This window comes from Dipodomys merriami, unplaced genomic scaffold, assembly GCF_024711535.1.
Source record: "Dipodomys merriami isolate MVZ:Mamm:240054 unplaced genomic scaffold, mDipMer1.0.p SCAF_70, whole genome shotgun sequence".
Classification (NCBI taxonomy): domain Eukaryota; kingdom Metazoa; phylum Chordata; class Mammalia; order Rodentia; family Heteromyidae; genus Dipodomys; species Dipodomys merriami.
The window spans coordinates 7,100,620-7,242,872 of NW_027206291.1; the positions used below are offsets into that span (position 1 = coordinate 7,100,620).

Below are 142,253 nucleotides of genomic sequence, written 5' to 3' on the forward strand. Positions count from 1 at the left end.
CCCTGTGTTCAAGCCCTGGCACAAGCACACCACACACACACACACACACACACACACACACACACACACACACACACACAAATACACACACAAATATACACACACATTAAATAATATATTTAGACATTTGCTTCAGAGTTAAGTGCACCTACTTTCTTTAAATGAAATTAGCAAGCGGAATGCACAGAATGCAGTGTCTTATTTAGTAGTTTAATGGATGCTTATTTCCAGGAAGCCAGCTCCAATCCAGACAGACATCCTATCTCCCAGCAAGGACCCTCATGTCTGTGTTTTTGTTTGTTTTGTTTTTTGTTGGTCTTGGGGCTTGAACTCAGGGCCTGGGTTCTGTCCCTGAGCTTCTCTTTGCTCAAAGCTAGTGCTCTACCACTTAAGCCACAGTGCCACTTCCAGCTTTTTCTTAGTAGTTTACTGGAAGTAAGAATCTTACAGACTTTCCTACCCAGGCTGGCTGTGAACCACAATCCTCAGACCTCAGCCTCCAGAGTGGTTAGGCTTACAAGCGTGAGCCACTAGTGCCCAGCTCACATGTGCTTTTAGTCAACCTTCCCTCCCCCAGCCTGGGTACCCCCCCTCCCTCCTCTCTCTCCTGGTATCCACAGTTCTGACCCTCCCCCCTCCATTGATTAAATTTGGGTCATTTTAAGTTGGAGCAGAGGCCACTCCCACCACTGCGTGTGGCTTCTTTGGCTCAATAAAGGGGTTTTGAGACTTATCCATTGTGTGTGTGTGTCTTGATAGTTTTAAATTGTTGAATAATGTGCTGGGAAGATGGCTTTGTGGTAGAGCACCTGCCTTGCATGCATGAGGCCCTGGGTTCCATTCCTCAGTACCACCTAAGCAAAAAGAAAAAAAGCCGGAAGTGGAGCTGTGGCTCAAGTGGTAGAGCACTAGCCTTGAGTTGAATTGCTGAGGGACAGCAGGCCCAGAGTTCAGGCCCCATGACCAATAAATAAATAAATAAATAAAAATTGTTGAATAAACTCCATTATTTGAATGTATCAGTGTTTATCTGTTGTATTGATGGGTATTTTCATTGTGTTTAGCTACTGCAAGTAAAACTGCTCTACCCTTGAAGTCTTCCTGTGCCTGTCTGTGAGGCATGAGGGCAGGTGCAGGGTGAGCTCTGTGTGCACTTGTGACACATTTCCCAGTGATGCACCCTTTGACCATCCTCACACAAGACAGCATTCCCACTCTTCCCCACATGGAGTCATTCATGGTGTCTTGTCTTTAAAGTGCTGGCTGGTCCACTGCAAAACTGTATCACATGTCAGCTTTAATTTGCACTGCCTCAAGTGTTGATGAATTAATTCGTTCTCTGAGGCTGTGTTCCTGGCCCCGCCTGTTCACCACAGCTTCCTTCTCAAGGATTCAGGGGTGCCAGGTCCCACCAGCTTTCTGAAACTGTACATATTGTCCCACCCTAACTTCTTAGTGCCAAACCCCGTGGGCAGCCGGAGACTCACCTGCAGAATGACCTAACTCCCTGGGCTTGTATTCTAAAGCTAGTGGGTGGACTTCAGAGTCCACATCTGAGGGTAGCAGTTCAGCCACAGTGGCCAGCAGAGGGCAGCACAGGCTGGAGCACAGCCTCGGGGAAGTATACCTGGGTCCTGTTGGCTAAGGCTGTGGGTCAGGTGTCCAAAGGCAAGGGCTTGTGTTCAGGAAGAAGAGGGCAGCCCTTGCTCTACTCCAGCTTCTGCTGGAGAAAAGAGAAAAGCTGGGAAATCTCTAAATGAAATTCAGGGTTTCTCAAGTTTTTATCAGTAGCTGGGAGCGGGCTGGTCTCTGCACCAGTGACTAGGGCAAGATCTCTGACGATTTCCTGGTAGATAGAGAAGTTTCAGGGAGCTTGAATTTCCTTGCAGGCCAGTGGGCACTCAAGGAAGAGGACGGGGCTGCTTCTTATAGAACACGGAAGAAAACTGAAATAGCAGCTTCATGACAGGACACACGGCACTTGGCAAGGGTTTAAAAAAAATTCACCTCTGTCAACTTTTATCTTCTAATTTAATATAGTGTTAAACAGGTAGCATGAATGAGCTCATAGCACATCCTGATTTAAAGGCAGGTTTAGAATCCAAATCCTGTTGGCAAATTTAACTTCTCCATTGTAAAGCTATTTTTTTCCTATTCCTTTCCTTATTGTGGTCTTCAGGAAAACCAAACAAACCAAACAAACAGACTCACAGCTGGGCAGGGAGCTGCAGTGGCAGTGTTAGCCGGTCACAGCTGGGCAGGGAGCTGCTGTGACAGTGTTAGTCACAGCTGGGCAGGGAGCTGCAGTGGCAGCATTAGCGGGTCACAGCTGGGCAGGGAGTTGTTGTGGCAGCTTTAGCCCGGCCAGCAGGAGCCTGGCAGGGCAAGGCCACTGACGGTGGTGTGAGCTCAGCCAAGCTCTTGGTGTTTCTGGCCCAGCACAGGTGTCCACGGTCTGCACCACAGGGTTTGAGGATGGGCTGGCTAGCCTGTGGCCTTTCTTTAGGGAATCTGTGTTCCATTAGCTGATAGAGTAGAGCTGCATCCTCAGAGGGACCGTCCAGAAAGAGCAGGGGTGAGCAAGCATTTACTCCAGCCCCATGACTTCACAAACAGGCCTCAGCCCAGGGTTTGGACGCAAGACTGTTTCTAAAACAGCTTTCATATTTTTTATCTGAAATACTGAAAAGCTTGAAAACAAACTGGACACTGACGAATATGAAGAAGGAAATTAATCACAGAATTAGTTGTATAGCCATATAACAGAACATGATGCAGCCAATAGTATTAGGGCCTTAATCTATTTTATGACAAGAAAAAAGAGCTAAATGATGGGTAGGGAGGGAGGGTTAAAACATCAATGTAGTACTGTTCCATGTGTACATGTGTGCAAGGAAGGGCTGGTGTGTGACAGACTGTGGTGGTATATGGCTCCCTGGGGTCACCTGTCCCTGAGTTTATCATCTTGGGAGCAAAACAGTTTTTGGTGTGTGCTAGTCTTGAGGCTTGAACTCAGGGCCTTGTGCTGTTCCTAAACTTTTTCACTCAAGGCTATCACTCTACCATTTGAGCCACAGCTCCACTTCTGGCTTTTTTGCTGGTTAACTGGAGATAAGAGTCTCATGGACTTTTCTGCCTGGGCTGGCTTCTAACCATGATCTAACATCTGAGCCTCCTGAGAGGCTTAGATTACAGGCCTGGCATAATAATGTCAAACAATTTAATGAAAGCCCTAAGGTCCCTGTTTCTCAGGTAAGCGAGCAGCCAAAGGATATCAGTGCATGCTCATGTGAGCAGCAGAGCCTGCTCTTGGATCCTCTGAGTTGAACTGGATGCTTTTAAACTGTCAAATTTGCACCGGAGATGTAAGAATGCAGGTCTCACCTGAGGATTACTGGCATATGGATTTGTATTATAGAGGAGGTGTTAACATTAGCCTGGAATCTCATAGAGAACCACTTGTGCAGATTAAGTGCTGCTCTGCCAGATGCCAGGCAGGGGCATCATCTTGGTTCTGTGCCCTTATTACCAACATGCCCGTCTGTTCCTGCTGCATCTGGAAACTTCCATCCAGTCCACACGACTATGGGGAGCAAACCGCAGTGGCTATGCACTGGCTCTCCCGCTGTCTTGTGGGGCGCATCAAACATAAGAGCATTAACAGGGAGAATGTACTCTTTGTCTACTGTGCAGAGGTGAGCTGAAGCCTGCCACTGGCAGGTAATGTATACTACATATTTGTAGAAGTACATGCCTGTCTCATCAAATCAATCATGTGGAGGCAATGTGGGGGGAGCGCTGGGGACCACCAGCCTGACCACACTGACCGTGGTGGCCTGAGCTGAGGGCTCTGTGCAGAAAAAGGGCCCTGCCTTTCATTATGAATGCAACTGAAGCATTCGTTCGAATAAAAGTGGAAATCGTTCAGAAAGCTAATAAACTTCCTTTCAAATCCTTTCAGATTTCTCCTGGGATGCCTCTCCCCATTCCTGAAGACACTGGAGAGTGTTATAAAAATGTATTATGTGATCAGAAAAGCCCACAAATGAGAGGCACTGTAGGCCACACTCAGGCTCTGGGTGTGAGCCCTGGGTCTTCTGGTATTTCCCTCACGGTGAAGCTGGAATTGTCATTTGTAACTCCAGCCTCTGAGAGCCGCTTGAAGATCTGAGGTATCACTGGGAAGTGTGGGACTGGGGGGCTGGGCATGGCCACTGTCACAGGTGTGCTGTGATCAGAAGGATATCCCAGGCATATAAGGGAAAGGCACTCAGGCTCCAAGCTCATGGGGGGGCGGGGAGGAGGAGGGAAGGGGCCTGGGATGTGGCCTGGGACCGGGGCTGTCACGGTGTTGGATGGCCCAGGCCTGGCTCCCAGGGGCTTCGCAGACTTAAGTGGCCACAGGAATATCTTACCATGCACCCAACACTGGGGAACACCAACAGTTTGTAAATTAACTACAGAGTCAGATGCACACAAACACATGGTTAAATAAGGACATACCAAGAAGAGTGAGAGAACATGAGGGTGTTACTTTGAGTTTTGTGTCCTAACAAAGATTTTTCATCACCATTGTGAAAAACCATGTGTGTCCGTTTTTAAGTAGTGTTTAAGATGAAAGTCCTCTTAGAATCAAAGAAGAAATGGTCTAATTGAACAGCATCCCATAAAACTTGTCTGCCTCACAACAGACACCTGCAGGAATTCCAACTCAGGAAAATACAAGCTTCTCATAAACAAGAGGAGAGGTGACTTCAGCAGGCAGCAAACCTCAGTCCTAGCAGCATGTGGAATAGTCTTGTCAAACAGCAGCCTTTGAAAATCAATGCCAAGAAAATCCCCTATAAACTTACAAATTAAGATAATAGAACATGGGTTGAAAGACTTTTCAACTCTGAAATTAGTATCCATCTCTTTCAACTGCTTAATAGCTGCATCCTAAAAGATATGAGTTATCTAACATCTAATTGATTTTTTTATAACCTGTTGGTCTGATTTCACAACAATTATTATAATGTTCTGAAAGAAAAGTTAATATAAATGTGTAGATTAATTGTAATTTGAAATAGAATTCACTAGTTTTAGCCAACCATTGGTGGGGTGTGTCTTAAAACCTCATTAATCAGAAAGCTTCAAGTTTAGGCAGTGTGACTATTTTCCCCTTTCTTGTAGCTGCATTTGGATACAACCTCTTAGTATTTCTGATGAAGCGGTCCTTTTGTAGGCGCCAGGATGTGTACACAAATGCAGAGCCTCTTTCTGAGGCCCTGGGCAATGTAAGCTTCTACTTTAGTACTGCTGTATCCCCAGCACTTGTTACTTGTAACCAATACCCTACACTCACACTAGTGGTTGCATGCCAGGAGTATGGCACAGGTATCTGGATTCTGTGCTGTCTGCCCCATTTGTCTGTAAGTCTAAACTGGTATGAAAAATAGCACTAATTATTAGCTTTTGTGGTTCTGGGGGATTGGTTCCAAGGCCTGTGTAAACAGATGAACACCTATTTCTTTTTCTTTCCTATTTATTTATTCATTTATTTTGGTGCTGGGACTGGATGTTGTCACTGAGCTTCTTTTGTCAAGGCCTGTACTGACATTTGAGTCAGAGCTCCACTTCTAGCTTGAACCACAAACCTCAGATCTCAGCCTCTTGAGTAATTAGGATTACAGGCATGAGCCACCAACACCCAGCTACAATTATTTATTTCTTAAGCTCACAATGGTAGGGAAAGGTGAGAAGAACACAGGAACAAACCAGAAGTGTGCAAATGGTCAGGTCAGGAGTACTGTGAACAATAAAGTCGGAAGTGTTGGACTATTACCTGGAGTATAAGGACCTGAGTACATGCTGATATAAATAAGTTATTGCAAAAACAGGCAAGGAAAAAACAGGGAAGAAATAGAGAAATGTCTCATATAATTTCTGTAGATATTTAGAGGAATGGAGTATAACTTCCTAGGCCATCAAGCATGGGCTGGGCAGTGTTGTTTCTTTTTTTTTTTTTTTTTTTTCCTGAAGAGCACAGTAGGGAAAGGAATAGGAAAAAATAGCTTTACAATGGAGAAAACCTGCAGCAGTTGCTCAACCAGGAGATCAAAGTCAACCTGAACAACCTTGAAGGTGGAGGTAATTCTGTGGAATTAGTGTCCATTTATATTTGATGCAATTTTTGAGATATTTTGGTTTACTATGTAACCATAGTATTCTTCTTGTTTCTCCTATGTTAAATTTGCAGTATGTAGTCCAGACTGGCCTCAAACTTGTGATCCTAAGTGCTGGATTTACGGTGTATACTACCATGCCTGACAGTGTCTCTCCACTCATGTATGTTTCTTCTAATTTCTCTCATACAGTTGTAGTGTTTAGTGTGCAAATCTTGCATATTTTAAGTCAGATGAACCCCTACTTCATGTTTTTTTGAAATGAAAGTAAATCTTAAATTTTCTATTATTCATCAATTCTTTGTGATATTGGGAATTGAACACAGGGCTTTGTGTATGTTGGGCAAGCACTGTACCACTTGAGCTATACTTCTAGCCCTTCTATTTTCGTGATAAAGTCTTGATACCTTTTTCAGGCTGGCCTTGGAACTCACAGTCCTTTTGCCTGTACCTCCCACTGTTAGTTTATAGAAATATAATTGATTTTTGTTGATCTTCAGTTCAGCCCTGTTAACTCTTTTCTTATTACTTCAGGAAGCTTTTTGATAGATTCCATGGGATTTTCTGTATAGACCTGGCCAAACAAAATAGGTTTTGTTTCCTATCTTCCTTTCCATATGTGTTTTCCTTGTCTCGACTTCCTGTATATTTCTTCAATAATGAATATTCTTGGAGAGAAAGCATTGACTCTCTCTATGGTACAAAGTATTTAGTGAATATTTTTGTATTTTGGTAGGAATCTTCATATTTATGAAAAGTTCGCTCTATTTCTAACTTGGAGTGTTTTGTTTGCTTTTTGGTGGATCTGTGGTCGAAAACTCAGAGCCTCTCATGTTTGCTTGGCTGGCTTGATACCATGGATGCATGCCTCTAGCCTATTCACTGGTAATTTTTGGGGGTAGGGTCTCACTTTCCCACCAGGGGTTGCACATGAGCTATGATCTACCTACTTTAGATTACCTGTCACTGAGTCCATCTTCCCTTTGCTGAGGGAATCTCATGTCTAGGTTCACATTAATCCAGGGCCCTTCAATCTTAGCTTCTCAAGCAGCTGCAGGTTGAGTCTTTCAAACTGTTCTTCTGGTTGGCCTCAATGTCTCGTCCTCCATATCTGAAGGATTGAGGTGGGTTGTGGGCATGAGTCAGTGCCTAGCTGGAGGGTTCTTTTTTCTTTAATAAATGAAGAATGGAGTCTGGATTTCTGTCAAAGGGTCTGCATCAACTGAGATGATCTGACAGTTATTTTTTTTTACTTTAATAACATTGGCTTTTGAATTTTGAGCAGCCTTACATTGCTGGTGTGTTTGTCAGTTGGAACATCTATAATAAATACCATAAACAGGGGTGTAAATGACAGAAATGACTTTCCTTCCAGTCGTGGATGCTAGAAATCCAAGCCAGCAGTCTGGTTCATTTATGATACTTTCTTGATCATGTATTGCTTTTTTTTTTGCCCATTGTTGGATTTGGTAGATTAAAACATTGTTTAGAATGTTGACATCTAGGTAAAGAGGGAGTTGATGTAGTTTTCTTTTTCTATGTCTTCCTCATATTTTGATTACAGTAGTTCAACTCTCATGGAATGAGCTATGAAGATATCAGCTTTCCCTCACTATGACAAAACACCCAAAATAACCTAAAAGGGAAATGATAATTTTGGTTCATCCTACCCCTTCTTTTCTTTTTTTTTAATTGAATCCTTTGGAATTCTGTTACTTGTTTGCGGCAAGAATATCCAAGCTGGTTGCTCCTGGAAATCAGGGCATCTCTGGAGATACAGGAAGGGCAGCTGTGTGCTATGTTTAAGGTTTAATATTAACCCAAATGCCTCTGACAAGCCTCAGGGTCCTGCTTCTCAGCTGATGCTTTAAACAGACGTATCAGGACAGCACACTCAGCCTGCCTCACATCTCCCTGCTTGGCCAGTGTGCCAAGTTCAAGTCTTGTCCTTAGTTCTGAAGAGCAAGGCTAAGAGATCTTTCAGGGTTGTAGTGAGTTCCCTGATAGGATGACTGAACCTGGAGCCGGACATGTCAAGGCCCATGGCTTCTGAATGCGCCTCTGTATACAACTTGTCAGCCACCCACACACTCAGCTGGCGCAGCTGCTGGGCCTTCCACTGAGGTTTCCGACTGGCACTCGGGTCCCAGCAGTCGTGTGTAACACGCCACGCCACTCTGGGGCTCTCACGTGCTGATGGTTACCCTCGCCTGACGTGATGTGAAGTGTCATCCGCCTTCAGATCGCGTGCAAGAGACCAGACAGTACAGCAGAAGCAGCCAGGACCGAACACAGAACTGGTGACCTGAGTGATGGCAGTGGGACAGGCGGTCCCGAGGCCGAGCAGCGCACAGGTGGCTATCATCCAGGGACGGCAGAGAACCAGACCGAGTGGGCGGGAGTCACTGCGGCCGCTGGGTGGGACCTTCTGACAGAGAGCCACCCACGGAGCCTGTACCGAGCGGGCTGGGCCACCGAGGCCGATCTCGGGCCCTGGGAGGAGGCTGGGCTTGCCCTGAAGTCCGGGCCGAACACAGGACGTCTCCGCTCCACTTCGACCACTGGCTCCGCTGACCAGGCCAGGGGAGGCCAGGGGCGGGCGATCCGGTCAGGGGCGGCCAGGGGCGGGCGATCCGGTCAGGGGCGGGCGATCCGGTCAGGGGCGGCCAGGGGCGGGCGATCCGGTCAGGGGCGGCCAGGGGCGGGCGATCCGGTCAGGGGCGGCCAGGGGCGGGCGATCCGGTCAGGGGCAGGTGGCCGATCCGACAGCAACCGGCTCACGAGGGCACGCCCTCCGGGGCGGGACCCCAACCCCGCGGCCCAGGCGCCTCACACTAGCCGCAGGCTCGCCCAGCCGCCCCTCGGGCCGTACCCGCGCCGAGGGACCGCGGGCCCCTACCCCGCAGGCCGCCGGTCCTGAGGGGCAGGGCGCGGCGGGGCCGGGCCGCCACGTTTCGCTCGCCACCTGCGCCGCCGCGGGTAAACCCGCATCACTGTCACGAGCCTTAAAACGCCTGCGCCACGTGGACTCGCCACTGCGTGGGACTCGAACCCGTGAGGCTGACAGACAGGGGGCCCGCCCTCCGGGGCCGCTGCAGAGCCAGGCTCGCAGCCTCTCACTTTCTTGGCGCGCCTGCGGAAGCCGGGGACCTGCGGCGGGACCGGGGAGACCGGATGCGAAGGGACCGAAGGCCGAGCTTGCGCACTGCGCCGGGCCGCGGCGGGGCGTGGGGCATTGTGGGAAGCGCGCGCTTCTGCCGCTTCCGCGAACATGGCGGCTCCGTAGCCGGGGCCGGGGAGCCGGGGGGCGCGGAGGAAGCCGTCGCACGCAGCCCGGGGCGACGATGGCGACCCCCGACCAGAAGTCGCCCAACGTTCTTCTGCAGAATCTGTGCTGCCGCATCCTGGGCCGGAGCGAAGGTACGCACGTCCGGCGCCCGCTCCCGCGGCGCGCGGCTCTGAGGCGTCCGGGGCCCGTGCCTGGCCGGGGGCCGGGCGGGGGCCGGGCGGGGGCCGGGCGGGGGTCGGGCGCTCGGGGTCTGGCGGGGGCCGGGCGGGGATCGGGCGCTCGGGGCCGCGGGGTCGGAATCCCCCCGCCCTGCTGGCCACCGCCGGCCCCGCGCGGGGGCCGGGCGGCGCGGAGGGCGGGAAGCCGCGGCCCGGCGCCTGGCCTGGAGCGGCGGCGCGTGGCTGCAGGGCGCGGGCCCCGGCTCTCCAGAGGTCTTACACGGGGTTCTCCAGCCAAGGCCGCTGTTAAGCAGCACCGGCAGGCGGTGGTGTGCGCGGCGTCCCGGTTCTCCAGCCGCAGTACTCGGTACCTAGCCCGGTGACCCCGGACGCTGGTTCTGACAGCGGGGACGCGCCGTGCGGGAGACCTCTGGTGTAATCGCATCGACCGGGCCACTTGCTGCCTAAGCGCCAAAACATGGAAAAGCAGCCAAATTTCATTTAAAGTGTGAAGAACGCATTTACGATACGTCTCTGATCTTCACCGTGTGTGGCAGTTAATGCTTGTAACCTCTGGGTCTGTGTGATGACCGTAGGGCCAGAGGACCAGTGTTTGGTGCTGCTCCTGCTCCTGCTTGGATCTACACACAGCTCTGGCTACAGCCTTCGCTGTTTCTCTGTCAAGAAATCTTTGGCCAGGTGCTGGCGGTACAGACATTATTCCGACCTTACATTCTAGGGCAGGGGTGGGATCAGCAGGATCAAAGCAAGGCAAAAAGAGATGGAAGGAAGAGGCTGGGGGACAGAAAGCGCCTGAAGTGTTTAAGCATCTGACCTGAAGCGAGGGCTGTCCACCCCGCAGGAGACGGTGCAGTGGCCCCGAGGTGGGTGTCAGCCAGATCTGCTTTCTTCCCTTGAGGCTCGCACACTGAATTACCTTTCTGGTCTCCTGATCTCAAGTATGGGAGAATTCAGAAAACTAAGGTTGTTAGGATATTTTTATGTTGTTTATGATGTTTTTAACATTAGCTTTCCCTTTATACCAATTTTCGGTTCCAATTTTCTTCCTGCAGAGATAAACCATTCGTTCATTCCCATGGTCATATTTAGAAAGTAGTTATTCATCATGAGCCAGAATATTTCTAAATTAAAAAAAAATTTCATCACCACTTCAAGCAAGACTAAAATTCTGTCTCTTCCTTTCTCCCTATCTAGAATTGTGTCTGTGTTAAGTCTGTAGAGCTGTCAGCAGGGGGGGTCCTCTGTGAGAAAAATACCTCAGAATGTTCATGAAAGATGACGTTCTCTTTGCTATATCTGATAACTACGATTGCCAAATAAAATTTATAATTTCAAAATATGATATTTACTGAAGAATTTGTATTTAGCCAGTCCTGGACTTGAACTGAGGGCCTGGTCACTGTCCCTGAGCCTCTCTCAAGGCTAGCACTCTACCATTTGAGCTACAGTATCACTTCTGGCTTTTTTTGAGTAGTTTATTGGAGATAAAAGTCTCACTGACTTTCCTGCCTGGGTTGGCTTTAAACTGCAATCCTCAGATCTCAGCCTCTTGAGTAGCTAGGATTACAAGTGTGAGCCACTAGCGCCCAGCTATCTTTACAATATTTTGACATTTATAAAATTTCATAAAATATCCAAATTTCACTGGGTATTATCTGATAACGCCGTAGACCCTTTGATCAATGACCTCACATCCTAATGACATTGTCAATAATTGGTTTTATTTATTGCTAGTATTGAGGTTTGAACTTGGCCTTGTATTTGCATTTGCTTTGCTGGTGCTCTCACACTTGAGCCATGAGACCAGCCCAACTTTTTGCTGCTTATTTTAGAAATTGAGTTACATGGACTTTTCTGCCTGGATTTGAACTGTGATTTTTTTTTTTTTAATGGGTCAGTTGTGGGGCTTGAACTCTGGGCCTGGGCGCTGTCCCTCAGCTCCTCAGCTCAAGGCTAGAACTCTACCACTTGAGCCACAGCACTACTTCTGGCTTTTTCTGCTTATGTGGTGCTGAGGAATCGAACCCAGGCCTCATGCATGCAAGGCAAGCACTCTACCACTGAGCCACCGTCCCAGCCCTGAACTGATTTTCTAGGTCTTATTCTCCAGAGTAGCTAGGATTAGAACCTTGAGTCATGAGTACTTGACAGCCTTATTATCTTTTAATAATATGAAATCAAGACGTAATAGTTTCTTGTTACTTTCAAATGAATTTCATCACAGAATCCAATGTTCATACACACACACACACAAACACATATTTTAAGTGCTGTGATCTAGACATACCACAACTGGGCATCAACCCAGATTGTAATAGGCCAGGATACGGTAAAGACACTTGCACATTCATGTTCATTGCTGCACTGTTTGCAAGCGCCAAATTATGGAAACAGCCCAGATGCCCTACAATAGAGTAGATTTAAAAAATGTATACATATACACAATGGAATTTTACTCATCCATTAGAAAGATTAATAATAGGTCATTTGCAGGGAGATGGATGGACCTAAAACAAATCATGTTAAGTGAGGTAAGCCAAGCTCAGAGAGAGAAACAGCACATATTTCTCATATGAGGAAGCTAGATCTACAATGGGACATGAAAACCTGTACAGGACTCAAGGCAATCACACACAAATTATCGGACTCCTCTGGACAATAACTACTTGTCAAACAATTTCTGGAAATGGAAAAAAATGTTTGTTTTGTTAATATAGTTTGGTTTTGCTTTTGGATTTTTTTCATTTTGCGGGGGGGGAGGGGAAAGAAAGAAAGGGAGGGAAGAAGGGTGAACAGATGCAGTCCTGGTATCCAGTATACACTGTGGAAAACGAACTCTGCAATGTGTGGGCAGGGACAGGAGGGGGAACCTGAGGGAAAGCTAAGGAAGGGGTGACATTGTCCAAAGAAATGTACTCATCACCTGACCTATGAAATGGTGGCCCCTCTGGGAGCACCTTAATAGTACAATAAAATTGTATTAAAAAAAAATGTACCTGGCTTCAGATGACCTTGAAAACCAAAGTACTTACATACATAGAGGTACTTAACAATTTTATAAAGGTAGTGTAATTTTACTTTCCACCTGTAACAGAGGTGCAAAGGGCTAGAGGACAGAGGTAAGGGAAAGAGAGCTACTCCACTAGCTGACTTCAGCTTCACTTATTGTATGTAACAAATAGTTGAGACACCCAGTTTATAAAGAGAAGCTTTATTTTGGATCCTAGCTCTGGAGGTCCCAGGCCATGATTGGTTAGGTCTGTTGCTTCAGGACTGAGAGAACACTACATGGTGGGGTGCATGGCAGAACAGAACTGTTCATCCTGTGGCCAGTAAGCAAGAGAAAGATCTAGATTACACTGTCTCCTTTAAGGGTCTTCCTTGAGTCCCCTAAAGACTTCCCCCAAGTGCTGTCTCCTAAAAGTTCCACCTCCCTCCAACTACCCCTGCCCTGGGGCCAATCCTGTAATACATATCCTACTGAGTAATTCAAGACTCAAACTTTCCTACCACATTTTTCTCTGTGTAACACCTTTGAGTTTGCGTGAAACACATCCTGCCTGCAAGTGATAAGAAATTATATCTCCATGTTTTTGCTCATCCATGAACACATTTTGCTTATATCTTTGGACACAGTCATTATTGCTGTCGTTGGGCACAACATGCTTGTTTTTGGCTTTTCTACTCTGTGAGAGGCAACATTTTTCTAACAGTTAAGAAGTAAAAGGAATAAAATTTGTAAAAAGAAGTAAAAGGAATAAAAATTGGCATTTCCACATATGCGTTCAACATGTATTTTCAGGTATGACTAACATATACAGTGTACTGAGTTAGGTGGGGGTGATTCCAGACACAAGCAAGCCACTGGTACCACCTTCGTGGTTCTTTTGGTATTACAGATTATGCTGCTGTTGTTTTGGTGGTGACTTGATGAAGTTCTAGATCATAAGTGATCTTCCCTATTGGGAACATAGAGTATACAGAACATTTACATGTACATTAAAATATACATTACACATATAGGCAGCCCTCTGAGATCCATGGATTATAGGTTTGCAGATTCACCCAGCCAAGGATTCCGTAATATGAAAATATTCAGTGATTTTTTTTTTTTTGGGTCCGGTCGTGGGACCTGACCTGAACTCTGTCTGGGCCTGGGTGTTGTCCCTCAGCTCTTCAACTCAAGGCTAGCACTCTACCACTTGAGCCACAGCGCCACTTCCGGCTTTTTTTCTTTTTGCTTATGTGGTGCTGAGGAATTGAACCTAGGGCCTCATGTATGCAAGGCAAGCGCTCTACCACTGAGCCACCTTCCCAGCCCTCAGTGATTGTTTTTTTGACTAAGACTTTTTTCTTGTCATTATTCCCTAAACAATACATTATAACAACTCTTTATAGGACATTTACAGTATATCAGAGATGATTTAAATTATGTAAGTTTACCCTATTCATTGCATTTTAAAGTAAAACAGTATTTTTAAATGGTCATTTAGATATCTAAGATGGTAGCTATGAGTAGTTACAGAATACATGAACAGATTTGCGGACCTGGGACCAAATAGTTTGGGACCTACAATTCTGGAGTAAATGGTTTCAACTTTGTGCTAGAGCATTGCGTTTCAGCTTGTTCAGTGTATTGGGATCTCCTGTGGGTCCACAAACAAGAACCTTGTAGCCCTTGTAGCGGGGAAAGGAGCCTGGTGGCCCGCAGTGAGGAGGGTGGGTAGAGGAAATTTTGCTGAAGTAAATGTTAATACTTTCTCATTTGGAACTCTATAAATGTGGTATTTACTCAGAAAAACTACTGTGAGCCTCATCTTTAGAGGTTTCTTGTCCATATTTTCTGACGTTTCTGCCTTGGCTGGCTTTGAACTGTAGTGCTCAGATCTCAGCCTCCTGAGTAACTAGGATTACAGGCATGATAGGCCTGGCGCGCGCACGTGTGTGTGTGTGTGTGTGTGTGTGTGTGTGTGTGTGTGTGTGTGTGTGTGTGTGTGTGTGTGTGTGTGTGTGTGTGTGTGTGTGTGTGTGTGTGTGTGTGTTTAGGTTTTAGTATGATTTTAAGTTTGCAGAAAAACTGCAAGTGCACAGTTCCCATAATACCATTTCTCTGTTATTAGCATTGTACATTATTGTGGTACAGTATCAGAGTAACGACTCATTAATGATAGGTTGTTACTAATTACATGCCATGCTTTGTCTAGACTCCTTTGTCACTTACTGCCTATTTACTGTTCCAGGGTTCTGTCTTGATTGATACATTACTTTTATTCCTTAAATCTCTTCTGGACTTCTTTTTTATGACTTTGAAAGTTTATTATATAGAACTTTGCATATTTGTGGGATATTTTTTCTCATGGTTAGACGTGTTTTGGGTGGAAAACCATGGAGGTGAACTGTTATGCCTGTCACACGGTACAGTACTACTGCATGGAGGTGAACTGTCATTTCTGTAACATGCAGTACTGCTGCACAGAAGTGAACTGTCCTTCCTGTCACAACTTGCAGTACTGCTGCATGGAGGTGAACTGTCATTCCTGTCACACTGTACAGCACTGCTGCATGGAGGTGAACTGTCATATCTGTCACACTGTACAGTACTACTGTCACTGTTGATGTTGGCTTTGGCTGCTAACTCAGCTGTGCTGGCAGGCTTCTCTGGTTGGCTAGTGGAGTTAGTCATTTCCCTTCAGTGGCCCCTCTTACTGAGGCAGTCCCATGGATGTCTGTGAGTCTACTTGAGGATGTGTTTGTTTCCCTATTCTACCAGTGCTGCTTATGTCTTGCAAATGTACTAAAGAATGTCCACATTGAAATTGTTGTCTTCTTGGCCGCTTATTTTTTAAAATCATTGAGTGATATCTTTCTTTATCCTTGATAACTTTTCTGAGTCTACACTTTCCTTTGGTATGAATAGAAACAGTTCACATTCATTTGAATAGTGTTTGCATCTTATTTACCATTTTTTAGGTGCTTTAAAGGGTCTGCTTTTCTCTCCCTTTTCTGCCTCCTCCCCCTCTGTTGAAGCTGGGATGCTGATGGGTGTGTGGTTTTTATAATAGGGTGTTCTACTGGGGACGTGTGTAGGAGCAGAAGGGACAGGGCTCCTCAGAAAGTGCTAGGGGTGGAGAGTGTAGGTAGCAGAATGGCTGGCTTTGGGACTAGGTCACCTTACTCTGGAATCTCTCTCCCTGTTTGCTATTGCATGTCTAGAGGAAGGGCCTTTCCTTGGGTTTTCTCTTTGCCTATGTGTGGTTTGGATTTGGAGGGTTGTGCCACCCTGGTTGGAGTATATGGGAGGCAAAAAGCAAGCATACTATATAAAAACAAAAATAAAAACCCAAACCAGGAAAACCTCCCAGTTTCTGGATTCCTGAGTTGCACACTGTGTGTGGTTTTCTGTCTGATGGTCAGTCTCTTTTGAGCAATTTTAGCTGTCATGTTTTCCCTATTCACCTGTGACAGTTTCTGTTGATTCTTCTTTAAAGTCAATTCCATCTTTCCATCTTTCAAGGTTTTTTAAATTTCTGTTTCACCAAGAGTTCTCCTTTTCTGTCCAGTCTTCTGGCTTTGGTTGTATCTTCCTTAATTATTTTCTGGCCTTTCTAGGAGTTTTGAGTTGTGTATGTGGGAAGACAGTGTACTGAATTCAGCCTGCCCTCCTAGTTCACATTTCCATTTACGAATGAAGACTTGTTGGTAGCTGCTGCGGGATGTCTTCTCATGGCCCATCCGCTCCTTTGGATGGCAGGTGGAATAGGGCCTGTTCACAGTGGGTGGGCCCAGGCTGCCCCTGGAGGCTTCAGTTCAAGTTCACAGAAGGGCCAGGCAGGCCTGCTGACCACCCATGGCTGTCCCCAGCTGATTTCCTGCAGGGGAGAGATCTGGATATGCTTTCATTCAGACTCCCTTCTGAGGTGGGACCTTCCATCTAAGTAAAGCCGCTGCTATAAACCAGGTAACTAGTTGGCCAGATTTTTTTTTTTTAAGGAGCAATACTGAGGTTTGAACTCAGGGCCTCCTACTTCCTAGGCAGGTGTTCTACCACTGAGCTATACCCTCAGATAACTAGTAAGAGAATTTGCCTGTCCTCTCTTCCTTTCCTTTTGCTAAGGTTTCTTTTACTCTAGAGACCTTTGTCCCCTCCCCACTCTTTTGTTGTCGTGAGGCTTGAACTCTGGGCTTGGGCACTGTCCCTGAGCTCTTCAGCTCAAGGCTACTGCTCTGCCACTCAAGCCACAGTGCCACTTCGGTTTTCTGGTGGTTTCTTGGAGATTAGAGTCTCACGGGCTTTCCTGCCAGGGTTGGCTTTGAACCGCAATCCTCAGATTTAGCCTCCTAAGTAGCTAGTATTACAGGTGTGAGCCATTGCGCCTCCCCCCCCCCCCCTTTTTAATGCTGTTTTCCTAGATTCCTCTTGGAAATTATACCACTTCAGTTTTCTCCTTTCACCTTCTGCCTGGCCCTACCTTGCAACTTACCTGGACTGGCTCCATTTCCATCTTTTTACCTTTTGTTGTAGTACTTAAAGGGACTCTTTAAAAATTATTAGCACATATTGTACATGTTAATGGGATTTGCAGTGATATTTCCATACAAGCATGCAACATGCATTTATCATATTTATACCTTTGCATCCACTCTTACACCTTCGCACCTGCCCTTCATCCTTTCTAATTCTTCAACTTTAAATACAAGTTTTCTGCTCTTGAACACATTCTGCTATCATATTTTCACAATTCAGGAACTTATCTTCTCTGGATGTGTCTGTTTATAGCATCCAGCTTTTATTCTGTTTATACATTACATTTCACCTCTACTAATTTTTGTTTTAAGAGTTCTTCTCTCATTTTTAATTTCTTTTTTCTTCCTGTTTTTATTTCTCTTGCTGGGCTCAAATGTCTGGTGATATTTGTGCTTTGAAAGCTCTGTGCCAGCGCAGGCTTTCACAGATACTGTGCTTTCCTTATAGAGGAACTTACACTGGCCATTGGCTTGGCTTGGCTGGACTTGGCTGATCTCCTATAGAGAGCTGGTGCTCCCTGAGGTCAGTATTTTACTTACTGTCTGATGAAGGGGTCAGTAATGGTCATCAAGCTGCACTCGGGTAGGGGCCTGTGGTTAGTTTTTCAGACTTGCATCCAGGACTCTTCTGTCATGGCAGTATACCCTAGGAAGAGAGTACCTCTTTCCTCCTTCTCTGGGTGTCTGCAGAGAGCACTGTTTATTCCTGGCCTTTGATCCCCAACTACCCCTTTTCCTTCCTGTCCCTGTAGACTTGGAGCTTTCAGGTTTCACTATCCATTGGAGTCAGTTGCCACACATCTGTCTGCTTTCCAACCTCTAACTCTTTTGTGGAAGTCTTGCTGGGTTTACTTCTGCCTTTGAAGATGTTTGTCTTATTTGAAAAAATTGCTTTATTCTGCAATTTAATGCCCCCCCCTCCCCCCCCCCCCCCCCCCCGCTCTTGGAGCTTGAACTCAGGGCCTGGGCACTGTCTTTGAACCTCTCTGTGCTCAAGGCTGGCGCTCTACCATTTGAGCCACAGCGCCACTTCTGGCCTTTTCTGTGTATGTCGTACTGAGGAATTGAACTCAGGGCTTCATGCATGCTAGGCAAGCACTCCACCACTAAGCCACATTCTCAACCAAGTTTAATGGTGTTTTTGAGCAAACATGTGCATAAGTCATCATCTTTACCTAGTGATGAAGATGTAGACTCTCAGTTGCCCAATGTCTCTGGTGTTTTGTTTTAACCTGGGAGCTCCTCAAAGGCTGTCTTGACTAGGCTTGCTTCTCATACCCTATGCCTAGTCTGACTTTTCCTGCTCCTTCTTCAGTGATTATCAATCCAGTTTGTTTTCTGTCTTCTAGAATTTTTCCAGCTGACTGGCCTGTTGCTGTCTGTCTCGTGTTTATTCACTTAGCCATTAGTTTGATCTCGTAAGAGCTTTTCCATGCTGTTAGTTAAGACAGAATGGGGGGAAGTGGAAGGTAAACTGATGCGTCCAGTTGCTTAAGCTGTGAGTCCTGAAATGTGATCTGATTGGCTGCAATTTGCCCTTTGTCTTTCAGCTGATGTAGCGCAGCAGTTCCAGTTTGCTGTGCGTGTTATTGGCAGCAACTTTGCCCCAACTGTTGAAAGAGACGAGTTTCTAGTAGCTGAAAAAATCAAGAAAGAACGTATGTATTTTTCTTCTGAAACTTGACACAACACGTATGAATATGCTTGTGCATGTATCAGTGTCTGTAGTTCTAAACATTTTAATGTATGTATTATTAAAATGTACATACTTTAAGGTAAGTATTATTAAAAAATAAGGACAACTCACTTCTGTTTTGGAATTAAAACTTTTTGGGCACACTGGAGGATTTGATTTTAAATACTGTTACAACAATACAGTTTGGTTTTAGTGTATGGGAGGAGGCAACATGGCTTGATGTAACTTTCTGCTTCCCTGTGATTTGAAGGGTTTATTATTTTGTGCCTTTTGACCAGATTACCTGGAATACTATCTGAGCAATGGACAACTCTGAATGAATCCATCTTTGCTTCTGTTCATTGTCACCCTCAGACTTGTGGTACTGTAGAACTGCAAGGATTCTGATTCTTAGGTGACTCTAAGTGGTGGAGAGGAAGGCTGTCTACTTTGTAGTGCTCATTTCGTCAGTGGTTGGCTGGATGGGATCTGTCTACTTATTAGCGCTCATTTTGTCAGTTGTTCAATGGATGGGATCTGTCCTTGCTGCTCATCCGCTGGCTGCAGTGTGAAAGCTCAGTTCTGAGTGGCAGGCAGCCTGCAGAAGAGGCTGTGCTTCTGGTTGGATGGTGGTTTATACTAGAGGCTGGTTCTCCACTCTTGACCATTTCCTGGGCTATGGGAGCAGCTTGACTAGAAAGAGGCCTGGCCTGAAAATCAGCCTTTTTCCTTCAGAGGCCTAGCTGTTAAACTGCCCAAGGAAGTAGATTTGGCCATGATTCCAGTGCTTTAGCAAATTGACAATCATACTTACATGTAGGAAGTTGTTTGCTTGACACAATCTCCTACCAGTTGTTTATTATAAACTACTTAGGGCCCGTGGTCTTTATTGATGATATGTTTTGGAGCTGTGTCATGAACAGATGGCATGGCTGTTGATTGTGGAGGTTGTGCCCTAAACACAGTGGGGTCAGGCTGTAGAGTCTTTGCCCATCTAGGGCTTGAGCAGGGACCCATCTGCTGCCTCAGAGTCTTTGTGTCACTCAGCAGGCATGGACCATGGCTCTTCCTGTCAGCTGTGTCCTTTTCTTGGTTTCTATTACTCATGTTTAGCCATGTTCTGAAAATACCGAAGAAAAAAATCCCAAAGGAAACAAATCATAAATTTTAAATTATGTGCCTGAGTACTGCCCTACTCTGTTGCACCAAGAACCTGAACCATCCCTCATCTGTGTGTCCAGTGCCTGCCTGCCCTTCCTGCTTGTCAGAGAACCATCCCCCATCTGCATGTCCAGTGCCTGCCTGCCCTTCCTGCTTGTCAGATCAGCTGTTTAGTAGGGCAGCGCTTGTGTTCACATAGCCTCGTTTTCCTTATGATCACCTATCCAGGCTACCCTCAAATTTCATGATACTCTTCCTTCCAGCTCCCAGGTAGCTGAGATTACAGGTGTGCACTACCATGCCCAGCCACTTTATTTTTTCTAATAATAACCTGAAAGCATAAGAGTACTGATTCTGGCAGTTCAGCTATGATAGAGAGAAGCTGTAAAGTGTGTCCTTTAAATGAAAAGATACAGGATTTGATACCATCCTGTGCTTTTAATCATCTCTCCTGCATAGAGATCTTGAACCTGTCCCCCGTGGATAAATGGGACAGATAATATATTATAGAATACAGAGGAATATAAAGATGGAGTATTTAATAACTTTCTTTTAACCTATAAAGCTTACTTTTGTTCTATGTCTGTCTGATTGATTTAAGAGCGTGGTTCTTTTACTCTTGAACTCTAAAGTGATTTACATTTTAGGTTAATACCTAGAAACCCAACTGTTAATGTATTGTACAAGCAAAACATTCTCTTTGAGAACATTTGCTTTTTGCTTTTCATAGCCTGTGATGATTCTGCAAATACATGTAATAGTCAATAATAAAGTTTGTGTGAGCTTGGAGTTAAAGAATAGGAAGCTTCATTGTTGACATAGAGAAGGAAGTCATTTTAATACCACCTGTGGCTCCTGTGTTTATATTGTTGCTGTAGGGCGAGTCTTCTGTAGCTCTTTTAGTTGCCTCTAGCAATCACCCCTCACTCATTCCTGAGGTCCCCTTCTGTGGTGGCCATGTTGACCTGTCACATGTCATGAGATTTTAGGCATTTGAAGTTTGATTACAGTTGTTGGCATCTTGCACTAGTTGTGTTCCAACAGTTCACTCTGGAATAATACAAAAAAGCTAATTTTCCATTTTATATGGCTGCCTTCAAATATAAAATGACAATATCCTTTTATACCAAAACAAACAGCAAAAGCAAACATGGATTGGCAGTATTTCACATCTACTTGTTCCTTATTTTTTTCTCACTGGTGTCTGGGATGCACTATAACTCAAGGTTTTCCTTTCTGCTTAGCAGTTCAAGTCTGCAATCATCACTTACAAATAATCAGTGTTGCTTTTTTTTTAAAACTTAACGACTGTAATATATTGGGGAAAATATTTATTCTGAAGAAAGAACACCACTGACTATCCAATGGTTTATTTATGTAATACACCTTTCTATTTTAAATGTATATATGGCATTTCATTTTAACTGAATGCACTTCATTGGATGCACTTTGTATAACACATTTTTGAAGACAGCTTTTCCTTCCTATGAAAGAACAGTTCAGAGTAGAATTGCAAATCTGTGTGTAATTCATTTCAGCAGTGTTAGCTGGCAGGATCCCATTCCTGGAAACCCTGTGTAATCCAGGCTGGCCTGGAACTAGAACTTGGGATCCTCTTCCTTTAGCTTCCCTCCCAAGCTCTGAGATTACAGGCATACACCACCAGGCTTGTTCTGGGTTAACTAAACACAGCACCTTTCCTAGCAGCTACAGCCGTTTTCTCCATAGTGCTGGTCACTCTTGAACCCACGTCTGGTGTAGCTTCTCCTTTGTCATGGAGCAGAACATAGCATGAACTCTTTTGCTCCCACTGCTTTCATGTAATTCTGAGTGTAACTAGATCTTCCGAAGACTCCTGTTAGTAAAATGAAAATCAGCTAATAAGCTGAAGCATTACTGTAGATTTTCATGAAAACATTAACTATCATAAATGTTAACACTACTTTTGGAACCTTGGAATCCAAAGGTTTTCTTATTTCCCATTTCTCTCCTAGGTTTAGCTATTATTAGACAGTTAAATTGGTGATAGCCTTAAACTTGATTAGTAGTTGCCATTTCTATTATATAATCAGTTTTTACAAAATGCTTTGATTCCAGCCTGGTACTTTCCATATGTTACAAATATCAAAGAGCATAGAGGGGCCATCCAACCTCAGAGCTCCTTGACACATCTGGTCAGGTTCTTGGGACTCTGAAGTTTGGGATTCTGAGCCATATGATATTGTATGTAAAACAGTATCATAAAAATGACTTTCAGGCCGGATGCTAGTGGCTCATGCCTGTAATCTTACCTACTAAGGAGGCTGAGGATCATGGTTCAAATCAGCCTGGGAAGGAAAGTTTGTGAGACTCTTATCTCCAAAAAGCACCAGAAAACCAGAAGTGGTGCTGTGGCTCAAGTGGTAGAATGCTAGCTTTGAGCTGAAGAGCTCAGGGACAGTGTTCAGGCCCAGAGTTTAAGCCCCACAATTAAAAAAAAAATGTTCAGTTTATAAGATTATGTCTTTGTTGCTTTGTATGTCCTTTCCCCATAGTATAACCCCTGCTTTCACTGTATTTGATGTTGGTGTATGTGGAGGGGAAGGGAAAAAACAAATTGTTAAAACAGGGATACAGGAGGACCCATTGCAACAATAAGACGTACAAGTCGTTATGTCGAAAAATGAACTTTACAACTTTGGTGGGGGGCACGGAGGGGAGGATGCGAAGGGATGGGAAGGGGAAACAAAGGAGGCTAGAATGCTTGATAAGAAATGTACTCATTATCTTGCCCATGTAATCGTAACCCCTCTGTACGGTATTTTCACAATAAAAAATACGTTTATAAAAAAATGTTCAGTATATGTGATTAACACAGTTGATTTTTATTTTCTAATTTTTTCAGTTATCCGACAAAGGAGAGAGGCAGATGCTGCATTATTTTCAGAGCTGCACAGAAAGCTTCATTCACAGGTATGGGCAGGTATTCTGAAGTCAGTGCATGAGTGAAGAGGGTGTTCATAGTACGTGAGTGGAAAGGATATTCATGATGGTTTGCAAACACTTGAACTTATATTGGTACTATCACATTACATTATTTTCTTATCACTAATGGCTTTTGTAGGTAGTATTTCCTTTCAAACAGAATTAAGTTTTAGCAGGGGAAGAATTAGGGGCAGAGGATGAGAAGATATGTATGCATAGTTCACACTATGGCTTGGTTCATCATCACTTGAGTCTCTCTGGAGGAATTCAGAGATGTTGTTACCACTTTACCACTGGAACAGAATGGGGCTAAGTAAGCTGGGGAGTGGTCTCCTGCATTTTGGCTGTTCTCTGTCAGATGATGAAATGACATTACTTGTTTGAAGGGAAGGTTGCCTTCTGTGACAAGATCCTGATTGGTGAATCTTGTTTTTCCTGGAGTCGGAGGTAGTTGTAAAGTGATTGCAGCAGAGAACACCTCATATGAAAGAACAGAAATACAAAGTGAGGGGCTGAACAGTTTTTAGTTAACTTATGGGCTCACCACAAGCATCTTTTTAAGGTGTTTCTTACACATCCAGTAATTTTGTTTTTGGAAAAGGTATTTATATATTTTAGCCTTTATAGCCCAAAGGTAAGGCTGTACACACAGAATCTGCTGCCTGGTGAAGTGAGGTAGCACATGCTGATTGATGGTGGGATAGATGGCTGGAGTCTGTGACATCTGTGGTGACTGTATGTGGAGGCCTGGGAGGGAGAGGGCGGGAAGGAAGGAGGGCCCCTACCCTGAAGCTCAGTGCTTCAAATTCCTTTTTATATTCTTCTGTTTTGTGTTCCAATGGGATATTAATAAAGGAGGAAGAGGTACATATTTTATGATGATGTTTCTCTCCTTCCTGTGTTTGGGAAATTCTAAAAATATTTTTAAATGTAACAGTGTTATTAAAAATTGGGTAATCTGGGTACTGGTGGCTCACGCCTGTAATCCTAGCTACTCAGGAGGCTGAGATCTGAGAATCACGGTTTAAAGCCCGCCCAGGCAAGGAAAGTCTGTGAGACTCTTATCTCCAATAAACCACTAGAAAACTGAAAGTGGCACTGTGGCTCAAGTGGTAGAGCGCTCGTCTTGAGCTGAAGAGCTGAGGGATAGCGCCCAAGCCCAGAGTTCAAGCCCCATAATTGACCAAAAAATTAAAAAAAAAAAATTGGATAATGTTGAGGGAAGGGGGGGACATTGTCCAAAAAAGGTATTCATTACCTGACTTAGATAAATGTAACCTCTTTATGTGGCAAGAATGTTTTCAGGGGAGATAATACTATTATTGAAAAAAATAGAATGATATCAATATCGATAAAATTTTTTTTTAAAAATGTGAAATATTTGTTATTGTAGACTTTGGAGCATCTTTCTAGGCCGGTGCAGTGGTGATTACAGAGCATCATCTCCGTAAGCCTTTAGTTGGGTAGTGCTAATTATGTGTTTAATGAACACAGATTTAATGATACCAGGTGAATTTAAAAATTCATTTCAGCGGGGGCACTGGTGGTTTAGGTCTGTAATTGAGTGTGAGATCTGAAGGTCGAAGTTCAAGCTCCACCCAGGCAGGAATCACCAAAAAAGCCAGAAATGGAGCCATAGCTCAAGTGGTAGAGTGCTGGCCTTGAGCAAAACAGTTTAGAGACAGCACTGAGTTCAAATCCCAGGACGGTACACACACATGTAAAAAAAAAATTCATTTCTACTTTGGGAATGAGTATAATTTAGGAGAGAAGAAAATGAAATTTTGTATGAAGTAGTACTTACAATGTTTTTTTTTTTCTAAACAGGGAGTTTTGAAAAATACTTGGTCAGTACTCTACCTCTTGTTGAACCTTAGTGAGGATCCTCGCAAGCAAGCGAGCAAGGTAAGTTACTCTACGGCACATCGTGGTTCTGTTGGGATGTTCATATTGAATTTCAGTAGCAGTCACCCTGTAGGTAAGAATGTAATGGAAGAAAAGCAAAAACCTTGTCATGGAAAGTCTATTTATTTTTTGTTTGTGGGGCTTTAAACTTAGGGCCTGGGTGCTGTCCCTAAGCTCTCCGCTCAAGGTTTGTTTGTGCTCTACCTGTTTGAGCCAGAGCACCACTTCTATTTTTCTTACAGTTAGTTAATTGGAGATAAGAGTCTCACAAGAGTCTCATGGACTTTTCTGCCTGAGTTGGTTTCGAGCTACAATCCTAAGATCTCAGCCTCCTGTGCTAGGATTACAGTTGTAAACTACAGCTTTTTTGGGGGACATTTTTAGTGTACACTTTCTTGAAGGAGTGTTTCTTATGTTAAATTCTGATAAAATATTGAGCTTAAATTGTCTGTTTAAGAACTTGTGCTTTAAAAGGAGTAACTGGGAGTCTGTGGGATTTTTTTGTGCTTTCAGATGAGGAAAACTCATTAATGAGTGGTGATTGCCATGGTGGTGATGTGTGGCTTACAGGAGACATTAATAAAGATAGTGATCCATGATATTTCTCTAATCATAGTGTTTGGGAAGTTCTAAGAATGTTTTCAGGGGAGATAGTACTGTTATTGAAAAAAATAGAATGATGTAAAAGATTTGATATTTTTAAAATTTTTATTAGTGTACAGCAGTTGAATAAGAAGGTTTCATTGTGACATTCATACCCATACTGAGTAGCCCCTCCATCATTCTTCCCTACCCCACTCTCATTTTGTAGAGTAATTCTTGTAGTTTCACTGTTCTGTTTTCATATGTTCAAATAAACTACACTGACCAGTTCATCCTCATTCATTCCCTTCCCTTGGTGCCCACCTCTACATCTCAACCTGTCTTACTCTGTATCCTTTTTAAGAAATGTATGTATGGATACTGGAGCTTGAACCCAGGGCCTGAGTGCTGTCCCTTAGCTTTTTTTTGCTTAAGGCTGATGCTTCATCCTCTGAGCCACAGCTCTGCTCTGGTTTTTGAGTGGTTACTTGGTGATAAGAGTCTCACCAACTTTCTTGCTCTGGCTGGACCACAGCCTCAGATTGCAGCCTTTGAAAACCACAACCCTTAGACCTCAGCCTCCTGTGTAGCTGGGATTACAGGTGTGAGCCACCAGCTTCCAACTCATCCTTTATTTTAAGAATATATTAATTGCGAGAGTATTATTGTGGTATTTCAGATGTACATACTATGCTTTGCTCAGAATAACTCTGTTACTTTCTCTTTTATGCTTCTCCAGCTCCCTGTTAGTTCACTGCTTTCATTGACATTTCCTAAGCTCTCTTCATACATAGTTACACTGTATTTTGAAATGATTTACGCTCCATCTTTCTTTTTCCCTCTAAAAGATTTATTCTTATTAGAGACTTTGGGGTGTGCCATTCTTGGGGTTGCAGAGGTCTGTTTTGTTCAGTGAAGTATTGGGGATCACAGCCTGCCCTCTGCCCCCTGCCTTGGATCTGGTGCATAAAGTATTCTGTTGCAGACATTTGATTGCAAAAAAGCCAATAGGTGGAAGAGTTAATTGTATTTCTCTCGGAAGCCTCGATCTGAACATTGAGCTTCTCTGATTTATTTAATAGTGCTCCTTTTATAAGTTTCATGTAACCTAACTTCTGGGGGTGAAACCTTTTGTACAACTACTTAATAAAAATAAGTATTAAAAATACCATATGAGTTTTTTGGGATACAAAATAAATAAAATGTTCAGCTGTCAGAACTAGTAGTTATTGCGGTTCAGAAAACTTTGTTAATTCTGACATTTCAAAAGTCTCTCCACTAAGTTATTGTGTAGTCAGTTTGAAATCTGAATTTAATTCCAGTAGTAGCAGGAGAAGAGTAATATAAGTTCTTGTAAACTTCTCTTGTAATCTCTTATCTCTGCGTCTTAATGCCCTTTCATTTCAGGTGTCTAGCTATGCTTCGTTGTTTGCTCAACCATTACCAAGAGATGCCCATTCAACTCCCTACTACTATGCTAGGCCTCAGACCCTCCCCCTGAATTACCAGGACCGAAGCACCCAGGCAGCGCAGAGTGCTGGCAGCTTGGGCAGCAGTGGCATCAGCAGCATCAGCATGTGTGGCCCCAGTGGTCCTACACCCGCACCCCAGCCTTTTCTCCCAGGGTAATGCCAACTCACACAATCACTCTTGCCATGGTAGAACTAGAGACAACCAGCTGTGTCATGTTAAACTAGCTAGGCTGTGGAGGACGACATGGACCACGTGTGTCTAGGCTATGTCTTACCTGTATCTAGGCTATGTCTTACCTGGTCTAAGCTGTTCATCTTGAATACGTAATGGGGTTGATAATTTTGCTTTATTCATACACATGAATGAAGATTACAGGACCCAGGAAGACACAGCAGAGACTTGACAGTCCTTGTGGCTTAACATGCTGTCTAGTCTAATTATGTTTGGAGGAAGTACAGACTTTATGGTTGAGAATAGATCGGATGCCATTGTCATTGGACCTTAGAACCTCAAGTGATTGCTTTTTGCCATTGTTCAATCCTGGAAATCACAGTACAGCAGATGATCACAAAGCAATTGGGGAATCAGGATCAGTATGTGGTATTTTCCATCTGAGCAGAGTAGAATGATAAATCAGTTTGTGAGTTTTAAAGTTATGTTCAGGGTATTAGAATAGGACTATGCATTATGTATAGATTGGGTGGGTTTGTGTTCTGTAAAGAGCATTTAATGCATTACAAAATAGCATTTGACATAATTTAAAACTCTTAACAGCTGAATGAGCAAGCTGACATTGTTTTCTGTATCTTGGAATTGGGAGTGGTTGTTATCATGGTATGACAAATTTGTGTAGAACTTTGAAATGAATCAGCTTCTTTTTTTTGGTTGGTCATGGGTCTTGAACCTCAAGGCCTTGGTGCTGCCCCCACGCTCTTTTGCTCAAAGCTAGTGCTCTTTCATTTTGAGCCACAGCTCCACTTCAAGTTTCTGGTGGTTAGTTGGAGATAGAAGAGTCTCATGGACTTTCCTACCCAAGTTGGTTTTGAACTGTGATGCTAGGATTATAGACATAAGCCACTGGTGCCCAGCCAGCCTTTTAAATTTACAACTATTTCCAAGTGAACAGTTTTAGTGACTGATGTTACTGGCTTTGTCTCAATGAGGTTCAAATAGAACACAACTATGTCAGCTTCCTCCTGTCCTGCTACAAGAGTGGGTTGTTTATGGTCTACCACCTATATACTGGTTCTGAATAGGAACTTTGGTGCCTGAGGCAGGTGTAGTCCACAGTTTCATTTTTTGTTTTGCTGTCCCAGTAGTGATATTTTTGTTACACTTGTCCAAACATAACATTATTGAAAATCAGCTTCAGAATATTTTCATTTTTATTTAGCTGATGTACAGAGGGGTTACAGTTATACAAACTAGGCAATGTGTACATTTCTTTTTGACACTGTCATCCCTTCCCTAGGTTTCTCCCAGTTTTTCCCTCCCATCTCCACCCACAAGTTATATAATTCATTTTCAACATAGTATCTAGTGAGTACACCTGCTGCATTTGTTCACCCTTTGTCCCTCCATTTTCATGCCCTTCGTTATTCTTCCAAAGACATAAATAAACAAAAAGAAAACAAAGACAATGTAGAAAAAAAACCTGTTTCCATTTCAGCTTCAGAATCAGATTTCAAATGTAGTTGTAACAGATTCTCAAAATTTCTAAAAACTGTCTGAACATGTGATGTATATTTGCCTTCCATGTTATGTGTTTATGCATTTTTCAGAGTAATTGAAATTCCAGATCTTGAAATCACAGTGAGTCAGCCTGAGGACAGGAGGGGAATGGGGGTAGGCAGATGGATCAGTGCTAGACATTTAAACTCCTCTGCTCAGCAAGTATTGGCTGAATGAGAGGTAGTGACTTTTTTTTTTTTTTTTTAGAGAGGTAGTGACTTTTAAGTTAAAATTAGTAGAGATTCTCAAGGTGTTATATGTGGGTAATGTATGCTATTATTTGTAAAGTCAAATAGGGAAGGCGGGTGGGTAGGACTGTAGAATGGGGGTGCACCATGGTGTGGGTTTGCATTCTGGGCCACTATTCTTTTTTTTTTTTTTGTCAGTCATGGGGCTTGAACTCTGGGCTTGGGCGTTATCCCTCAGCTCTTCAGCTCCAGGCGAGGGCTGTACCACTTGAGCCTCAGCGCCACTTCCTGGGCCACGATTCTTACTAGTCTAGACAGTGTAATGAACCTGGGGCTGATTGTTCTGGCTATCCACCTGGGTAAAATTCTGGTATCACCTCTCAGATATATAAATTACAGAAATTTAGTGTAAGACCATGAATAAAATTTCCAGGGATAGTTTTGTGTCTTTGAGAAACAGTCTAGTTATTTGAAGACATAAATGTTTCTTTCTCTAGACAGTCTCATCAAGCTCCAGGAGTTGGGGATTGCCTTCGGCAGCAGTTGGGGTCACGTCTTGCATGGACTATAAATACAAATCAGCCTTCTTCACAAACCCCTACCTCAAAGGGTATCCCAAACTCTCTTTCTCGAAACACACCAAGGTCAAGGAGAGATGGGGACGCGAGTGGTAAGTAAGTTGTTTTTGAGCAGTCAGGATTCATTTTGCCCTTACTAAAAAGTTCTGGTCTAGCACATCCACTTTTGAAGATTCCTCATTCCAGGGTCTCCTTATGTCTCCTTATGGCCAAATGTCTTGGAGGGGTGGAGAATCACTTTGTCCATCTGGCTTGTTCATTCTGGTGCTCTCCACTTTTGGCTGGCTGTGCTTGTGGTCTGCTCTTCATAGTTCTCTCCCTTCTGCCACAGTTCTCTCTGGTCTTACTTCCCAGAGGAAGTTGAGTGTCTTTCTTGAACATCTAGAAACATGAGTGTTTAAATGTGTGTTGTAGACTCAGAGCAGCCTTTACTGATGGCCAGGTTCACTTCGTGCTAACCCTGAGGCAGGTCTGAGGCAGGTCTTGTCTAGCCTTGGTAGAATGCAGGAGTCCTGCATTTTGGAACTGTGAGGACACCCTGGAGCCCTCAACAGTGCAGCAGGTCCTGTGTGCACCCAGCTCTGCTGTTCCCTGAGCTGCATACATGCAACACTCCTGTGAATCCACACTGTCTTAGGGAGGCCAGGCACTCTGGACATAGCACACCTGTGTCTTCAACAAATCAAAGAGCTGTCCTTTCCTTCTGAGCCCCAGCCACTGTCTCAGAGCAAGTTATACCTTAATTAATCCAAAAGAAGCAGAAAAAGATAAGGATGAAAGAGCAGTGGGATAGATGGGAAGCACAGCAATAAGCTGCTTTAACTGAGATGGATTAGTAATTCCACTAGATGTATAAACATTTAATTTCAAGTTTCTATTCTGATGTTATATGTTGCTTACAAGAAGCAATAAATTTTTTTTAAACTATTAAGTTATACAGAGGTTACAATTCTAAGTTAGGTTGTGAGTACACTGCTACTTGGACAATATCACCCCTTTATTTTCTCCATTTCTCCTCTCCCCTTCCTTCTCACAAGTTATGTAGTTCATTAATAAAATAACTACATTTATTCTCCCTCCCTCCCTCCACTCCTGTGCATTCCCCTGTTGTTCCCCCTTTGAGATAAACATGTTTCCATTTCCCGATATTCCTTTTGACAACCAGTACTTTAGTTGTTGAGAGGAGTTATGCCTTTGTATTCCTCCTGTAAGTATACCCTCCTTTAGCCAGTTTGTATGTAAATGCATAGAGGCCTGTATATGTTATCATGCTGAGTTGTACTTTCAATCTAGCTTCCTCAGATGAGAGAAAACATGAGCTGTTTGTCTCTCTGAGCCTGTCTTATTTCACGTATCATGATTTCACAGGAAACATTTTAACTATAAGGACACAAGTAGGTTAAAAGTAAGCAGTTAGGTAAACATAATGGTGGTAACACTATCATGAGACATCTGGGTGTACTGTCACTGTTGAAGTAGACTTCAGGATGTCCCTGGATGGGACATTAAGCCGGTCCAGTTTTCTCCACCTGCTGGCAGAGGTGTCACGTGTACAGAGCAAGCAGACAGAAGTACACTCAGCTTATAGCTGTGTAGTTCAGCTTCTCTCTGTAGTTGTCAGAATCACAGGTAGAAACAGGCAAGGGTCATGGTGAGATTGGAATGGTAGTGTTTGTATTGTGTCTGCCCATGACTGTGAAATGCACACCTGTGTTTGGCTCTGTGCAGCGCTCTGGAATTACAGACTCCCTCTGTCGCCTTCAGGTCCTCTTTCTTCCACGGATGTCTCAGATTTCCAGGCGTTGCCTCTCGTTTTGTTGGCCTTGTTTTGGGCCAGCACTCAAATTCTGACTTAGCTGTTGTTCAGAGGCATTGTGGACATGTTGGCCATGTGTTCTGTGCTGTGAGGTCCCTTCTTGGTGGGCCTTTCAGTGTACTGGCTGTGCAGTACCCTAGTCTGTGGACATGACTGTTATGTAATCATTCCTGAAGTGATGTGTGGTGGTGTTCTGAGGTGCATAGGTGGGGCCACCTATAAAGAGATCTCTAGTGGAGACATTGTATAATAAAGCCCCACCACCTTTCAGAAAGTCCCTATTTCTCTCTAGCCTCACACCTCTTTTTCCTCTTAAGCTTGCAGATGTCTTGGTGAGAAATGTATAAACCTCAGCTAATTATGTCATAAACTTACTTTATCTTTAAGTGTGTTATTTAGCGATTGCTGACTTAAAAATAATTTTATAGGTATTACAGAAATTACTGAAGCAGCCCTTGTGAGGGATCTTCTATACGTCTTCCAGGGGATAGATGGCAAACATATTAAAATGAGCAGCTCTGAAGATTGCTACAAAGTGGAAGGAAAGGTACAGTGATTGAAAATCTCATTTAAAATGTTCAAGAAGACTAAAACTGAAGAAGTTCATACAGTGGGCTATTAGCTTACTAGGTATTCCTGGGACTTCACAAATTTGGGTATACCAGGGATGTTGCACAGTCAAATCTGGCTTTTTTTCCCTGTCTTCCATGACTGGTGTTAAGTGCCGCATAGATGTGGAATTAGAAGTTTCCTGCTTTAGTTTTCCTCTAGAACCTGTCTTTGCACAGTCCTGCTTTGTGGGTAGTTTACAATGTTCCTTGGCCCTTTCTCAGTGGACTGATGTCAGACTGTGCCACTGAGGATTGTTCCAGGTAAGAGGCAGGGACTCCACGGGAGATGTGGCTTAGCTCAGTGTGCCCTCACCATGTGCCCTCTCCTGCTGCCTGTGTACGTCCCTTCGCTTTCATGATGGTGCTTTTAATTTTCTCTGTCAGATTCTAAGAATTACAATATTAAAAGAACAAGTGTATGAGAAAAATAAATGTTTTAGTATTCATGTTTTAACTTTTGACTTTTGATGACTTACTTTCTAGGCAAACCTAAATAAGTCTGTAAGGGACACAGCAATCAGACTTTCTGAGCTGGGTTGGTTGCATAATAAAATCAGAAAATACACTGACCAGAGGAGTCTGGATCGTTCATTTGGACTTGTAGGTCAGGTATGTTCGTTACTCTTGGCTTAGGAAATGCTTATCTTATTTTAAGATCTTACTGTGAAAATTCCTTTCAGGGAAGCTTTTTTTGTTTTGATCGGTTGTGCGGGTCTGAACTCTGGGCCTAGCCATGCCTCTCAGCTCATCAGCTCAAGGCTAGGGTTCTACCCCTTGAGCCACAACACCACTTCTGGCTGTTTCTGCTTATGTGGTGCTGAGGAATCCAACCCGGAGCCTCATGCATGCAAGGCAAGCAATCTACCACTGAGCCACCTTCCCAGCCCTCAGGGAAGCTTTTAAAGAAACTTTTTTTTGGTATTATAAAGATAATGTACAGAGGAGTCAGAGTACAGAGGTAATGAGGGCATTTCTTTTTGGACAGTGTCACTCCTTTCCTTTCTCTGTTTTTCCCATCTACCCCACCCACAATTGTATAGTTTATTTTCAACATAGTGTCTAGTACCACTAGGGCATCTGTTTTTAAAGAAAGCTGTGCTATGAATTGCTATAGGTGTGGGGGAGGGTCTGCTTGGGAAGATAGACACTACAGGTGGATAAGAGCTATTGGAGGCTCTTGGAGCTAAAGGAACAGGATTCTGGAGAGGTTGGAACTGGTCCATGGAGATCTTCCCTGCCCCTGTCACCACACCACCTGAGACAGACATGGGGACTCACCTTTTTCAGTCTTTGCAGCAGTGCCTAGGATACCTTTTTTTTTTTTTGGTCCATCATGGGAGATGAACTCCGGTCTGGGCACTGTCCCTGAGCTCTTTTGCTCAAGGATAGATCTCTACCACTTTGAGCCACAGATCCACTTCTGGTTTTTAGGTGGTTAATTGGAGATAGAGTCTCATGGCCTTTCCTGCCTAGGCTGACTTGGGAACCGTGATCCTCAGATCTCAGCTTCCTGAGTAGTTAGGATTACGGGTGTGAGCCACTGGCGCCTGGTGGATACTACTTTTTAAAATGTGTATTTGCAGATAATGTGCAGCTTTTTTCCATTTTACTATTGTAGAGCCCTGCTCCCTCCCAGTTCTTTAGCCTTTAGTAATTACTGTTTTATTCTCAACTTCTATGAGAGCTGCTTTTTATATTCCATATATGAGTGAGATAATACAGTATTGTGTGGCTTATGGTGTATTTTTATCTGCCACCTCCATTTGCATCCACCTTGTCCCACATGACTTGACCGTATTTCATTTCTTCTGTAGTTGAGTATTCCATGGTGTGTATGCACCACATCTTTTTAATTTTTTTTTAATTTTTTGCCAGTCATGGGACTTGAACTCTGGGCCTGGGTGCTGTCCCTCAGCTCTTCAGCTCAAGGCGAGCACTCTACCAGTTGAGCCACAGTGCCACTTCTGGTTCTCTAGTGGTTTATTGAAGATGAGAATCTCATGGACTTACCTGCCAGAGCCGGCTTTGAACCGCAGTCCTCAGATCTCAGCCTCCTGAATAGCTAGGATTACAGGCGTGAGCAGCTGTACCACATCTTTATTCATTGTTTCCATTTCTTGGCTAAACACAGGAGCACAGATGCCTGTTTACATACTGATTTCTTTTGGACATATACATAAAAGTGGGGTTGCTAGATCATGTGATAGATCTACTTTCAATTGCTTGAGGACCCTCCATACTACTTTTCATAATGGCCAATCTTATTTACATTCCCACCAACAGTGTGCAAGGATTCCCCTTTTTCTACATCTTCAACAGCATTTGCTTTAGTCTCTTTGATAATAGCTGTTCTGACTGGAGTGAGGCAATATCTCATTTTGCCTTTTATTTGTATTTCCCTGATGATGTTGAGTATTTTCCACAAACCTGTTGGCAATTGGTACTTCTTTTATGAAATCTATAATTAAATCTGTTGTCCTCTTTAAATCAAATTATTTGTGTGGGTGCTCCTTATATGCTCTGGATGTTTGCCAGCTGTCTAATTATATAGATATGTTCCTGCTAATTAATAATCACTGTAGTATTATTGTACAGAATTTTATAGTACTGGATTTTAAAGCATCTTTCCTCATCTTGAGAATTGTTATAATAGTCCTCAAAAAATTAACAGGATATATATCAATTACCACCACTTTGCAAATGAAAAAAATTGAACATCAAAGTTTTGGATCCATTTGCCCAGACTATTGGGCAGCAGGTAAGGGACTGGAGGCCTGTGACTCCTGTTGTGTAGCTCTCTCCCTTTCATTCTCGTTTCCTGCTAGTCAGGTCATTGCTGTCCACCAGCAAGCCTGGGAAATGTGCCTGAGCTTTTTTGCTCCAGGCTAGTGCACTACTACTATCACAGCTCCATGTCTGGCTTTCTGGTGGTTAATTGGAGATAAGAGTTTCACAGACTTCCCTGTCTGGACTGGCTTTGAACCCAAATCCTCAGAACCCAGCCTTCAGAGTAGGTAGAATTTCATGCGTAAGCCACTGGTGCCCAGTGACTCAGCTGATTTGAATTGTTGCATGTTCTTGTTGGATGGTCATATGTCCCAGCTGCAGGAGGTAAGGAGGTTGGTTTATGCCTCTTGTTCTGGAATAGTTACTACCTGAAACCCCTTTACAGCTTTAGCAGTGTAGTGGTTGTAGACATGCCAAAGAAAGATTCTGTCTCTTAAGGGTGGATCTTAGTAGTGCTTCTGTAATCTGAGTTGGAACTGCTCTGCTGTAATAGTGCAGATAATCCTGAAATGCTCTTACAGAAACTGCTGTTTGTGTGTGAATAGCTTATATAAGTTAGTGTATGTATTTCTGTTCATCTTTGAGAATCAGCAGCTGATAACTTGACATAATGAGCTTTTTTTTCCTGTGCTGACACAGGTTTGAGTTCTGAGCCTTGAGCTCTGGCTTGGATTTTCTACTCAAGACCACACCTCCACGTTCATAATTTTTCTGTAATTTTTTTGTTTTAGATTTGTATGTGTTCGTGGGTGTTTGCCAGCCATCAAGGCTTTTTTAAAAAGGGATGACACATCTGATCAAATTTGACATTGCCTCTATGAGAACATTACTTCAAGAAACTGACCTACTGTTTAATAAGCACCTTGGTGCCACCCTGGGCCAAGTATATCCCTTACATAAAATCCAGTCTGTTCTCTCAAAGGAACAAAACCACAAGGTTCAAGATGGCAACGGTAGCCAGATGCTGGCAGCTCATGCCTGTAATCCTGGCCACGCAGGAGGCTGAGATCTGAGGATTGTAGTTCAAAGCCAGCCCGGGCAGGGAAGTCTGGAGACTCATCTCTAATAAACCACACAGAAAACTGGAAGTGGCACTGTGGCTCAAGTGGTAGAGCACTTGCCTTGAGCTGAAGAGCTGAGGGCAGCGCCCAGGCCCAGAGTTCAAGCCCCACGGGCTGACCAAAACAAACAAACAAAACAAACAAAAATGATGGCAGGGGTTGGCCCTCACCGAGACCCCAGTATCCCACCCTAAGGTCTGTCAGATTCTCAACTGGAACATTTCATCCTGAAAATCTTACTTTTGAAATATTGCTTTATGTTGAGAAAGTTGATACTTTTCTAGTGAAAAGAATGGAAATGTTCATATAGTCCTAATCTACAAAACATAAATACAGTAAAATAAACTTGTATTTTATATGGTTGTACATTCAAGTGTGTGGTCTTTATTCTTTGCAAGCTGTGTCTGCAAAACAGACCTTCCACTGTGTGTGCTCCATTTATAGCCTTGAGCTCATGCCACAAAGATCTCCCTTATTACAGAAGTCTATGTGGAGTTCTTGGCCTTATATTTGGGTCCCTTGACATTATTTCAGACAGAAATTTAAAATTCTGTGGCTGGGAAAACATAGTACAAACTGGTATTTAGTTGCCAATTTTTAAATTTTGTCAATTAAGGACATTACAAAAAGTTTTAACTATAAGAATTTAAAAGGCCATAACCTTAAGGATTATTCACCAACGTGGTGCACATTTAGCTTCATGAGACCTATACTATAATTTCTTCGTTTTCCTTCTGCAAAGTTCATTCTTTTTGTACTAAGCAATAAGACTTACCTAATGTTTACAAAATGTAAATTTACAGTGTTAAAACAGAAGCAGAATTATGCTGAACTCTACTCGGACTTCATTTGAAACCCTGTTTTCATAGAATTGGCCAATTTTCATGAATGGGTTGTGATTTACTGTTCTATATTTTTTCCATGTAGAGCTTTTGTGCTGCCCTCCATCAAGAGCTCACAGAATACTATCGACTACTGTCTGTTCTGCATTCCCAGGTAAATGCTTTGTTTTTAATTGACGAGTTAGATAATTGTTACTATATAGAATCTTGTAAGTAGCTTCATGTACTACTTAGAAAAACTAGGAATCATTTTCATAATACTGTTTGTGAGGTCCCAATAATAACAGGTTTATATTATCTTAGCCATTTGAAGCTTGAAAGCACTGTTTTTCCTACTGTTTACTCTGTATGGATTAAGATGTGAGCTCATGTGCTTGGGTATTTGTACTTGAACCTTCCATGTTGTTTTCCAGCTACAGCTTGAGGATGATCAGGGTGTGAATTTGGGACTTGAGAGTAGCCTCACGCTGCGACGCCTCTTGGTTTGGACGTATGATCCGAAAATAAGACTGAAGACTCTTGCAGCCCTGGTGGATTATTGCCAAGGTCTTTTTGTGTCTCCCTTGTGTGTGCTTCTCAGTGTACTCTGGTTGAAAGCTCATCTGTAGAGCAGACCATCCAGTTCTGCTTTTTACCTGCTCTGGTATCTTAAGTAGCCATAAGTGTGTTCATTGATAGAAGACAGAGTAATACAGGGAAAGCATCCCATTGCCAGTATGGCCTGGCATTGGTCTGTTTGTCCTTGTAGAAGGTCTGGTGTTGCTGAGATGAAAGCAGGAAGACAGCGCTTCCTGGTTGGGATGCCAGTCCCCTGTCTGTGCTCCTGGTTCACTTGCCTCCCGGGCTCCCCTGGCACCTCACCCTGTTTTTATTACTTCTCAGTTGGGGGTCATGTTCATGCTCTCCATCTGTTTATTTCTTTTCTTTTTTTTTTTTTTTGTTGGTCGTGGGGCTTGAACTCTGGGCTTGGGTGCCGTCCCTGCGTTCTTTAGCTTGAGCTGAGCGCTCTACCGCTTGAGCCACAGTGCCACTTCTGCTCACCATCTGTCTATTAAAAATTTCCCATATTTATATGGCCTCTTGGGCCTCTCTTTGAGCTCCAGCATCTGTATTTCAATGATTGTTTTCCAAGGCCCTCACCTTCTTTTTTTCTCATTTGTGACAGTGTTTGTTGTTTTTTGTTTTTTGTTTTGCCAGTCCTGGGGCTTGAACTCAGGTCCAGGGCACTGTCCCTAAGCTGCTTTTGCTCAAGGCTAGCGTTCTACCCACTTGAGCCACAGCGCAACTTCCGGCTTTTACTGTGTATGAGGTGCGGAGGAATCGAACCCAGGGCTTCATGCATGCTAGGCAAGCACTCTACCACTGAGCCACCTTCCTAGCCCAACGGTGGGGTTTTAATAGTTGTTACTTCTTAGGACTATTAGCACTACATAGGATGTATGGTGTTAGGTTTTTAAAGAAGAGGTGGCCAAGTAAGAACAGCACATGCACATGGTATTCAGGTAAGGAGTAGGTTTATTCATCGTTCTGGCTGGCACCAGCTCATGTTGGCACTCCATGTGGCTGGGAAAGATCTGGGAAAGACAGCATGTGGCCCTGGGCTAGGTCTTATTAAGGGTAAGGGCGGGGAAAGGTATGCTCACATCCAGATGTGACCTCAGCTGGTGCAGATGTGACCTCTTCTAGGTGTGCTAGTTGCCTAGGTAACACAGGTACTGGGTGAAGACTTGGGGGTGAGGAGGGCGGAGTCTGCTCACTATACAGAGCCAGCCATCTTTCCCACAGAGAGAGCTTGGCTCACTGCCATTCTCCACTGTGATTCCCAGGACTTGAATTTGATCACATCTGAGTCCAACTTCAACATCATGCTGTCAACACTCTGCCTCCCTTCCTTGCACTTAAAGAACAGAAGAGCACAAGAGGAGAGCCCTGCATTTCTCCTCTGTATCTGGCTTCTGTTCCCCTATTCCTTCACTTGTCAGGAGCTACTTGACTGCAGATATCCTGCTGCAGTTCTCTGGAAGTCTTCAGTCCTGTTTGATGTTTACTGGGTGTGCTACTCTAAGAACTTCTCCCAGATCCCTGGGTCTCTGCTCACTGTCCCCTCTGTGCACACCTGTCAACATAGCCTGCTTAAATTAGTGCGGATAGAACTCCCAAGTTTGTGGTATAGTGCAAGGGATTCCTGTGCATGTTTCTTAAATTGGTTTCTGCTACTTCCTTCTTCTAGACAAATCTCTTCTGTATTTACAGAACAGCACCTCACCCTGCAAAGCTGCTAGTTAATGAGTCACTAATTAGTGAGCTCTAAAGCCAGTGAATTGAGACTAGCATTTATACCCCAAACAATGTCAGTGTTGATTCTTAGATGTTTTGTTCTTATGCATATATGGTATGTGCTGAATTGTTTGGCTCTTAATGTTTCTCAGTCAAAAAAGATGTGAAGAGTTATGTGAGTTGTAGATTGTGTAGCCGCTTTTTGCTGCTGAAAACCTTTTTGCAGATGAAAAAATACCTTCCATCCATGAGAGAAATAACTCACTCTGATTTAAATTTGTGTAAGTTATAAATAGAATTTGGATACGCATGCTTATCACATGCTGCTGCTTCTAGATCCAAACATGTTTTATTTGAAGGAAGAGAAATGTTTGCCCTCATTTACTTGGCCATCTTTGGTTAGTTGCTTTGTGCCAAAATGTTAATTTAGGTGTTTTTCCTTTTATGTGCCCCTCCCTTCTCTTGCTTCCCCTCCCCACCCCCCCATTCTCCAGGAAGGAAAGGAGGTGAGCTGGCTTCATCTGTCCATGCCTACACAAAGACGGGAGACCCATATATGCGGTCCCTGGTTCAGCACATTCTGAGCTTAGTGTCTCATCCGGTTCTGAGCTTCCTCTACCGCTGGATCTACGACGGGGAACTTGAGGACACTTACCATGAAGTAGGTGCTAACAGAGTTAAGAGGCATGGGTCTCCCCTGTTCCCTTACTATTTTCTCTTAATAGGAATTTGTCCCTGTTGAATGGCAAGCACATTTTGTACAGTAATCTGAAAGGTAGTTATCTATTGTAGCTAGTTATCTATTAGTAGAGCTCTATTTGATTAGTGGGGAATTATTCTCCCACTAGTAGTAAGCTCAGCAAGATCAAACCACTTGTCCAGGTTTACTAGCCAGCAGATGTCAGAGTAAGGTCCTAGCCCCCGAGGCTGAGTTGTGTAGCTCCTTCAAGTGTTACTTGCCTTTGTGCTTGTCTGAGTGATCATGTGGTCTTCAGTTTGAATAAAGCAAGTGTGCTGCATATGTGTATAATACCTTTTGAAATGCACACAGTTATGTAAAGCAGTGTCTTGCTGTTAAAAATCACTGGTGTGGAAATCAAATAGTAAAGCCATAGGGTGGCTTTTGTGCAGAAAATAGGGCAGAAGCTTTACACTTACAAATGTTGTCAGTAATTTAATAAAAAGTTGCACCATTTATAATTGAGCACATAGAGTGGTTCAGGAATACAAAAATACTGCAATAAATATGGCATTTACTTGAAGAAAGCCCTAAAATTGGCTTGGAAATGGGTGTGGGACTGCAGCGTTTGTGTTTTGTGAGGTGTTGGTGAGAGGAGGCATCTGACACAGAACAGCACCTATAAAGGCACAAGGTTGAGGGGCAGGCAGGACCTTGTGTGTGTATGGTATTTTGAGTTTGGGTGTCTCTGGATTCTTCTGTTCCCGCCTTTTTTTTTTTTTTTTCAGTTAACTGTTTCTCACTGTGGAAAATGCACATAAGCAAACAGAATTTTGTGTCGTGCCCAAATCTTTTGCTAATTTATCTTTTGTGCTAGTCAAACAAAGCAGAACAGATGATACTGCTTTTAGTGTGCTTTGGAACCTGGCTGGAATGTGTACATGCATATATATTGTGCAAGTCTTTCACTATGTTGTCTAGCTCTCCTGATGACTGTAGTTTTCTTTATTACTGCATGCTATTTTACTATACTAACAAGTAGGTTTTTAGCAACCTCCTGTTTGTAAAGATTATGTTCTTTTTGTTTTTAATTTGATGATGATGATAATTTGTTTTGTTGAACTCAGGGCTTCATGATTGCTTGACTTGTTGCCTAAATGGTGCTCTACCACTTGGAACCATACCTCCAGCCCTGCTTTTTGCTGGTTATTTTGTTGATGTTATCTTGAGGATGTTTTATGTGGACTTTGAATGATGATCCTTCTGATCTCAGCCTTCTGAATAGCTAGCTGCCAATACAGTGCTTAATCTTAGTAATATTACTAAAATGGATATCCTTTTATGTGCCTGCCTGCCAATGTGTGCTTACTAACTTTCCAAAGAAGATACTGGAGGTAGAAGTGCTGGTTTGTGAAGTAGACATTAAATTTTGGAGGTGGAAGAGCTGGTTTGGGGGGTAGATATTAAATTTTGATTTAGGCATACCATTTTACTCTACCACATTAGTATTCAATATCCATAATTGGAACATCCAGAATCTCAGATGCTCTGAAATCTGTAACATCTTGAGCACTGACTTGGTGCCACAAAAAGAAGAGGTCACACCTGACCTGATGTGGCACTAGACGCTTGTCACGAAGTTACCTTCTAGCTATGTATATAAAATTCATATGAAACAAATTAATTTCAAGTTTATACTTGATCCAATTCCAAGAAAGCTTGTGTCTATGCAATATTCCAAAACCCAAACCCAGTAAAAATCCTAACCATTGTAGTTTCGGCAATACAGGTGAGCCATACTCAACCCCTTCAGTGTATCCTACATGCCTCCAGTCCATCTTGTCAATTATTTTGGAGATGGGTTTCTAGGATTGGAAGAAAGACCTAGCTAAGAACTGGGGTCTGGATCTCAGCCTTCAGAAGCTAGGATTACAGGTGTGAGTCACTAGGACCAACTTGTACTCCTCACCCATTACAGTTGTTCTATAGTGGCTGAAGGGGGTGTGGGAAGATCAAGGCTCTTAGTCATATTTGTTTTTCCTGGCAGTTTCTTTACTGAGGTACCACGTTATACTCTGGGTGATCTTGTTAGTATCATTAGTTTTACTCAGAGGATTCTTTTTTTTTTTTTGGTCAGTGGTGGGGTCTGAACTCTGGGTCTGGGCGCTGTCCCTCAGCTCTTTAGCTCAAGGCGAGTGTTCTACCACTTGAGAGTCAGCCCCACTTCCGGCTTTTTCTGCTTATGTGCTAAGGAATTGAACCCAGGGCCTCATGCATGCAAGGCAAGCACTCTACCACTGAGCCACCTTCCCAGCCCCTACTCAGAGAACTCTTGAACTTGCCTGTGGTTTGTGCTGTGTACCCCATGCCACACACAGCACTGTGATACTGAGACAGTTGTTGAAGTCACAACTTGCATACTGGTTCTCACAGTGCACTCAGGTTTGGGGTGATTCTTGGCTTCTGTTCCTGCTGGCTATTCCTTCCTCAGCCTTCCTTCCATCTTCCAGAAGTGTGTAATGGCTGTGCTTGACCTGGGGACTGTGTGAGGGTTAAGTCAGACCAGCCTCAGTCTGAGGAGAATATGATGACACTAGAGTGACCTTTGCCCCTGAGGCATCTGTAATCTTACATGAATGCTGCTTCAACAAAGTTATTTTCTCCCTTGTTATTGTTATTTTTGGGAGATTGTCTCTCTCTCCCTTTCTCCCTCTCTATTCCTCCCTCCCTCCCTTTCTTTCTCCCTTTCTTTCCCCTCCCCTTCTTTTTCTCTCTGTCTGTCTCTGTCCCATCTTTACTATTTTTTTCTGAACTTCAAAAGGTTATATGGGAGCCAGGTGCTGGTGGCTCATGCCTGTAATGCTAGCTATTCAGAAGGCTAAGATCTGAGTATCGTGGTTCAAAGCAGGAAAGTCTGTGAGACTCTTATCTCCAATTAATCACCAGAAAACTGGAAGTGGCCTGTGGCTCAAGTGATAGAGCACTAGCTTTAAGCTGAAGAGCTGAGGGACAATGCCCAGGCTGAGTTCAAGCCCCATGACCAAAAAAAAGGTGTATAAGGAGGTTATAATTTAACATGTCCATTTAACTATCCTTGCTTTTTGATCAGTCATCCTGTCCATAATTTCCAGCCATGAAAATTCTTTTAGTTTACCATGAATTACATATTTACCATACACATTTGATAGTTTTGAGAATCACGCGTTTGATCATCATATAATTAAAGTTAAAGGATATTGTCCATTCATCTCCTATGTAAGTTAAATTTTCCTCAGTCTGGTTATTATAAATTGGTTATAAAACTGAACTTCTAAGAAGTGTCGCTGTAGCTCAAGTGGTAGAGCGCTCGCCTTGAGCTGAAGAGCTGAGGGACAGCGCCCAGGCCCAGAGTTCAAGCCCCACGACCAACCAAAAAAAAAAAAGAAAGACAACCAACTAATTGGGAAAAAATATTTACCAGCAATATATCAGACAAGGGGTTAATATCCAGTATATACAGGGAACTCAAGAAACTAATCCCTCCCAAACCTAACAAACCTATTACCAAATGGTCAAGGGAACTAAAGAGAGACTTCTCAGATGAAGAAATAAAAATGGCAAAGAAACACATGAGGAAATGTTCACCATCCCTGGTTGTGAAGGAAATGCAAATAAAGACAAAAAAAAAAAAACTAAACTTCTAGTGTTGAGTCTGAATAGCTATTCATGAGCTATATAATCATCACAGTAGTTTATGAGATAGCTGCATAAGACAATATCATTTGATAATTCTGTGTCTGCAAAATTCTTCAAAAAATGTCAAAGAAGTTCACAACAACTAAAAGCTGAGAGAATTCTTAGTAAACTACCAACACTGTTTGGAAAGAAATGGAAAATATGCACAGACTGTAAGAGGCAAAGAGATTCTGTAACTGAGACATTTCAACAAAGAAAAGCCCAAGTCTACCAGATTGTGTAGCTGGTGAAGTCTAACCAAGTGTTCAACAAATTAACACCAGCCCTTCTCAAACTCTTCAAATAATATAAGGAAGATGCTTAAGTCCATTTTTGACAACACAGACCTCATTTGCATATCTCAAGACTTATAAGAAACCTCCAGAGGAATTCAAAGTGTATGAAAGGGTTGTATGCAATAACCAAGTGGGATTTATCCAGGAACTCGGGGACCATTCCTGAGTCAGCCAGTGTGATCACCACGCTAAGACGGTGAAGGATGGAGACACAAGTCGTACAGCTGATGCTGCTGGAAAAGGATCTGGCATTATTCAACACAAACAAAGCTCATCTCTGAGCCATGTGGCTGGAGAAAGGTTGCCTGCTCTCTCCCTGGTGAAGAACAAGGTGAGGTGTCCACTACCAGCTGCTCAACACACTGTGAGTTCTGTGCAAGAAAACAGTGCAGCACAGGAAGAAACAAAGGTGCCAAGCAAGAAAATACTCAGGAATAAATTTCACCAGAGAAGCACAGTGCTCACACCTTTTGAAATGCTGTAAATTGCAAGGTTGTCTTTCTATGATCTTTTTTGTACCCAGAACTTTACCAAGTCTTCCCCTGCAGCCTTGCTACCTCCTCCCCTACTCCCATGCAGATTCCATGGTGTTTTCTCTGGGTGAGCCTGTCCTTAGCTGGACTCATACAATGGCCTACAGGGTTGGGTGAGTTAGAGGAGGTCACCTGTGGTCTCTGTTAACAGGCCTGATTCATCCATCCGTTCCTATAGGAACTAAGGTGCTTGCTAAGAAAATCATCCTCTTCATTTCTGTTTTTAGTTGGAGGCCTTGGTGCTTGTCCAGCAGTTAATGAGAAATCGTGGTACAATTAGGTTTTATATTTTTTTTCTTGATTCTTTCTATGTTTGACATAATGGTGGAAATGAAAAGACCTTGAGTGGAAAATGCCTCAGTAAAATAAAGGCTTATAGTGGTTTTATTCTGACCTTGGTTTTTTCCTTCTACTGCCATAATTTTTTCACAGAATTAATTCTGTTCTAAAGAGTACCAATGCTTTTTGTGTTCACTACTGTATGTTTGCTAGTAGAGTGATTGCATGCCCCTTTGCCCCTAGATGAAGCGGTGGATTCATGACTTCTAAAGATGACTGAATTGTCTTGAGGTTTTATGGTTTAAATTAAATTTTCTTATTGTTTGTACTGATAAAAATCCAGCTGCACTTCAACTATCAGGATAAATTGTTGTGTTGTCTATAAGAAATAGCTCTTCTGTTTAAGTGAATAACAGAGAAATACGATTTATATGCAATTTATCTAGTCTGTTGAAAGGCAAGCCATAGAGCAATTCTAACACAGTGATTGGATAACCATGCAGATTATTCATGGTGGGGTCATAATAGTTTTTTATTTCTGTCCTGGATAATGTCAATATATGTTAAAGTGATGATAACCTCATTAGACTAGAACTGTTTATCTCTCAAAGCAGCCATTATTCATGTGTTAGATGTGGAAGGTAATATAAATCATAAAAGTCTAAAACAGATCAATGAATACTTCATTCATTTGAATTGGTACTAAATATAAGAAATTTTAGTTTAAAATAACTGTAGCAGTCCCTTCTCTCAGGTCTTAAGATGTTAGCATTTATTCATATGCTTGCTTATGAAGGACAAGTTTCTGTACATCATTGATAACATCAAATACAAGACTTTGACATCATTAAAATTTTGTTCTTTTCAATATTTATCCTTGATAGTCACGAAAGTGAAAAAACAAGGCTTTTTTAGTTAATTTCCTTAAGAAGAAAACGATGTTACTTTAAAAATTCTAATAACCTGTGTTCATTATCTGGCTGGAATTAATTATTAAGCAGTTTTTTCTTGATCAAATATTTGCACCATTTAAAAATTTTTGGTTGTGGAAATATATAGGAAGAAATTAAAAATTCACCAGTAATCTAATCACATACATAATAGTTAAGTGATTTTTTTTTTTTGTCTGTGATAGTTTGAAGCCAGCCAGGTAAGAAAGTCCATAAGACTCTTATCCATCAGAAAATGTGATGTGGAACATGTGGCTCAAAGTGGTAGAACACTAGCCTGAGCAAAACAGCTCAGGGACAGTGCCTGAGTTAAAAAAAAGGTAATATGGGAATGTGCTCAACTTCACTTGTCAATAAAATAACCATTCAAGATAACTGATTCTACTTACCTGAGGTGTAGGTACAGAGCACAGGGCAGCTGCTGATGGGAGTGTCCATCCACTAAGTCAATGGCAAGAGAAACCTTTCATTGCCCTTATGAACTGAAAGTTGCTTGTTCATCCAGCAGTTCTAGAATAAGTTACTTGTTACTGTTCTAGGGTATTTTGCATAATTACTGTTTTTTTAATATTCTGTCTACCTTTGCTTTCAGTTTTTTGTAGCATCAGATCCAACAGTTAAAACAGATCGACTGTGGCATGACAAGTATACTTTGAGGAAATCAATGATTCCTTCATTTATTACGATGGACCAATCTAGGAAGGTAGGGTTAGAAGTTTTTGTGATTTTTATTTGTTTGCTATATATACAGTAACAAAACTAATTTTCACTTAAATAGATTTTCTTACATTTTAAGATTAATAATGCTCTTGAGGCAAAGTATATGTTACTTGAATGCATCAATACATTCATGTTTGTTAATGTGTCTTTTGCTACAAATCATTTGATTGTAGACCGAATGCTCTTGTTAGGTAGTTTTTAATCATTAGCCAATTTGTAATGTAAATATTTGTAGTATTTTGCTCATTTAAATTTCTATAAAGATAATCATAAGACATTTTTCTTTTTAGGTGCTTTTGATAGGAAAATCAATAAATTTTTTGCACCAAGTTTGTCATGATCAGACGCCCACCACAAAGATGATAGCCATGACTAAGTCTTCAGAGTCATCTCGGGATGGTACGGTTAGGCTGTTGCTGCTGCTGCTGCTGCTGCTGCTGCTGGTGATGGTGGTGACATGATAAAGGGTAGTGGTGGGCTCATGGTGATAGGGTATTGATAATAGAGGAGATGATGGGGGTAATGCTGGTACTGGTGGTGATGAGGGGCATGCTATATAGTGCTTACAATATTCTGCTTAATTTCTTCCTCAGTTTTTGACTCTAAAGGCGTTTCTGAGAAGTTCTTGTCCCGTCCATTTGAGGCACTTGCCTGTCAGGGGGTCTTTGAGCTTTTGGCTCTTCTCTTACCGTGGAGCACTTTTGCCTTTTGTTGTAAGATAAGGAGATGGCATTGATTGTCTGAGGGCACAGTCTGCCTTCTGTCAGAGGTGCCCGTCAGTGGGTCTTGTCTTTCCTGGAGGCTACTGCAGAGTGACTGAGGAGAGAATGGCTTAGACAAGATCAGAGGACATAGATGCAAACTGGGGGGTGGGTGCCCAGCTTTTAGTTACTTCACTGCCCAACAAAAGGTGGCTTTTCAGTGGTACTACTTCTCCTCCGTTCTTTGCTAAAGCTAGTGTCTAAAAAACTGTGCTTTTGTACTATGTTTATGTTATGATTGTACTTTTTTTTTTGGTCGGTCATGGGGCCTGAACTCTGGGCCTGGGCGCTGTCCTTCAGCTCTTCAGCTCAAGGCTAGGACTCTACCACTTAAGCCACAGTGCCACTTCCGGCTTTTTCTGCTTATGTGGTGCTGAGGAATGGAACCCAGGGCCTCATGCATGCAAGGCAAGCACTCTACCACTGAGCCACCTTCCCAGGCCTACTTGCACTTGTATATGAATGTACAGCTGTCCCTCCCAATATTGTGGTTCACTTACTGCATTTTCACTGTATCACAGTGAAACTTCCAGAGATGGAAGTCCACAAAGTAGCTATAAGTGGACCACAGTACAGCGAGGGACAACTATATAATGCTACCACTCATGATTTTTACCCATTACAGGGGTCTCTGCAAGGTAACTCCCATGAGACCTCACAGTCACTGTATAAAGCTCAGCAGACAATTAGTAATAAACTATGGAAAATGTTACGTTCCTATTTACCTGTGAAGAAACTGTGGTCCTTCCTTCTGTCCCTCTCTCCCTTCCTCCTTCCTCCTCCCATCCCTCTTTTCTTCCTCCTTCCTCCTTTCTTCCCTCTTCTTCCTCCAACCTCTTCCTCTTTCTCCTACTTATCCTTTTTTGTAGTAGGGTTTGCATACTCTGAGCCATACCTACAAGCCTATTTGAGGATTTTAAAAGTGCCAATAAACAATAAGGGGGATTTTAGGGTTGGATCACAACACATGCCTAAACTATGGGGAACAAGAGTGTATGTAGGGGGCTGGGAAGGTGGCTTAGTGGTAGAGCGCTTCCCTAGCATGCCAGAAGCCTTGGGCTCGATTCCTCAGTACCACATACACAGAAAAAGCCACAAGTGGTGCTGTGGCTCAAGTGGTAGAGTGCTAGTCTTGATTAAAAGAAGCTCAAGGACAGGTGCCCAGGCCTTGAGTTCAAGCCCCAAGACTGGTGAAAAAACCCCAAAAAACAAGAATATATGTAGGATCTGTATTTGATGTCTTCTGTTAGGTTATTCTAGATTAAAATGGGCTAACGTTCCATCAGAACAAAAATTTTTAGTGACTTAAGGTCAGGATAAAAAATACCTGGAGAAAATAATTTAAAATGACATAGATGGACAGATACACCCTGATGCCATGAAAGCAACATTGTGGTGGCCAGGATGGTGGTGACCTTATGAATTGGGTCCTGATGCTGTTGTGTTCACAGACCTTGCTGTTGTGTTCCTCGGATGGCCAGGCCTTTTGTACAGGACCCTTGTTTCTGCACGTGTGTACCTGCAGTAAAGCAGTCCCACTGGTTTAACCCAGTCCTATACTGAAGGACAAGCAGAACCCATGGGCCTTTTGATACTTTGAAGTTGGTTGATTCAGATACTGGGAAGACAAACTTTCAACCAAAGGCATCACATCCCTCATTCCCCCTTAACCTTGAACAAAGCATTATGTCCCTCATTCCCCCTTATCCTCGAACGAGGCACTTACCTTTTCTCAATCTTAGATTGGTTCCTTTTCAACTTTGGAATTACTCTCTTGGTTTTCAGGAGAAATCAAATGTTTATCACATGGTTATAAACAGATCGAGCTAAACAGATGTAAATTAGCATTGTGCGAACCTGTTATATCCCTAGTCTCCACATTCCATTTTTTTTTTCAGTATAAAGTAATGGGAACACTTTTTTTTTTTAACTTAGGTTACTGCTTAGAGTTAGGCTTCAGTGTTGGTACATTTGGTTCTGTCCCCTAACAAGTCTTCAGTGACTTCCCTGGAGTTCAGGGATGCTATGAACTGTGTGACAGCAGTGCCTTGCTCTCCCTCAGAGCTGTGCAGCTCACATGCTCATTCACACATGCCATTTTGGTCTCAGAATTCATTTGTAAAGGTGTCCCATGGGAGGTGTGGTGCTGGGCTCCGGGCCCCATCCTCATAGTTCCTTATGGGACTTCCCAGTAGTGGCTGGAGCATGGTGGTTCTTGAACTTGTGAGCAGTACTGTGGCTGGCCCCTCCTGTAAGTCCAAACATTGGTGACTGCTCTTAGTCCAGCGAGATGTTGGTGTGTTCAGTTTCGTTTCTTGGGACTTGGTTTCCCTTTGTTGAGTGTGCAGCTTTGGTGGCGGGCTGGGTCTTCTGTTGGTGCTGCTGATGGGATGGTTTGACTTCTGTCCTTGTGTGCCTTCATTATTCCTTTGTTAAAATACATCTTACATATGTATGTGTGCTTTCCCTTTTGTTCTTTACAGCTGCAGATTTATTCACAGATTTAGAAAATGCCTTTCAAGGGAAAATTGATGCTGCTTATTTTGAGACCAGCAAGTATCTGTTGGATGTTCTCAATAAAAAGTACAGCCTGCTGGACCACATGCAGGCTATGAGGCGGTACCTGCTGCTTGGCCAGGGAGACTTTATAAGGCACTTAATGGATTTGCTGAAGTAAGAAATGGGGGCTGGACGAGTTTTAAAGATCTATAATACTTTAAGATGATAAAGGGCCCAGCATTTTTTGTGAAAGCAGTAAATGTCATTAGAGGGGTTTAAATACTGCTAACATGTTAGCACAGCTAAGCTGAATCAGAAAGAATAGTTTTGAGAGTCCAAGAAGCTGATGCCACAGAGCTGTTTGTTCTACATTGTACTGATCCCTTTTGTCTTTTTAGTGTTTATAATTTGAACTCTTTTTAATGTATAACTTTGCAAAAGTTCAGTAAAAATTCAAGTAATGTTTTCTGTAATTAATTTTTTTTTTATCAAGACCAGAACTTGTCCGTCCAGCAACAACTTTATATCAGCATAACTTGACTGGCATTCTTGAAACTGCTGTTAGAGCGACCAATGCACAGTTTGACAGCCCTGAGATCCTCCGGAGGCTGGATGTGAGGCTGCTAGAGGTACGTAGGGCCAGCCCAGAGAGGGTGTCTGGCAGGCATTTATTTTTTAAGGCACAGATGCTCTGGAAAGTGGACTGCTTGCATGTGCCCCTGATCTATGTGTGTTTTACTAGTGACTGTGGGTGAGTCCCTCTCCTCCGGGCCACATCGTGTCATAGAAGAATAATGTCTCAGGGCTGCTGGGCTCAAGGTGGATCACATTCCACTCCCAGAGTGTGGGAGCGTGTCATAGATGATTGGTAACATGAACCACTTACTACCCATAATAAGTTGGGTGGGAGACACCAGTATGATGTATGGTGATATAGTGTCTGTCCACCCAAAGATTGTATCGTCAGTGTCATTGTGGCAGACGCACAGCTATTGAGAGGTTTTTGGTAGAAACCATTTCTTAAAATACAGACTTGAAGAGATTTGGAAGTCATTGTAAGACAGTGGACTTGTCTGCAGTGTCCATTGAAAAGATGCACTCTTCTTTCCTGTTTGTAGAGCACCCAGGACATGCCTTGTCCAGTTGCTGGGGAGACAAAGCTGACCAAAACACACAGATTCCTCTTCTTAGGAAGCTAAATACTTGAGTGGTTTAAAAAAAATATGCCTTCCTTTTTTTACTGCCTTTTTTTTTTTTTTTGCATTAGGTGTCTCCAGGTGACACAGGATGGGATGTCTTCAGCCTGGATTATCATGTTGATGGACCCATCGCAACTGTAAGATCATCCTGTGTACTAACATAATGTTTAATGTTCATAGTTGCTTATGTGCTGAATATTTTCTTATTTAGAGCTCATTTCTGTAAGAACTTCTGATTGCTGACGTCTAGCATGTACCCAATGAACAAGTACTAAGTCAAGATGGAGTGTGTTTTAAATAATTGTTAATGAGTACTGAAATGCTATTATTTTAAGAATTCTGAAAAATACCATTTGTTCTATCATAGGTTTCAGCAAGTACTTAATAAATGGATTGTTCATTTTGTTCCATTATTCTTAGACTGTAGCAACTAATTTAGGATAATTTGAAAGAAACTATAAAGTATATTTTAGGGGAATCATATTTGTACTACTTAGATGAAATTTGATATTTAGTATTCATTTCAATTGATGAGAAAATAGCTGTACTATTGTTCATAGTGCTTTTACTAACATGAGGAAAAGTACCATCTCTCCTAACAGTCAATTATAAAAGGTTGGGCAGGAGAGTACTCTTTATGTGTTTGCAATTAAAATGCTCTTTCCATTGCTCATTTTTTTTTAATTGATGGCTGAATAAGTTCTCCTTGACCACTGTATCTCTTTAAACTGATTCCAGTCTGTTATGTAACTGAACTACTGAGAAAGGAAATTATATTCTTTTAATTATTAGAAAAAATGTTTTGTGAAGAAGTAATCTGTTTTGGCCCAAGATTTATTTATGTTCAGGTACAGTGTTTTCACTGCTTTTTCCTTCCCCCTATTGGGATGGTACCCACTAAGCTATGCTCACAGATTTGTTACCAGCAGATGTATAAGACATATGTGTCTACTAGGCGGATAGCTACTAGGGCAAGTTCCTTCATTCCAGTGTTTGACCATAAGATCAAACCTACATCATTTAAATGCATAGCTTCTCTAATCTTGAATCTTCTGTTATATTCAAATTACTTCTTTCTCCTTTGACTTATTTCCTAAGCAGTTTTAAGTAGTTAAAATGCACAACAAAGTATTTTAGCCAATTATTTAAATTGGGATTTAATATTTTCTGCCCTATTAGTTTGTGTGTATTACATATTCATGCATCAAAGCGACTGCGCTAGGTCTGGCTGGTGGTATGGCATTAGTGGGAGAGTGCTTGCCTAGCATGGAAGAGATCCTGGTCAGCCCCCCAAAGACACATCACTATAGTGATGATAACTACATTGATTAACCACTTGACAAATAGGTAAAGTGAATATAGTCTGGATGCACAATTTCCCAGTTATTTCCTAATATTGCACATGTTGTTTCATACAGCATGCAGAAACACTCATGCAAGCAATATTCTTCAAATTTTAGATGTTTAAAAGCTCCAATGAAAGGACTAAAGAAAAGAAGTTCATAGCATAGATTTGTTTCTCAGAACACAAGTAGGCCCGCCTGTTAGGTTGGTGGCAACAGTTTGGGCTGCCAGAAGAGAAAGGAGAGAGAATGAATAGTCCTATTGTTGGTTGATAGTTCAGCCAGTGACAAAATGTGGGGAATGTTCTCTTGCATGTCTGGTATCCATTTCTGGGGTTAGCTTCTCTCTTGTAATTAGTATTATTTTTAGCTAGCTGAGTTGCACAGTTATGAATATAGACATTGAAACTAGAATGATCTTTATCAGATTAAATCACATGTAATTGTATATAAAAGTTACTAGAAATACAAAAGGAGGAATATGACATTAAAAATATATTGAGAGCAGGACGCCAGTGGCTCAGGCCTGTAATCCTAGCTACTCAGGAGTCTGAGATTTGAGGATCACGGTTCAAAGCCAGCCTGGGTAGGAAAGTTCATGAGACTCTTATCTCCAGTAAACCACTAGAAAACCGGAAGTGTCACTGTGGCTCAAGTGGTAGAGCGCTCACCTTGAGCTGAAGAGGGCAGGGACAGCGCCCAAGCCCAGAGTTCAAGCCCCACAACTGACTCCTTCCCCCCCCCCCCATATATATATAGAGAGAGAGAGAGGGAGAATATCAAGGTTTGAAAGAAAATATTTTCTACCTGTTTTCGACCTGTTTCCTCTGAAATTTTCAAATCTAATTCAGGAAATTATGAAACATTTAAAGTATTGGTAGTTTACCTTATTGTTAATGAGTCTTCAGTGTATTGGGCAAAATAAGTAGTTTTATTTCACCCCGAATTTAGTGTGATAAGATCTTCTGGTGTTAAGTCCTCAGTGGAAGGTGCTTGTGTTTGGAGCTGTGAGGCTATGACATGCCAGCCAGGAGAGGTCTAAGAACAGACAGGATTGATACCTGTTTGTGTTTGCCTTTAATATCCAAGAGTCAGTTTCAGATAGCTTGTTGGAGCTATGGATGACATTTCCTCTCATGTAAATGTAGTAAAATATGTATTAATATCCTAAAGAGCTGTGACTAAACTGAATTTTTTAAAAATATAGCTTTATATGTGCTATGGGTGCTTGGTATTTATAGAACCCTACCCTATAACGTACCATGTATGTTGTAAAGAATATTTGTAACATTACCTATAATGGTCACTTTTTTCTTTTTTTTTGTCGGTTGTGGGGTTTGAACTCTGGGCCTAGGTGCTATCCCTACGCTCTTCAGCTCTTGAGCCACAGCACCACTTCCAGTTTTCCAGTGGTTTATTGGAGATCAGAGTCTCACTTTTCTGCCCAGGTTGGCTTTGAACCATGATCCTCAGATCTCAGCCTCCTGAGTAGCTAGGATTACAGGCGTGAGCCACCAGCGCCCAGCTATGGTCACTTTTTAAAAAAGATATTTTTGCTAGACCTGGGTTTTGAACTCAGGGCCTGGGCACTTCCCCTGAGCTTCTTTTGCTCAAGGCTAGCACTCTACTACTGGAGCTACAGTGCCACTTCGACTTTTTCTGTTTATATAGTACTGAGAAATCAAACCCAGGGCTTCCAGCATGTTAGGCAAACACTCTACCACTAAGCCACATTCCCAGCCCCTAGAATGGTCACTTAATTTCTGTAATTGCAAGACTGCTAATAGTGTAGACAGCATAGCCAACCAAATATCTCCCAAACACTCAAAGTAGTGATTGAGAACTTATCAGATACTAGTACAAAATGGCATACAGAAGGAAAAATACTCATAAGAAAGCAAGATAAACCAGTAGACAATTGCATGTTCACATTGTATGGAAGGAACAGTGTTCTAAAGTCTGAGGAATTGGTGGCTTTGGTAGGATGTATACCTTGGTCCTGGAGGATGGAAGGTTTGCACAGGTGAAGGAAATCCCCTTGGAGCACAGCTCAACTGGTACAAGGACTGGAACTGCCAAACAGTCCTTGTTCAGGTAGCTGTGGTATATGTGCTATACTCAAATTTGTATCAGAAGTGTGTCTAACTGAAGTTTGCTGAAAACTCTATGTGTGCATGGAGTGTGCTTAAACTAAAAAGTTATATTGGCTTTATCTCATGATTAGATTTAACTGTGCATTCTATATTTTTGTTGTAAAATCTAGCTTCTGGGGGAGATATGGCAAGAGAGAGAGAAGGCCTGGTACCATCCTTAAGCTGGCACTTACTTAAGGAGCTGTCTGTGAGCATGAAAGAGTTCAAAAGCAACAAGGAAACCCATGAAGGTGGCCTGAGGGACCCCTAGTGGAGACGGTTAGGACTGCTGCCTGCCCCTGTGCTCAGGAAGGGAGGAGGTCACAGGAGAGAGTCCACCCTGGGGCTCCTGCTGCCCGTGTGCTCAGGAACAGAGGTCACAGGAGAGAGAGTCCACGCAGGTGTTCCTGCTGCCTGTGTGCTCAGGAACGGAGGTCACAGGAGAGAGAGTCTACTCAGGTACTCCTGCTGCCCATGTGCTCAGGAAGTGTGGAGGTCACAGGAGAGAGAGTCTGTTATACCCCCTGCAAGAAGACCACTGAGAGTCAGACTCTACAGCTGTTTTATTTAAACGGGCTGCAGCTTGGGCCTGGTCCTACACTCCGACACAGCGGAGCCCAGGAGGAGAGCCCTGAGCTAAGGATTTGAAGGTCTTATAAAGGCACACAATCAGGTGGTTTAGCACCATGTGTTGCTCTGCTCTGAAACAAGCAACAAATGGTCACTGCCTCACATACTCTAACCTTTCAAGTCCACGCAGGTGTTCCTGCTGCCCGTGTGCTAAGGAATGCTCAGGAACGGAGGAAGTCACAGGAGAGAGAGTCCACGCAGGTGTTCCTGCTGCCCGTGTGCTCAGGAAGGGAGGAGGTCACAGAAGAGAGTCCACGCAGGTGTTCCTGCTGCCCATGTGCTCAGGAAGGGAGGAGGTCACAGGAGAGACCATGTTTGAGCTTGTGGGGGTTTTTTTGTTTTTTGTTTTTTTTTTTGGTGGGGTGGGGATCAGTTGTGAGGCTTGAACTCTGGGCCTGGACACCGTCCCTGAGTTCTTCAGCTCAGATAGCACTGCATTTTACCCCTTGAGCCACAGAACCACTTCCTGTTTTCTGGTGGTTAATTGAAGACAAGAGTCTCACAGGGCCTTTCCTGCCCAGGCTGGCTTTGAACCATAATCCTCAAATCTCAGCCTCCTGAGTAGCTAGGATTACAGCTCTGAGCCTCCAGTGCCTGGACTGGGCTGGTTTAAGTCCTACCTCATGAGTTACCTACTACCCCTACTAGCCCTATTTCCAAAGCTGTAGGTTTGATATAAAAATACCTGCCTTAAGCCGGGCGCCATTGGCTCATGCCTGTAATCCTAGCTACTCAGGAGGCTGAGATCTGAGGATCGCAGTTCAAAGCCAGCCCAGGCAGGAAAGTCCGTGAGACTCTTTTATCTCCAATAATCCACTAGAAAACCGCAAGTGGTGCTGTGGCTCAACTGGTAGAGCCTCGCCTTGAGCTGAAGAGCACAGGGACAGCACCCAAGCCCAGAGTTTAAGCCCCATGACTGACAAAAAAAAAAAAATGCCTTACTGGGGTGCTGGTAAGTCTTATGTTTGTAATCCTAACTATTCATGAGACTTAAGATCTTGAGGATTGCAGTTCAAAGCCGGCCTGGACAACGAATTCCCTGAGACTTCAGGCACTGACACTGTGGCTGAAAGTGTTAGAGCAGTAGCTTTGAGCAAAAGAGCTCAGGGACAATGGTGTCTAGGCTCTTGAGTTCAAGCCCAAAGACCAATAAAAATAAATAGCTGCTTTGTGCTGTGTGAGTCTACCTGGTATGTAAATATGGTTGCTGTTATGGAATATAACACTCTGTAAGGTGCTGTCGTATTTTCATACCACTTAGGATACACTGGAGTTGTATATTGGCTGATGTCTAAAGGTCAAAGTCTGGGCTGGCCCAGTGACCTGATTTCTGTTGCATTCTAGGTGTTCACTCGAGAGTGCATGAGCCACTATCTGAGAGTGTTCAACTTCCTCTGGAGGGCCAAGCGCATGGAGTACATCCTCACCGACATCCGCAAGGGGCACATGTGCAACGCCAAACTCCTGAGGAGCATGCCAGGTAACCACCCCTGCACCCATGGGTGTCACATGTCAGGTAACCACCCCTGCACACGTGTGCCACTGTTGCTGGTTTCTGGGAACTCAGCTGAAGTTGAAGCTTACTTAAAGTAATTGAACTCAAAGAGACTCACTATTTGCTTTTAAAGTTTGTTTTTGCCAAAAGGCTTATGTGTAACATTACTGTTCTTCAGTGGAGACAGAAAGAAAATTGAGAATCGCTAGATTTTTTTCAGACCATGAAATTTCTTTTTCTTTTTCTTTTTTTTTTGGCAGTACTGGGGTTTGAACTTCAGGATCTAATGCTTCAGAGGCAGATGTTCATCACTTGAGCAGTACTCCTAGCCCACTTTTCAAATTGAAAACTTGGTTGCTACATATTGTCAGATTATGCTACTTACAGGCAGGAAGCAAGCACTAGTTTAGTTTATATGCCAATAAACACAGCTTTCCTCACTTGAAAGTTGCGTATTTTTCCCCCAACATGGCTATTGAATTTAAATTAATAAGTTTAATAAGGGAAAGTGGAGGTTCATTTTGGTGTGCTTTATGCTCTTAAAATTACTGTTTATATTTCTTTTTTCAGAAAACTGGGAGTTTGTTTTGTTTTGCTTCTTTTGGGGTGTTAGTTTTTTTGTTTGTTTGTTTTTTTGGTTGGTCATGGGGCTTGAATTCTGGGCCTGGGCACTGTCCCTCAGCTCTTCAGCTCAAGGCGAGCGCTCTACCGCTTGAGCCACAGCACCACTTGCTTGAGCCACAGCACCACTTCCGGTTTTCTAGTGGCTTATTGGAGATAAGAGTCTCATGGACTTTCCCGGCCGGGGTGGCTTTGAACCGTGATCCTCAGATCTCAGCCTCCTGAGAGTAGCTAGGATTACAGGCGTGAGCCACTGGCTCCCAGCTTTGGGATGTTAATGTTCTTAGGTATAGGTTATAAAGAAGAAAAGTTGTTCATGACCAAGCAACTTACTGAGCAGAAATTTAGCAGTTAGTTATTCTTGTTAATGTAGCATATTTAGAAATGCCCCATCCAAAAATCAGAGGCAAAATACAGAGAGGTCTTATAAAACGCTCCTGTGGAGTTCTCACACACAGTGTGAAGGACAGCTCAGTCTTGCTTAAGGCAACTACAACCATCACTCCAGAGAAGGTTTTGTTAATTTTCATCAAAATAACAGCTGGTTCTATGCAGAGTGTAGAATTTGAGGCAAAGCAGTCTCTTGGGAAAAGAGTTGCTGATGATAGTTTGCCAGAAGGCCCACACCCATTTCTCATGTGAGATCTTTTCTTTTTGTCAGCCCTGGATAGGAGCAGAGTTTTCAATATGTTTGCTCTCTAGCTAGATAGCTAGTAAACACTAAATTGGTTTGTTAGGTTCAGTTAATCTGAATGTTACTAGTAGTTGCAGCTATGTTCATATTTCAGATTATGTCACAAGTTGAAATGGAAAGGGTAGAGAAAGGAGCTTGTCTTTTCTCCTAGCCATTGGGTGGTAGTGAAGGAGCAGATTAGCTTTCCTTCCCCCATAAAGTGATTGCCTGGGCCTTACTAGAGCTTCCTATGTTCCCAAGAAAAAAATCAAAATGCACTCATCTTCACAAATAACTGAGGCACATTTTTGTATAGTAAGATCCTCAGCTAAGTCTGACCCAGGAATTATACTTACTTTTGTTTTCCTTTTGCTGTTATTTTTTGGGGATGGGGTGGGCTGGTCTTGGGGCTTGAACTCTGGACCTGGCACTGTCTCTGAACTTATTTTTCGCAAGGGTAGCTTTCTACCAATTAAGCTACAGCTCCACTTCTGTTTTTTTTTTTTTTTTTTCCTGTGGAGATAAGAGTATTACAGACTTTCCTGCCCAGGCTGCTTTGGACCACATTTCTTAAATCTCAGCCCCCGATTAGCTAGGATTACAGCGCCACTGGCACTTCCTTTTTATTTTTTTTAAAGACACTTATTCATTGAGACAAAAAATAATGTTTAGACACTGAGTGTTAAAGAAAATTGTGATAAAACGTTAATTCTCTGAAATGGTTGGCGATAGAGAACCTTAAATTGTAGTTCACTGTTTAATTTTGAAGATAATAGAATTCTATAGGTTTAAAAGAAAGTAAATAATTATTTTTCAGTGAGTATCTTTCATCAGGTTACTGCATGACGAAAAGGTCTATCAAAAATTCCAACTGCCTCCTAGTTGGGAGGTGGCCATGCCACCTGCTGAGTGCTCCTCTGCCCAGGAGACCCTCTGAGGCCAGCAGGGAGGAGGCTCCCCCACCAGCAGAGGGCTCCCTGGACACCTCAGTCACACCTCCCTGGTGTGGAGAGTATTTCTAGCTCTAGTGTGGGAAATGACTGGCCCAGGGCCCATAACTATGTATCCATACTTACTTTGTCTTGCAAGTTTGTTTGAAAATAAAAATGGAAGCTTGTAACAATATAAGTCCAAGAATGGGCTAACATGAATGGATGAAGAACAGAAGTGCTCCTGGGGTTGGCCTGCATGCTAGGAATCATGTGCTTCCTGGGTTGTCAGGATGATCCAAGGGCTGGCGCTGGCCTGGGATTCTGCAGGTGGATCTAGAACCTTGGAGTGTGCCTGGGCCTTCAAGAGCCAGTGTCCTGTTGCCTGAGCTGCAGGCCTCACTCTCTGGACCAGCAGATCCAGAGCTGCTCTGGGCCTGCCCAGGATGTATATAATAATGTGGGGTTCCATGCGAGTGCCTCCTCTCCCTGGGCACAGCAGTGTGGCAGTGATCTTCTTTTGTGGTGATAGACTTAATAATGATGCGTCTTATAAAGACAATGATTCAGACTTGGGATGAATTGAAGCTTTCTGTTTATCTTGTTTTGTGTGAATAAGTGAGTTCTCTATGCAAAAAAATGGAAAGTTCTCTGTGCTTGACTTAGGCTGTTACCAGCATGGGCACTCGTGCTGCATGTACAAGCTAGGACTGGGTCACCACCCTCAGCCCTCTTCCTAATCTTCACTCTGTGGAAGTGGCGATAGCACTATCTACCTAGTTCTGTTGGGATTAAGTTTGCTTGGAAACCTCTGAGCAGTCCCAAGCTGGAGGAGAGCATTGGGAGTTGACAGCCATCTTTACCAAGTGACGTCTGCCCTGATGCAGGCAGCACACAGAGTGGTACTAGGAAGGGAACCACGAGGGTCATTAGATCCTGGAAAGACGTGGAAAAATCATGGTCTTTAAAACATTGAATCCTTTCAAAGCCTTGAGAAAATAAATTTAATGGACATTTTGATCAAATTCTTCTTAAATAGAATAGCACCAGATATAAACACTAACTGAGCAAAGAGATTTTGAAGCTGTGATTCACAATATTCATTACAGATGAACTTGATGCTTCAGAGCTACCCTCAGAGGACTCACACTGGAGTTCTTCTAGCAGCCATTAGAGGGCAGTAAAGATATACAAATGATTCTTAACTATGCTAAAGAAATTAATGGTCCTTGAGTTTGTGTTGCATTTGTGTTAACATACCAAGGTATGCGTGATGCATTTAGTGGAACTCTTTGCCAGTGTTGCTTTTGAGCGTCTAAGAACTATGAAGTTCCTTGAGGGAGAACATTTTCAGCATGTTTCCAGGGTATTGGGTAAAGAGAGTCCAAACTCCTAGGATACCCCATGGGATGGGGACCCTGTGATCATTTCTGCCTACCGAATCATTTCTGGTAGGCAATTTCCTACCTCAGGTGTCATCTTAGATCATGTTCTCTGTGCTACTGGTAGACACATTATAACGTGGCAGTTTTCATAGAAAAGAAAATATAGAAAAGGAAGAACACATACACTAATATGGTCACTAAAGTTGGCTTGGTCATATATTTATTGTTTGCTGAAGAATTTAAACTTTCATGAAAGTTGGGTCAGCTCCTCCATTTTCTCCTTGCATCAGGACAGTGGACCTGCAGTGTACCCACCTTAGTGTCTTTCCTAAATGTATTGGTCTGTCTGGAAAGCCCAGAGCTGGTCACTGGGGTATTCTTTTCCCAGCACTGTTGCAAGAAAAGACCATAAACCATGCCACTTAAGGCAACAGAATTCATTTGGGTCACATGTCTGGAGCCAGACTTCCAAAGGAAGGTGTGACTGTACCAGGCTCTCTATAAATCTGGTGGAGAGGGGTTGTCTTGGTTCTTCAGCTGCTTCTGTGGGAATTCCTTCTGCCCTTTATGGGCATGTCACCCTCTGTGTTCTTATCTTATGAAAACAGATGACGGATTAGACTTACTCTCATGACCTCATCTTAACATGGTAGAAGTATTTTTAAAAGTCTGTGGGCTGTTTTCTTACATTCCTTCTTGCCTCACCAGTCTCTGTCTGTCTGAGTTGTGAATGGAGGACATGCAGAGCGGTCTTGCAGAAGTGTGTCCAGTCTGACCTGTGTAACGATCATCTTACAGTCATTCCACCACCAGGCCTGCCTCTAGTCTGAATGTCCTGTACCTTAGTGTGAGAAGATCCTGATGTGGTCTTGAGTAGCGTGTTAACAGGAGGGCAAAAGGCAGGCCTGTGGCTGGGCAGCTTTGTGAGGTGGAGCTGTTGAGGACACAGCAGTGTGGTCCTGCCTTGATGTGCTGGCTCACCTTCCTTGAGGGTCCTTGAGATGGCTTTTGTCTCCACATTGCTAGGAAACTAAGTATTTCACACACGAGAGTCATTGTAAAGCCATAACATAGAGCTTACATTTTTTTTTTTTTTTTTTTTTTTTTGTCGGTCGTGGGGCTTGAACTCTGGGCCTGGACGCTGTCCCTCAGCTCTTCAGCTCAAGGAGAGCGCTCTACCACTTGAGCTACAGCGCCACTTCCGGTTTTCTGGTGGTTTATTGGAGATAGGAGTCTCACGGTCTTTCCTGCCCGGGCTGGCTTTGAACCGCGATCCTCAGATCTCAGCCTCCTGAGTAGCTAGGATTACAGGCGTGAGCCACCAGCGCCCGGCTCTTACGTTTTTTTTTTATAAGGATGCGTTTTTAGAAATAAACATTTCTGCTTAAGTTTTAAATCGGATTGTATTTTGTGTCATGTCTTATATATTTGGCAATCTCCTACTTACCATTTGTTAGCTATGTCCTGGTTCAGTAGTTGTGGTGGAGACATTTCCTGCTGAGGGGCAGGGATGGAAAGCTCCTGTTACTTTTGAAAGCTGCCTTGCAGGTAGAGAAGCGGGAGCGGCATTGTCACCGAGCACTTTCCTTCTGCTGACCTACGTTGCCTTTCTTGCAGAGTTCTCTGGGGTTCTACATCAGTGTCACATTCTGGCCTCAGAGATGGTACACTTCATTCACCAAATGCAGTATTACATCACGTTTGAGGTAGGCGGAGCTTCCTGTTGAGTTTAATGTAACTCAGTAGTATGAAAGATTCTGCTCCAGGAAGAACTTGCCCCTCTAGAGTGTCATCCTTGTTTCCAGGTGCTTGAGTGCTCTTGGGATGAGCTCTGGAGCAGAGTGAAGCAGGCGCAGGACCTGGACCACATCATTGCAGCACATGAGGCTTTCCTGGATACCATCACCTCCCGCTGCCTTCTGGACAGCAGCTCCAGGGTAAGGCTCAGAACCCACCCATTCCTGGACAGTAGCTCCAGGCTAAGGTGTGGAGACACACAAGTTCCTGGGTTTCTCTCTCGGGAGAGTCCTAAAAACTGCCTGGTAATAGAAACTGATCTAGTTTCCTAGAAACTGGCCACACTGGTAATAATTAAGACAGTTTTTTTTTAACGTCCGATGTTCAGATTCAGTGTTTCTGAACAGAATTCAAGCATGGTGATCAAAACAAGAACGGGTTCTGATGTACAAGGAAATATGGGAGAGTAATACTACTCTATTGTGATGTTCAGCAGAGAACACTTAGTTGGGCATGGTGGTCTGGAGCTGTGGAGAAGAGACATTTATAGAGCAAAACGAGTGGCATCATGCCCGAGAGTTCCAAAGAATGATGTGAAGAAACATAGCACTCTGCTGCCTACCTCATCTCACCTCTCTCCTCCCTGTGCTGGAGATTGAACCCAGAGTCTTGTGCCTGCTGGGCAACTACTCTGCTGCTCAGCTGTACCCCAGCCCTGTTTCATTTTCTTTGCCTAGAGATACGGATGTCTTCAAAATTTTACCTTCTGGTCAGTAGGGTACATGCATTTGAAAATACTCTATTAGATAAATCTGGATCATCCTCGTGCTGTCAGGCTTTTAGTTGTTAATGGCCCTTCTGTGAAAGATGGTTGTTCTGCCTATCAGATCTTACTGAGGTTTGATTTCATTCGAGGTGTAGGGAAAGAAGGTGTTACTAGCTTGAGACATTAGTGGAGCAGTGGGGCAGGCAAAGGCTCTCCTGGAGCAAACCTGAGACTTGCAGGAGTAGCTTGTTAATGCCTGCCCTCACCCAGGCCCTTTGCAGAAGGGAGCTGTCTAGGCTTCTATTTTATCTAAACTTCAGTATCTCTTTCATTTACTATGGCTGAGAAACTTAGTATTTTCATATGTTCTCTCACTACTAAAAATTTATAGCTCATATGTGTAAAAATTTGCTGAGATGAATGATGCTTCTACATAGGCATATGTTTTATAGACATTGAAGTAAGGGTGAAGTACTTTGGATACTAACAGCAAACTTAAGGGATGTATGTCTGTGGCAGCTGGGGCTTTCGTCCTCTTTCTGTTAGTAGGTCTGCTCTGCATGGGTTTCAGAGTGTAGTTGGCATTGATGCTGGTGAGTGCTGTGGGACCCTGCTGGGTCAGTGCGTGCGGTACGTGCAGCACCAGATTCCTTGGCTGGAGGCCTGTGCTGTGTGTGCCGTCCATGGGGACAACTCTCTGTGATCAGAGATGCTGCTTCTGCAAGTGTAGACCCAGGCTTTGTCCTCCTTCATAGCTCTGGCTCCGGGCCTCCTATTTGAAGGAGCTGATGCTGGTTTCTCCCCGGCAGGGTTGTGAAAATCACATATGGGTTATTATGTAGAGTGTTTACTATGGCGATTGGCCTGCCAGTGCTAGCCGCTACACACTGAAAGCAATTAGGAGATGAACCTGTATAACAGAGGCAAGGGATCCTAAGGAGCTCACTGTATGGCATGGGCTGGCAAGCATAGAGCAGGTCCCAGGGACACGCTGCTGAGGAAGCGGAAATGTCCCACTTGGAGACAGAACAGTTCTTTGTGAAGCAAGTTAAGCCGTCACAGGGACAAAATCTGGGGGAAATGGTCCAGTCTGCATAGTGTTCTCATGGAGATGGTGGTGGGGAGCTGGAGGGTGGAGGCTGGCCCAGACCAGCCTCATTGGAGGTTTTTTTGCCTCTGCTGAGGTCTAAGGATTTGATTTGTGAATTTTTATTTTTGCTGCTGCTTCCTTTTTTTTTTTTTTTTTATTTGAGGTAGGTTTTACTGCTTCAGCTTCCCAGTGCTGGGATTATAAGTATGCACCACCACTGTGGTCTCCAGAGTATTTATCACGCAAATAATTAAAGTATATTTTCATGATAGTACTTTTTACAAAACCGAAGTGATTCTAGGACACATGGTGTGACTTAAGTTGGAGGAACTACAGGAACAGGGGCAGAAAAGTGTTGTTTTTGTGTTCTTAAGGGTTCAAACTAGAGTCTCCAGTGTGTGATCTGAGCTGACTGACAGAAGCCCCAGCCCATCCTTACTCTGAAGTGAGTGTCAGTTAGCTGGAGGGTAATTCATCGTTTGAAGTAGGATCACTTGCTTCTCACATGGCTACAATAGACACAAATAGAGAAAAGAAGTAAATTCTTGCTACACATAAAAACAAGATGGTGTGTGGTGCACTCCTGGGATCCTCAGTACGTGGTGATGGAGGCAGGAAGGAAGGTCAGGAGTTTGAGGCTAGCCTAGGCAAAGGGATTGAGACTCTTGTCTCAAAGAAACAGCAAAAGAAATGACAACCACACCTCCATCTTTTGTTTTTACTTTGATATCATAAATTAAGACTCCTCCAGAGGGGCAGAACAGCTGTTTTGAACATGCTTAAGTGCTTGCTTGACATTGAGAACAGTACCACTTCATCAGACTCTTTTCACGGCCTCTAAATTAAGTCCACATTATTTTGAAGGCCCTATTTCATGCAAGTACATTGTACCAAATAGGAGAGAACATGAGTTTAGTTTTTTAATGTTGGACATCTCTTGAGTTAGCCTGTTCCAGAAGTTGCTTACCAAATACTCATTTCAGTTCTGTTTTCACTTGAGTTCTGACATTAGCTTTCTCTTAGTGGTACTGCTCTGAATAAACAGATTCTGAACCTGAATAAGCTGTCTACTCACAAAAGGACAATATCTCCATGTATCAGGTAGCCGTTGCAAAGTGAATTGATGCAAGATATCAGCTCTTCCCTACACAGGCTGGAGTGTGTCTTCCAAACAGTCTACAAAGAGCCTGCTCAGACATTGAATTTTTTTCTGTGCCTCAATACAGCTATAGCATCTTTCTCTCTTAAATTTCTTACAAATCTTGTTAAAATGCTATTGATGGTTTTACTTTGAATTTTTTTTTTTTTTAAGGTCTGAGACTGGGACTCAAACTCGGTACCCGAGGCTTTCACTGGCTAGTGCTACAACTTAGCCGCACCTCCAGTCCTCTGTTTTTGTTTTTTGAGACAGGGCCTCACATTAACCCAAGCAGTCCTCAAACTCAAGATTCTCTTGCCTCTGCCTCCCAAGTGCTGCTGTTAACAGATGTGTCATGTCTATTTTTTACTGTGAACTTTTATCTGTTTTTCTATTCATACATTTTCTTAGAACATGTGTGCTGGTCTCTCTCCTGTTGCCTTTCCTTGGCCTGTCCCCCAGGACCATAGTAAACACCAAGCAATCATGCCTTATTCCCACAGGAAAGGTGCTTTGCCTCTTTGTCAAATAGAATTTGTTGCATTTTATTGCCTTCCCTACTTCAGGTCTGGTTCTTTACCCTGCCACTTGTACTGTTTTTGTGTTGTTTGTACCACCTTTCATTCCTCATTCCACATTTTTTTTCAAATCTTTTTACTAAGATTTTCCTTTGTCTTTAATCTCCCTATCTAGTTTTGACATATCTCAAAAACAAACAAGACTTTCCTATTCTCTGTGAATCCTCAGCATAGTTTCCCTCCTAACTCAGCTACTTCCTATCTGGCTTTGAAATTCATGGCAGACTTTCTTTTTTGTGTTGCTGTTGTGGAACTGGGGATAATTTGTAGAGAAGCTTACATACACATCCTTAGCCTCATCACATAGCTCTTGCTGCTACTGCAGTCTTCATCCCTTTTGCTAGGACAATTATGATAATATCTGAGTAATCACAGAGAAAAGACTTTCTCTTGTCTTTTAACCCACAAGGGTTCAGCTTTAGGAGGGAGTCACATGCTGCTTTTGCTCAGGGCAGAAACTATAAGGACAATAAGGCCCAGGACAGAGTGACATGGTAGCTGGCTCATTCCTGCAACAGTGAGACCAGCCTCATGGGAAAGACTTAATTCCTCTTTAACCGAATCACTTCCTAGTGGTCTAAGCAGCTCAAGGACAAGGTCTCCAAGCCAAGGTCAAGCATTTGGGGGGACAAACTATCTAAACACGAGTGGCATTAGTGTTTTGCCTGTTGTAAAATGTGGCTTGGCGTAGATATTGCGCAATAAATACTTTGAGAAGTTGATGTGATGTGTTCTTTATAGTACTGTCTCTGTGTTCTGCTCCTGTAACAATACCTGAGACGAAGCAGTTTATAAAGAATGGAGGTTTGTTTTGGTGCATGGTTCTGGAGGCTGGATGTCAAGAGCACGGTGCTGGCATCTGGTTTCTGGTAAGGGCTCTTTCTGTCCCATGACACAGAAGCCAAGAAGGCAGTAGGTGGGCATGTGTGATTGAACATGAGGGGTCTCCCTCTTGGGAGAGTGAGAGTTCTCTCCTGTAAGATCCACCTGTTCCTGGAGAGCAGCTCTTCATGAGTGCAGAGACTGAGACCCAGACACCTCCTCAAGTCCCTCTGCCTTCACTGTCATCATATTGGGGACCCGCCCAAACTTTAAGAGATAATTTCTCCAATTAGAAGTATTTTAAAATTTAATAAGCATGTTGAGGTTCTATTAATTGAATACAGTCATCTCTTTTCAGGTACTTTTAAACCAACTCAGAGCTGTGTTTGATCAGATTATTGAACTTCAGAATACTCAAGACGCAATATATAGAGCTGCTCTGGAAGAATTACAGAGACGATTACAATTTGAAGAGAAAAAGAAGCAGCGTGAAATTGAGGTATGTTTTTCGTATGGGTGGCTCGATCGGTTCCAGTAATGAATTGCTTTTTGCCACAGTGATCACAAGTGCAGCAGAATAGCATTCCTGCAGAAGTCTTCTACTAGTAGAGGCTGTGTTTATCTCCAATAAGGTGAATGAAGTAAGTCCTTGAAGATGCAGTGGTCACCTCATCTTCATCCTGTTCTAGAACGAGCCAGGCAGTGTTCCGTGGATAAGTGCTCCCAGCGTGGATGGGTGGCCTTGTGCTGATGTCTCCAGGGCAGCCAGATTCCACAGCATAAATGTACTTTGAGATAATTACTCTATAAGAGCATGCTAAATATACACTTTGATTAGTTGGTTTCATTTTTTATTTTAATTTTTAGTAGGAATTTCTTTTATTTACTGGCTTCTAAAGTCAAATTTGTAAAACCATCAAGTCAGAACCAATTTTTCTACTTTCTAAATAGTAGTTTCTCTCATGAATATGTGTGTAAAAATTCCAAAAAGTGTTACAAAACCATGACTTAAGACAAAGAAGATAAGTTATGACATGTCCAAGATTATCCCAAGAACAGAAAGCTCTTTGTATCATTCTAATAAAACTTGAATTTGCATTTATACACTCAAGAAAAAACAAACCAAGTGGCTAATACTATGAGAGAGTTGCCTGGGAGCTGTACAGCACCTCTGTTCACTGGTGAAGTGGAGCATTTCCATGTCAGACTGAGGCGAGTACTGCAGCCACGCTGCATGCTGACGGTCCTGCAGCCACCCTGCGTGCTGGCAGTCCTGCAGCCACACTGTGTGCTGGTGGTTCTGCCATTGTGTGGACCAGGAACAAAACAGAAGGGGTGAATATGCTGCCACCTTTCCACAAAGGTAGTGGGCACAGGAAAGCCTAAGTAAGTAAATTGCCAAGGTGACTAGAAACAAGAGTAGTATGTAGCAATGAAATGGACTTCTTTCTATTGGCAACAAACAGGATGAAGTTTAAAAAGAAATAGCATTAAAAGAATGCTAAAATTTAACAAGAGAAATGCAAGTCCTATTTATATAGAAACTGCAAAACAACTTGGCAGCTAGGAGGTACAGACTGGAACTAACTTTGTGTGCCCTGCCAGTGTGACACTGCTCCTGGACACATGGCCCAGCGTAGTGCTGCTCCTGGGCCTACAGCTCAGCATTGCATGCCCAGCGCATGGCTCTGGGAGGCTGGGATCATTTCCCATCCTTGCACTCTGTGCCCTGCGTGCTGTGAAGCTTGCTTGTCCTACTGCCTCTGTGTGGCTCTGTGTTTTAATCCATTATAACACAATTAAATATCATCTTTAAGACTTTTGTTGAGAGTTTAAGGGTATAGATTATGAAGCAGGTAAGAAGTCTTGGATTTGAGTTCAGACACTGCGAAAACAAAAAAAGAAGGGGAGGCAGAGAGGCATTGTTTTAAGTAAATAAAAAAGGAAAGTTGCAGGGGGTGCTGAGGTGGGAAGAACTATAAATATCTAACCTGTCTTTCATAGTGAAGCATTACATGGTACTGTTTACAGAGCTCATAAATAAATAGGTGTAAGTATGTCAAGAGCTGTTAAACATATCAATGTGAAAATAATGTATTTTAAAATTGGGTGACCAGAGAAGTATAGTAGTCATTATTACTTTAGTCAAAGTGTTAGTGCTATCCAAACAGATGATGAAATTGAGGGAAAGTTACAGAGATAACTTCCAGGACAAAATACAGACTCCCAAGTTATCAGGGGAAATATAGACCATGCACTGAAGGGTTCCATCCTCTAGCACTATGAAGCAGATCACCAAGATGAAGACAGGACCAGGAGCAGACATGCCTGCCACACCAGTAAGGTGTCTTAGAAAAGTGTAGCACATTTGAGGACTCATACCTCGAGGACAGTTTTTGTGAGGTGCACCACATGGTAATTACGTAGAAGGGCCTCTGGCCTCTGCAAAGGAGACTCAAGGCAGTGATGCAGAAGTGTGGGAGGGAAAGGATGTGCAGACTGACAGAATAAACACTCTTCGGGAGGTGGCACATTGAGGTAGAAGCACAGGGAAAGGGAACCTTGTGATGATGAGAAGGGGGGGGTCATGTGATAAGAGAGTGAGGTAGGTTCCCAGTCATGTCAGAAAGCTGCTAGGAAATACAAGGGGAAATTAATACTAGAAATTGATGAATAACTAACCAATTCCTATTAAATAAGTCATATTTACTGGAACAATTTCGTTTATCTCAGACTGTGAAAGACATAAATATGAAAATCCATGACCCTCTGCTTATATTCATCAACTGGAGGAATGGAAGTAAATCTAAATATTCTCTCAAGAGTTAGAGAACAGCAATAAAGTAAATATACAGAAAGCCAAAGGGTAAAATTGGTGAAGATGAGAGCAAGAAATAATGGTTCCAAAGACAGAAAAACTATACGTGGGATGCAGACGGGGGATGGTGGGAAGTAAAATAAGCAGTATTGCCGGGCGCCAGCGGCTTACGCCTGTACTCCTAGCTACTCAGGAGGCTGAGATCTGAGGATCATGGTTCAAAGCCAGCCTGGTCAGGAAAGTCCTTGAGACTCTTATCTACAGTAAACCACTAGAAAACCAGAAGTGCCATTGTGGCTCAAGCAGTAGATTGCTTGCCTTGAGCTGAAGAGCACAGGGACAGCACCCAGGCCCAGAGTTCCGACATGACCAACAAGTCCCATGACCGACAAATAATAAAAAACAACAACAACAAAAAACAGTATTTAATGGGGGCGGGGAGGAAGTGAACAAATATAAATAAGTGAGAACAAAATTATTTTTGCTCCGGTCTGTAGAAGTAAATCTGCGTATGTGAAGGAAGCTAATGACCTTCCACAGATCTTCTAAACTGACCCCAGAAGTGACATCAGGATGAGCTGAGTGATGCTCTGAAAGAGAATTAAGTTACTGAAGAGCCCCATCACCCACCAGGTCAGCTGGAGTGCTGAGTCTCCTGCACCCGGTCTTGGTACTTGGCTCGGCGTGCTGTTAGCATCCCAGTCATAGAGAAAGGCGCTTCTAAGTGCTTTCCAGAAAACATCCTGAGGCTGATACCAAACTTGAAAGAACAGACCTATATTAGAAATATTGATGAAAAAAATCTTAGATAGAATGTAAGTGCAAAAATATAGCAGCAGTTAAAGGAATAACCTACTGAGAAGTTTATGGCAGGATGTGGAGGTTTAGGAAATCAGGTTTTGAGTAATTCACCATGTTGATTGATTAAAAACAATTCAGTAATTCCAGCATTATGCTGGCCAAAAAGCTACCCAGTCAAATTTGTGATTGGAAATAATCTTTTAAAATGGAAATAGGGGCTGGGAAGGTGGCTCAGTGGTAGAGTGCTTGTCTTGCATGCATGAGGCCCTGGATACAATTCCTCAGCACCACATATGTAGAAAAAGCCAGAAGTGGCGCTGTGGCTCAAGTGGTAGAGTGCGCACCTTGAGCTGAAGAGCTGAGGAACAGTACCCAGGCACAGAGTTCAAGCCCAGGACTGGCTAAATAAATAAATAAATAAATAAATAAAATGGAACTAGGCAGTATATCTATAAAGTGATGAGATGGAGATAAAGGCTTTGAACCCACTAGTTCTACTTCTCATGTGTGTTTTCTGACTAAAAAAGTGTGCAGAATAGCAGAGATAAAGGGCTATTCATTACCAGATTGTTGGTAATGGAAAAATACTGGTTGGAATGAATCACAAAAAATATTTCCATCCTCTAGCCTTATGCTGTAGTTATTGAAAATTGAATTTGGTATATTTCTGGTTCTTCAGGGCCAGTGGGGAGTGACAGCTGCAGAGGAAGAGGAGGAGAACAGAAGGATCCGAGAATTTCAGGAATCTATACCAAAAATGTGTTCACAGTTGCGGATATTAACACACTTTTATCAGGTGCGTTATTAGAGTACGAACTGCTGTGGCCCTTTGTATAGCTGACAGTTGCTTTCAGAATGGTCATAGGTGAGCCAGTCCCCTTGGTTTGGCTCTGGCCTGTGTTGATGTTAGCAGTGAGCGCCATTGGGGAGCCCCTGGGGAGCAGGTGGTCCTTCCTGGAGGTTTTCCATCTCGGCTTCCCTTGAGCAATGGGTGCGGGGACCTGCAGCATCATGCCTATCAAGTGGCTTTCCTGTGAACACACAGTAGGATGACTGTTCCTGCTGCCAGCCTTGTGGACGGGGTACCAGCCCAGGGCTTGTACACAAGACCACAGGTGGCCCAGCGAGGCTGCCCTGGGAGTCGTGTTGCCCCTTCTTGCATTCATTTGCTGATGGCTAGTTAGACAGACAGACAGCTGACCTGAAGCCTTTTAAGATTGCCTATGTGTATGTGTGTGTTCTTGTGGTGCAGACTGAAGCAGACCCATCACCAGCCCAATACCGTAGTCACTAAGAGGGCAGCAGTCTCTCTCAACATTGATATATTTCAGGAGTGGTGGTGACTGATTTGTGCTCAGTGCAGAAACCTGGTGCTGTGTGTATCATGTGCATTCCTGGGCACTACTGGGTAGTTCCCCTGCTAAGAACTAAAGTCAAGTGCAAAGTAGTTATGGGTAATTAAAAACTTCCCATGAAGTCTGCAGCTTTTGGCTGATAGCCACCTATTTCCCTGACAGGGCTCATAACATTTCTAAGAGAATTATGTAACGTAATTCTGGTTTTACTCAGATTGCACTGTACATCTGGATTGTTAGCCAAAGCCATCCAGCTCTGCGCAGAGCTGACCCATTCTTACCAAGCCAGCTTCTAGCGCAAGCTACGGAGCCACTGGCACTGCCCATGAGGGAGCCCCCACAGTTCCTCCAGGTAGAGACCAAACCCTCTGTTCTCCTGGGACTCTCCTAGTGTACTACAGATGCTGTATTTGTGCTAGTGTAATTACTTTGGGGCCCTCTTTCCCTATCACTAAGAAACACATCCATGTGTGTGTGTGAGTGTGCCTGCACACCATGCACTCCCGGGCTCACACATCCATTGTGTGTGTTGCAGTGTGTCGCACACCTTGCACTCCCGGGTCCCCACCAGGAGTGGGAGCAGTGGCTGGTGAGGACTTCAGGGTTCCTGGCTCCCTCCTCTAAGGAGGGCTTCTCCATGGCAGCTGGAGCAGAGATGTGAGCAGCCTCATCCTGTGTAGAGCGGGTCTGCCAGCCAGGAAGTGCTGTGGGCAGGGTGTGAGCAGCAGGGCCTTAAACACTGGTGACCACCATGGCCCTCTCTAATCTTTTGTGGCGGCAGGAGACTGCAGTTGCAGCTCCATGCATGACAATTAAATACACTTTTGCAAGTCAAGTGAAAGATGAAAAGTGTGGCTGATTTTTGTTTTCAGTTTAAAATTACAGTGCCTTATGTATCACCAGCTACTTTGTTTATTCCTGTAGAACTTCAGAGTTAAGAGGGAAAGTCAGTTGGTCAGTTGGTTTTAGATAAAATATATGCATTGCTCATTTATATTTGTAAACACAGTCACTCCTGATGTGGGTGGTACTGGTGGAGCCATTGCGAGGGTTCCAGGCTCTGTCTCCTGGGGACCTGCCCAGAAGGTGTCTGTTAAAGCTTGCTGTAAAAGCAAACCCACAGGGGACTGGGAAGAAGCCGTGCATGGCTGGTTCCTTTTTGAGTTCATGTATTGTTTTGTTTTTCTCTTTAGGGCATTGTGCAACAGTTTTTGGTGTCTCTGACAACCAGCCCTGATGAAAGTCTGCAGTTTCTCAGCTTCAGGTTGGACTTCAATGAACATTATAAAGCCAGGGAGCCCAGGCTCCGAGTGTCTCTTGGCTCTCGAGGGCGGCGCAGTTCCCACACATGAGCAGCGGACGCTGTGACCAGCGTTACTAGACGTCAGTGCACATGTTGACCCTCAGGGCAGCTGGCACAGTGCAGGCAGCCTCCCGTCCGCCATGAGGGCTGCAGTACTGCGGTGACATGGTGTCTGGTGAATCGAGTCATGTCTCATGCACTAGAGATGAATATGTTTGTGACGTCCCTGAGCTGCACAGGTCAGCTTGTGCCATTCAGATTCATTCTGAAGTCTTCATAGTGGTCCAGAGGCACCACGGTGTGCTGGGTCTTAAGTTCTCCACGGATGCCATTTATATTTGTCACTGAAAAAAAAATATATATCTATATATATAAATTTCACTTGGTTTAACAAGAACTAGGACAGTGGTATATTCATAAATTAAGATGGTAATGTAATGCTATTTTTAACATTCTCTTTAGAGGCAGTTTTTGGTACCGTGATCATATTAAATTGAAAGGAGAGATGTCCCTGCTAAGAAAATCCAGCACATTTTATTTTGGTATTAGTGTTGTAATAATAACCTGTGTGAGAACATCTGTCTCGATGCATTGCCTTCACATGATTGTTCTTACTTTTTCTTCCAAAGTTTACATTTTTATATTTAGTTTACTACTCCAGGTAACTTGTAAAACAGTAGCAGCACACAAAGCCATGTAGAACAGGAGCATCTGTGCACAGTTGCGGCCTGGGTGTGTCAGAGCTGCCCGCCAAGGCACTATGAAGATGAAGGACTTGAGAGGAACCAAGGGTTCATGTTCAAAATTCTGATAAGCATTGCAAAGAAATCGACTTGGATAATGAAGATTTTTCTTTTTCCTTGCCTATTTTTTCATTGTAAATATTTATATACTACTGACCAGATGTTGGAGGAGCTGTTTTTTGTAAAATTGTCACATTGGGTCATATAAGTTTGCCTTTTTTATGTTGCATAAGTGAGAACTTAGAAAATTAAAAATGATTATCTTTCAGATGTTCTTTTTTCTTGCCTACTTTGAAGGGATAGTCTCCTTTCCAGTTTAGAGGTAGGAGTGAATGCGTTTGATGTGCTGCAGTGTATGGATTCCCCTGTTTGGCGGTAGGGGTGAATGGGTTTGATGTCCTGCAATGTACGGACTTCCCTGTTTGGAGGTAGGGGTGAGAGGGTTTAATGTGCTGCAGCATATGGACTTCTTACCTTGTTTGGTTGGAATTCTGACCCTCATCCTCACCTGCCCCTGTAGGTAGTCAGTGTGTGATCCCAGCACCCCTCAGGCAAAGTTTGCTGCATGGTAATGAGACTAGGAAGCTCAAATGGGCCTTGGCTGGGGCCCTGAGATCCACACATGCAGTCTGACTCAGTGTGTGGCTGTCATTATGCTGTCTTCTGTTGTTCCCTGGGTGGGGGTCCCAGGACATAGGATGTCTGAGCTGCCAAGCAGCAGGTGGACCAATAGTTTTGTGGGAACCATGTCGAGGAGGAAGGGATGGGGCATTCATTGCTTGGAGAAGCCCATTCCCAGCGCTCTGCAACCTGACATAAGCTCCTCTTGAACTGAGGCCTATGGAGGTGCAGTGTCTATACTTGAGATTGCTGGCCTCCAGTCCAGCAGCAGTGACTGCTCTCAGCCAGCTACTTGGCTGCCATGGAGGGGACTGAGTGCCACCAGTGCGTCTTGTAGATCAAATCTGGGAAGGCTCTACCCAGACCCAGTGGCTAACACAGGGCCAGGCTGGATTTGCACTGTCTTCTCCTCCTGGCTGGAGGCCTTAGCTCCCATGAGTGTCCACTAGCTCCTTCTTCCCTGAGGGCTCGTATGCACCACCCTCTTTCCAGAAGCTAAGTTAGAAAAAATGCAGACCAGGCTGCCCAGGTTCCTGGGGGTGAGGGAAGTAAGAATCCCACAAAGGCTCAGTGTTCCGGAAATGTACCTCTGCTTGTGCAAGACTGAGATAGTACACCTCTGTTTGTGCAAGACTGAGAATAATACACCTCAACTTGTGCAGAACTGAGACTAATACACCTCTACTTGTGCAGAATCAAGAACAATTCACCTCTACTTATACAAGACTGAGAATATTAAACCTCTACTTGTGCAAGACAGAATAATACACGCTACTTGTACAGAACCAAGACTAACACCTCTACTTGTGCAAGACAGAAAAATACATCTCTATTTGGACAAGACAGAAAAATGTACCTGTACTCACCTTTACTTGTACAGGACAGGATAATATATCTCTACTTGTGCAGGACTGAGAATAATACAGCTCTACTTGTACAAAAAAGAAAAATACACTTCTAGTTGTATAAGACCAAGGAAAATGCACCTGTACTTAGACAGGACTGAGGAAAATACACCTCTACTCTTACAAGACAGGAAAATGATAAGGAAATGTGCTGCTGATGGGCATCGCTCTGTGGATGTGTTGCCAGGTGTCTAAAGAGCCTTTGCACTGGGTCTGTGGTTGTGATAAAAATGCAGAGGGAAATAGGACATTGAGTTTGGAGTGAGATTAATAGTGCCCCTCCTGCTGGGACCCTAGTGTGTGAGCATGGAGGGCCCGACCTGCTCCCCACACCACGAGCCATCCCCTACCCCCAGTGCTGTGCTGGGAGAGGTTGGCTCGCTCCTGTTGTCCCGGAGTTGTGTGCCTAGAGCAGGGTTCTTCCATCCTCATGGATGCTCTGTCCAGCTTCTGTCCCTGCTGGGAGTGGATCACTGGGCCTGAGTCTACGCAGGATTGCCGTCTCCCATGTGCTTGTGCTGTGGATGGGGAGGCTTTGCCCTGTGCTGCCTGTGAGGGGGAGGGGCCCCGAGGGAATCCAGCCATATGCCACCACTTCTGCCCCTGCCACCGGGCACCCAAAGGCTGAGATGAATGAGACACCCTTACCCCTCAGCTGAGCACCAGATGCAGAGCAGTGCCCTTCAGGACAGACCCTGCAGGGGCTGTGGTGGCCTTGTGTGTGATGACCGGGTCTTGAAGGCCACTGAGCCTCCCAGCATGGGACCAGCCCTGAGCATGGCGCGTGTGTTTCATGTGCATACAGAGAATAGAGCTTGTATTTTTGTCGATTAGAAAGTAAACCTGGAAGTTGCACTTAGTACTTACAATGCAGATGGGCCTTCTGCTGCAACATGCCCCGTGGGACCTAGCCATATATTGTTGAGTCCTTAGAAAGGGCTCTGAGGTTCTTGAAGCAAGCAGAAGAAACTAATCTGCTTTCCACCTTCCGTACTCCAGGGTGTGGGGCTGTCCCCTGACCTTGGAGGAGTGTGTGTGAGAGCACACGTGTGCTCAAGCCTCTTGTACAATTTAAGCTTGTTAGAAATGAGCCTCAAAAATTGCAGATATTAAACGTGCAGTTCCACCAGCTTTGGCACGTGCCGGAAGACACACACCTGCCTCCAGTTATCATGATGTTTTCATCAACCGTGGAAGTTTTCCTTTTGGCCCTGAGCAACCACTCAGCTGGCATCTACGGGCACAAGTTCACTTGGCCTAAGCCAGGGCTTGGGCATAGGGAGTTCTGCTTGCACACCCATCAGTTCCAGGCCCACCTGGGCATTCATCCTGAGACTGCCCCGCACCATGCCCAGCAGTACCCTGCAGTACCCTGCGGCTTCCGTTGCTGTATAGCCACTGGTGCACTGTGTGAGCACACAAATTCGTCCATTTCCTTCTCTCTGGGTGCTTAAGCTGCGTCTAGCCCTTCACCTACAGGTATGTGATGAGTACTTGTGTGCGAACCTGTGGGTGTTATGCTTTTGTGTCTTGGAGAAATCCTTCAAGTAAGATTTCTAGGATGTGTGCTCAGTGTGTGTTTGGTATTAAAACTGACTGCAAAAGGGACCCTTTTCCATCCTTGCCAGTAGCACGTGTGGCTTTTTATCCTACCCCACACTCAGGGTGCCTGGTCCTTCCCTTTTTGCCGTTATAATGGGTTACAAAGTGGCATTTCAGGGTGGTGGGAATGAATCTGAGCACCTTGCCATGAACTGGACTTGCTCTTCTTTCTTCCACAGACAAATATTTCTCAAGTCCTCTGCCCAGTATTGGGTCGTTTTCCCTCTTGTTCAGTTGTAGGAGGATATGTATTACAAATATGTTCTCATTTGTGGCCGATTTTATTTTAAAAGGCTTCTCATTTTGGAACAAACTTACAGAAGAGCTACAAGTATTGTAAATAGAAGTTTTGGGCCGTTTCATAGAAAGTTACCAACCTGTCACCACTGCATGCCTCAATTTTTTAGTCCCAGTTTTGTACGAATATGCCCAGCTCCCCACAATGTGCCCCAAGTCAGTATTTCATGCATTCCATGGCACACATTCAGCTTCAGATCCCATTGGCTCCCACAGCCGTCCTGTGTATGGTGTTCTGGCCCACATCACACACCTTCCCAGGCACCTGGTTCCCTTGGGTCTGGGCATCTGTCCTTCCCAGGCTTTCCTGGCCTTGCACAGTGAGCAGTGCAGGCCACTCCCTTGGTCCCCTTCCCCTGTCCCAGGTGTCCTCATGATTCTAGCTCTGCACCTTGCCTGGACACCTGCAGGTGCCACACGAGCCCTGCGTTCTGGTGTGGGCCCCTTGGTCAGCTCACTGGAGCCAGTATTTGCTTGTTTCCCAGTTTGGTGTCTGCAAACTGTGCACCAGGGAAATGGCCTGGCATGGGCTGAGGTGCTTTGGGTATCTGTAGCATTCCCTGCTCACATTCGTCCTGTGTTTCTGTGTGGGTGGCTTTAGTGAGGTGTCACCTGTCACTCCTTCGTTCCTTCAAAACTCATGTCTTCCCAGATCCAGCTAGTCTGAGCCACCCCTGCCCTGCCTCCGGGCTCATCAGTCACTGAGCCCTGTTGACTGCCTCCCAAATGCAGAGTGCCAGGCTCTTTGTCCTCCCTGGTGCAGCCCTGGGATCAGCTCTCTCTCCCATGACCTGGCAAGCCCATCTTCTGACAACCTTGGCTTCTGTGTTTGGAAGCTTTGCAGAGTGCTGGGCTCCCTGAGGGACTGACCCTTTATCGTCAGGAAACGCCCTTGTTTCCTCTGGGTACTCACGGAAAGGCTTTCAACTTTGGTTACTCTAGCTTTATTGTGCCTAATGCGCTCATGGTGTGTCCTTGCCCCATTTCACTCCCAGTTTCCTTATGCCTTATGCTTACATTGTTGGACAATGTTGGACAATGAGGCTACCCTCTAAACAGACTGGTTGTAAATGGCTGAAAGTGCACAGGCAGAACCTCACAGCTTGCCCCGCCCACCCATTTAGCTACATGTAGTTGGGCAGAACCACCTCAAACAAGGAGTCATAGTTACAGGCAAGTGCTGCCTCCTGCAATTTCTTGAATACTGAGCTGGAAGTGAGAAGCTGATGGTTATGCAGCACATTGTATCTCATCACAGAAGAAATGGGGATCATTGGAAGTCAGGGAGCATCTCAACTTTTGTTTTCATTAGTTTTATTTATTGAATTTTTATTTTTATTATAAAGATGATGTACAGAGGGGTTCATTACACGTACCTAAGTCAGGTAGAAAGTACATTTCTTTCTGGACAATGTCACCCCTTCCCTCACTCTCCCATTTCCTTTCCATCCTCACCCACAAGTTGTTCAGTTCATTTTCAGCATAGTGTCAGGTGATTACCATGACTGCATTTATTCACGTTGGTCCCTCCATTTCTATGCCTTCTCCCATACTCCCAAAGACAGAAATGAACAGACAGAACAAAAAGGAAAGAAGACAAAACAGCAAAAAAAATTTTTTTTCATTTTCTGGAGTTCATTTTGATAAATATTTTCATTAGTTTTATATATGCCTTTGCATTTGAATATTTAGTCCATTTGCACACAATGCAATTACTAGTGTATTTGGAGCTAAATCTGCCTTATTTCCAGTTCCTGAGTATTTTCACCATGGAATTGTCTCTTCTGTTTTTTTTGTTTTCTTTGTCTTTACATTTTTTTTGGGTAAATTATGTAAATGTTTTGTCAGTTTTATATTTTTTCATTGACTTAACTTTTTTTTCATGTCCTGTTTTTAGTGATGGCTCCAGAGATTGAATAATGACTCACTGCCTATGAAAACGACATCCTCATGTGCAAGAAATATTCCAGTAGTATAACTTTAATCATGGCCCTCTCCCTTCTGTACTTTTTTTTTTTTTTTTTTTTTTTTTTGTCGGTCGTGGGGCTTGAACTCTGGGCCTGGGCGCTGTCCCTCAGCTCTTCAGCTCAAGGCGAGCGCTCTACCACTTGAGCTACAGCGCCACTTCCGGTTTTCTGGTGGTTTATTGGAGATAGGAGTCTCACGGTCTCTCCTGCCCGGGCTGGCTTTGAACCGCGATCCTCAGATCTCAGCCTCCTGAGTAGCTAGGATTATAGGCGTGAGCCACCAGCGCCCGGCCCTTCTGTACTTTTGTCTATATTTTATTTCTACATTCCTTGGAAACATACAACATTATTTTTCCTTACGCTTTTCAACACACACACACATTTTGGTAAAATATGGTGTAGAAATATATGTGTATTTAAAGGTGTCTTGAATTTCTCAGTATTCAGACATCAGTGTGGCCCTCATTTTTTTTTAAATAAGTTTTTTATTGTGAAAATACTATACAGAGGGGTTACAGTTACGTGAGCAAGGTAAAAAATGAGAACATTTTTATCAAGCGTTGTTGCCTCCTCCTTTGTTTTTCCCCTATCATCTCTTCTCTCCCACCTCCTCAACTACACTCCCCTCCCGCCCCCGCCCCGTGGCCCTCATTTCTCTCTGCACTTGACTCAGATGATACTTGTCAGCCTCTGTCTGAAAATATCTCCTCTCTCTGCTCTCAGGGACATTTTTCTAGATGTGGAGAGCAGGTTGGTGCACCCATTGTGTTGTGACTGTTTCTTCCCCTTCTGGCCTCCCCTACTTCACATGAGAAGCAGCAGTAATTTTTTTTTTTTTTTTTTTGGCGGGGAGGTCCAGTCGTGGGCCTGAACTCTGGGCCTGGGTGCTGTTCCCTCAACTCTTCAGCTCAAGGCTAGCACTCTACCACTTGAGCCACAGCGCCACTTCCGGCTTTTTTTCTTTTTGCTTATGTGGTGTTGAGGAATCGAACCCAGGACCTCGAGCATGCAAGGGAAGCGCTTTACCATTGAGCCACCTTCCCAGCCCAGCAGCAGTAGTTTTTATCTGAATTCCCTAACCATCTTTCTTCCCCTCTCTGCTTCCGAGATACACAGCTATCTGTGGCTTGACTCTGGTGTGCCTTGGGTGGTTTCCGGTGGTTGCCCTTTGGTATGGTTTGGATGTTCGTCCCTCTGAAACTTGTGTTGGGAGTTTCCCACTGTGAGTGCATTAAGAGCTGAGGGAGTTCCAAGCTGTCTGGATCTCATGATTACTGCTCTGGGGAGGGCCTGCCCCTCTGTTGGCGACCGTGGGATGGTACCACTGGAAAGCTCTCGGCAGGGACTGACACCTCAGTCTTTCTGCAGCCCTCAGACTGTGAGACATAACCTGTTCCTGCCGGCCAGGAAGGACCTGCCTCAGGTGCACTGTCCCCGTGCTGCGTGGATGCTGACAGCCAGCTTCCACTGGTTCTGTGCTGCCGTCACCAAGGTGATTTTCCATACCAGGTGTTCTCTCCACTGTCTTGCACTCTACTTCCTTCAGCGTGGGCCTGCTGCCTTCCGGATTAACTTCTGTCTGAAGTCCAAGTATTAGAATTCTTTCCAGGCTGGACTATTTCTTTTCATGTGTAGGCAGATTCGTTCTCCCTCCCAAGTAAAGAAATAAAGGGTGGGAAGGTGTTTGATGTAAACTGAGTTTATTCCAAAGTGAAAGCCAAATTAGTAGGAACCAGACTAGAGAAAGTGATTCATGTGTGGTCCCCACTGGGCAGGCCTTGGCCTCTGCCTGCTTCCATCCCCGCCTGCCGACTGCCGGAGGAGCACCTGCTCCCACGTGGGACCCTAAAGGTTACAATTGGTGGTGGAGGCCGTGCGTGTACAGTGTGTGTAAGGAGTGATGTGGATGTGGACATTGTGTGTGTAAGGACTGGACGTGGATGTTGTGCATGTAAGGAGTGGACGTGGAGGCTGTGTGTGTGTGTGTGTGTGTGTGTGTGTGTGTGTGTGTGTGTGTAAGTGGATGTGGACATTGTGTAAGGAGTGCACGTGGAGGTTGTGTGTGTAAGGAGGTTGTGTGTATAAGGAGTGGATGTGGAGGTCATGGTGTGTGTAAGGAGTGGACATGGATGTCATGATGTATGTAGCTAGCTGTCAGGACAGAAGCAGGTGGCTCCTGCTTCTGGTAAGGTCGGCCTGTGCCATGGCTGAGCAGGCATGGACTCCTTGTCAGTGGAAGGACGAGTCACAGTGGGCCTCCGCCATTGCAGTGCAGGGTCAGATGTGCCCTCCCTTGGGCCGTGAGTTGGTCACAGCCCAGTCTCGCAGCCTCTCCCCTTCGCTGGACCCTCCCATGGTGGCAGCCCACTGTTTCTACTCCCCGAGCACGGAGGGTCTTGGGGTCCTTAGTCTTTGTTGCCCTCTGACTTGAGAGGCCCCGGCGCTCATGGCTCTCCTGCCCTTGCTGTGGGGCCCCGGAGCCCTGTCCTGGTTCTCAGCTGCATCCAGGCTCCACAGGCTGCCTCCTTTTCTCTCAGCTCTCTGCGTGGCTGTCCTCTCCAGTGTACAAGGCAGATGGCGTGCCCACTCTAGTGGGCCACTCAGTCCTGATAGAGCTGTGCACCCATGGAGCGTGCCCGGCCAGCTCTCTCCACCTCTCCCACAGCTCGCCTGGGCACTCGCCGGAGATGCCGGTCCGTGCGCCTCAGCCCAGTTTCCTCCCTGGCCTGGCTCCAAAGGGCCGAAGTCTGCACTGCTAGATGGTCTTGGTCTCCTCCCTTTGAACGTGGAATAGTCTTCCTTCCTTGTGACCTGTGTGCCCCTTTCTGGGGCACGCAGGATCCTAGTCCTTCCATCAGCAGTATACCTTTGTTAGTGTGTGTGTTGGTGTGTCAGTACTAGGATTTGGACTCAGTGCTTGAACACTGTCCCTTAGTTTTTTTCACTCCAGGCTGGTGCTCTACACTTGAGCCACAAGTCCCCTTCTGGCTTTCTGCTAGAGATAACAATCTCATGGAGTTCTGCTTAGGCTGGTGTCATACTACAATCCTCAGATCTCAGCTTCCTGAGTAGCTAGGATTACAGGTGTGAGCCACCAGCACCCAGCTAGTTAGGGGGATCTTTACTGCACCATGTGTGAGATGAGGTGAGCTTGTCCTGACTTGCATGGGGTTAGAGATGGACAGACATTGCAGAGAGAGAGAGCCTGAGACTGTACCACTGTCAGACACTTCCACTTACAAAGAAAGTGTAAAATGGAAGGGGAAAGAAGAAAGCAAAAGGACTAAGCAAGAAGTAAGTGCTTCAGATCTGCCATTCTTCTCTGAGACAACAAATGGTGCAGAGAGTAACTACTGAGCAAATAATGTTTCTGTGTTTTAGAAGCTACCAGCCTCTAGGCAAGTCCTCACTAATGATGTTTTGACAGCAAACAAGGAAGAAGCTGCTTTTTAGAGAAATGCATCTGTGGAGAAAGCATTTTGTAAATGAATGTTCAGAAATATATTATATGATTTTGTTGATAAAGTGGTGTGACTTATTTTTTTTAACTTTGTCTTACACACAAACTTGGAAACATGGTTTAAAAACTTCAAAAATAGTTAAGGCAAACTGTTTCCACTGGATGTAGCTACTTGTCAAAATTAAAATCCAATGTATTCTCCCTAGAGCTTAGAAATATATTTCCAGATTTCTCCTGTGGCTCATTCTGTGGTCCATTCTGGTAGCTGGGCATGTATGCTTTTCCACAGTTCTGTGTGGATGGATCTGTGTGCTCTCCTGTGGTTCACTGGCAGGTGGATCTGCATGCTTCCCCGTGGTTCAGTCTGGTGGGTGGATAGGCCAGCATTTCAATGTTTATCCACGTTCTCTCACAACTGCTGTTGTCAGCCATCCCAAAATGCTTTGCAGAAAGCGAACATTAGCCCAGTCTGCAGAGCCTTTAGCCCCATGGGAGAGTGCATGTCTTCTCCTTGGCACCTTGGATGGCTCTGGTACTTGATTGGACGACATCAACAGATGTATGAGTCTCGCTGCTCCAAATGGTGGACCTTCCCAGTTCCTGCCTCCTCCATCCAAGGGTGGACCAGGTGTCTGGGCAGTCAGGTCTCACTGTAGAACTTCGGGTAACAGCAGTATGGACACATAGGGTCTGGAGAGGCTACATCCAGTTACCCTCTCCTCTTCCCCTCCACCCACCTTCCCCTGACCTCAGGACTGAGGGCTTTACTGCAGTGGAGCCCTATTATCTCCAGTTGAATTCTAAATCAGAAGCCACCCAGATGGTTATTAAATAAAATCTAGTAGATAAACAAGTCATTTTCTCTAGTATTGGCTTTAGACTTACTTTTCATGTTTCCCTTCACTACAGATTTTTCTTGTCATCTATTCAGCTCAACAAACAGAGCAATCTGACCTATTAATTCTGTAATTGAGGTATGGGCAAGGATATTGCCACAGCCATGTTTCAGTGTTTGCTTTTTCAGCTGAACACACAGTGTATTTTCAGTTGAATGAGATACAACTGAAAGGCATAAATCAAGGGTTTAAAAATAGAATTCCTGTGAAAGCCCAGTGTCGGTGCATGAATCGAGTACTGGGTGGTTGCAGCACAGTCAGTGTGCAGATCAGGTACTCAGTGATAATGATTAGACCTGTACGTCAGTGTGACCTCAGGCAGACACCTGGGGAAGTCGGTGTGAACTGGATCAGAGGCATGAGGAAGTCGCTGTGAACTTGAGCAGAGGTATGAGAAAGTCAGTGTGAACTCAAGCAGAGGCCTGGGGAAGTCAGTGTGAACTGGATCAGAGGAAGAGGGTGTCAGTGTGAACTGGAGCAGAGGTGGGTGTCAGTGAACTGGAGCAGGGTAGGACGTCATCAGTATGAACTGGAGCAGAGGTGGAAGTTGGTGTGAACAGGACCAAAGGTGGGAGGGAGTCAGTGTGAATTTGAGTTCCCGTTTGTTGTCTGGACCAGGGCTGGAAGTGTGAATGTGCAGATCAGATTGAATTTTATGTAGTTTACTGAAATCCTTTTGCCATGGTCTTGTGTTCCAGGTCCCATTGAGGTCCATTTTCTTCTGGTTGCAGCTGTCAGCTGTGTCCAGTGGAGGTGGTGTCAGGAGGGGTGGCCTGATGACCTCTCCAGATGGTTGAGCGCCTTCCTGCATCTGTGGTCTGTGGGCCTCAGCCACTTGCCATGACAGCATCTTTCTGGGTGGGTGGATGAGGAGGGTCTGCTGTGCTCAAAGGCAATGCCAGGACACAAACGTGAGTCGTGATGCTCCGGATCTGTGTCTGCAGGGTCCTCTGCCAGGTAGGTGTGTGCAGGTGGCCCTTTGAAGCAAAACATTGACACTAGTAGCCATTTCCCTTCCCAACCATCGGGGCCTTATGTCAGGGTCCTCCACATTCCTCCAGAGTGTCCTGTGCTCAGCTCTGCCCTCTACTCCCCAGTCCTCCAAAGTGTCCTGTGCTCAGCTCGGCCCTCTCCTCCATCTCCTCCAGAGTGTCCTGTGATCATCTCGGCCCTCTCCTCCATCTCCTCCAGAGTATCCTGTGCTCAGCTCAGCCCTCTCCTCCATCTCCTGCAGAGTGTCCTGTGATCATCTCGGCCCTCTCCTCCACACTCCTCCAGAGTGTCCTGTGCTCAGCTCAGCCCTCTCCTCCATCTCCTCCAGAGTATCCTGTGCTCAGCTCAGCCTTCTCCTCCATCTCCACCAGAGTGTCCTGTGCTCAGCTTGGCCCTCTATTCCCCAGTCCTCCAGGGTGTCCTGTGGTCAGCTCAGCCCTCTCCTCCATCTCCTCCAGAGTATCCTATGCTCAGCTCGGCCCTCTCCTCCACCTCCTCCAGTGTCCTGTCCTCAGCTCAGCCCTCTCCATATTTTCCAGAGTGTCCTGTGGTCAGCTCAGCCCATCTCCTCCATCTCCTCCAGACTGTCCTGTGATACTCTCGGCCCTCTCCTCCATCTCCTCCAGAGTGTCCTGTGCTCAGCTCAGTCCTCTCCTCCATCTCCTCCAGAGTGTCCTGTGATCATCTCGGCCCTCTCCTCCAGAGTGTCCTGTGCTCAGCTCAGTCCTCTCCTCCATCTCCTCCAGAGTGTCCTGTGCTCAGCTCGGTCCTCTCCTCCATCTTTTCCAGAGTGTCCTGTGGTCAGCTCAGCCCTCTCCTCCATCTCCTCCAGAGTGTCCTGCGCTCAGCTTGGCCCTCTGCTCATGGCCTCAGGTGCATGATGCTGGGGTCTGAGGGAGCCCTGGGATTGTGTGTGATCCTCACATCTTTTGATGGTCTTTTCTGTGGGGTGGGTCACTGGGCTCCTGTGGGGTGTATCAGAGTTGGATGCCCCTGTGGTGGGGACAGAGGGCTGGGTCAGGCTGTGGGTCATCTAGCATTTACAGACAATGCCCTCTTGTGGCTGGTGTCAGATGAGCGCTTCCTGCGAGGTATCTGTAACTCTCCAGCTGGCCATGGGGAGGCGGTGCAGGACAGTGGTTGAGGACCTGGTACTCGGGCAGCCCTGGGGCTCAAACTGGGCAGGCCGCTTTCCATGTTCTGAGTGGAAGCAGGAAGTTTTGGTTCACTTTGTGTGACTAGGTCCCAGCATCTGGCTGGACTTGGGGGGGGGGTGCAGGGGAAGGGGGTACCCCGAGATGAGGTCTAGTGGACTGAGAAAAGCAGGAAATTCCCCTGCCTCCCCCCCCCCCCATGCTCTCAACGTAACCACACAGATAAAACACGGGACCTTTATGGGTGGCTAACAAGGCACGTGTACACAACGTGCTCTTCCTAGGGGTAGGCTGGAGCCTCCAGCCCCTCCTTCCAGTCTAGCTCTCTGCCTGCACGAGGCTCTTCTTCGAGCCCAGTCTTCTTCCCTTCACTGGAAGCCGCTTCCTGTTGGGAGAGAGTGGGTTTTCTGAGGACTGCCAGCGCTCTCCTGCCTTTCTTGCTCTTCTGCAGCAGCCCCAGGTGCGCCCACAGCCTGCAGGAAAGCTAAAGGCCCCTGGTCTCTGGGCAGCGGGAGGAATGGGCCCTCGGGGCTGGGCCTCCACTGCCAGCCTCTCCTCGGGAAGGCATGAGGCACTAGGGGTGCACACCAGGCATGCGCTGTCCTCCCTGCCCACTGCCCCTCACCCCTACATGGGGAGCCTGACTGGTGGATTTGGGGGCCTGCAGCACTGGGCTGTGATGTGTTCACAGCTGGAAGAAGGGTAGGGGAGGGGTGGTGCAGGGATGAGGGGGGAAGGATTTCTGGTTGGTGACAGTGCAGCTCCTGGCTGGTCACCCCAAGCTCATGAGCTCCCCCATGACCCCGTCATTCATTAAAAATAAGCAATTAATTTTAACTGCTTGGGAGGCAGAGAGCAGAGGATCATGGTTTGAGGCCATAAAGGTTGGAGTGACTCCATTCCACCCAGCGGCGGGGTACAGGGCCACCTGCCTGCCACCCCAGTGACACAGGAACACACTGGTGGAGGGTGGTAGCCCAGGCTGACCAGCACCTCAAAAATAAGTAATGTGGCAAAGGTGCTGGTGGCCAGCTCAAGCAGTAGCACACCGGCATAGCAAGCAGCAATCTGCGTGACTGAGCGCAGGCCCCAGTGCTTACAAAAAGCAAAGACCCAAACCCTCCAAACCCCGGCTGAAATGAGAAGTGAGCCGGCACCGCCATCCTGTGGAACCCTGATTCCAAGACCCAAAGAGCCCCAGGGACTTGGTACTGGGAAAGGGCAGCCATATGGGAGGCTGGCCTTGGTGGTTACCCTGTGGGGTATGCGCTTGTGGACAGGGTCCTTAGACACCCGTGACCCACCCACTCCATTGTCCTGGCTTCCCAGGTGTGGCCCTCCCACCTCCTGTGTCTCTGACTCTACTCACACCCTGCAAACATCACCACCTTCTGTCTCTTTGGCACCCAGAATCAGGGCTAAGACGTCCTCTGGGAACCAAGGCTGGGCTGAAGCCCAGGACCTGTGTGTGGTCACTTGGCAAGGTCACTTCCAGGTCCTTGTACAGGCCAATATGGGATTTGAACTCAGGTCCTACCTACTCCAAAGCCTGTGCTCTTATCCTCAGCCCTATTTCCTACGGCTGAGTTGGCCTCTCTGTGTCCACACGGGACTGAGGAGCCCAGTGAGAGAGATTGTTGGGTTCAGTTTCCCAGGAGAACGCTGTGTGGCTGGAGGCGAGAGCAGGAAGTGGGGGGCAGGCTCGTGGAGAGTACTGCATGGTCTGCGGTACTGGTGCTGCCTACTGTAATGTTCAGGCTCCTTCAGTGCAAGGAACCCAGGCAGGAGGCTAGCCTGGGGCACGAGAGGGGCGTCGGGGTTTGCAGGAGACTGAAAACGAGGGAGGCAGTGCCATGTGGGACACCTGGGGTGATGTGGCTGGGACAGGGCGATAGGAGGGGACAGGAGACAGGAATGAGAGACCAAGGGGACAGGGAGACAGGAGGGGGTGGAGGGACAAGAGGGGACGGGAGACGGTAGGGGACAGGAGACAGGAATGAGAGACAGAGAGGACAGGAGATGGGGGGGACGGGATACCAGGGAGAGACAGGAGGGGTTGGGAGGCAGGGATGGGAGACAGGAGGGGTTGGGAGGCAGGGATGGGATGGGAGACAGGGATGGGGGACGGAGGGGACAGGAGACAGGGATGGGACAGGAGGGGAATGGGGACAGGGATGGGAGTTGGAGGAGATGGCAGAGACAGCAGGGAGAAGTCGAGGAGAGGTGGGTGACTGGCCAGCCGTTCCCTTGCAGGTCTTTCTGGGTGACCCCTCCTCCCTCAGACTTGGGGGGCTACATGGGTCCGGGTGGAGCCACAGGAGGTGAGAGGCTGCAGGTCCCTGTAGGAAGGGTGGAGGGTCGGGGAGGCGCAGCCATGGGCACAGGCAGCTGCCTGCCAGGGTTGGGATGTCCCACCTGCTCCCTTCCATGCTTCAGAGGGAGTGCCCCTGGTTGACCCCGTGCCTCCTCAGCCTGAGAGTTCTAGGGGAGCTGCTATGGAGCCAGCAGGCTGGACCCAGCAGCCTGGAGCCAACGGCCTGGAGCCCAGCCACCTGATGCCCAGAACCTGGAGCTAGCTGGCCCTCCAGCATGCAGGCACCTGCGCCTCCTCCCCTCGGGCCTCCCACGCTGAGCCGCTGCCTGTCAGCCCCGGGTTACCTGAAGATCTCCCTATGTTCTGAAGGATTTTGTCCAGGATTGATAATCTGCCATATCGATCATTTTTTGGATCCTTCTTTTCTGTGGAGGAAAAATAGGCACCATGATGTAGTTTTGACATGATTTCCTTTCCTGTTAACTTTTAGTGCCCATGAGGGAGAAAACTAACCCAGCCCCACAATGCACCCTCCAGGGATCCCAAGTTATGTCCCCCACAATGCACCCACGGGGGGACCACCAGCCGTGTCCCCCACAATACACCCATCGAGGAGGTCATCTAAAACATGCTTATTCACAGGTTTGAGCAGTGTTTGCTGTGTGTCAGATGCTCCTGGTATCTGACTGCTGTCCCTGGGCCCAGGATACATTCCTTCTCAGCAGGACCTTCCTGTCTAGCCCTTCCTTCCTGCAGGTTCCTGATGCCAGGTACAGGCAGGTCCTGGGGCTAGGGTGTCTGGGATGTGGCGCAGGGACACAGTTCTGAGCCCTCCAGGGCCTCCCTTCCTTTCCCCTCCAGCTCACAGAGCACATCAGCATGTTCACCTCTAGTTTCCCCAGCTTCACACGTGGGGAGGCTTGCTACAGTCATGCTTTCAGACATGTGGGTAATAACTGTGTTGGCTGGCACACCTCACTAGGTCTCCGATTTCTTGGGGAGCAGGGGCCCTCTAATTCTCCAGCATGTATAGGTGCCCCATCGATCCTGAGTGAATGAATCTTCTGTTAAGTTTAATATTATTAGGAAACTAATCATTGTGGCATAAATGTCATTATGTTCTGTGGAAATGAAAATGTTCTTCACAGTCCTGGGCTTTGAACTCAGGTCTGTGGGCTGCTAGACAGGTGATCCACCTCTGGGCCATGCCACCAGCCAGAGCCTGGTCTGACTCACCAAGGCACAGTCACTAGGTAAGAGCACAGTTGCTGGGTGAGCACAGTCACTGGGCAAGCACATCGCTGGGTGACAGCGCAGTCGCCGGGCAAGCAGTCACTGGGTGAGAGAGCACAGTCGCCCGGTGACAGCACAGTCACTGGGTGACAGCAGTCACCGGGTGACAGCACAGTGGCTGAGTGAGCACAGTTGCCAGGTGAGCACAGATGCCGGACAAGAGCCATATTGAGGACCACCAGGCCTGTCAGGCGCCCTGGGTCACCAACGAGGAGTTGTGTAACAAGGAAGAAGGAAGGAGGGAAGGTGGCTACAGATTTATCATCCTTCAGCCTGCTTCAATTTTATTTTTTAATTGTTTTTATTCTTGGTAGTTCTGGCTTTGAATTCGTGGTCCCGTGCTTGCTAGGCAATGTTCTACCACTCGAGCTGTGCTCTCAGTCTTGTGTTTTAGTATGTATTTCAGAGAAGGTCTGTTGCTATCATTCACTGAGCTAGCCTCTGACCACAGTCCTCCTAGCTCTGCATGGCAGCGGGACCAGCGGTGCAAGCTGCCGTGCTCAGTGTGATTTTGAGTCAATGCCTCGCTAATTTTGTTCAGGCTAGCCTTGAACTGGGGTTTTCCAGTCTTGTACCCTAAGCAGCTGACAGTACAAACATATACCACATGCTGGGCATGCTGCCACCCTTGTGTGCTCTGGTGCTCAGCACATGCTTAGTATTCATAGAAGAACTTTCCTAGCAAGTTTGGCAGGTAATTCAGATTAATTGATAGGCAGAATCATTTACAGTTCCTCAATATAAAAAAATAATCAATTCATATAGAAACAACATTCTAGTCCTCCATTATAGCAAAGGGCAGAGGAGGCAAACCCATTGAGCTGAGCTAGGACAGAGCCCGTAGCATGAGACTTCATGGAATCATGTTGCATGAAACATGAACTAAAAGAGCTAAGGAAAGCATCAGTTTTGCTTGAGCTTCAGTGTAGTGGAAATTTTTCTAGCTGTGGCTAAAATGTGAAAGGCAACAGAAGGGTGGTAATTTTGTCTACAAAAATTAAGTTTTTTTCCATGAAAAAAAAATGAGCTTTCACTGTATTTGATGTTGGTATAATTTGTGGAGGGGAAGTGAAAAAAACAAATCGTTTAACTAGGGATACAGGTGGACCCATTGCAACAATGAGATGTACAAGTCGTTATGTCGAAAAATGAATTTTACAACTTTGGTGGGGGTGGGGAGAGGGTAGGATGGGGGGGGGAGTATGGGAAGGGATGGGAAGGGGAAACAATGAGGAGGCAACAATGCTTAATAAGAAATGTACTCATTATCTTGCCCATGTAATTGTAACTCCTCTGTACGGTATTCTTACAATAAAAAAAATAATATCATGAAGTCAGCTGATAAAAAATGCTTGCAACATGTGCTTGAGGCCTGTGTCTATATTACATTCCTAATATTCTTTTTTTGTTTGTTTTTTGTTTTTTTGTTGGTCGTGGGGCCTGAACTCTGGGCCTGGGTACTGTCCCTCCGCTCTTCAGCTCAAGGCTAGCGTTCTACCACTTGAGTCACAGCACCACTTCGCCTTTTTCTGCTTATGTGGTGCTGAGGAATTGTACCTAGGGCTTCATGCATTCAAGGCAAGCACTCTACCACTGAGCCACCTTCCCAGCCCTACATTCCTAATATTCTTAAAAACAAGCCCTTGCCAGGCACCAGTGGCTCACACCTGATATCCTGGCTACTCAGGAGGCTGAGAGCTGAAGATTTTGGTTGAAGCCAGTCTGCAGAAAGTCTGTGATATTCTCATTTCCAATTAGCAACCAAAAAAACCAGACATGGAGCTGTGGTTCAAGTGGCAGAGCATTAGCCTTGAGCAAAACTGCTCAGGTGCAGTACCCGAGCTCTGAGTTAAAGCCCCATGACTGGCACCAAAATAAATAAATAAATAAATAAATAAATAAATAAATAAATAAATAAATAAATAAATAATAACTTAGAAACTGAGGATAAAAGACCCAAACCTGATAGAATGTGAGAAATTTACATGATCCCATTTACTAAAAGGATACAAAATGGTCCTTAAGGGTAGGGATACAGCTCAGTGGCAAAGCACTTGCCTAACAAGTGCAGCATCTGGGTTTGATCCCAAGGGCCAAAGAAGAAAAAGACCAAAAAAAAAATGGCCCTTAAATTTCAGAGGATAAAACCCACCAATAACTAGAGAATTGCAAAGGAAATACCAGCCCTCAGCCTGAGGTCAGGCTAGCTGTGGGAGAATCGCAGGGCTCTCTCGTAGTCTGTCCCATGTGGTCCGTCCTATGTGGTCTGCCCTGCATGGTCTGTCCTGTGTGATCTGCCTGCGTGGTCTACACTGCATGATCTGCCCCTCCATGGTCTGCCCCATGTGATCTACACCTTATGGTCTGCCCCATGTGGTCTGCCCCATGTGGTCTGCCCCATGTGATCTATCCTGATCTATCCCTCGTGATCTGCCCCGCATGTTCTTCCCTGCACGGTCTGCCCCACATGGTCTGCTCTGTGTGATCTACCCTGCGTGATCTACCCTGCCTGATCTGTTCCATGTGGTCTGCCCCCCATGGTCTGCTCCACATGATCTATACCATGTGGTCTGCCCCAAGTGGTCTGTCCCGCATTGTCTGCCTCATGTGATCTACACTACATGGTCTGTCCTGTGTGCTCTGCCCCTCCCTGACCCCCCCCCCCCCGTGTCTGTCCCCTGTGGTCTGCCCCGTGTGATCTACACTGTGTGGTCTGCCCCGTGTGGTTTGTCCTGTGTGGTCTGTCCTACGTGGTCTGCCCCATGTGATCTACACGGCATGGTCTGCCCCACGTGGCCAGTGAGGACCACACTGCAGTCCGTCCTCACCTCCAGAAGAGAAGCGAGGCTCGTGGAAGTTCTCAGGACCTTGGCCGTGAAGATTCTCAGTGGTGATCCCTCCTTCAGAAATGAACATTGAAGAAAGTGGGAGATGTTTTAGTGCATTTGCCAAGTTTCAATGCTATTATCATTTTTAGGTCTTATCTGTAAACATACTTGGAAGGCTAACATGTAAACACAGCCAACCATTGTGCAACTCTTGAAACTACTCATTCCCTCACTCACTCCTCTCTCAGCTGGGCCTCATGATCCAAGAATTTACCCATGTGCCAGGCTATGCACTGCAGACTGTCCTGTGATTACAAGGTCTGGGGGTGGGAAAGATGCAGCAGGGGGCGTGGCTGCACACACTGGAGGAGAGCAAGCACAGATGGAAGATGGAACGGCAGCAGGGCCGGCGCTCATACGTGCCTGGCCTGGCCCGGGCACCGGCATCTCCGGACCTTACCTCACACCCAAGTCTTGGTCTGTAGAGGCCAGGCCAGGGGCAGGGAGGCACCAGGGGAGCCTCCAGAGAACCAGGGGGGACTGAGCGCAGGGGTGTGGAGAGATGGGAGGCAGCCGCAGTGGCCTGCAAGGCCATGCATGGGGAGTGTGGTCAGCACCTCAGTCAGGCACCATGTACTGTAGTTGTCGACCGACCCCTGGTCTTTGCAGATGCTGCACTCATTGAGTAAACAAAGAGGAAGGGCAAGAGAACAGCACTGTCCTTTTCTTTTCTTTTTAGAGATGCTGGAGTTTGAGCTCAGGACCTCACACTTGGTCGACAAATGTTCTACCACTTGAACCCAGGCCCAGACCTTTTGCTTTTGTTTGTTTGGGATGTGGTCTTAACTCTTTCTTTTTTTCCTGGGCCAGCCTCAGCCTACGATCGTCCTGCCTCTACCTCCCTGCTGGGTCTGCAGATGTGACCTGCTAGCCTGGCTTATGTTCTGAGATGGGATCCCACGAACTACGTGCCCAGGTGGCCTTGAATCACAATCCTCTTCTCTCCATCTTTTGGGTAACTGGTATTACAGGTGTGAGCACCAGACCTGGCCTGGGGATGCTCTGACAGCACAATTCCAGTTGATAAACATGGGAATAACTGGCAGAAAAGGGGAAATCGCTACCTGGCAAACACCACACTAGCTGTTCTTTGCTCAGTTCACAGAGGGGCACAAACTACATTGAAGTGGAATGGCTTTCTTGCTTGAGCCCTGCAGTGAGCATCTCCATCCTTTGTGCACTGGCAGCATTCACTGGAGGAACCTTTGGAGAATGGATGGAAGTGCCACTCCCTTGGCCCCCAGAGCTGAGGGGGCTCAGAAATGTCAGTAAGATTCCCTCCCCCCCAACTCCAGCAGGCTTGGGAGCCAGGTCTTCCAGTCCTGCATGTGGCGGAGGTCACACACGTTTGCCTGTACACACCTAGTAGTCTGGTCCTGGATGTGGGTGTGCCACAGATATCATACTCTAAAGAACACTGGAGAGCTGGTCTGTGTAGTGTGTCTCATGATGTCCTACACGCTGTCCTGTGTACTAGAGTCCTACATGTGGTGTGTCTCAGATGTCCTACATCATGTCCTGTGTTCCACAAGCATACTTCCTTGCAGTTAATCTTAGGGCATAGAAATCTGTCATCCCTGAAGTCCTGCTTCCTTTCTGAGCCTTTGCCCATGGCTGTTCCCAGAGATCTTATCTGTGATTCCTGGGGTCCCCTGGGGCTGCTCTGGCTCTCTTTGCCACCTCACCACAGGAAGGAGAGGTCACTCAGCTGGGCATCCAAGAGAAAGACAGTGATGTGGCAGTGCCTTACTTCTGCTCATGGCGTCTGCCATGGATTCTCCTGTGCTGTGTTTTGCAAGGCCTCATGTCAGGGCTGGGGAAATCTGCCTGACTTGAGTGGAACAGCCGTAATCTCTGATCACACGTTCCTCCCTTTGCTGTTCCCACCTGCATCTGTCTGACTCAGTCTCCCAGTCACCTTCTGAATCCAGCAGGGGGATTTGTGGGTCATATTTACCAGTATTATAGTTTCTTTCCTCATTGCCAGAAGAGAGTTCTGAACTTTCCAGTAGCTCATGATAATTCTCAGCACCATCACCTTGATAATTGTCATCGATGCCAGAATCTTTGATGAAGAACATGGAAAAGAATGGGGTAAAGTTGTCTTGGTTACACTCTTGTGAACATTTTTGATGCACATTTTATTTTAAGATGTTGGTTAGGAATCCTAGCAAAGTCTTCAAGACCTATTTGAAAATGCATATGTGTAAACAGCTGTCACCCAATCACCTTAAGCCCAGCTCTGTGGCCTGGGCAGATGTCAAGTGAACAAATCCCAGAAATGAATATTGTTTAATATCTGAACACAAACTCCAAGAAAATGCTGAACCTGCTGCTACAGAGTCCATTTTCATGGAGTGTGTGGGTATTTTTGATATGCACATCTCCTTAGCCATGGGCTGTACCTCTGTCCTCTCTGGCTTTCTATGTACTATTTCACTTCCTGTGCACAGTTTTGACAAGCGAAGGCTGTACTTTGGAAAGCCCATCTTTGTTTCTGTTCACTGCTTTGTAGCCTTGGGTAAGTCATGTGCTCAGCCTTGGTTTATCTTTTTTTTTTCTTGCCAGTCCTGGGCCTTGAATTCTGGGCCTGGGCACTATCCTTAAACTCCTTTTGCTCAAGGCCAGTACTCTACCACTTGAACTACAGCACCACTTCTGGCTTTTTCTATGATTAATTGGAGATAAGAGTCTCACAGACTTTCCTGCTGAGTCTGGCTTTGAGCTGCAATCCTCAGATCTCAGCCTCCTGAGTAGCTAGGATTACAGATATGAACCACTAGCACCTGGCTGGTTTACCTCTTGCCCAATTAGATAACAGACCTGCCTTGCCCTCTCAGAAACTGTAGGTGAATGCAAACCACAGTGTACATTCCACTATCACATGCTAGCCCATTCAAAGTTGTTCTTTCTATGAGCCTCATGTTCTGACTACAGCTCAACCCCATTTGCATCACAGGAACAAGAACATGCATGAATGTGCACTCAGAGATCATCCCAAATAAAGGCATGCCACCCCTGCCATGAGGCGTGACCTCCTCAGTCTCAGGAGGACCTGCCCAAGGCCTTGGAGGATGGCTTCTTTCAGTGTCCACCTGCCTCTGCCCATGGCTGTTGCTGAAGAACTCTGGGCAGGAGCTGAGGGGACAGCTCGGTGCAGAGTGCTTGTCTAGCAGTGCAAAGCTCTGGACTCAGTACTACCAGAAAGCAAAAGAAGACATGATGGTGTGAACAACAGGGTATAAAGAAGGATATACTTGCTTTCTTCCTTTAATTGTTTTGTTGATAATGTCGATGCTGTACTCTCTGTTTCAAATGCTGATTTGCTTGGGTCCAAAAGCTCTTGGATTAGAATTTCATCTGGAGAAAAGCACACAAGAACATGTTAGAGACAGGAGTGACATGCAGGATTGATACCATGTGTGCAGTCTGAACCTGAGGCTGTGAACAGAGAGGATGGAAAGCTGGAACCCAAGGAACCAGGGGACAGAGCCCTGACTCTAGAGAGCCTCATCTCAGTGGGCAGACCACTGGCTGCCTAAACAACAACAAAATGAGACCATCTGGGCAGTTCCTGACCATCACCTCCTGCCATAGCTTTGACCCTGATGGTCTTCAGACCTGGCAGCCTTTTCATCATTTCTGACCAAACTCTTGAAAGATGGAGAGGCGCCGCTTCCTCCCTGCAGGGAGGGGCTGGAGCGCAGGCCTGCAGCTCACACAGGACAGACAGGAAGCAGAGACAGAAGAGAGGAGGGGCCGGGACCAGGTCCAGCCTGAGATGATGGGCTTTATTCAGCTGGGTGGGGCGTGAGTCCATCAGTGGAGCAGTACATTAGACCAGAGGCCTTGAGATGCCGTCACCTCCCTCCCACACATCCCCACTCCCACGAGAGATGTGAGCCCTCATCTTGTGGGCATTTCTCAAGCTGATTAAGCTGACAATCTCCAACCATCGCAAGCCTACGCCTTGACAACTAGAGCCTTTTCACACGCAGCGTTCCCTTCCCCCTAAGGTGCGGTGCAATGTGTGTTCACAGTCCTGCCAAGTATCCCCATTGCACCAACCATTCCACCCATGTCCAGATCCCAAGTTCAAAGTCTCCAAGACCTATGGCTACTCAGCTGTGAGCTCCTGACACACTTCCAAGGGACAGATGCAGTCAACAGTCCTGTCTGACAGGAGGAACAGCGGAGCAGCCAGGAAGGATTAGATGAAAGCAAGTCTGAAACTCCACAAGGAAAATGTTCATTCTTGTTGCCCCTGTCTGGCATTCAGGGAATCTGCTATCAAGGTCTGAGCACTAATGAGTGTGAGGAGCCCTACACCTGTGCAGCCTCCAGTGCTCTGTCCTGGGCTGGTCCTGCCTGCCCCCCTGCAGCCTCCGGCTCCTGTCCTGGGCTGGCCCACTGTCTGCTGTGACTTCCTCAGCAGTGGTTCCGCCTTCCCCCCATCTCCAACCTCCTGGAGCGTCTGTTGCAGCACGGGCCTCTTCTGTTCACCTCTCTCACTGCAGCGTCATGCACTGTCCTCTCAAGCTCCTGGGCAGTATAGGACCATGCCACACATGGTCTGGCCTCCTGGCCTCCCTTTGAAATCTGGGTGGAAGCCTCCACGATCCTGAAACTCTTGCATTCCATGGGGCTGCAGAAACAGAACCGTGGGCAGTGTCACGGTCTGCGGCCAGCAGCAGCAGTGGTTGGACTGGCTCCTGCTCTGGGCTCGAGCCACGGGAAATGCAGCACTGTGAAAGGAATCTCGAGGAAACACCTCCCTAGGCAGAGCAGTTTCCCAGAGGCTCTTTTCTCTGGAGAAAGCCTTTAAAGTGAGCTTGTTCTTCCACAGATGGAGTCTGGCCAGTTCCCAACTTTATTTTCTAAGATAGCAAGTTTGGATTTTTTTTTTGGCCTTTTTGCTCTGCTTTTTGCTTTAGATCTCACTGTGAACCCAAAGCAGCAAGTAATAGCTGCGCAGTAGGCTGAATGCTGGATGGCTTCAGCTCTGCTTGACACACTAGTCCATCATCATTAAACTCAGCCTACCACAAAGTCTGAGGACACAGACAAAATGTGGGTGAGCTCTCTGCCAGGACCTGAAGTGAGGGATCTTTGTTATAGTCCCTAATGGAGTCTGAAATCTCATGAGTAGAGTCTTTAATCTCCATCAGCATCCTGATAGAATTCAAATGAGAATCCCACATTCACTCTGCCCAAAGCATCTAGACTTTCTTTAGCCCTTATCACCAGACTTTTCCCAGTCCCTCCTACAAACCAATTCCAAAGGCGTTGAACACATTTAAAGTTAACTGCATGGCCAGGTTAAGTCACAGCAATGCCTCTGTTGGTCAGAGCTTACATCACTGTGACAAATCACCTGACATTGAGGACTGGAGACAAGAGACGAGACATCGCAGCGACAGGAGTATGTGGCAGAGTGGGACAGCCACAGAAATGGGGAGACCCAGCCCCCAAGGACGTGCCTCCTCCAGTCTATACCCTGCCAGTTCTCAATAGTTTACAGATCTGAGTCCCGTGGACAAAACCCTTCACTGGTCAGAGCCTGCAGACACATGTGAGCATTACTCATCTGGGCATTTTTCAGTCCAATCTAGTTGAGAGTGGGGCTGAATCGTTACTGTGCATGAGGGCTGGTCCCCGAGCAGTCATGTTGGGAGGTGTGGGGCTTCCTAGAGACCTCCACCATGGGGATGTGCTCGAGAAGGGGGCTGCCAAGCCCTCATGCTTCCTCCCGTGTGACCCGAGATGAGCTGTCTTCTCTCTGCGTGCCCTCCCACTGGGAGGGCCTGCCTTGCCACCAGCCTGGAGCAACTGGGCCAAGCAGTCGTGAGCTGGAACAGCCAAAGCTGTGGCTCAAAACGAAGTGAGCTGACTATCGCAGTGATGGAGACTGAGACCCGCAGAGCCGGCATGCTGCAAACCCGGGCCCCAGGCCTGGTCTCCATGCTCCCTCCTGGTCTCTGTCTGTCCTCCTGCCTGGTCTCCATCCTCCCTCTTGCCCTTCTGTCATTGTGTCCCATCTCTGGGAGTGAATGTGCTCCATGATTTTCATGCCGGTGCAGCTGTGTTTCTTGTTGAGACCGCTGCTCTGAGGTTTCGCGCAGAGGGCTCTGGGGCTCTGCGGCCTCTGGACCTTGACCCTTGTTGCTTTTTTTTCCCCTCACTTGATGATGAGGTTGTGCAAATGTCTTCACATCTCTGACCTTGGGTTGACCTTGTGTAAAATGGGGCTCATGTTTATTTAATGGCTTTTCTGAGGATCAGAAAAGCAAACCAGCGCCTGGCGTGGAGAGGTGACTGAGGCAGAAGCCAAGGTCAAAGCCTTGAAATTGCTGCTATCTCAGGCACAGCTGGCTGCTTGGACATGGCCTAAGCCCGGAGTTTGAAGAGTTGGTGTGATGAGGATGAAAATGTCTCAATAATTGTATATTAACTGTATGTTGATAAATCACTCGATGAAGTATACTGTTAGACGTACTTTTCCCCTCTTTCTTTTTTCTTTTGTGCTGGTCCTGGGCTTGAACTCAGAGTCTGGGCATTGTCCCTAAGCCTCTTTGTGCTCAAGGATAGTGCTTTACCACTCAAGCCACAGCGCCACTCTGGCTTCTTCTGAGTAGTTTGTTGGAAATCAGGATCTTACCGACTTTTCTGTCCAGGCTGGCTTGGAACCGTGATCCTCAGATCTTAGTCTCTTGAGTAGCCAGGGTTACAGGTGTAACTAGTGCCCAACTCTTACTTCTTTCAAATAGAGCTACTGGAAGACCTGACATGGCGTCTCTGCTGGACAGCCTGAATTAGTCCAGTGGGCCTTAGGCTGGCTGAGCCTGGGCCTCATATGAGAATTCCAGAAGCCCTGGGTGCCCAAGGGCAGGAGCAGGTGTCCCTGGGTGAGGGGAGGCCTATGGTCCCTCCCCGTGGTATGGCAGGTACAGTGTGGCGCCGTAGCCACTCGGCGAACGTGTTTTGGTGGACTGCAGTTGGAGCGTCGTCGTTGGGCTGTCTCCAGTGTGCTCCTCAGTGATGTGGGACAGTGGTCCACAGACCACCCCCCTGAACTACAGGTCTCCGCATGGTTTCAGTGCTGATGGGGAGGGCTGGCCTGTCCTGGTTGGGAGCTTGACTCTCTGGCCTCATCCAAACCAGCTCACTGCAGGCTCTGCAGCTGCACAGGGCCCCCGGCAGGCACTGCCCTCACCCAGGGACTGTGCTGGCAGCCAGACAGTGAACACCAAGCACTCCAGGCAAGTCTGCACTTGCTGCACTGGCCATTCCTTCAGTAGTTAAGACTGGAGGGGGAGCATAAAAATCCTATGGTTTAACTCTGATCCTGGGTCGTTACGCCACTCTGTGTGTGGAGAGTGCTGTGTAAGCCCCACCAGGTAACTGGCACCGGGGAGGATGTCACTGCTGCCTGTGAGTGTTGAGTACTGCCTGTGAGTACTGAGTGCTGAGCACTGCCTATGAGTGCTGAGTGCTGGCCACAGGTACTGCTGACATAGACAGCTAAGTAGACATTTGCAGGAACAAGGAAATCTCCCAGACTAGGCATGGTTGAAGAGGTGGAACTGTAACATCCAAGATGGCCCCATGCTTGGGAGCCATGCTGAGGTCACCACCCCCTTTACTCCTCTCTTTCCCCTCCCCCCCCTGCCCCTGTCGGTACATGATGGAAGTTCAGCCTCACTAGCCATACAGAAAGTGCAAACGGGGTCAACACTGGGTGTCCACCTCAGTCAGAATGCCCATCAACAAGAACACGAACATCAGCCCATGCTGGTGAGTAGTGGGCTGGGCGTGGAAACCCTTGCATGTTCTCGGTGGCAACATAACAGCTACTAAGGACCCTCAGAACTTCACCACCAGAATCATCATCTGTCCCGCTATACTGCTCCGGCCTGTCTCCAGGGATGGAAGTCAACATATAATCTGACTCTTACCACACCCATGTGGTGTCAGCCAAGCTATAGCATCTGCCTACTGATGAATGGAGAAAGAAAATGTGGTGTGTGCACAGCAGAGCCTTATCAGCCATAAAAAAGAATGAAGTTATGTCACTTGTAGGAAAATAGAACTAGAGATTATCATGGTGAATGAGATAAGCCAAACTCAAAGGGCAAAAATAAGTGAATGTTTTCAGTCATGTGCAGAATCTAGACCTAAACTCACAACAGTGATGATTAGAACAACGGGAAATAGTTGTGAGGAAGGATTATCTGTCAGTGCGGAGCCAGCAAGGGGGAGGAGGGGAAAGGAGAGGGTGCTGGGGACTGAGTGTGGTACGTTGTCTATGTGTCCATGTGTAGGTGTGTGGAGGTGGTACAGTGAAACCCAGTAAACACCATTTACAAAGTGGGAGGAGGCGGGAAGAATGGTAAGAGACTATTAAGCCTCAAGTCTGTAGTCTCAGCTACTTGTGAGATAGACAACAAGGCTGGGTATAAAAGCTTTGAAATTCAACCAACGGCCTGTTTTGGTGGCACGAATGTATGTCTTATCCCAGTTACAGGGGAAGCATGCTGGCCAGGCACTGGGTGTGTGCCTGCCGTCTCCTGCAACATGAGTAAGTAAAAATGGGAGGATCACAGTCCAGGCTGGCTAGACACAAGGCAGACCTATCCACTTCAACAGTAATGACGACAGAAAGGGACTGGAAGTGTGGCAGAATGCCTGCTTATCAAGCATGAGGCCCCAACTTCAATCTCTAGTGCTGCTGATTAGAGGGGGAGGGAGAGCGAGCAATGGAAGTACACTGCACGCATCTGTGGAAACAGCACAATGAAACCTCTTCATACAACTAATATATCCTTTGAAAAGGCTCGTATTCTCTCTTGTGGAAGTCAGGGTCACACAGTTGTGAATGGGAAAGGTTAGGAGCCAGTTCTCAGGTACTGTGACTCCCACACCCAGTGCTCAGGTACCTGTGACTTCCACACCCAGCAGCCATCATGCTAATCACTTGGGGATTTAGCCATCCCATTGGATTAAAAAAAAATCCCTAGACGCTGACAACTTCAACTTAAGGGCAGATGGTACTTCCCTCAGCCATCTACCTTAGGTCTCCAGGTATGTTTCTGCTTTGCTACTTAGCACTCTTGGCCCCTGTCTACTCTTGGTGGCTCTGCTGTTGTACCTGTGTCCTAATCTCAAGAACCAAGGAACATCTAGAACCCCTACTCACTGGAACATCTGAAACCCCCAGCCATGCACCCAGAATGCCTCTGGGATTGGGTTTCTCAGTGGGAAAGCTGCCACTCCCAGGGCAGGACTTGCCCTGGTGTCCTGAGTGGAACCTGACTCCTAGCACCTGCATCGCCCTCCAGATGGTAAGAAAACAACCCAGGTCCAAGGCCACTGGGCTCGATCAGCTGATGGGTAGAGCAGAGGAAGAGGGGCACACATTTACTTTGGTAACAAGCTACTTTTGCCTCTTTTGAGCATGATGGGGGACCCACGTCACACCCCTCTGGGGTCCCGCCTGAGCCACCCAAGCCCAGCCCACAGGAACAGGAAACGCGCTCAGCCTCTGCCCAAGGCTTTGTCAACCAGTCGTGTTCACTTTGCTGTAAGAACCTCATCAATATTCCCCCCTAGTTCTCTGTTGGCTCGAACTGCTTATTGGCTAGCGCTGACTCTCACTGTGGTCTGTACTAGGGGACAGGAGAGCCCAGAGGCCAATCTCTTCCTTCTTCTGCTTCTTCCTTGAGTAAGCATTTTCAGGTGGTGCCATCTGTTGGTAAGAAGTGGAGTCTCCTGGGTGAACTGAAGGGTCCATGATGGCTGTTGTCTTTAGGGTCCAGGGCCATCTGATCCAGGGCTTCCGCTCCCTGGTGGACAGGAAGTGCCATGCTGGGCACCATGCCGAGGCAGACGGCTTCAAGTGCCACTTCCTGCTCAGCCATTCCCACCCAGGATGCCTCCCTCTGATGCATGCCTGTCCTTAATCCGAGGTGGCGGCATCTGTGGATCCTAGTACACATCTTTGGCTTGAGGTCAAGGTCAGCCTCAGTCTCTCCTTCCAGTGCTCAGGTCATAGGCACCCTGGAAGGCGGATTGGACAGGCCCACTCCACCTTCCCTTACTGAACACACAGAGCCTGTCTGTAAGAATTGAAGTTCCTACCCAAACCAATGACACAGCTGATTCTCAAGTGGTCTTAATGACGGACAATCTGCATACCAATGGCTCATCTGCACACATGCTCAGAACAATGCAGGAAATGTGTAACAAGGTCTGGGATGGTGATGACAATTGCTTCCAGTATGCTGACCTTCGGTAAAGGAAACAAACAAAAGTACAGTTCTCTTTGGAAGCGACATTAATGGATCATTAAGAATGGGTACAGCTGCGCCATGCAAGTGCTTTGTTAAAAATATTCTTTTCATCTCGTGTGTGTCCCGTAATTACAATGGAAGCGTTGTGCAAGTCAGCCGAAACCCACGCAGGGAGGCTTTATGTTCACAGCACCCGTGTGGAGGGCGGTGTGCATTGTCAAGTGTAGCGGCTTCCTGGTCACCTCCTCCTGAGAGTCGCAGTTTGCAGAGGGCAGGTGCCCTGTGGCCAGGACACTCCAGTGCACTCATCCACGGCTGCCCCCTGCTCCTTCTGGCTTCTTAGAGTTCACCATTGAGTGCTAAGTCTTCCCTGGCTAACCAGGGGACATAGCACCATATCTTCCTCCATCACCAGGGCCATATCCACTGCTGCCCTTCCTCTCCTGACCAGCAGCTCCATGTGAGGGGTGCACTGTAGCCAGCCCAGCTCACCTGGCCATGGCTGGGGAGACCCCAGAATGGGGTGAGCAGATGTGTGCTGACATCAGAGCTGTCAGAAACTATCCTTTCACTGGCCTCCAGAGCTGGGCAGCCTCTCCCCTGACCCAGGAGGTGACGGCTGGTAGCCGTGTCAGACTTTGATGGGGTCTATTCGCCCCCAGGGCAAGTGGACCAGGGAAGACTAGAAGCTCTTCTCTCTGACACTTCAGACCTTGCCTGGACTTTTGTTCTTTATTTTGTTGGTCTTTGTCGCACAGCCTACTTTACCTCAGAACATCTCTCCTCTGGCCAGAGCACGTTTGCCTCTCACACCAGCCGCGTTCTGTAGCAGATGCACCTGCCACTTTCCTAGCACAGTTCACTTGCCAAGTTGTGTCCCTTACTACTCTTAATAATCTTAATTACATATTAATTAATTGGTTGAAATTTTAACCAAGAAAAGACAGTGGCAAATTAAGCCACATACCTTCACTGGTGGACACCAATGAACCAATTGGATATGTCACCTGCAGTTTTTTGCTGGGTTGTGCTGGGTTTGAACTTGGGGCCTCCTACTTGGGAGGCAGCTACTCTGCCAGGCTGGCCGCCTCTCACCCCTTGCACCGGTTATTTTTCAGATAGGGAAGGGCCCTTTGCCGAGGCCAGCCGGAACCAAGATCTTCCTATTCATCGGTCACTGGCCAGCCCCGTGGTGAGGTCAGAGGAAGAAGAGCTGTGGGGAGCAGGAGCTCTCAGTCCTGGATGCATGGAGCGAACCAGGAGCTGGCACAGGGTTTTTGCTGGAAGCCCGGTACTGGCACAGGGCTCAGTCACCAGAACCAGGACTTGGCTCCAGAGCTTCGGCACTGCCCTCAGTCCCGGCCACCCATGGAAGGCAGCCATGAGTGCAGACTGGCTCCAAGGGGGTCTGAGAGGGTTCCCCACCTCTGGAAGGACCTGCCCCTGTCCCAGGTGGCACTACGGCTCCTGGTGAGCTGTGCAGAGCTGAGTAGAGACACTAGGAGGCTTTGGCTGAGCAAGCCCAGCCACAGGGAGCTCACCTGGACACGGGGGTCAGTGGCAAGCAAACAGAAGCCCCAGGGCTGGTGGAGGCTTTGTTGTCACCTAAGAGGAGGCTGGTGTAGGAAGCCGGGCAGGCAGGTGGGCGTCCCGTGTGGGGAGAAGTTTGCTCTACTATACGAGGTTACTTCCTGCGCATGAGGAAGGCGGGGTACTGCAGGGCTTCATGGGAAGGTTGGCTCAGGAGAGCCTGCCGTAGACAGGCCCACACTCAAGTACACCCCACTGTCCGTGTGTGTGTGTGTGTGTGTGTGTGTGTGTGTGTGTGTGTGTGTGTGTGTGCATGTGTACCCACATGTGCGACAGTACTGGGGCTTGAATGCAGAGTCTGGGCACTGTCCCTGATTTTCTCCCTTGAGGCTGGCACTCTGCCACTTGAGCTTCTGGCTCCACTTCTGGCTCTTTGGTGGTTGATTGGAGATCAGAGCCTCACAGACTTTCCTGCCCAGACTGCTTTAAACTGTGGTCCTCAGATCTCAGCCTCCTAAGTAGCTAGGATGGCAGATGTGGGCCTCGGCACCTGGCTAGATGTCCTTTTTCTGTCCTCTCTCTCCCTGCCTCCTTCCTTCCCTCCTTTCTTCCCTCCCTTCCTCCCTTCCTCCCTCCCTCCCTCCCTCCCTTCCTTCCTTCCTTCCTTCCTCCCTCCCTTCCTCCCTCTCTCCCTCCCTCCCTCCCTCCCTTCCTTCCTTCCTTCCTTCCTTCCTTCCTTCCTTCCTTCCTTCTTTTATTCCCCTCCCTCCCTCCCTCCCTCCCTCCCTCCCTCCCTTCCTTCCTTCCTTCCTCCCTCCCTCCCTCCCTTCCTCCCTCCCTCCCTCCCTTCCTTCCTTCCTTCCTTCCTTCCTTCCTTCCTTCCTTCCTTCCTTCCTTCCTTCCTTCTTTTATTCCCCTCCCTCCCTCCCTTCCTTTCTTCCTTCCTTCCTTCCTTCCTTTTATTCCCCTCCCTCCCTCCCTCTCTCCCTCCCTCCCCTGTTCTTTCCTTTTCTTAAGAACCAGCCAGTACTTGCAGTGACTGCCTTTGTTGTCATTTGGTTAATAGATAACCAAGTGCTGTAATCTTATTCAATCAAGAATTCAAAGCTTCTGACATTTTTTGACAATTTCCCTGAACCAGATTCTGAATGAAGCCTTTTTGATCTCAAGCTCACTTTGAAGTATCCCGGAAGGTCTCCAGGACGCATCCTCTACTCTTGGGAGAGACTTGCTAAACTAGCTTTATTGGTGATGTGGAGACGCTGGAGCTTGGTGAGATGGTTAGTTCTTACATTCCATCTAGATGGGCATGCTGTCATACATGTTTCTTAGTGGTGTGCAATCATGGATCCACTCCAGCGTCTGCAGTGGTCCTGTTAGTGCCCTGTCCTGGCCTGTGTCGTGGCAAGATGGCGTCTCAGGGCCATGCGGCTCTCTGTTGCAGTCTAATGATTCTCACCAGGCTTTCGGCACGCTGTTCTGAGACAGACGATTGTGTTGTCCTTCACGGCAATCTCGTTCTACTCCGCTGCTTTCCTGAATGTGTTCTCGCACCTCGGACGCCCTTCCTCCTCAGGAGATCCCAGAACATTCTCTGTGGTGCTGTCTTGATGGAGTTCAGGCTTCGGTGGAGTCGGCCGAGGAAGTAGATGTGGCCTGAGGCTCTGCCAGAGATGGGGTGAGCCAGAGGTCGCACCTGGACCCAGGTCAGCTATGGGGTGGTCTGAAGCCCTGCGGTTTCCACCAAGAACTCTTCCTCCCTCCAACCCATTGCACTCAATAGATAAAGCCCGCCCCCCAGTGTGGCCATGTGACTATTTCAGGCGACGGCTGAGGTTCTAATCACATGGATGAGGTTCTAATCACACCTTGGTGAGGACGTCAGGAAGCTGGCTGGCTGTGTCTCCCCTGCGAGGGCTGCCAGAGGCAGCCAACCCGTACCCGAAGCCCCAGCCGCGACCTCGGACCGGGACTGGGCTCCAGCCTTGACCCCTTCCTTCCTATATCACAGAAATTCCTCTCACCAAATTCCTGACTGCTTCCTGGCCGTCCCCACCCCTCCGCCCTCCATCACGTCAGAAAGAGACCAAAGACGAAAGACAAGACTCCCCCCCCAATCACATCAGAAATTGACCAAAGACAAGACTGCCTCCCTCCCCACCCCCACCCGGAGTGAAGAGGGGCTGACTGCTCAGTGCTGCCACACTGTGCTCTGCCACCCCCTCCCCAGGCCCCTTTCCTTCCCTCAAGGCCCCACCCACCTCCCTGTGGGAGCAGGGGTCCCTTCCATTCACCCAGTCCCAACTTTGGTCTGGTCACCCCAGATATTGGACCAAATTCTCCTCCCGGGCATCTGACTGACCAGCTGCAGCCACAGATCTGCCCCTGCTGCCCGCCGGATGCAGGTCAAGAACCACCAGGCCCAGCCAGCCTGATCTGAGTATTTTTCTCTTCACTTGGTGTTAGGTGCTCTGAGGGATTTGTGCAATGTGACAGTGGCATTGTGGGTATTTTATAAAGTGAGGCCTGTAGTACTACTGCATGCAGGACATGGCTAGTGCTTTCCACCTGAAACTGTACGTGTGTGTGCACGTACATGCAGGCATGGAGTGCATGTACAGGTGCCTACGTGTACACACATGTGCTATTTGCAGTGTGTGCACGCAGGTGTTATGTGTAGTGTGGCATATGTGTGCATGTGTGCACATGTGTCTAGAGTATGTATAGGTATGCAGTGTGGTATTTGTGTGTGGTATGAGTACAGTGTGGTACACACATATAGACATGTGCACACCTGTGGTACACACATGTGTGGTGTGTGTGGTGTGTGTGTATGTAAACACCGCAGGTAAGGTGCAGTTAGCAGCACAAGGAATGAACACCGGAGTCATGACTTACTTCTGCAGCTTACCCAGGGATTCCCACTCCACAAGGCTTCAAAAACAACTTTAACTTCAGGTCCCCAGGAACTAAATGGGCAGCTGAGGCAGAGGGCGGAGAGGGCCCCAGGGAGAGGCAGAAGGCAGAGAGGCCCTCTCCCTGGAGGCCCTCTGTCCTGTGTGGCTCAGGCCCTGTGCTGCTCCCCCTACCTCCCTGACTCTCTACCTGCTGTCATCTGTATGGGCTGCGGCTCAGCCTGTCGCCAGCTGCACAGCAGGAGAACGAAGGAGAGGGTCCACACTCTTCTGCTCGCTGCCATGCTCCCTCCGGCAGAGGAAGGAGGGCCTTCCTCCCGGAGACTTCCGCTTCCACAGCCTTGGTCTTCTGGACACGTGGAATGTCAGGGGCCTATGACATCACCGCCAGGAAGTGAGCTGGGACCCGCCCTGCATGAGGTCCTGTCAGGACCTGTGACATCACAGGAGGTAGGGCGGGGCTGGCCTGGGTGAGAGCTGGAAAGCATGGGTGGGGAGGGTTTCAGGGTCACCACACTGGAGTGGGTGCTGCTGCCCAGCCAGCCATTGTCCCTGCACCTTCTGAGGGCCCCGCTGGCCCACCTGCTCCCCTGAGGACCTGTCTTGGAGTCACAGTAAACCTCTCTCTCGCATGCCTCTAGGTGTTTCCTCTCTGGTCACATAGCTGCTGCCCTGGCACAGATGGGCCTTGATGCAACCAGCCACAGATGTGTAATACCAACCCTGTCCAAGCCCCTGGTCTTCTACAGCCCCCTCCCCAAGGTTCTACTCACTGTTCCGTTCCCAGGAACAGGTGACAGGGACGGGAGGTGGTTGCTGACGTCTCCCCATCCCTTTCTCCCAGGGCAGGTGTGGGGCTCGAACCTGCTCTGGACCCTCTCCTGGACACGTGGTGCAGTTGGCGCCCATGAATGCTGCATATGGAACTCCTGGCTGGCCCTCCAGCTGTTTGGATGGCTCTGTGGGACACTGCCCCTCACCTCTGTGCCCTGTGGGACCCTGCACCCCCCTACTCCCCGCCACATACCATCCTTGTCAGATTGCAGGGACCCGACACCCAAGCCCCCTCCCCACGGGCTCCCTCAGAGTCAGACCTCCGAAGGGACCCCTCTGGATTGCCTGGCCACAGAAGGAGGCTCTGGCAGGGTCTGGGGGTTCAGGCATGGCGTGTAGACTCCAGGACAGGGCTGGCAGCCTGGAAGGCGGCGGTCTGCAGTCAGAGTACAGGTACACAGAGGAGCCGGGCCTGGCTCATGCCACGCGGGCCTCCAAGTTCCCGGAGCAGACTTCTGCTACCTGACAACCTGGAAAGAGAACGTGGGAGCTGAGAACCACCGATGGGCCGGCCCCAGACCACACATTCCGTGTCTCCAGACTCCTAATTAAAGATCCTCCTCAAAGCACATTTGCAGTTGTTTTCGCTCATGAAAATATCCTGCAGACCCATAATTTGGCAATATACATACAAGCAATTGTTTTAAAAACAGAAGTGTCGCTGGCTATTATAATGTAAACTGTTTTCTAAATGAAAGAATTAAAGGAATGTAATTGGAGAAGTATACAAACAGTGGTTAATATGCTACTTCTTGCAAAGACATATTACAACTTATAATCTTCCTTTATGGGTGTATGTTGTTGGTGTTTAATCAGGCATGTGAATGTATTCAGGTGTTAAACCATTCTATTAGCTGGAAATTGCACTATTATTTGCTGAGCTGTTTATGTTACATTGTTGTTGGCTCTCTGAGTTTCTCTTTCTCTCCAAGCTCCTCACTCTGGTCTCGCAATCTGTATAATTGTCGTCCTTACTTTTGTCTTTAGAAAGCTTTAAATAGAGATCCTGGGACAATTGACTACAGCAGAAGCACACAGCTCTTTTGGATTAATGTAGAGATGTCACAGATGTTTGACAGGCAGAAGGGACCTATCTCAGAAGACCGCAGGAGAGGAGTCTACGCAGATGGCTCTGCTGACCAGCCCTAGGGCACTGCAGGGACTGCTGAGACATGTCCTTGGGGACAGTGACCTTGACCTCAGGGGCCGGGCTCCCTCTGGGAGGAACTCCCAAAGCTGGTGACCTCAGAGACACGGCCAGGTGAAGACATCCTCTCCGAACAGTTCTGCTGTGTCCGTGCATTTGCATATGCATTCACTCTCCCATTCACTCTTCCACACTCTCACCCCCTCATTTTCCCGCATCCTGCAGTGGTGTTCTGGGTGGGTCAGGTCCTGTGCTCTGACAACAGGAATCTAGACCCGATGTGAATCTCTCCTGCGGTTCACCTGAAGCCAGCTGCTGCTTCATGGCTGCATGTCCCTGGGGATCCAGCAACATGAGGTGTGGGGCCCCGAGGAGGCCTGAATTCAAACAGGGAGTCCAATGTGGCTTTAAGAAATACTCGTGGCAACATCACACACAGCATGGGACTGGGTACGTGGCGGGGGGGGGGGATGGGGACTGCAAGGCCTGGCCTCCCACCAACCCACATCATGCCACCAGTGGTCACCAGGCTGCTGGTCACAAAATGTGGCTGAGAACAAGGACTCTGTCAGAACTGTGATGTCGTTCTGGCAGCATTTAGCCAGAGGGGCAGCGAGAGATGGTGAATCACCACCTGACAGAGCCTCACCCTGGCTCAGCTCGGCTCTCAGGCCTCCTCTGTCTACCTATGGTCACTAAGAAAGAAGCCTAGGCCCGGTGAGTCAGTCATGTGACACCTTCAAGGTTCCAAACCCACAGTACCCTCTCCAGCTGCAGGAATTGAACATGTAGGCTCTTCGGGTCCCTGATAAGAAAAAGTCTTCTGTGGCTAAGTCCTGCCTAGAACCAGCTGCCTACAGCCTATCCGCGACAGGGTGCCACAGCCCGCGGGGAGCGCCTCCTGGTGGTGGTTGTGGGCTGTGGTGGGCCTCACCGCACCAGAAACGTTCTGTAAAGGGAGATGGCATCGGCAAGTGATGAAGAAGGGTCACTCACAGTTAACAACACATGGTGGATGGCACCAGAGGCCCCAACCACCCACTAGAGAGAATGTCACTTGTTTTATACTTAGCTGTGCTCTAAAGCCCTTTAAACCCAGAACAGAAAATGAGTACACATGTGAGGAGACTGGTGTGTGTGCACCAACCAGATAATGTACAGTTCACGTGAAGGAATTTTGGCTGGAGCATGTCACCAGGCAGTGAAACATTTAAGTGTATGTGTGCGTGCACATACACAGGCACATGTAGGCACACGCACGCACGCACACACACACACACACACACACACACACACACACAGAACTTGGCATTACTTTAGAACTTGAAACTATTCTAGAAAAACCATCGGAAGTGGTGCTGAAGCAGTCACTGTTTTAAGGCACTGGAGCCCCGGGCCCTACAGGAAGAACATCTTCTTACAGATGGAACTAAAATGGTGTTTGTCAAGACTTGCAGGCCAGTCCTCCAGTGAGCACCACAGAGATGCCACACCACCACTCTTTTTTTTTAACCCCAAGTTCTTCATTGCTGCTGTCTCTGCCCTCCTGAGTTTCCTCACGTTCTTTTCTGTTCCTGCCTGAGCTGAGAGGCTGGAGTTCTGAGGATGCTGAGAATGGGCGGGGTCGGCCAGATACATTTGACTTGAACTTTAAAGATCTTGCTGCCATTCAATGTTCCACAGATCAGTTTGAGGTCGTTTCACCAGTGTGACGGATGGGTTTTGTAGTGAATGCTTGGGCACGGCTTTGGTGATGCCCACCTCCCCAACCCCTTCCCCTCTCCACGGGCTGACCAGGCCCTGTCCCTACACAAAGCCTCTGGCAGCCTGGGAAGGGTCATGGGAGCTGGTGTTGCCCCTGTTGACCCTGTGGGCTGGAGTCCGCAGTTCACAGAAACAGCCGGAGGTGTCTGCCGGGGGCCTTTTGGGCTCAGGTGGTTGACATTTTCCCATCACAGCTCCTCTGCCTGGAATTTTATATCCATGTGGGTTTGCCTAAAAATCAAGTGCACGTGAACCCTGGACCAGCTGTTGGTGCTCAAGAGGTAATTAATTAGGAAAGCAGCTGTTGTTTAGCCTTGGGTCCGGGGCTGGCAAGTCTGAAGGTTCACAGCCAGAAACGGCAGTGGAGGAGGCCGGATGGGCCTTGCTCACTGTTCTCCGCTGCAGGAAGACCCAGCAGTCTGGAGGGGCCTTGTTTGGGCGCAGAGAGGAAGGGCAGGCTCTGAAGACACTGTGCACTGATTCTAAGTGCGTTGAGCTCACTCTGTCCCCCCCCACCTCCCACCCCCTCCATCTGCTAGGGATTAGGGCATCTAAACCCACACCAACAGGGAGCAGAGGGGACCAGGAGCTGGGGAGAGAGTTCCCAGCGTTGTGCTCCCAGGATCTGAACTGAAAGCTTAGAAAGCTGCACTTCCTCCTTCAGCGATCCAGAAGCCCTGGAGGAAAACAGGCCAAACTGTAATCCCATCTTCACAGCCCCTGGGAAGCCGAGCTAGTCTGCATCTCTGGGTGGTCCCGGGCTTCTGTGCAAAGTTTTCTTGCACAATGTGATCTGCAAAAGCACCCCAGCCTTTTACTTGTGATTTCCTTTGTATTGATTTACATGACGTACATTTAATTCTGTGTCTCGGAAATGGCTGACGTGGTCACTCTGTCGGGGCTTTGTAGAGGGGAAGCCATGCTATTTCACCAGGGCTAATTTTACTTGAGATCGCATTTATGACCAAGGTTCAGGCATGCACAGGGCAAGGCTGTCGTGTGGTATTAGAGCTGGGGGTGGGGGGCTAGCACATGCAGGAATTCAGGGGACGCACACGAAGCTTTGAGCTCGGGATGAGGCACAGCTGGGCTGAGATGCTGAGGCCCCAGAGTTTGGAGCCAGAGCCACAGTGCTGCCGGTACAACCCCCCTCAGCTACCTCCCCCCAGCTACCCCCCTCCCAGCTACCTCCCCTCAAGTGCCTTGCACGAACATTTGCACAATCACCTTTACTTGAAATAAAAACGAATGAAATTAAAAGTTAATTTGGGTGTTAAGAGCAAGGCTGGTAGGGATTTGGGAAATGAAAACACATCTGTCCTCCAGGCAAATGCTCTGCCTGGGGACGTGGGGGCGGGGGGGGGGGTAGAGGAGGAGGTCTTTGCACGGGGAGGGCAGGCCACCCACAATCCCAGGGAGGGAGGGAGGTGATTCCCCAGGGCAGATCCTGACAGAGGGTGGTGTGAGGATTTCGATTCTTACTGTGAGGGGAGGCATCTCATCATGGTCTGGTTTGTGCCATCTCCAGATGTCATACCAGGTCTTGTGTTCAAGGTGCCCAGGCCCTGGGGAACTGACTAGCCTCTGTGCAGGGGTCCCTGTGGCCCTCTCTCTACTCGTTTGCTCCTCTGTGTCTGGGAGGTGTGTGTGTGTTGGGGGGGGGAGCAGTCCTGTGCTCCCTCTCAGCCGGTCAGTCAGTGCTGTCTGGGGTCAGGACCCAGATGGAGAGGGAGGGGAGGGAAGGTAGGCAGGGCTAGGAGGGCAGGGAGCCAGCTGGGGCCTACTTTAGAGAGCTGACAGTTCAACTCCTCTCTGGGAGGTGAGGGCAGGAAAGGGGAACTGTTAGGAGGAAGACATAACATGGCCAGCCACAATGTTTCTTTTCTCTTTTTGGTTAGTAGTCGGGCTTGAACTCTGGGCCTGGGTGCTGTCCCTCAGCTCTTCAGCTGAAGGTGAGTGCTCTACCACTTGAGCTACAGCGCCACCTCCAGCTTTTTTCTCCTAGGGCCTCATGCATGCGAGGCAATCACTCTACCACTGAGCCACCTTCCCAACCCTGACCTTTCTTGTTCTCATAATGCACAAATCCTTCCCATAATTCCCTGGATGCCTGTTCAGCCAATAGAAAGAGCCAGGGTGGAGCATAAAATGAGCCCTGCCAAGGCCTGCACTAAACAACTGGGCTGGGGCAGGGATGCCTACCTCCTATCTGGCTTTCCTTTCACTTTTGAATGAACTTGCTTGCTTCAAACCCTTCCCAGGGGTTTAATGCTTTAATGGTGGAGACGGGGAATCCACGGTCCTGGAACAGCTGAGTCGGGGTAGAGGAGAGCTACGTTGTGTCCACAGAGGCTGGTGAGCCCTGGTGCACAGGTGGAAATCCTCACCACGAGTGGATGGCATCAGGGAGTGAACTGGTGGATTTGCGTCCTTACAGCAGTGACCTTCCTTCACTCTGGGACACCAGAAGCGACCATCCCTAGACCTCCTGATACCTCAGTCCTGGATGAGCAGCTTCTGGAACCATTTATGTAAGTTTGTATATGTGTCCAGGCCTAGGTATTGTCACAGCAGGTGCTGGGCTTCTCCTGGGGACTGGGCTTTGAACACCAATGGGTCCTCTGTGGACCCCGGCTTCCTCCAGCCTGGAGTGTGTACCTGACTTCCCCTGGGGCCCAGCGCCTGGCGCGCATGGAGGCATGTCAGTCCTTCAGCTGACTTAGAAGGGAGTTTGGGGGAGCCAGATGCCCTGTGTTCCTGGACTCGGTGTCCCAGAGTTCTGGCCCTGCAGCTCGGCAGGCCTGGTGGTGTTGTGTGGGAATGGTTCCCTCCAAGAACACTTCAAAGTTTCCTTGTGTCCTGACCCCCCTATCCTACCCAGATTTATCTGGGACACCTCTCCTGCACCCCTGTACCCTGTTCCTCATGGCTGTGCAAAAGTCTCCCATCCTGTGTCTGAGGGAAAAGCCAGTGGTGTGTCAAGGTGAGGGGAGGTGAACAAGAACTTCTGAAAACAAAGCAATGGAGCCTGTGCAAGCCTTTGCTGAAAACAGCAGATGTTTGGGTTGAGAGAGAGGATCAAAGCCTTCTTTCACAAACCCAACGTCCTCATCAGGGCTCCAAGGACAAGCGCCACAGGCTTCGCTCTGCGTCGAGGTCTCCACACAGAGCTTTTCTTAAAAAGATGGCACTTGTGATAAAAGCCACGTCTCTGATTGCGTATCATGTTTGTGTGGTCAGGTCTGAACACGGGAACTTCGATGGCTCTATTTAGCCATCAGCTCCTTGGTGCTGGTGAGTTGGGGAGCTGAAGATGGCTTGTTGGGTTACTGAAGTTATTTGTGTATCACAGGAAGCCTGTGTTTTCTAGGGTGCCAATGGAGAGCTGCCTAGTGAACTGATCATCCATTAGTTGGTACGGAGTGTTACAGAGCAAGCCTGTGCCCTCCAGAGCTCTCCAGACCCAAACCGTAAGCATCCCCAAGCTTACCCAGCGTGAAAGGAAGTCACAGCGGGGGTCACAGCCAGCGCATCTGACTGGCTTCGTGTCTGACATGTGAAGAAGGGAAATTGATTTATGATAGGGAAATTAATTTAACTTATTATAAATAATTTGTATTTCTCCAAGCATGACTATGCATATACCTGGGACAAAGCTGGCCCGTGTGTGCGCATCCCTCTGTGAACGAATCCCTGTGGGTTCAGGAGAAAAGAAGTAGAGGGCGCTCACCTGGCTGTGGTTAGAATTTGGCACTAGGTATTTTGGGGTGGGGATGGAGATGCTTGTTTGTAGGTCCAGACTCCTGTGCAGAGGTCCCACTCGATGCCAGCAGGAATCACACAGGCTGACCCCTGACCCTGCAGATGCAGCAGCGTTTTCTGTCCTGGCCATGACCTTCTGAGTTGATTAATGCCTGGCAGAGCTCTGAGGAATGCAGGGGTGTCTCCTGACTGGGGAGGAGTTGCACTGCTGGGAAATCCACTTCAAGTATTTTGTGTGAATTCTCGCCGGCAGGTTGGACAGGCTTGTTCAGAGGCGTAATGGGCAGCCCCGAGGCCCATGTGTGCCCAGCAGTGACTCGCAAGTCCCATCTGTGTCCAGGCCAGCAATGGACTTAGGGAATCTCCTTCCCAAAATAGTTCCTCTTGTTCCTGGGTGCCTGCGTTAGCATGGCAGCTTTGCGGGTGACCCTGAGTGCCCCGAGAAGCCCCCTGGTGAAGGAGGGAAGCCGGGCTGGCTTGCTGGAAGGCTGCAGCTCTGAAAGCCAAGGTCCTGACCCCCATGGAGAGGGGAGAGGCAGCACCCCAGGTGCGTCTCCCAATCCCAAAGCCTCGAGCGGAGCTGCAGATGGAGGCCCACAGGCCCAGACCCAACTCCCCCGGACTTCACCCCGCCGTGAGTGCCACTTTCCAAGGACAGACTTTGCTAGGCTATCCCAGCTCTCTGAGGAGTTGGATTTGCTTTGAAAAACGTGATCGGCAGCTCCTGGCTCCACCCAGGGCTGACTTCTTAGGAGGCCGGGCTGGTGTTCTGCGGCGAATCACGTGTCATTCAAGTCATTCAGTTCATTAGAGGGGTTTATGGCGTTACAATATGCCTGTAATTTATAGCCTGCTTGCTGACAGCCTCGTGCTAACACGCGCCTAATTTGCGGAGGTTATCTCCAGTTCCATTCATCTCCCGCTAACAACGCGCCTCCGACTCTGCGATTTCCGCCCGTGTATGCGGGTTTCATGGTTGGCGCTATCAATCACGGGTAATTGCCTCCAGCTCCCAGCTCATCATTCAGGGACTTTGCCGAGGCCCTGATGACGGATGATGGCCACTCAGCCAGCAAAGGCCACGTTCTCACCCCGCCCCCAGCCGTCCCTGCCACCTGTGGACCTGGGGAGGGTGTGGGACATTGCCCGCGTGACAGCCTGAGGCCTCTGGTCTGCTGGGAGGCTGGCTGTGGCACGTCCCGAGGGTTAGGGTTAGGGCAGCTGTGGGCGGGGCCCCGGCAGTGAGCGGGGCAGGCGCCCTGCCACCCAGAGTGACTACCCCGTGGGCCTCCAGATGAAGTCCACAGGATAAGAACCACAGAGTGAGAACAACTGCCTAGTTCTGAAGTGTGTGGCAAGAATGCAAGGCCAAGCCATGTGTCCAAGCTGCTTCTTGCGGAGGAAGTACCTGTGGCTCGAGGAGGAAGCACCTGCGGCTTGAGGAGGAAGCACCTGTGGCTTGAGGAGGAAGTACCTGTGGCTCGAGGAGGAAGTACCTGCGGCTCGAGGAGGAAGTACCTGCGGCTCGAGGAGGAAGTACCTGTGGCTTGAGGAGGAAGCACCTGTGGCTTGAGGAGGAAGTACCTGTGGTTTGAGGAAGAAGTACCTGCGGCTCGAGGAGGAAGTACCTGTGGCTTGAGGAGGAAGTACCTGTGGCTCGAGGAGGAAGCACCTGCGGCTCGAGGAGGAAGTACCTGTGGCTCGAGGAGGAAGCACCTGCGGCTCGAGGAGGAAGTACCTGTGGCTCGAGGAGGAAGCACCTGCGGCTCGAGGAGGAAGTACCTGTGGCTCGAGGAGGAAGCACCTGTGGCTTGAGGAGGAAGTACCTCGGCTCGAGGAGGAAGCACCTGCGGCTTGAGGAGGAAGTACCTGTGGCTCGAGGAGGAAGCACCTGTGGCTTGAGGAGGAAGTACCTGTGGCTCGAGGAGGAAGCACCTGCGGCTTGAGGAGGAAGTACCTGTGGCTCGAGGAGGAAGTACCTGTGGCTTGAGGAGGAAGTACCTGCGGCTCGAGGAGGAAGCACCTGCAGCTTGAGGAGGAAGTACCTGTGGCTCGAGGAGGAAGTACCTGTGGCTTGAGGAGGAAGTACCTGCGGCTCGAGGAGGAAGCACCTGCGGCTCGAGGAGGAAGTACCTGAGGCTTGAGGAGGAAGCACCTGCAGCTCCAGGAAGAAGCACGTGCCTGCTCAAGGAGGAAGCACCTGCAGCTTGTGCCCGTGCTGTCCTCCAATCTCTGTCTTCCATGTAACTGGGACTGCTGGTGTCAACCAGCAAGCCCAGCCTCACCCTGGCAGGCAGAAAAGGTCTGGGCAGCTGCACTGTTGAAAAGTCAGAGTTCCACAGGATCTGTCCAAATCGTCCTGGTTGAGAGCTGGCACTCTGGAGAGGGGACAGCTTGATTTTACAGGTACTTGTATCTTTCACACAGAAGGTCAGCAAGAGCAGTCAAGGAAGACAGATTTAGAATCATACAGGACGAAGGGTGCACTTCCAGCACTGGCCTGGGCCGTGGGGCTGCAGAATCCCGTCCAGCCTCAATGTGTGGCCTCGGTTCTGCAGCCTGATGTGATGTGTGCGTTCCCTACCCCCACCCCCACCCCCACCCCCAAATCGGGCTGGCTCTTCTCCTGCCCTGAGGCCTTCTTTCTTCCTGTGATCTTTGGTCAGTCCCAGCACACGCTGAGCAAGCTGGCTTGGCTAGGTTGCCAGGGCAGGGGAGGGGAAACTTCAACAGGGCAGAGTTTCATTTCAGTCTTTTGAAATGAAAGCTCCGGGCAGCGAAGCGAATGCACTAACGTGTACTAGACACTCAAGATGGTTTAAGCAGCATCTTTTTTAAACCACAATTAACATGTTGAGGCTTAGATGATCAGCTCATCGGATGCATTTCTGATGTCATGACAGAAATCTCCAGCAAACAAGCACAGGCCGTGAGATGGCTAGGTTGAAGTTCTCCATGCTGCAGCATTGAACGTCCCTGAGGGAAGAAATCGCCCAGAGCCGAGCCCCGAGCCATGAGGGCCCCCACACTGCAGATGGTTTGCAAGGGCCTGGTATGTCGGTCTTTTTGTTCAGACGTTAGCCTTTAAGGGCTTATCTCCAGCACTGGTTTGGAGTGGGGCATGCTGGGAAGCTTCTCCTCCAGAGTGCAGAGAGAGAAGGGCCGAGGGAGCAGCTGTCTCAGCTCCGGTCCCTTCCACCCTGGCGGGGCACAGTCATGCCTCTCAGTCTATCAGGTGATGCTTCCTTGGTACTTCACAAATCCATCTGCTGACTTTGAGGATGACCCACTGGCAGCAGCTGCTGGGCGCTTTCCATCCGGGGTGCAGCTGGCACAGACAGGGCCCCATCTCTCCTCACACCAGCTGTTCTTCGCTACAGAGTCAGTGCCACGTGCATTCCTGTTTGTCAAAATCCTGGACACGTGCAGGTGTGTCACCTGCGTGTCATCTGTGTGGCACCTGTGTGCCACCTGAGTAACCTGTGCAACACCTGTGCATCATGTGTGCCACCTGTATGCTACCTGTGTGTCACCTGTGTAACCTGTGCATCACCATTGTATCATCTGTGCATCACCTGTGTGTCACCTGTGCATCCCCTGCACATCACGACCTTGTACATCATCTGTGTGTCACCTGTGCATCACCTGCATGTCACCCGTGTGTCACCTGTACCTGGAATGTGAGGCTGGGCATGGCCTCTCATCCATCCATTATTTTCTGGCGTAGCAGCAGGGAAAGGCAGGAGGAAAGAAGGGTCCTTGGGAGCCCAGGGGTAGGGCCTGTCAGACACAGAAAGAAGTGCTGTGCAGATCTCATTCTAGCTCAGGTCTTAGAAATCTGAGCAGCTAAAGAAAAAGAAGAGACAGAAGGGCTTTGCAAAATGCCTCAGGGCAACAGAGAGCCCATTATCTCTGGATGATACACTAGAAAGTCCTCTGTGAAATAAAAGTGCATAGTCAGGAGCCACGTGTGGTGCTGCAAACCTGTTACCCCAGTGCTCAGAATGATGGGAAGTTTGAGTTTCAGCGGAGGCTACATAGAGAGAGGTAGACAGGCTGGGCAACACAGCAAGGTCCTGTCACGAGCAAGCAAAAGCAACCAAACCAACAAAGCACACTGAATGGGAAGGAAACTGTAGCACAGCCCAGGGGTAAGGTGACACTGGCCAGTGCCTACCTTTCAGCCCATGTGTAAACTGAGGGGCCCTGTGTTCCCAGTAAGTAGGAAACTGATTATACAGACAGACAGACAAATAACAACTATATAGATGACAGATTCCTAGCTAAATAAGAGATGACCTGATACATAGATGATAGATGATATGGATGGTTGAGTATAGATGACAGACCCCATGGATATGTGTAGATATAGGCACAGTTACTTTTCTCCATATCCCTAACACACGCATGCATACACACAGTGGCAGAAGACCCACCATGCTGGGAGTCACCTGACTGGCTGTTGGGACATCGGCACATAACACTGGTTGATAATATTTCAAGTGCGACACAGTTAGTTCCCTTACGTAATTACTTGTATTTTTCACAGTGATCCTGCAAAGGGATTTTGCCAGTGTGAACGGGGCTGAGCTGCCGAGGCCTGAGGCCTGGCCCAGGGCCCTGGCTTTGCTGTGGAGGAAAAGCCAGCTAGCTGGCTGAGAGCCATCTGTGCAGGTCTTGTGGCTGTGCACCACAGTTCCTGGGACCTCCAGTTCCCGGGACCCACGGCGTGGCTCTCCATGGCTGCGCTCCTGGGCTCCTAGGCCGTCCAGCTGTGGGCTACCCTGAAGTCCTTGGATGAAAGCAGGGGTCCTGGGGGCCACAGGAGGCCATGGAGAGATGGGCAGTCTGGGGGCTGGGCAGGGTGCACGGGCTCCTTTGTACCCACTTCCGGGCCAGCCCAGCCCAGTGAGGTCCTGGCCCCGAGGCTCCATCTCCACACATTCTGTACAAAAAAGGGCCAAGTCCCATGGGCAGCAGGCGTGGGCCACACAGACCTCAGCAGCCTGCTTCTGCGGACGCCTGGCCTCGGGGACGGCTGCAGATTCACAAGATTCTGGTGGTGCCAAGCGTCCCCTCCTGTTAGAAATAAGCCCATGGTGCCAAGGTCTCCATGCCCACTCTCCCCCACGGCAGCGTGTGCAACCCCCTGAGACCCCCCCCCCCGTGGGGCCCACACGGGACTTTCCAGGGGACTACAGGACAGGAAGGAGAGGAGGAGAACAAGCATGTGATCTCAATGACGCCATCAAGCCTTTATCTTTCCATTTCTCTCAGAAGGGACGACACACTGTTGTGAAGCCTTCTTATTTTTCTTGGGGTACATGGCCTGAACGATCTTGAGTGGCGGGGTGGGGGCTTTGTGAGGCCTGCAGAACGGGGAGCTCCCAAAAGCTAAAGAGCTGCGGGGAGCAGCCCTCACAGAGGCCCCAAGCACCCCACAACCTGTCCCTTGGCCCCCTGCGGCAGGTCACCCTCGGTCTGTGGGAGCCTCTCTACCCACGGTGACAGCAGACCTCCCCGTGTGGGGAGAGAGGTCAGGAGCCCCCGGCCCCCGCCAACAAAGGCTGTACACTCAACGCCCTCTCAGCAGACCTCTTCTTTTGAACACCATCATCCATTGATGCTCGAGCAGGGAGAAGATTCATTAAAAAGCAGAGAAGATAAAAAAGGAAAGTTCTGCATCGAGCAGGAGGACAAAGGGCCCCTCCCGGCCGGGCTCCGGCCCGGGCCTCATTACCGCTGCCCCGCGCACCACTGGGCCCTAGGCTGCCAACTCCGCAATGAGCGCTGTTTGCTTAATTATCGGTGCGTTCCCCGCTCCCGGGCGGGCGCCTTCTTTGGTAGCTCATGGCCGGCACCTGTGTGCTCAGACCTGGGGCCCGGGCGTCCTGCAGATGTCTCAGCTCTTTTGTTGATTTCCTATTAGAGGCACTTAATAGGCAGGGGCGGGGGACAGCTTTGCTGAGCGTCTGGCGATGGGTGGACTGTGAACATTGTTCCCTTGGTGGGCAAAGGGTCAAACCGTTTCCCCCTCTCTGGTAATTGCTGCTGATTAGCAATTTTAATTACCAGGTGCATGGGGTGGGACACCCCCCCCCCTCCCCACACACACTTAATCGGGCAGGTTTTTAGTAATCACAAGGTTGCAGCCAGGGAGTATATTTTACCAATATGCTCTTCTCTTTCTCAAAGTTAATTAAATTAAAGCTCCTAAAATCAGCAGACACAGCCTGGGATCTTATGAGCCAGACGGTTCTCAGTCAAACCTGGCCATTTGTCCTACAGATAGGTGTGGAGGCAGCCTCTTGGCTGGGGCTGGCTGGGGCTGGTGGAGGGTGCCCGGCTTCAGCCCCCTGGGACTCCCCTGGCTAGCTGGTTTTGCACACCAGCTCCCAAGGCCTTCAGAGATTCGGGCAGGAAATCTGTGTTCTGGCTTAGCCGTGGACACAGAGCCGTGTAGCATGGACGTCTTCCAAGGCCTTCTTGAGCTTTGTCTTGTTAGCGCCTCACCGATATAAACCTGAGGTAGCAGCCCACCCCCGGGACGGAGGCCTGCCAATGAACCTCGTGGGTGGGAGGAGGAAGAAGAGAGGTAGACAGGAGGGAAGCTGGGGTTTTAGAGCCCTGAAATAGCCAGAGGTGTGCTGGTACCTGTCCAGGAAGCCCATGGGTGACAGGAAGCTAGCCAGTCCTGCTGAGTATGGAAACCACCAGAGAGGAATGTTGGGACTGAGGGCACACCCCACGGCAGACGCACGTGGGAGTGAGGACCAGAGGGAAACCCAGCCCCCTCCCGGAAGGAGAGGCCAGAACACCTCCCTGACTGGGCCTCCCGGGGCTGGAGCCTCCTTGGCCTCTGGGCAATTGCAGCTTGCTGACCGGGGCTCAGAGGCCCTAGTCCTCACCTGGCTCCTGCCTCTACTTTCAAGGTACTGTTTTAAGGAGCTTTAATGGACATATTTCCCCTAGAGGTCTCTGGTCAAACTGGAATTGGTTTTGGTACAGGGTAGATTCAGGGGTCTTGTATCTGTCTTTGGCGTGTGTGAATCCAGTTACCAGCGCCCTTTGTGGAAGAGGCTTTGTCTCTTGGCTTGTGTGTGATCTGCACCTTTGTGCAGATCAGACGCCTTGGGCTGTCCACACTTCTCCTCGGTCGCATCAGCTGTGAGCCGGTGCAGCCTCACAGTAGAATGGCTTCAGACCAGGTGTCCTGCCTTCCGCCATCAGCATCACTTTGGCTGCTTGGGGTGTTTGAGCATGGTTGTTCTTATTTCCTGGAATTTTGATGGAGATTTTGAGAAAGATAAACATCACGTGTGTGTGCTCTCATATCTGTGATCAAGACCTAAAACTGACAGGATGTAAAGAAGTTTCTGTTGGGGGTGGGGAAGAGGTTACTAATGTTCTCTATACAGGTATGTAGTACATACATGGATGAAGTGTGGATGGGGAGTATGGTAGAGTACAGATGCATGGATGAAGTGTGGACAGGGAGAATGATAGAGTAAAGATGCATGGATGAAATGAGGGTATGGGGAGTATGGTAGAGTACAGATGCATGGATGAAGTGGGGTGTACAGGGAGTATGGTAGAGTACAGATGCATGGATGAAGTGCGGGTACAAGGGGTAATATAGGTTTGTAGTACATACGTGGTTTGAAATACCACAACAAAACCCCCTTTCACCCCTTGTATGTTAATACACTGAATTTAACATTTTTTTTCCTTCCTGTGATCCATTTTTAAGACTTTCTGGCCCCATGACTATAGACTTGCTCTGCTGGCCACAAAATCTTTCCTGAGCAGTGGTGTAGCTTTCTCTACCCCAGGCTGAGAGGGACCAGGGACGGCCGGCCTGGGAGGTTGGGGGGTGAAGTCCGGCACCCAATACCTGGGAAGGTGCCTGAGACCCCACTGGGGTGAGGGGATGGAGGGAGACCCCACTCTGTGGAGGCCGACAGCCGGGCTCTATCCCACGATGTGTACCATGTTTCCTGGGGCAGGCGTGAGTCCAGGCGATCGCAGGTGGCCGAGGGAGGGTGCAGCCACGCAGGCAGGGGGGCTGAGCAGGTGTGCAGTCTCAGTCTTCCTGGAGACTTGTACTGTGAGGAGAAATTGGGTGAAAAGACCTTGTTGGGGTGTGATCTGGGTCCTAGACTTCTCTTGGTGTCGGGGACCTGGGAACACTGTGCCCCAGAAGGGAAGCAGATGTGACTGTGTCCTATGTGCCCCGGGGGGGGGGGGACTGTGCTGGGAGTGGTCTGAGCTGGGAGTGGTCAAAGCTAGGAGTGGTCTGAGCTGGGAGTGGGCCTAGCTGGGGTGGCTGCTGAGCCTTTGGTGGGGCCCTAGGATGTTGGCCTGTGCATCCATGGGGCTGACAGTGCTCAGGTACTGTTCTATCCATGTAGATACACGGAGAGCAGGGCAGTGTGTTGGAGGAGGCGGGGCTGCAGGCCGCCAGTGGGGGAGCTCCAACCCCATGGATGCACGCAGGGAGCTCTGCGTGGAGCACTGTGTGACGCACTGCATGGAGCACTGTGTGATGCACTGCATGGAGCACTGTGTGAAGCTGGCTGGAGAAATGAAGCCAGGCACCACGGCTTTCCTGTGGGTAAGGAGTGGGGCAGGGCCTTTGGCTGCTGCCTGCCCAGAGGGGCCTGGCCGGCCCTGGGCCTCTGGTGTCTGCACTGAGTGTGCCGCCTGCCCCTGCTGTGCTTGCCCTTTCCTTTTACCTCCTGGGTTTGCAAGAAGGAGTCAGAGCCCTCACCCAGGGCTCCCACCCTCCAGGTCTGGGCACATCTGCTCTGGAGGAAGTCCGAGTGGCGGAGCCAGAGGCCTTGTATCTGCAGTGCTGTTAGCTGTGCAAAGCTGGCACCAAGCAGCCAAATGGAAACATGAAATGAAGCATGGAGCCCACGCAGGGGGACAAAATCACCCCCCACACTCCCCACCCCACACCCAGCCTGTCCTCCCACTGTCCCCTGAGCACACCGGCATCACTGTGTCTCTGCCCCGTCCACATTGGTGCCTCCACCACGCTGAACGGTGCTGGCTGCACGGGTAGAAAGGTTCCATCTCACTGGGCATTTCTAGCCTGGGGTCTGGGGGTGGGGGTTCTGGGGAGGCCTGTGCAGCCAGCGGGCCTCTGGCCCACACGGCCCGACTGGACACCATCTGTATGGCAGTGGGCTGTTGGTCCTGCCCTGGGCAGAGGTGTCAGACTCTGACAGGCCAAGGCCTTGCTGTCACCTGCCCCAGCCCGTCTGTCCCCCATTGCTGCTGGCCCTGGGCTTGGCAAACTGCAGGTGTGGCATGGAAGTGCATCAGGCTGCAGGGGGGAGGGAGGAGGAGTGGGTAGAGTCTCGAGAGCAACACAGGGCTGCAGAGTGGGCCAAAGAGGAAGGCAGGACATGGCATCACCCTGCCCAGGAAGCTGTGGCACGGGAGTGAACTTTGTGTATGGGAGAGTTTGAAGTGAGCAGAACCAGCATTCCAGGTAGTAGAGTTCCCCGCACCCCCCCCCCGTGAACATCTCCCCCAATCTCAGAGCAGCACCAGCCTTGAAGAGGAGGAGGAGGGGTGTGTAGGGGTTGGGCCTGGAGTGAGGGAGGCCACAGGTCAGCTCATACATAGAAAGAAGTGGGATGGAAAAGAAATGGGAAGAGTTATTACGAATACCAGCCAATAGTTGAATATCAATAATGGATGATCAATAACCGCCTCCTACAGCAGACCAGGCCAGTCCTGAAGCCTCGGGGGCTCAGAGGTGCTGGGAGCCCTCAGGGCAGAGGTGGCTTTGGGGATGGGTGCCCTGACTTGATGCTGCACCACATTTCCCCTGGCAATCGGTTTGTTGAGCTCCCGGCCCCCCACTCCAGAGGTGAGAATCATGTCCCCCCGTCTCCTGTCCCCCGTGAGTTGCCAGGCAGTGGCCGTCCCAGGGCCAGCATGGAGGCTGCTCATCCAATGCCGCTGCCCTGGGGGCAGGGCACCTACTCCATTCCAGCCAAGAGGCCTTTCCCAGTGGCCAGGTTACGCAGGCTCAGCCAGATGCCATTCCCATGACCGTGTTGGTGGTGACTGGTGGCCAGTAGTCCCGAGGCTGCGTGAACAGTGGCTGGGGGCCGGGTTCTCCTCAGACCCAGGGGGCTCTGCTCACTGTCCCTGCTTCTCTGGGGACACAGTGGTGGCCACTTGTTTGCACTGTCTGCGAGTTCTAAAAGCTCAGACCAGCTCTCATGCTCTCTAACTGCATGAACGTTGGTGACGTTCACCTGTGCCTGTGGCGGGACTGGCATGGTAGGTGGGCGGAAGGGGCTGACGTCCTGGGGAAGGCGGCATGCAGTGTTTCTGGACTTGGCACCCGCCATGCTGGCAACCAGCCCGCTGCCCTGTGTTTGGGTCTGCTCCCACTCTGTGTTTGGGTACCCTCTGACTCATTGTGGGGTTCCCTCTGACCCTGTGTTGGGGTCTCCTCTGACTTCTTGTTGGGTCGGTGTAGATTAAGCTCGGGAGGCCACACAGGCTGTGAACGCATGCTCAAATGACATCCTAGGACATGCAGCACATTTGCATTGTGTGAGTCTCATGCCACGTGTAAGATCCTTTCCATCCTGTTGTGAACTTATTTCTGGAAAAGGACCATTAAGTAGAAGTCACAGCTGATGAAGTACTGCCCAGTGTGAGAGAGAGAGAGGAGGGAGAAGGAAGAGATGGGAAGGGAGGAGGGAGGATGAGGGAGAGAGGGAAGAGGGCAAGAGGGAGGGGTTCAGCGAAGGCACCTGTGTCCTGCTGTCCATCCCTGTCCCTCTCAAGGCCCGGTCTTCTCTAGCTGGCCATGCGCACGGGGACACGGCGCCGAGGCCTGCGGCCAGGTCCCTCTCCCTGGGTTTGGGGGTGAGTTTAGGTCTGGGCCCTTGACCTGAAGCACTCATTCCTCCCCCATGGGGGTTGACTTTAGAGTCCCCTCTGCGCTAGAACACAAATCTAGGCTACCTGATTGATACAAGCTACCCGCTGTGCCTTTCCGCGCCCACAGATGTCTCCCCGAGCTCCGAGAATGCAGGTATTGTGTACCTGAATTATAATCTCACTGTGATAATACAGCTGCATTGATTCAACAAAATGAACTGTCTATTTTGTTTTCACTTCAACATCTTTGAGAAGGAAAGACTGACAATCATAAACATAAATATTTTGGACTTCACATCTTATGGCATGAAGATGATTAAAAAAAGAGTGTGATAATCACAGAAAGTGTTACGGGGAAACGCGGTTCTGCATGAACCGGGGGCAGCTTCTCGCAAAAAGCACTTACGCTAGGTCAGTGTTAAAACACTACAATTGCCGAGGAGCAGAAAATAGACGGCATTATTCCGAGGGTACTGCAATCCAAGTAAACATGTAGAAACCGCCGCCAGGGTCGGGATGGGCTTTATGCTTCAAAACATGATGTGGGAGGCTTTGATTCCATGCTGCTTTATTCTATATATTGTCTTTGCGTGCTGAGGGGCTCCGGCTCTGTTTGTGAATAACACTAGCCCGGGACTGCGCCGTCCCTGCCTGTGCGGTGGAGCTGGTCTGAGAGGAGGCAGCACAGGTGCCGTAGCCGAGGGATGCTGAGTGGGCAGCCGTGGTAGGTGTGCGGCTGTGTCATGCCTGTGGGTGCACTTTTGTGGCTATATGGGGGGACCAGGGCTGTGGACAGGCTCCTAAGCCAGTTTGAGCATAATTGTAGTTGTAATCAGAGCCCTACAACCCAAGCACAGGGGAGGCAAGGGTTCAGTCCTCAGAGGCCACAGCAGGGGTGAGGTGAGCGAGACCTCTGCAGAAATCCTGATCTGTGCACTGCTTCTGAGGACTTGACGTGCAGTTCCAGCTCCCAGCCTGGGGCAGAGAGGTGCCCGATCTTCCAGAGAGCTTGCCAATGTCCACCTATGGGGTGGGCAGGACAGGAGGTCCGTCCTTGCCGAGCCCCAGCGAGGACACGGGCACAGAGCCCAGCACAGGGACATGTCTCCTAGCGAGGCAGGACATTTCTGATGGCCTCGGCGTGGTCTCTGTGCACACCTGGTGTGAAGGCCGTGCCCGGTGACCCCTGTGAGGCCACCGTGCCTCCTCCCCACCTGCCTCACCTCCCTGATGCCCTGGGGGCCTCCCTGGGCCAAGACCCAAGCTCAGGCCAATGTCTGGTTTCTCTACTTTGCACTAGCAGGGTTGGGGTTATTTAGGCTCAGGGTATTTCGTTGAGGACGGGGTACAGATTGATCACAGCATTCCTCACTTTTTAAGGTGAGTTAAGGAAATACAGAATCCAATGTAGTGAAGACTTAACTTCAGTAGATACAGTTTAAACATGTTCCCTTATTTTATTGGAAATGAGGTTCATACTTTTAACAAAGCACTAATGCACACGCACAAATAATATTATGTTAGTCCTGTGGGAAGAGAGAAAGGCCATGTGAACACTTTGATTTGTGTTGTGTGAGTGTGAGCTCTTGCGTGTGCATGCACAGGCCTGAGCCTCCAGTACACAGCAAGGTGGGCAGAGGGCTGGGAGTGTAAGAGGGCTGTGTAGACCCTGGTTTCCATCCACAGCCACATCTGGGAATGGGACGCCAGCTCGGAGCGGCAATGTACGGGGAGTGGCCTCCCAAACAGCGGCCCACACTTTTTAAAGGAATAATGAAATTCCTTTAGATATCTTTTTGTTTCTTGAATTTTAATGAAAAGATTGATTTCCAGTCATTATTTATCTATTGTCAAATTTTAACAAACAGCTGTAGTGATAATTGCTGAATGTCTACTCTGTGTTTAGAGGGAACGGTCGATCTGCAAACATGGAATTGTGCCATTATCTATGTGCAACGCATTTTTCTGTAAATATACAGATTTAGTGCCGTTTTCAATAAATATACAAAGATGCTAATTATCACTAGAACTATTTGTTAACACTCAAAAATACATAAAAATAAATAAAAGAAATGCTATTTTTCCATTAGAAATTCAAAAACATTTGTCTTGAGGCTGCCTCTCTCTGCCATTATCTGCCATGACTTTGCTTTCTGGCTTCTGGTCCTCACGTGGCTCCTCCTGGCTCCCCGGGCTCCCTGTTATTTTGGGGGGCTTTGAGGCAGGTTACAGAGAAAGGGGGGCTCCTCCCTGGGAATCCGTCTCTGGGATGCTGCGGGCTTTGAAGGCATCCAGGCCGAGGTCATGTGCCCCGTGGGGGAGATGCTGGACCTCGGGCCATGGCGTGTGGGCTGTGGGAGGAGCGCCTGGCACGGGGGTGAATGGCTGCCACCAGCTCTGGTCCTACAGCTGGGCTGGATGAGGACTGGCTCAGCGAGAAGCACCGATGCTGGTTCACCCACCGACACCGGTTCCCTCCCCCGCCCCCCCCCCCCCAGCGCCCGGGCTTGCCAGCGTGTCCTCAGCCGCTGGAGTCACAGGTCTCTGTGGAGGGGGCATCGGGAAGGCAGCCTGGCAGCCCCTCCAGGGACGGCCACTGTGCTCAGAAGGCCAGACTGCTACATCAACATGTTAGTACAGGACCAGCTCAGCGTCAGCCCCGGTGAACACACCTGTCCACACATACAGCCATGGGAAACTGGCTTCTCTAGTGCTGGTTTTCAGGTTCTAGAGAAGAACTGAGATCAATGGCCCCCCAGGCTTCCAGCAAAGGGGCACACACATGTACACATACGATATGCATGCACATTGCACATGACACATATATTATACTCTGTAGCCATGTGTGCATGTGTGAGTGTACATGCAGGCTTGTGGTACTGCCTATACCCTTGTGTGTGCACGTACACACAATAATGATAACCTACATGTGTGATATGTGTGTACATGTGCATGCAGGTGTATCGTGTATAGAGTACATACTGCGCATGTGAACATGCGTCTGCATGCTTCCAGTGCCCTGTGTGCACTCGTGTGCGTACATGCAAACACATGTGTGGGAGTCACATGCACATACATGTGTGCAATATGGCATGCATGTGGAGCATGAGTGTATTTTCATGTATGTAAGCAGGTGTACGTACATATAGACGTAAGGAGAAAGCATTTTTAAAGAGAACTGGCTCATGCATTGTGGAGTCCAGCAAATGCACAATCTGCTGAGATGGAAGGTGGATGCCTGGCTGGGCTGGTGCAGCTCTGCTCTGAGCTGAAGGCCTGCGTGCTACCAGAGCCAGAGAACTAGTGTCACACAAGCACACACACACACAGAGGAATTACACACAGCCATCAGGAAGAGGGAAATGATATAGTTTGCAGGGAAATGTCTGACCTCCAGAACCCAAAGTCAGTAAAAGAATAAAATAATAAAGACAAGGGACCACATCTGCTGAGAACAGAGGGAAAAAAAGTCACCGAATCTAAGAGCTGGCTCCTTGACTAGATAAAGCTGCTGAAGCTGCAGTGCCAGTGGCCAAGTTGGGCAAGAGGAAGACACAGCAGGGCCCTGGGCCTGGGTGGAGAGAGAAATGCTGCCAACAACGCCAGCAGCATGCTCTGCCCACGGTCAGACACAAGAACTCACCCTTCTGTGGCCATAAACAGCCAAAACCCACCCAAGAGAAAACAGACTGTATCGCTAGTTCCATGTGTGCTGTGGATACTGAGCTTCTAATTAATTTAATTAATCAAAGCTTTTCTAACAAGCCAACCCCTGGCCTCAATTGCCTTACTGACATCTAAGGAAGAAATAAGGCCAATTCTAGAAAACTTTCTCCAGAAAAGCAGAATACTTTAAACAAAGACCATACAAAGGTATTATAATAAAAGAGATTACTATGATAAGTATTGTCATGAACATATCCACAAAGTTCTCAACGCAACATTAGCAAATCAGCTCACACAGTGGTGTGTGAACAATGTAACGGACCGTGACTAACGAGGGCTTACTCCAGGAATGCAAGACTGTCCCAACATTAAAAGTCAGCGTGGAAAAAGTATTCAGCAAATCCCCATGTTACACATCATAAACACACAACAGTCTAGGAGCAGACAATTTCCTACCCCGGTACAGGGCAGCTGCAGCAAAACACCTACTTCTGCGGTATCTGCTGTGTGTGGTGAGCCAGGTGTTCTCTTCCTGAGGTGAATCAGGTGAAATCAGGGCATGCTGGCTTAGCCTCCACACCCCTCATCCACAGGTGCCAGGAGGCTGAGTGTGATCCCTCTCACAAAGGAGAGAGGGCATACTTGCTGGGAAGGAATGTGTGGAGAAGTAGAGCTGTCTTCATAGATGACCTCACACGCATCTCATGACCCCTGGGATGGGTGAGTAAGCTGGGCCAGCCCAGGATGCAGCTTTAGCGCAAAGGTCACTGCATTGCTACAGTCAGCAATGGACATTTGGAATTCAGATGTTAAGCACATAGCTTTAGCCAGACATTGTAACTCAGGCTATAATCTAAAAAGCTAAAAGCTACTTAAGAGGCTGAAATCTAAGGAGTGTTGTCCAAAGTCACCTCAGGCAGATAGATCTGAGACTCTCCTATCTCCAATTAATCAGCAAAAAAAAAAAAAAAAAAAAAAAAACAAAAAACCAGAAGTGGAGGTTCAAGCAGCAGAGTACCAGTCTTAAGCAAAAACAGCTAAGCAAGAGTGCAAGGTCCTGAGTTCAAGCCTCAATATTGGCATACACACACCACGCAGTTCTGTTTTAATTGCACAGAAAAGAAACAAATATAGACATGGTGAGGTTTGACAAACGTCACCTCTGTCCTTATAGCATAGCTAAGATCATCCACAGGCCTCAGGCCAGCAATCAGAGGACCTGGGGGAAAGAGAAGGCATGGAACCACACAGACGTGACTGGAGGCATTTCTGTTCTGCAGAACGCTTCGGGGAGGCAAAGCCTTGCTAGTGATCGATAGAAACATGGTGCTCGCCCAGGGCTCCGGTCACCTCGAGTGGAGAGGACAAGAATTTTATACACTAGTGACCAGGCCTCTGGCTCAGGGATGCAGTACCCTGCCCAGACCAGATTAAGACAAGACTGGGAGCATGGAAGGCTGTGCAGGTCAGTGCAGAGCGAGATAAGGAGGCAGGACCAGCAGAGGAGGGACTGGTCCCCAGGCCCCTGAAAGCAAGTGGGCGGGGGGGGGGGGGCGAATGACACACCCATCCTCAGAGCCGCTGGTGACCCCACTGGGCCTGGGACCTGTAATGCAAAAAGATGCATTGTGTTTCGACAAGGCCACTCTAGGAATAGGAAGATGCTCTCGGGCTTTGGTGCCACGAGGAGCCAGACCAGGCCCAAGAGCCCCACCTAATCCTGGCTCAGCACAGGGAAGCCTGTCAGAGGCTTCCTCTGCTGTAGGCCTTCAGAAGGACTTACTCCCTTCTGACCTTTCCTTCCTTCCTGGCCTGCCCTGCCCTTGGGCATGGGACCCTCTTCCTTCTCTGTTCTCTCTCTCTCTCTCTCTCTCTCTCTCTCTCTCTCTCTCTCTCTCTCTCTCTCTCTCTCTCTCTGTGTGTGTGTGTGTGTGTGTGTGTGTAAAAGTGGCCAGGATGTAGCTGATGGGGAAAAGATGGGAAGGATCACCGCAGTGTCGGCCACGACATGGGTTTTACAGCTGTGGATGTGCCTGGCACATGCAGAGTGGTATGCAAGGGCAGACCCTGAGAGAAGTACAGGCTAGCTCCACATCTGTACATAAGTGTGCACACCTGAACAACAGCCTGCAAATGCGCACATCCGAGGTGGCTCTGTCTAGAGTTGGCTTCAAGTTAGAAAGCCCTTGTCCAGGGATTCACCGCCCTTACACAGAGCCAGAACAGCCTCCCCCAGCTTCCCCAGATGCCCTGGAGAAAATTCTGGATTTAAAAATAATCTTATTAAAAGAATAATGGAGGCAACTTTCATGAAGTTGATAAAACCAGAATAACAACGAACAAAGCAAAACCCAGAGCGACTCAAAAATCCTACCCTGGGTCACCACAAGCCAGCCGTTTCTGCTCAGTGTGTGGCAAGATAGACAGGAAAAGGCTGCAGGTGTAAGCCTTAAAAGAAGACAGAATCTAGAGAGAGTGCACACACACACACACACACACACACACACACACACACACACACACGTACTAAAGACATCCTTCCAGATCTCAGAAGGCATTGTTAGATGCTGATTAAAATGTATCATTATTAAAAACAATACTGTATCTCTGTCTCCCTGCAGCAGTTTGAATTTAAGAAGACATTGCTGAGCTGGGTTTCTGGTCAGAGTGGAAGTTGCAGGGGCTGGATTCAGCCGCCAGCCCCAGCTCCTGACGCAGCGGTGGCCGGCACCAGGCTTCTGGTTGCCTTGAGCTTCCTGTGTGCGTTGCCGTCGGCCATATGGACTGGACTATGTCTGCTCCTTGCTAGAGTCATGTTTTTCTCTATTTTATGCCACACTCTTTATTCAGATGCATATTTTTTACCTGTGTAGATTGCCTCTGTGAGTCTTTAGGGGAACTTCACAGCTTCGGACCCCTTGTTCTTCCAGACACACCTTGCATTTGTTCTAACGTCTGTGATGGTCAATCTTGACTGGATCGAGAGGCGAGGCTGGACATGAAGCTGCTGTGGGGGTCAGCAGTTTGCATGGGGAAGGCCGCCCTGATGGTGAATGGCCTGCAGGAGGCCGGGGGCTGGTGGGCAAGAGCAGAAGGAGACCATATATGCACACTTCATCCTGAGCCTTGTGCCTCGCCCCTGGAAATCAGACTCCAGCTGTCTGTCCAGCGCCAGCCAGGCCTCCTGCCTCTGACTGCAGCGTTGGTCCCCTCAGTCTGAGGCCTGCAGTTTCTTGAGCTGGACAGATGTTGCATCCCAGCTCTCCATTGTGGGATTAGCAGCCTCCAATGATGTAAGCCCATCTAATAAACCTCTTGTAATGATATGCACATCTATTGGGTCTGCCGCTCCAGAGAGCACTGACTAGCACCAATACCCCAACGAATGCTCGTGAACTCTGTAGCCCTTTACCTTACAGCTCTTTTTTTTTTTTTTTTAGGGTGAGAGTACTGGGATTTAAACCACTGTGTTACACTCTTGCTTGGCATTTTGATCTTGGCTGGTGCTCTACCACTTGAGTCATACCACAGCTTAGCATTTTGATGGTTAATTGGAGGTAGCATCTCATGGAGTTTTCTGCCTGGGATCTACCAAGTCTCAGCCTCCTAAGTAGCTAGAATTATCAGTGTGAGCCACAGGCACCCAGTTTATGTTAGAGCTCTTTAAATATTGCTCTATTGCTATTCATTTACTCTTGCTATTTTCCTTCCTTCATAGAAAATTTAGCAAAAACTGTGTCATTCTTTTACCACAGTTTTAATATTTTATTCCTCAATATACAGGAATTAGCTACTTGATGAGGACATGCCAAGTGTTCTTATTACCTTCCCCTTACACTGAGAACCAGGGACCAGGGTGATTGAAAACCAAAGTTGCTTCTGCCCCAAGGTGGGGTTGCCCTGGTGAGGTGCTAGGTGCTGCCCTGGTGAGATGCTAGGTGCTGCTCTGGTGAAGTGCTAGGTGCTGCTCTGGTGAGATGCTAGGTGCTGCTCTTGTGTGGTGCTAGGTGCTGCCCTGGTGAGATGCTAGGTGCTGCTCTGGTGAGGTGCTAGGTGCTTCCCTGGTGAGGTGCTAGGTGCTTCCCTGGTATGCTAGGTGCTGGCTCTGGTGAGATGCTAGGTGCTGCCCTGGTGAGGTGCTAGGTGCTGCCCTGGTGAGGTGCTAGGTGCTGCTCTGGTGAGATGCTAGGTGCTGCCCTGGTGAGGTGCTAGGTGCTTCCCTGGTGAGGTGCTAGGTGCTTCCCTGGTGAGATGCTAGGTGCTGCCCTGGTGAGGTGCTAGGTGCTGCCCTGGTGAGGTGCTAGGTGCTGCTCTGGTGAGGTGCTAGGTGCTGCTCTGGTGAGATGCTAGGTGCTGCCCTGGTGAGGTGCTAGGTGCTGCCCTGGTGAGGTGCTAGGTGCTGGCTCTGGTGAGATGCTAGGTGCTGCCCTGGTGAGGTGCTAGGTGCTTCCCTGGTGAGGTGCTAGGTGCTGCTCTGGTGAGATGCTAGGTGCTGCCCTGGTGAGGTGCTAGGTGCTGCTCTGGTGAGGTGCTAGGTGCTGCCCTGGTGAGGTGCTAGGTGCTGCCCTGGTGAGGTGCTAGGTGCTGCTCTGGTGAGGTGCTAGGTGCTGGCTCTGGTGAGATGCTAGGTGCTGCCCTGGTGAGGTGCTGGCCCTGGTGCTCTGCGCCCTCCTCCCCACACTACGGGAAAGTGGAGGTCTGGTTTCACTCCCTGCAGGCCTAGCATGTCTCTCCTTGTCACGCCCCCATGAGATCTGCAGGCAGCACCCATGGGATTCTGGGAGAGAGAACAGCTTTGATTTGGTTACCATGGCAATCCTGGGCGGTAAAGACAGGTCATGACTTAGGGTGCAGGGAAAAAGGACCCGTAGGGTTTACACAGAGTGCATGGCGAGTGCTCTCGAGAAAAATCTAAGGAAAAATGTCATCTGCATTGCCACTGGCACTGACCTGTGCAGCAAAGCCAGGACACCAGGAGCTTGAGTGGGGGCAGGTTGGGTCCTCCGGGACGGCCCCGGGGATGGCCGGGGTCAGAGCTCCTTCTTTTCTCAACAGACCTTGCCTTCCATGGATAGCTGAGACGGCTGGCCTGTGCCCTGTATCCCCTGAGTTTGGGGGCAGGGGCAGAAGGGGGGGCAGTAGAAGTTTCTAGTTACCGGCTTGCCCACCCCACTGTGGGCGGCACTGGCCACTCTGTCCCTGTCCCACTCTGTCTGCCGGTGTTCAGCGCACACCCAGTTTCTCCCTGGGACAGAGCCTGTGGTCTCTCACAGGAACTGTGTGGAGCAATGTGCGTGGATAGCCATGTTCGGTCACCACAGAACTGCCCTGTGAGAGCCACCTCTGAACACACAGCCCATCATGAAGACAGAGCTCTGGATGAGGAGGCCCTCACATCGCCAAAGATTTCAGTCACAATGTTTCTTAAGACAGACGTGGTCCTGGGAGGGTGAGGTGTTCACAGAGTACCTGGGCTCACTGGACAGCCTCCACCTGAAAAGATTTTAAACCAGACCATCCCTCTAATTCCGCTGGAATCGGCTGGCTGTAGACGTGATTCTCTTGTGTGAGGACGCACCTGTGTGCATGCGTTCAGTCACCTGCCCCGAGGGGGAGAGGGGGGTGCGGGTGGGTCCTCCCCATTCTCTTGTGGGCTCTGTGCTCTTCAGGCTCAGGAGACTCATTGTAGGTGTCGTGGCTTGTGGGATCTTGTAAAAATACACCAACTTTTCAGCTATAGAAACAGATAATCCTCTCATCGTGTTCCTGATCTGCTCAAGGGCTCCAACTCTTCCTCCTGAACACACCCAGATTCCAAACGTGATTTAATCACTTCTAATATCAGAGCCAGCTCCTTCATCTTACTACTTATTATTAGGGTGAAATAACACATTGGACAGGACTAAAATGAGATGATCAGAGAAATTACTGTATTTGTTCTGTGGACTGAGCAAACCTATGTTGGCTGCTCTCATACATTTGTGGAAGAGAAAAGGTAATTATCTGGGGGCAAAAGTGCTGCGGATCTCTTGGAAGCCTTCGGTCATGGGGCTGTGTTCCCGGAGCTCTGTTAAGTACACTTTAAAGCATCTTCCACTAGAATGCCCAAACCCTGCAATCTTTGCCAATTTTTCATAGACAGCCTTATGCTGCCGAGATAACTGTCGTGTGAATTGTTTCACGGAACTCGCCACACTGAGAGGCGTTTAAATGACTGCGTCTGATCTGACCTCAGAGCTGGCGTGCAGCCTCCCGTTTGCTTTGGTGCGGAGGGCACGGAGGGGCAGTGCTCGCTGCACGGCCGGGGCACAGCACGTGAAGAAGTTAGAGGAAGTGCTGGGGGCAGAGGGTCTGCCCTGCTCTGGACAGTGTCACAACGCACGAGCCATACGGGCAGGCTCCCTGGTTCCCGCTGGCCCCCTCCCCTGGCTGTTCCCCCCTCCCCCCCGCCCCCATCCTGGTGGGGGTGGGGACAGTGCATTCGTGAAGCAGGCGGAGTTGGCGTGTCTTCAGTAGTCCAGGGGCTTTTGAGACTTGGGAGTCCTGTGCCCACTCTGGGTGTTTGCTGGGCAGGTCGTGGGGTGCTGTTCGTGTCTCGAGCTGACTGGTCCTTCCCATCACTGTTTCCCTCACGCTCTCCTTACAGGCTTTTTTGCTGCATGCCTGTGTTAAATGCTTAAATGTGGAGAAACACACGTGTATTGTTCATGAGCCCTGGAGCTGGGTTCTCTGGCCACCGTCTCCCCTGGGCAGGAGGGGCACTTCTGGAATGTTCCTCCATGATCACCGCAGCGGGGTGGCCCTCCCCCGGGCCTGTACCCAGGTACCAGCGGCCCATCCGGGGTCTCCGTGGCCCACCCTTGGATCCAGACCACACCTTCCACTGGTGCTGGAGTCCCGGCCGCAAGGTGAACGGCTCATAACATGACTGAGAAACTGCTGGCCAGAAGCTCTTCACTTCTGTTTCCTGTGTGGGACAGAACTTGTCCAGTGTATCTTTCACCATCTCAACTGTAACCTGCACTAAGAAAAGTGTTTTCCAGCCCAACCCAGGGCCTGCCTGCTCCCTACCCCCACCCCTACCCCAAACAGCCAGGGTGTTGCAGCAGAACGTACTATGTAGACACCAGCACCAGGCTGCTGTGGTGTTTGTGCCGGAAGAGGGGAGCAAGGGCTGGTCTATAGTAGGCTGGCAGGAGGGAACTTGGGAACAGCTGGAGCTGAGCTCTTGGCCCCCCAACTCACAGCCCGAGCCTTTATCCATGCTTGGGGGCTCACATAGAGCTCAGCAACTCATGGCTGTGGCAGCTGGACTTGCCCTGCCTGGTGTAAGGTGAGGCCCCAGACCCATTAGCACTTCACGTCTCACCATGGGGCCACCATGCTAGGTTCCAGATGCTGATTTCTGATTTCTTAACACGTAGACATCTTCACAGTGGTTTTTTTCCCCAGGTCTCGACACAGGATTACCTGGGTGTGGAAGATTAGACGTGGGTTCCAACCTTGTGGTGAGCACGGCCAGGCCTGGGTAGGACCCTCGGCCCAGCACACTGAGGCTGCTCTGTGGGCTAAATATGGCAGGGCAGAGAGAGCAAGAGGACCCTGAGGCCAGGAGGCCCCTGGCAAGGGCCTCAGCACTCCTGGAGCACTGGAAAGGAGTCCTGTGTGGCTGGTGCACTGAGCACTGAGCACTGTCCGGGAGCCCTGAGTGTGACAAGCTGAAATGTGGAGTGAGGTTGTACAGAGTGCAAATGCATGTGCACACGCATCTGTATGCACACGCGTCTGTACAAATGTGCGTGCATTGCTTCTATGCATATGTATGCACATGCAGGCCTGTGTAGATGCATCTGTGTGTGCACCTGCATCAAGCGTGTACATGTGCACGTGTGTGTGGTGTGCCTGAGGACTGAGGATCAGGGACCCTGGAGATGACCTGAGGAGCTTGTGCCTCCTCCACCCAGACCTGATTGAGACATTAGAGCCATGCCTGCTAGGGTGCTGCACCCAGCCCCTGTCCTCTCCGTGTGGTCCTCATCTTCCCCGTGTCCTGTGCTGTTCTCCGTCCTCCCCTACATGGTCCTCGTCCTCCCCATGTCCCATGCAGTCCCCATCCTCCTGTGTGGTCCCTGTCCTCCTGTGTGGTCTCCATCCTCCCTGAGTGGTCCTCGTCCTCCTCATGTCCTTCGTGGTCTCTGACCTCCCCGTGTGGTCCCTGTCCTCCCCTCCCCCACATAGTCCCCATCCTCCCTGGGCTCCATGGGTTTTATTTTCTTTTGTTTTCTCCTGAGCGCATGTCTGGCGTGTTGGGTCTTCCTGTCCACCTTCTTGTGTTCTGACTTCTCCCGGACTCCACCCATGTTCTCTGTGGTGAGGACCCCAGGGGTCTGTGATCTGCAGGGCCTTCACTAGACCTGCCACCCACTACTCACACAGACCCTCCCTCGGGCAGGCACGGCGGCTGCTCGGGACCGCCCTGCCTGGCCCGGGCAGGGGGGAAGGGGGGCATGCCTGTGGCACTGTGTTTTATCACAACTTGTCCTTGCACACCTCGTGGGGTCCGGGTGCGGAGTCAGTGTGGGTCTCACACAGGCACAGCTTTTATGATGGTTATGTGCCGAACAGAAGGGGCTGATGGCTTCTCAGGACAGAGCTTGTGTGACAGCACCTCTCTCTGGGGAGCTGTGACTTCACCACTTGCTCGCAGGTGAGCTGCCTGAATTCCAGCGTGGTTTGGGAGGCAGTGCAGTGGAGGCTCGGTGTCTCTGTCCCGGCCTCCCACGCAGGGGTGGTCTCTGGTGCCACACCTGTGCATCATCTCATTATCCACCCATGGTGCCATCCTGTGTTCTGGGCTGGCAGGCCTTATGTACATGATAGCCAGCCAGGGTCTGCCATGCACAATTGTGGGCTTGTTTGGGGCCCTGAAGCCAGAGCTCATAGCCAGGGATGCACCTTGAGCCTCCACCAAGTAGGTGCTCAGTAAATGCTGGTTGCATAGATGAGTGAAAGACAACACGTCACTTGGAGTGGGATTCCTTCTTCACAGATTTCCAGGTGTGAGCAATTATTCTGTGATCCCGGCTGGGATGACACGGAGGGCCATCAGCCCCACTTGGCAATAAAGAAACTAGTGGAGCAAACGAAGGGCTCATGGGGGCTGGCAGAGGTGTCCCACGGTCTGGGAGTGGCCTGGACGCCAGGGTCGCCGCCCCAGCGTTCAGACCCCTGGGGCCCGGTAGGGCCCTGCAGGGCTCGAGCCGGCAGCCCCCACGGCAATCAGCAGTATTAGGCAGGAACAAAGGGTCCTATTATCTGGGATTGACATTTTGGGAACATGGACCAAAGCAACAAAAAGTAATATTTCTTGAAATGAACATTAGCCGCCCCTGACGATCAGCCGGTGGAACAGTCCAACGAGCAGTTAGCCGTGGTGTGCTAGGCCCCCACGGTGAAAGATTACAGGGTTCGGACGTCCAGCCAATCAAGGCCTCTGATTGGCTGAGCAGTCTTAAGTGCTTTATAATTGTGTTTCAGAGGACTGCAGTTTCCAGCCAGCCAAGGTTCACTATTTTAAACTGTGTCACACAATTTAAAAGGACTGCTTTACGTCCTCCCCCTCAACCTCGGCATTATGTAAATTGTTAAGACTGTTACCCAGGGAGTTTGCCGGAGTCGCTGGCTGTTTTAAAATTCCATTTCTAAAAAAAAAAAAAAAAGAGGGGAGGGAAGGGGAGGGAGGAGAACAGAAAATACCAGCCCCCCCCTCGCCCCTCCTGGGCTGGGCCTCCGCAGGCCTTGGCAGGGGTGCCTGGCGCTGCTGGCAGCCGTATTGTTCCCCTGCGTGAAGAGGCGTGGGGGCGGGGGGTGCCACGCAGCCCCTGCTCTTGAGTCACACTTGCATGGCTCCAGCTCCGGAAGGTCGGTCGGCATTGGTGACCAGAGGGAGGGCTGGGGGCCGTGCTGGCCTTGTTCTCCGGAAGGCAGCTCTCCAGGCCTTCGCAAGACAGCCGGCCAGGCTCAGCCAGGCCCTGGGCCCGGCTCTGCTGGTCTGTCCCATGGCGGAGGGGGCCACAGCTGGAGCTCCCTGGCCCCTTCCCTCCTCTCTTCTCCCCCCTCCCTCTCCCCTCTTCCCTGCTCCATACTTTCTCCACAAAGGGGCACTTGGACGAGGTGACCCATGAGCAGGAGGACAGCAGCCCCTCTTGGGCAGTGGGCCCGTCCCGCCACTCTGGTGTCTGCGGAGACGGATTTGTGGACCGTGAGCCTGGGCCGGCCTAGCGTGGCTTGCAGCCCAGCTCCCACACTGGGGTCCCCGCAGCAGTGCTGCTGAGCCTCAGCCGCATCCATCCCAGGCCCTCAGTGTGCACGCCGGCACCTGGGACACTTGTCTTCCAAACACACCTGACCATGGAAGGTGGGGGACAACTGTCAGGGGACCCCAGGCTGCCCCAAGGCTCTGCCGTTGTGTCAGGAATGTGGGGGTCCCTCATGGCATCACCTGGGTCATGTACAGGAGTGTGGGGTTCTGAGGTCCTAAGACCTTTGCCTTCCCCGACTGCCGGGCGCATGTTCCAGCAGCTGCTCCCCGTGAGCCGAGGCTACCATGGGCTGTGTGGCTGTGGCTGTGTCCAGAGCCGGTCCTGCAGACTCTCCTCCAGTGTGCGAAGCAGAGCAGAGTTGCTGAGAGGCCGCCCTGGCCTGGGGCGGAGGTGAAGACGTTGCATCTCCAGATCCTTCCTGCTCCACTCCCTTCCCTGCTCTTCTTCTCCTTCTTCCTTCCTACCTCTTTTTAAAAACCTAACACCTTCCCTCCTTCCCTTTCTCCTTCCTTCCTTCCTTCCTTCCTTCCTTCCTTCCTTCCTTCCTTCCTTCCTTCCTTCCTTCCTGCCTTCCTTCCCTCCCTCCCTCCCTACCTCCTTCCTTTCTTCCCTTCTACCTACCCTCCTTCCCTCCCTCTCTCCCTCCCTTCCTCTTTCCTTCCTTCCTTCTTTCCCTTCTTTCTCTTCCACCCACCCACCCTCCCTCTCTCCTTCCTTCTTTCCCTTCCACTCACCCACCCTCCCTCTCTCTCCCCCCTTCCTTCCTTCTTTCCTTCCTTCCTTCCTTCCTTCCTTCCTTCCTTCCTTCCTTCCTTCCTTCCTTCCTCTCGCTCCTCCCTCCTTCCCTCTCTCCTTTGTTTCCTTTAATCCTCCTCCCTCTATCGTCATAAGAAATTCACTTCTCCCTCTTGATTTCACTCTGTGGTGGTCTTTGCCTCTTGGAGGCTGAAAGAGGAGACTCAGCCTTGAAGTCCTGTTCTCCAGGCAGAGTCAGTGAGACTCGGCTGTCTGCTGCCCCAGCTGCACAGGCCCAGGGGCAGAATGGCAAGGCTTGGTGGGCTCCAGCCCCACACCTGTGTGGGGTCACCGTGCTGGCCTTGGCCTGCCCTCTGTGTGACCTCACCACACAGCACCCAGCCTCAGACTTCCACGTCAACACCTCAACGTTGCTGGCAGGAAGTGCTTTATTCAGAGCCGTTGCCTTGCTGGGATGTGGGAACAGTTCTCAAAAACGATGGTTCTGCAACATGCACAAGATAAAGTCAGCCAAATGCTCCGGCAGTCAACAGCTGACATGATCTGTGCGGTTATTAGGGATAGTGTGTGACTTTTTAAAAGCAAACGTCAGAGGAGGAAAACATTAGTTAAAACATCCAGAAGTAATGAATGAAGTAGAGAAGAAAGAAACCTAAGGGGATTTAAACATTTCCATAATTTAAATAATTCCAACTTTAAGTTGTGCCCCAGGCACCTGCCCAGCTTTCTTCTCGGAGGTGGCCACAGTGGGAAGAGAGAGGCTGCTGCTGAGCTTCCCAGAAGTGGGGTAGAGGAGCAACTGTCAGGACCCGGCCCCACATCCTGGCCTCGGGGCATTTTGAGGAACACAGTGTTTGAAAACCTGTATGTCACTGGCCAGGAGAAGGTCTGCAGCTGGACGGACGAAGCAGACTTACAGTTCCGTGTTCCTGAGACCTCCCAGAATCCAGCCCGGCAGCAGACGGCTTGAATGATTGGCGCATTTTGTTCCATCACTCCTCGATTCAACAGTAGGTAACATCTGCCAATCTCTGGGGGGAGCAATCACACGTGATTCCAGCCTTATGGGATGGCTTCAGGGCCACAGTGCCTCTGTGCCCTAGGGCAAGAAATACCAGTTTACCTATGAAGTAGTTAGGTCTAGACTGTAGGGACCTGTGAAAATAGAAGGAAAAAGAATACTGTGATTTCACATTGGAATTGCCACAGCTTCCTGCCTGGGTAAGGTGCATGTCCACTGACCCCCTGGGAAAGGGTGAGATGCCCTCTGTTCCGTCAGTTCTAAGTTGTGCACAATACTGTCTGGCCTCTATACTCTGCAGGGTTCAACCAACTGCAGAGGAAAAAGAAAACCTTTTCTTCTCTTTCTTTCTTTCTTTTTTTTTTGCTGGTCCTGAGGCTTGAACTCAGGGCCTAGGCACTGTCCCTGAGCCTCTCTGTGCTCAAGGCTAGCGTTCTACCTCTTGGGCCACAGCACCACTTCTTGGTTTTTCTGTGTGTTTATTGGAGATAAGAGTCTCATAGACTTTTCTGCCTGAATTGGCTTCAAACTGTGATCCTCAGATCTCAGCCTCCTGAGTAGCTGGGGTTACAGGCTTGAGCCACCGGCGCCCAGCTTAAGAAAACATTTTGAAAATGTAGGCTGGGCATGTTGGCCTGGGTAATCCTGTAATCCCAGGTACTCGGGAGATGGAGATTGCTCCCAGGATTGTGATTCAAGCTCAGCTTGGGCAAAAAGTTAACAGGGCCATAGCTCAGTTTATCAGGGGGCAGTGGTTTGGGCCTGCAATCCCAGCTGTGTGAGTGATCAGAAGAAGACTGAGGTCTGGGGCTTGTCCTGAGCAAAACTAGGAGACTCTAAAAAAATAGTAAAGCAAAAAGGGCAAGGGGCATGGCTCACGTGGTAGAGCCTGCCTAGCAAGCATGAGATCCAGAGTTCAAATCCTACTAGCATAAAAAGCATCTCCTAGTCCTTCCTGAGGGCAGTGAAGATGAGCTGTGACATAGAGGGTGAGCACCATCTGAGGCTGTCTGATGGCATCATGGGTGGCGGGTACTGTCTGAGGCTGTCTGATGGCATCATGGGAGGTGGGCACCATCTGAGGCTGTCTGATGGCATCATGGGAGGCGGGCACTGTCTAAGGCTGACTGGTGCTATCATAGGCATCATCTGAGGCTGACCAGTGGCATTATGGGAGGTGGGCACTGTCTGAGGCTGCCCTGTGACATCATGGGAGGGCAGGCACTGTCTGACTGCCCCGTGGTAGGCCTCCCTCAATGCTCCTCCCAGGCACAGTGAATGCTAAGTATCCCTGTGCTTCCCTAGTACATGAATGTCTCTGCCTGCCCTGTTAGCCCTGTGTGTCCTGTGTGCCCTGTGTGTGTCCTGTGTGTGTCCTGTATGTCCTGTGTGTCCTGTGTGAGCGCTGTGTGTGTCCGGGTGCCCTGTGTGTCTTCTGTGTGCCCTGTGTGTCCTGTGTGTCCTGTGTGTGTCCTGTGTATCCTGTGTATGTCCTGTGTGTGTCCTGTGTACCCTCTGTGTGTCCTGTATACCCTGTGTGTGTCCTGTGTGCCTGTGTGTCCTGTGTGCCCTGTGTGTGTCCTGTGTATGTCCTGTGTGCCCTGTGTATGTCCTGTGTGCCTGTGTGTCCTGTGTGTGCCTGTGTGCCCTGTGTATATCCTGTGTGCCTGTGTGTGCCTGTGTGTCCTGTGTGTCCTGTGTGTGCCCTGTGTGTCCTGTGTGTCCTGTGTGTCCTGTGTACCCTGTGTATCCTGTATGTATCCTGTATGTCCTGTGTGTCCTGTGTGTCCTGTGTATGCCCTGTGTGTCCCATGTGTGTCCTGTGTATGTCCTGTGTGCCCTGTGTATGTCCTGTGTGTACCCTATGTGTCCTGTGTGTCCTGTGTGTGCCCTGTGTATGTCCTGTGTGTGTCCTGTGTATGTCCTGTGTGCCCTGTGTATGTCCTGTGTGTACCCTGTGTGTCCTGTGTGTCCTGTGTGTGCCCTGTGTGCCCTGTATATCCTGTGTGTGTCCTGTGTGTCCTGTGTGTCCTGTGTACCCTGTGTGCCCTGTGTGCCCTGGCCTCTGGCACCCAGCCTCTATGCACGCCCTGGCACCCAGCTCCCACACTGGGAAGCACTGCTCCGTGTCTTCAGTGAGACCTTGC

General features: G+C 48.0%; 2 protein-coding genes and 1 non-coding gene across 3 annotated transcripts; 1 reads left to right on the plus strand and 2 right to left on the minus strand.

Annotated features, from left to right (window-relative positions):
- The first annotated feature begins 9,349 nt into the window (after positions 1-9,349).
- Positions 9,350-73,064, plus strand: LOC138817647 (gamma-tubulin complex component 3). The gene is made up of 22 exons (XM_070008149.1): positions 9,350-9,584; positions 18,707-18,814; positions 22,877-22,944; positions 24,784-24,861; positions 26,851-27,068; positions 29,333-29,505; positions 31,658-31,776; positions 32,324-32,449; positions 36,616-36,684; positions 36,944-37,076; positions 39,302-39,468; positions 45,851-45,961; positions 46,269-46,377; positions 49,223-49,412; positions 49,732-49,867; positions 50,506-50,574; positions 55,887-56,022; positions 61,263-61,351; positions 61,451-61,582; positions 66,135-66,275; positions 70,075-70,191; positions 71,944-73,064. The coding sequence occupies exons 1-22, from the start codon at positions 9,509-9,511 to the stop codon at positions 72,100-72,102; spliced, it is 2,724 nt and encodes a 907-aa protein (XP_069864250.1). The 5' UTR covers positions 9,350-9,508; the 3' UTR covers positions 72,103-73,064.
- Positions 16,622-16,694, minus strand: Trnap-agg (transfer RNA proline (anticodon AGG)). Its single transcript has one exon. It is a non-coding gene; the product is annotated as a tRNA-Pro (tRNA).
- Positions 73,065-84,914: 11,850 nt separating the features above from the next.
- LOC138817536 (sperm acrosome-associated protein 7-like) lies at positions 84,915-106,282 on the minus strand. The gene is made up of 6 exons (XM_070007983.1): positions 106,111-106,282; positions 94,448-94,546; positions 93,144-93,251; positions 91,127-91,198; positions 87,350-87,430; positions 84,915-85,076 (listed from the first exon to the last, which is right to left on the minus strand). Exons 1-6 carry the CDS (start codon positions 106,202-106,204, stop codon positions 85,060-85,062), a joined length of 471 nt encoding a protein of 156 aa, XP_069864084.1. The 5' UTR covers positions 106,205-106,282; the 3' UTR covers positions 84,915-85,059.
- Positions 106,283-142,253: the final 35,971 nt, after the last annotated feature.

What these genes read in the sequence shown, in the direction of transcription:
- LOC138817647 (XM_070008149.1), top strand. Translation starts at nt 9,509, where the DNA reads ATGGCGACCCCCGACCAGAAGTCGCCCAACGTTCTTCTGCAGAATCTG. An exon ending in CCTGGTGGATTATTGCCAAG is followed by an intron (nt 37,077 to 39,301) that starts GTCTTTTTGTGT and finishes CCCATTCTCCAG; the next exon opens with GAAGGAAAGGAGGTGAGCTG. An exon ending in TTGATGGACCCATCGCAACT is followed by an intron (nt 50,575 to 55,886) that starts GTAAGATCATCC and finishes GTTGCATTCTAG; the next exon opens with GTGTTCACTCGAGAGTGCAT.
- LOC138817536 (XM_070007983.1), bottom strand. Translation starts at nt 106,204, where the DNA reads ATGGCAGCGAGCAGAAGAGTGTGGACCCTCTCCTTCGTTCTCCTGCTG. An exon ending in GCCCATACAGATGACAGCAG is followed by an intron (nt 94,547 to 106,110) that starts GTAGAGAGTCAG and finishes GCTTTTCTCCAG; the next exon opens with ATGAAATTCTAATCCAAGAG. An exon ending in GGAAAGAAACTATAATACTG is followed by an intron (nt 91,199 to 93,143) that starts GTAAATATGACC and finishes TCATTTCTGAAG; the next exon opens with GAGGGATCACCACTGAGAAT.